Source organism: Candoia aspera, chromosome 3 (genome assembly GCF_035149785.1).
Source record: "Candoia aspera isolate rCanAsp1 chromosome 3, rCanAsp1.hap2, whole genome shotgun sequence".
Classification (NCBI taxonomy): domain Eukaryota; kingdom Metazoa; phylum Chordata; class Lepidosauria; order Squamata; family Boidae; genus Candoia; species Candoia aspera.
In genome coordinates this window covers 179,828,785-179,952,309 of record NC_086155.1, presented here as the reverse complement: position 1 = coordinate 179,952,309, position 123,525 = coordinate 179,828,785, and the positions used below count along the sequence as shown (strand labels likewise).

The following is a 123,525-nucleotide window of genomic DNA, read 5'->3' as shown; positions in this document are numbered from 1 at the left end:
GGGGGGAGCTTGTACAGGTAGTCCTCACTCAATGACAATTGAGACCCGAAATTTGGTTGCTAAGCAAAGCAGTCATTAAGAGAATCCAACCCAATTTTATGACTTTTGCAGTGGTCATTAAGCGAATCACTGCAGTCATTAGGTGAACCACATGGTCACTAAGCAAATCATACGGTTCCCCACTGATTTTTCCTACTGAAGCTGGCTGAGAAGGTTCAAAATGGCGATCATGTGACCCCAGGATGCTGCAACAGTTATAAATGCAAACTGGTTTCCAAGCACCCAAATCGTGATCATGTGACCGTGGGGATGTTGCAACAGTTCATGTGAGTACCAGTTGTAAGTCGTTTTTCTTCAGCACTGCTGTAAATCTGAACCATCACTAGACAAATGGTCATTAAGTGAGGACTACCTGTAATAACAGTGTGTTATAAATGCTGCCTCACTGCTTCTACTTGGCTCCTCTCACTAAGGAGAGTACCTACAGCTTCTTCATAAGTTTTTGCTCTATTACTTTCCAAAAGCTCTATGGCCTGATATTACAGAGTTTGAAGCTGGTTTCCTGTTCCTGGTTGGTTTGCTACAGCAGTGAAAAGACAGGACCACATCTGAATTCACACACCATATTAAACCATGACATGATTTATTTCCTTAGCATGAAGTGTGAACCCAGCAACTGTGGTTTATAAATCATGGTAATGGCTTCAGACTTAAGTTAACAAACCATTATTTTACATTATGTGTGTAGTTTGTTTCTATACAACTACACAGAAATTCTCATTAAGTTCAGTAGAGTTACTCTTATGGCTGCATTTGAGTCCCTGTTGGCCTAAATGGAAACACTTCTACTTATATACATGTACTTTTGTTACTTGCAGATTTTCCTTTATTACTGCAGCTTCATGCTTGGATGAAAGCACAAAGAGCTACTATGGAAAGCGTCAGGGGTAGGGAGTAGGAATGATAAATCCATCCGTGCATAATACTTAGTACCAAGTACTTATAGAAAGAGATTTTTGGATCCAAGCTTTTAAAAACTTTCTAGAAGTGTTTAATTCCAGAAAATGTATGGCAAACTGCTATGGTATCAGGAAAAGACTTGAACCCTTCAAATCTTTATATTTAAATATTGAAGATGAAACTTCCAAATATGTTCTACATTTGACCACAAAACACAATTCTTTTTATGCATTTTTATGCATTTAAATTTCTTCAGATGAATGTAAAGGCTATTTCCTCATTTGTCATTCATACAGTGAGAATGAAAAAAGATCAAATCACAAAAAAAAAAGTGAAATAAGAGTGAATGAGTTGAGAAGAAGTCATGGTTAGATCTTCTAAAAGAGAGGTGAGAAGTTTAAAGAAAAGGAAGTTATAAAACAGTACTGTATTTTGATGTGGTGGAAGGAAGGATGGCTCACAAAGACAGCAAGATGCGGAAAAAGTGAACAGGTTAGTGTAAACTAGATTTAGGTGTATTTTCTCATTTCTTGTGTTTTATTTCTTTGGCTCATTTTCTGTGATTTGCATATTACTGCTTACTCTGAAAGAGAACAGACTGATGGGTATGTCTATTTAAAATGGAGAAGAAAGCTGTGTATCACCTTTAAACACCTCAAGGCCTCAATTAACATTAGGCAAGACCATGCAAGGGGGTAGGGCTAAACAATGCAAATAGGCATGGCCAGATTTTTGTTTTTCCCTAGTTTTTGTGAGGACATGCTTGCTTTAGGTCTTATGTTGTATGTTTATCAAGTTTTTTCCAGCTTAAAATTTTTCAAAATGGTGATTTTCATTGGATGGATAATGGGGCCACAAAAAGAGGTTTAGGAGCCAGATGTGTTCTGAGGCCTCAGACTGCCTATAGCTGAACCATTCTGAACTCCACTGCTATTAGGTCCTGGAGGCACAGTGGACTTTAATAAGGCAGATGGAGATTTTGTAGTCTGAGCCTCTGCAGAGACATGGGTTCTGCAATTTAATAAAGAGTTAGACTGGATATAAGTAGTTCTACTTACACCATTCATCATTTGGTGTAATTATAGACAATGGAACAAGTCTGTCCAGGTGAGTCTTTTTATGCATGTATTACAAATGTACATAAATTTATACTGAAAATGTCATTTTTTAAAATTTTGGGCTCATTCTTTCTTTTGGTGCCTTCAAGTCAAGTCCCTGCAGTTTTGGGTTCATATGGTTAGAAAAAAAAATCTTAAAATACTGGTGTATTAATTCGCGTTCAGCAGGTACTTTCTAAAGTGATGGCAGGATTCAGTTTATCCTGGAACTCGTGTGCGCTCCAGTTTTAGATTAACTAGGAAGCAGCGTTTTGCACCGAACGTGCTCTGCACATGTTCACTTCTCCCATGAACATTTACCTTTAGTATTGTTGGGGGGCGGAGTCCTTGCTTCCACCCCCTTTCGCCGCTTTTGAGTTGTGTCCCTGCTAGGGACCAGCCTTGTTAGGAACCAGGTCCCGCTGAAACGGATGTCAACAATGCCCGCGGCCTATTTTTCCTTAGACGCCAACCTGGCTTGCCTCTTCCGCACCTGCCGCGCACCTTCCCGCCGTGGGGTCAGGCGGGGCTAGTAGACGGTCAGGTGGCTCTTCTGCCTCCCTGGCTGACGTGGACGCGAACGGGAATCCGCCCTATAACAGGCGCAGGCGGTCCGCGCGCGGCGGAGCGAAAGGCGAGGGCGGCGAGGCGCTGTGGGGCGTGTTGGCGGGCGGCTCCCCGGTTGGGTGGCTGCAGTTGGTCCCTCGACGTCGCCGTCTCTGCTCCCTCTTCCCCTTGCCGTTCTGGGCGCCACCCGGAGCGAGGAAGAGTTCACGAGAGGCCCGACGGGGATGGCTGCGGAGACGAACCCCGGCAGCCAGCAGGGTAAGGACAAACGGGAAACCGGGGGCGAGTGTTTTCTCGGGTTGCGGCTTCCTTCCGTTCAGACCCGCCTGCCCTTGCCTTTGGGCTCCCGTGGCGGGTCTTCCGCGGGAGCAACAGCCGGAGGCATTGAAAAGCGCTTTGGGTGCCGGCCCCAATGGTTTGCCGCGGCGGCAGGAAGCGCAGTCCCCACCACGCAGCTCGGGAAGCCGCCGCCTGCTGCCTCCCCCGCCATCCCCAGTTTATTGCTCCGAACGGCGTCTTCGAGAGAGGCGTGGCGCGCTTTGGGCGCCTTTTTCGCCGGAGGGCCTTAGGCGGCTCCGCCCTTGCCCGCAGCCGGCGCGGGCCCTTTGTGATTGAGGCCCGAAGAGCAGCGCGCAAGGCAGCTGCCCGGGTTGGTAGAGCTTTGGCGGGCATCCAGAGCGACCAGCGGCGATGTGTTTGCTTTGCACGGCAATCCGCGCCTTGGTTCGCTCCCTTGCTGGTTGTTGCATAGGGGAGGCGGGAACTGCCCAGCTCTTACGAGGTGCTACCAAAACCTGGACTCATGGGTGCTGCTGAGGCAGGGAGCGATTTCCAAAACCAAGAGACGCTCCCCTCAAAAGACACGCGAATTTTAGAAATCGCACCTTGGAATGCTTTGAGCTCCAGGGGCAGAACGGGAACAGCTGCCTTCCTTCTTGCCGCATGATGAAGACACTGGACTTGCTTGCCTGCGGTGGTGGCTACAGGGCACCAAATGGACTTCGGAAGTACAGTAGATCATCCCTCCCATTTGTTACCTGGGTATCTTTTCAGAAGCTCCCCCACTTTTTGGTACATGCAGCATATGGTAGTATCACTAAAGCCTTCAACTTTAAGATAACATTTGTTCCACCCTTTGTGTCTGGAGTTACACATACACTATTGCTTTCTGGAAGTGCAAAGCAAGGTAAGACCTACTCTGACACTGTAGTTGGTCTTAACTTTGCTTCTGCCAACTTTCAGATGGCAGCAGATGAGCTCTTTGAATCACTTGGTTGTGGGCCCAAAGACAAGCTTGAGCAACTTGCAAGAAGCCTTCAGAGACTGCTGTGGAGGTCCCACCATAGGTTCTGCTTTCTCCCATCTTATCTCCTATCTTGTCTGACCTTGGGAAACTTGCCAGTCAGCTGATTAGTAAGTTGAGTTGGACTGAATTTGGGTGGGAAAATTAAACCACAAGCCTTAATTTTTTCTTCTCAGTGTGCTGCCAGTGTGAATGAAAATCTAATAAAATTATGCAGCTGGCACTTCATTCTCTTTCTAGTGATGCAGCTCCAGAAGCAGCTTACTAGATAAAAATAATGTGCCTTTATCTGCAGGTTGTTTTTTTTTTAAGAGGAAGAGGGTCCAGGACTATTTAGAAGCAAGACGCCTTATGAGTTATTTCTCCCACCCAGCACATTGCTAGGCATACGGGGGTGTATATTTGCACATGCAGTGAGCCCTTAACCTATCTTTTAGTATTAACCAAAATAGATACCTGAAAAAGCATTTCTAAGGACTGCACACTAAGTCCATGGTTGACTAAAGTATGGTTTAATGAATTCTGTCTGGGTTTTCCCAACCATAAACTAAACATATTGAATGAATTTGCACAATATATTGAGCAATAGGTTGTATTTTGGTCCAGTATGTTATGTGAACTCAGCTAATGAGCAAAGTGGGTCTATGGGCTATACTGTACTGATTTTCTCCCATGTTATGCCCTTTCTGATGTAGTGAATTACAGCTCCCAATATACTCACCTGAAGATTATAGGAATTGTAGCATATCTGAAAGGCAAAGGTAATAGTTAAATGTTGTATTCAGTTCTTTTGCTGGTTGTGGCTTGTGATTGCCATATAAAATGTGAAGTCATCATATGAGATAGGCAGCCATATAATCCTGTAGATACTGTAAATGAATAAAGTATCTTGTTGAGCTTTTCATATATCATGCAGAGAACAGTAGATGCAGGTTCATTTTGTATCGGTGAGACAGACTGTACCATGCTCTCTTTCTCCATGTGGAGAAATCGAAGCTAGAGAAGGATTATCCATCATGTAATGCCATTATTCTGTGGAATCTTTTCTGTCTCAGAAGCTCTATATGAAAGTGCAGCTGATTTGCTAGGTCATTGGCTTCTGAAATAGAATAATGGTTTATTCAGTTTAAGGCTTTGACTGACACACGGTTTGCATGATGAACTAAACTAACTGGACATGTTGGATATGCACAGCATGCTAACCTCAAATGTGGTTGTTACTTTATGGCTTTCTGTGTTGCGCAAATTGATAGTGGTTGGCTACTAATGGCAGTCCATGGACTTTTTTTAACAGCATGTTTGGTAGCTGCTTTAATAACTAGTTTATTTTTAGATTTGTGTGTGCCTTCAAGTCAGTTTTTCACTCATGACAACTGTCTGGACAAGTCCCTGCAGTTTTCTTGGTAAGGTTTTTTGGAAGTGATTTGCCATTGCCCTCTTCCTAGGGCAGAGAGAGGGTGACTGGCCCAAGGTCACTCAGTTAGCTTTGTCCCTAATGTGGGGCTAAAACTCACAGTCTCCCTGTTTCCAGCTTGATGCCTTAACCAGTACACCAAACTGCCTCTCTCTCTCTTTTTTTTAGATTTATATATCTTAATTGGTGAAGATAATGAAGCTGATGCAGGTGAAATTCTCTTATGTATACAGTCTCTGAGTTATCTATAGCTTGAAGGAATTGGTTTGGTTTAATGAGATAATAATAAAACATTGATTTGCAAATCACTTATGTTTTGTCGCCAAGAAAACAATAGGAGCCAAGTTCAACTTGAGGGAATTTTTACTTTAGTAATAATGTAGCTGAAATGCATTTTCTCATCATAATATGTACTGTACTAGATATCTTGAAGGCTATTATTAGTAAAAGATACGTCAATCATATCTTTGTTCTCTATGTTGTTGTAATACCATATTTACCTGAAAGGAGGATGACCCTACATTTAAGATGACACCCCAGAGGAAGAGTAGACTGGGGAAAAAAGAAACATGGACAAAAGTCTTGTGTAATGTCCATTACATAATGGGGCTGTATAGGAATAGCTATGTTCAAGTTCGGGGGAACATTGAGTCATTTGATTATTGCTTGCAAACTACAAAAACATAGCCTTTTAAAACGAAATTACCTTTTTCAGTGTTTCTCATGCAAAGGGAAAAGTAGCTTCTTCCATTCCTTGCTCCTCTAATCTGGTAGGTGTGTTCTTAATGTTTGTTTTTTTTACTTTCATTGTTATTAAGCACTATTAAATGCTTTAACTAGTTTTAAATGGCAAACATTGTGTTTAAACTAGTTTCTTAACCTGAATAATCATTCTGCAACAAGAGGATCGGAAGAGGTAATTGTGGTTATAGGCTGGAAGTGTTAAGTGCTGTTTGTGACCTTAACTATGGTTAAGGTTAACCAAGGTTCCAAGCTTTTGATGTATGCTTTTCTTTCTCAAAGGGTCAGACATGAGTCGGTGCTTGCACAGGGGACCTTTCACTTCCTTTTTCCTTTCTAGATCTCACTATCTTATGAGGCTATTTAAAAAAGAAGAGGTAACAAAAGCAGAGTAAACTACCATAGTTCCTTATTTTAACTTCAGAGAGAATAAATTTCTCATATACTACTATTCTGACAGCATATGCTCCTAAGGAATACTGTAGTTTTTTTCCAAATTACAGTAGGGCAAAGTTTGTCCTTCGAATGGCAAAAGAGTCTTTGTCTAATTTCAGAAGATTATCTGTTCCAAAAATTTGTTTAAAGTCACAAGAATAATGCAAGTAGGAAGCTTGCCAGGGAATATTTGAACAAGTGCTGCTAAACAAATGAACACTTAGAGTTTACGTGACATTTTTTATGGAACAACTTTGGCAATATGTGGCAAGTCACATTTCATTAGCTTGCTTAACAGCCCAGATTAAAACTTCCTGTTACAGCTTAGAATTGCTACCTATTGCATAGTATTTCCCACTTACAGTTTGCTGAATTTTTGTTTGTTTATGGACTGGAGCACAAGTATGCAACTAAGTAGTTTCCATATATTTTGGACTATAACTTGTGGTGTATTGTTAGCCATACTGTCCAAGAACAGGGGAGTGGCACAGAAGAGATGCATTACCCTATTTGCAAATCCTGTTTCCAATATGGACAAAGCATTTCAAGTAGAGAAGAAATGCCTAACACTGAAGTCTATCATCTTACCAAAGGTATCCTTCAGATCTGTTGGGACCATAATTAATAGAATTTCTAGCCAGCATAGCTGGATTTGGTCTTAATACATCTGAAGGGGAAGGGCCGATTCAGTGGTGGCTGTGGTCTTCTGGAGATTTTACTTTTAACACCCTGGAGAAGATGCTGATGCTAGGGAGAGTGGAAGGCAAAAGGAAGAGGGGCCGACCAAGGGCAAGGTGGATGGATGATATTCTAGAGGTGACGGACTCGTCCCTGGGGGAGCTGGGGGTGGTGACGACCAACAGGAAGCTCTGGCATGGGCTGGTCCATGAAGTCACGAAGAGTCAGAAGCGACTAAATGAATAAACAACAAAGGATTGTAAGCCAATGGATGGACCCATGTTTTATTTCTGATACTGATTATGCAGTGCTTAGTGATTCGAGTGAATATACTTGCATTGTGATGTAAATATGTATTGTAAAAAATTTGACAGAAAGGAGTTCTATTCTTTTCCCATCATAAGAAAAGATTGATGCACAGAGGAGCTTTTTATCTGGCAAAACAATAAATAGGTCCCAGTAAATCAACTGCCTTCTATTAAAGCAGGTAATGTATACTCCAACAACATTATGTGTAGCAGTGCATAGTGGCTTAGTTCACATATAATGTGAACTTTCTTTCAGTTTTTAAATGGAGCCTGAAATCTTGACAACATGGAGGAATGGTGATCAGTCTTGCCATAGAGAACCAGTTCACAAGCAGACAGTGAAGAAGCTTCACTGGTCCAGGATGTAAATCTGGGTTGGCAGTGTTTTTTATTGATTATATATGTAATTTGCTGTGCCCCATGATCCATAGTTTTCAGATGTTGATAGATTCCACATTGGTGTTACATAATTCAGAATCATGTTAACATATGTAAACCATATTACTCTTCCCAGAACTATATTAATGAATAGCTGTTAAACCAAAGTGGGACATTAGTAGCAATCTCATATCATATTTATATGTACCCCCTCTATTATTTTATACTTCCGGCATATTGAAGTTGCTCCCTAGCCCTTTATAAACATTTTCAGAGTGTTTGAACAAAAATCCTTTCCAAATGAATCCCAAGATCATAAGAATGCTTAATATTCTTTAAAACCCTTACTTTTTTTTCTTAATAAGGGTTATTCCAACACTTTATTCCAATTTTTTTTATAAATAATACCCATCTTAATAATACTCTTGAATTGTTTATAAAAATACTGTAGTTTTGGAATCATCCCAAATGCATTTTAGTGCTGAAAATAACTCAAAAGAGTTTTAGATGCAGCCAAATTGTGAAATCAAAAAATGTGTCCATTGTCTAAAACAGCATAGTGACAGTATACTTAATATAGATTCCTCTTGCAGGAAAGACTTGCAATAACTCAAAAACTTGATTGGCAGTTAGCTGATTCAAAGTACAGTAGACTCTCAGTTAACTGGCACTCATGGGGATTGGTAGATGCCAGATAAATGTAGTTTCTGGTTGTTTGAGAGTTACTATTAAACCCTAATACCCACTAGATAGCAGCAGGGAGATACAGATTTTTTTTGCTGGTTGCTTGAGAGTGCCGTTTTTTTTCCAGTTTGATTTTTGTGCTGGTTGCTTGAGTTTTGTATGAATCTTTTAATTAGCCTCCATGATCAAGAAATCCAGAATTCATTATCTTTTGATAGATTCAAAATACTAGGAATATAGCCAAGAAGAACATATACTGTATACACAGTTCTAATAGACTTGTTCAAACCCAGCCCTCCAGTTTTGTTGAACTTAATGGCTAGGATGAGAGTTGAAGTCTAATGCATCTTGAGGGCATCAGATTGCTCCAACTAGCCCCTTTGGCTATCTCTCTTCCTATTCTAAATTGACTCCTTAACTCAATATATTCACCTTGAGCCAAAATGAAGATCAACAGTTGTCACTAAAAGTTGGAAACCTTTTTCAGAAGGGTTGTTTTCATTTTGAAGAATGTCATAATGAATACTTGTAAGCAGAATTAAATATTTCCTCCAACTATACCTACTCTGTGAATAAAATTGCACAATTTTTAAATGAAGGCACTCTAGACAAATCCTAGAATACTTTAGCATTAATATTTCAGAAGCATTATATTCATCTGGTATGCACGTTCCTTGTCTCTTTGTGCTAACTTTTAAATTAGTATAATGGTACATGGGAATGACTTTGGGAGGCAAGGCAACGAGATGCAACCAAGGGAACACTCAGATAAAAGGCAGCTTAGCCCGCAGCAGGAATGTGGATGGGGCAAGCTGCCTTTCTTATATGTCTCCTAAAATGGTGTCTCCCAGAACATCTTATTGTCTTCATGAGAAACTTATGTACAGGTGAGGAAGCCATAGTACGGATAAACAGAGAGGCTCTAGGTTGGCAATCGAGTGAGACAAGACTGTATAGTCTCCCCTTATTTATTCAACCCATTTGCTGAATATACATTAAGGGAAGCTGGATTGGAAGAAGATGAGTGTAGTTTTAAAATTGGAGGAAGAAATATCAGTAACCTACACTATGCTGATTACACGACCCTGATAGCCAAAAATGCAAAGGATCTGCAAACTCTAGTAATAAAAGTCAAGGATCACAATGGAAAAAAAAATGGGACTAAGATTAAATATAAAGAAGACCGAACTAATGACAACAGCTACAACAGCCAGCCTTAGGACTAACAATGAAGATATTGAAGTGGTGGATAGCATCTGCCTTTTAGGATCAACCATCAATAGTAAAGGAACAAGTAGTCAAGAAATAGGTTGCAGACTAACACTTGGTAGAGCAGCCATGGAGGCCTTGGAAAATATATTCAGATACTGTGATGGGTCTATACCTACAAAGATCAGAATAATGCAAACAATGGTATTTGTTGTGGCACTCTATGGAAGCAAAAGTTGGACTTTGGAGAAGCAGGATAGGAAGAATATTGATGTTTTTAAAAGTTGGGGTTGGAAATTATTTCTGAGAATACCGTGGACAGCCAAGAAAAACAAATGAATCGTTGAACAAATCAACCCAGAGTTCTCACTCAAGGCACAAATGAGCAGGCTCAAATTATCCTATTATGCAAAGACCTAGTTCTCTGGAGAAGGCTCTAATGCTGGGTAAGGTAGAAGGAAAGAGAAGAAAAGGACCAGCAGCAAGGGTGATGGGCTTAGTTACAGTGGTGATGAATACACTGTTGGAAGACCTGAAAGACCAGATTAGAGACAAAATGTCATGGAGAGAATCTACATGGTCACTAGGAGTCGACAACAACTTGGTGGTACATAATAAAAAAATAGCTACAACCAGGTCAGCAGCAAGCACTACTCCAATCATACACAGTGGGCAATCAGCAGCAGCCACAAAACAACCAGCTACACCGAACAGCACTGTGTATCTTGACTGTTCTGCTCTCCTTTTCCTCCTGTTTCTTTGTCTTTTCCCTATTCCCAATTGAACTCCAATACAAAACCTGTTTGGGCTCCCTGTGCACGTATTGAAACAATTATTTTATTGTATTTTTATTTTATCTGCTTGTAAACTGAATCAATTTGATTCAGTAATGTGCAATTACAATGAATATACTCAGAAATATATGCAATGTACTGACGTATATTCAGGATGCATTATATTTCTCTCAACTCTACTTACAGATTTGATTCAATTTTATGATATTGCACTAAAATATAGGATGAAGTCTGAGATCCATGGACCTTGATATGGTTTCAAGGACTATTTGTGTGTGCTTTCAAAGGAAACACTTCAACAAAAATGTTCTTTTTTTTTTCTCTTAAGGGATTATATAAGATGCATCCAGAAATTGTGTCATTTGCGATCTATTTTTACATGCTTTAGATTTTTATAAAAATCCTTTTCTTAAAGCATTTGATTTTCAGCAACTTGAAAGCAACATTTCAAAATAAAACTTTGTACCTTCTGTAGAAACAATCCTTTACTTGCTACAATAAGTACAAATTGTAATGTTGAGGTCACTGTGCCACTCCCTGCAGCTTTAATTTGTTCTTCATACTCTGAATCGCAAGAAAGACATTGGAGAAATAAGATGGGTTTTCATAAGATGGCTAGTCTAGCTTCACAGGTGGCATTTACCTTGCAATATAGCAGTCAAGGAAAATAGAATACTGCTTGCTTGTGTCACCAGTTCTGGGTTACAAAAATATGGCTATCACTAGATAGCACCAAAGAGATACAGAGAACTCTCTCTGCTGCCATCTAGCAGATGTCTGGATTTTAGCAGACCAGATTTGATATCCTTATTTATAAGGTACCATATGAAACCAATCTCTTTGCCATGGGTGGCTAATAAAATTTGGCTCAATCCATAAACTACAGAAATTAACTCTAGTAACTTCATGCAAAGGGAACAAAAGCAACTTTCACCAGTTATGAATCTTGAAAAGGATGATTAAAAAAAGAATTTAACTGTGTCCCCCAAAAGATGATACTTTTGCTGTAACTTCTGACTTCAACAAGTAAGTCTTGCATAGCAATGGATTATTAGTAGATTTTGGTGATACAGTAGTGTCTCTTTAAAGGCTGTTGGCTCCCTGTCCAAGGAATTGGAACTACAGCAAACAAGAAGAAACTACTATGAATTCCAGTAAGAAGGAAGAAACCATATTCAGAAAAGGTCCTTAGAGAAAGTGTTACAATGAATAGATATGGGGTGGGTACACAGAATGGCAGGCAGATATAACTCATTGAGCACTCAGCTGAAAAACAGGGCAGGATTATGGAGCAGGTCCCATTCTTCTGAGTTTGAGTTGGAATCTGATGAATGAGAGAGAAACAGGCTAGATTTGTATGCAGAAGTGCACTCAATTCACACCTGCATATACTGTATATTCAACGTTCAATAAAAAAGGAATCCATGGCTTTAAATTCTTTTAGAATTTAAATATGGAGAATAATACTATACCTGTGCAAAATTATAGGTGCCACTTGCCAAGTCTTCGATGAAATCTCCAGACTTTGCAGCCAAATTTTAATTTTTAAGATAGCAGAAGAGAAAAAGATTAATGTGTGAAATAATTCTAATTAATTGATTCACAATTAAATTCATATTAACATTTGTCTTTGCTGATCAACTCTGTGGCATATTAAGGTGAAAAATGTATGTATGTATTGAAGCTGAGGTGACAATGAATACTTTCATCTGAGGCATAGGTCATTTTGACTGACTCACAATGTCTTTATTGAAAATTTAAAATGTACAACATCTTCATATCCAGTTAATGCTAGATGCTGTAATTGTGTTAGTTAAGAATGGTGTTTAAGGGAACACTTTGTATATTCTAACATAAGAAACATATTTTTCTAAGTTTAGATGCAGATACTAGGAAATAGAATACAGTTCTCTTTTTATTGTGCAATTGCTAGACATGCATTGCTGCTATACAAGAAATAGATGTATTTTTTGCAGAGATAACTGGGCTGCAAAACTGCTTGTGCTTTTGGGAGAAAAAAAATCTATTCCATTAATCAAGCATAAAGTCTTACACAGATGGCTGGTAGAATAGATTATGGCTAGTAATCCTTTTGTGTCCTAGAAGATTAAGGATATTCTGGTGCAACAGTAGTCAGCTGACACTTAAAAAAATAACTGAAAATTCTTGGTGTAATCCAGCAAAAGCTAAGGCTTTCCAGGATCATAGGTATTTAATGTCTAAAGATCATTCTGGTACATTGAGGGGGCGTAAAACCACATATTTCTGGTTTGCTGCCCGCATTAGTCCATGCAATAAAGAAGCATTTCTGCAATGACATTTCAATCTGGCATTCTAAATCTTATGACCAGATCAGCTTCAGACATTCTTCAGTGGAAATAATGGCACAGTGGGCTGTGCAAAGAGAATAAGGAAGATGGATGTGTTACTAGGTACAGGAAGGAATGAGTGCTCATGCATTCTAGGATGTCTGTGATGGACTGGCGAGATATGGATCTGTATGAAGATTACAAATCTCCTTTTGATTTTGATACTGGAGTTAATAAAAACTACCTTTATTTACTGCCCAGCATGACTTTCTCCCCTCCTGAATCTCCTGTACTGAAGAATTCTGGTAACTCTCTTGATGTGTTTTAATATCTGTAATATTCTGAAAATTAGTACTGTAAGAGGAGGTAATAGCTTAGCTTGCTTTCAGTATGAAACAATGGGTTCTGATCTACCCATTGGAACTAGAAACAGTCATAGTGTAAAAAGGTTCTCAGTGCTTAGAAACAAGCATTTTTTGTACCATAACCTTGGTGGATATAGGTATAACTACTTAGATAGAAGCAACTGAAAGCCTAGTTTAGAATATAAATACATGAAATGGAATCTTGATACTGGGTATTGCCATGCAGCTCCTAAACCTGCCTTGAGTCTCTTAGGCTTGGAGAATGGTTGGTTTCTGATTCACGGGAAATTGAAATGACTGTAATAAGAGCAGGCATGGATACCCAGAACCTAATAATTGAAAATTAATGTTCCAAATGTACTAGATTTGAATTCTCTTTTAGGGATCAAATAAAAACCATCCTACATGAAGGATACAGGCTGTTTAGGAAATTCAAAATATACTATTTAGATATAAATAAAAAGTTGCACCATTATTCTGGATTTTTTATCAATAAAAATCTCTGTTCAAGCATTTGCAGAGTTCTATTTGTTGTATTTTGACACTTTTGCTTCTGTATTTGGTTAACAAGCAGTAGTACTCTTTCGAGTGATTTTGATGCCTTCTGATGGATATGTAACTTGATTTTGCCATCTAATTACAACAACTTCAGACTAGCTGGTAGTCTAGAGCTATAATTTGGCTATAGAACAGGAAGTCTTAAGATTTTATGCTTCCTTAGCTTGTGACAAAACTCATTGTTTTGTCTCATCTGCCTCCTCCCCTTAAATTTTCACAATGATGTAAATTATGCTTTGGATACTACCAAGCATTGTAGGAATGGCTATGAATAGTGTTGAATAAACATTAATTAGCATATCAGGTATGAGAATGTCTTGTCTTACTACTCTTCCTTGTCTTCAGGGTGAGAGGAAAAACGATTTATGACTTGAAAATTCTACCAGAACACGTTTTCCAGATACATACAATGAACTCAGCTTGCATATTCTTCATCATAACTACTACTACATCATTACTCAGTTACTTGCCATTGCAACCTAAATTTTCCACAATTGCACTAGGGAGACAATCTCAGGTTTAATTATTCTGTAATTAATATTACATGTAAAGGGGTCAGGACTCTGTCTTTCGGTCCAGCAGTAGGATAATTTTCCAAAAACCAAACACAACAGGACCAAATTTGGTATGGGAGGAGAAGATTGAGTTTGAAAATTAGCTAGTTCTGGACTTCCGGTGGGGACATGGTGGACTGAGCAGCTGTGCCCACAGGCTTAGCGGGTGGAACTGACAACGTGGCAATTTTTTTCTGGCTCAGGCAGGTTTTCCTGAAGCCTAGAAGTGTTCTCCAGATAAAGGAAAACACCTGGAATCACCCCGTCTGTCCTCCAGACAGCTGCTTGTAGCCAGATCGCAAACAGCATTTCGTGTTTGACTGGTAAGAGGTAGCTGGGAGGCGGGGACATCATCATTTTCCAAGCTGTGCTGTAGCTTTAAAGGGACACTAAGACAGAAATGTTTCTTCTATGAATGAGATTGGGATTTCTGTTGAGATGCTGGATGAAGATTGGATAGTGGAGTTGGAGAAATTTAATGGAGAGTGGAATCTGCAAGCAATAAGTGAAATTGATTTTCTGGTGAAATGCCATGAAAAAGAAGGGGTCATTATGTATGGGAGGTTTTCTGAAGAGAAGTTAGAATTTTTGAGGGGGGCAGTTGGGCTGTTTGATTTTTTTCAAGAGAAAAGCTCTGTGCACATAGTGGGGATGTGTAAATGCTCTGGTTTATTTTGAAGTGGGATAAGGGTTAAAGAATGTTTACCTGGATTGCTTTTAGGGTTTGGCTGATGTTATTTGTTCTTAAGGATTTGGATTAAGATTATTAAGGTATAAAAAAGGTATGGTATTAAGGTATTAAGGTATGTTTATTTGGGTGGTTTTAAGGATTTGATTTAAGGTTACTGTTTCAAATTGTTTTTCTTTTTTGGGTTTATTAAGATTCAGATTATTAAAACTATTGTACTATTAAGTATAATGGCAGACAATTTATGTGCTTTTTAGTTTGATTTTTATTATAGTAGACAGAAATGTATAGAAGAATAGGAAGAGAATAATTAAATAAGTGTTATCTTTTAGGGAGGAAGTTGTTTAGGAGGTCTACATGAATTTTTCTTTTCTTTATTTTAATATAAGGGGAGGGAGTAACTGTACTTAGTGATTTTTATAATGTGCTAAAGTGGAATGATTTATAGAAATAATGTGGTTTTGGTTTAATATAGAGTAAGAGATTGATTATGGAAATTTTTGTATATCCTTGCTATTAAAAGTCAGAAGTTGCATCTTTCTGTAATTTATTTATTTATTTTCTATCCCACCTTTATTATTATTATTTTTTATAAATAACTCAAGGTGGCAAACATACCTAATTCTCCTTCCTCCTCCTATTTTCCCCACAACAACAACCCTGTGAGGTGAGTTGGGCTGAGAGAGCATGACTGGCCCAAAGTCACCCAGCTGGCTTTCATGACTAAGGCAGGACTAGAACTCTCAGTCTCCTGGTTTCTAGCCTGTTGCCTTAACCACTAGACCAAACTGGCTCTATCATTAATTATAATAATATTATTATTGAAAAAAATTTTCTCTTGTGTTTTCACATCTTTTGTTTTTTCTTTTTTTTTTGTAGTTTTTTGTTTTTTCATAGCTTTTCTTTGTCTTGAAACTTAATAAAATTCTTAAAAAAAAAGAAAAGAAAATGAGCTAGATCTGACCAAGGACTGCAGAGAAAAATATTCTGGTTAAAAAAAAAATCCTCTTAATACATCCCATGGGATAGTCAGTTGGATTTTTACTTGGAATGTTAGTGTTTTATTCTAATCCCCCTCCCTCTTTCTGGTCACATGACCTACGGCTAGCACATGTGGCCCACCCTTTATTTCCCAGTGCGCACATTCACAGATGCAACATACTACTTTATTACAGAATATAGTTGCCTCCTATGGCCAATGCTGGTAAAAGGGTTGGAAAGAATTCCAGAAGTTATTTAATACATGATTTCAGTTTGTTGTGGCATCCTTAGCATTGCTTCTCAGTTCTTTCTGCTACATAGCAAGAAGTGCCTTAAGATTTCAGAGGGAATACTGCACATGCAGGTCTTTAATAGCAAAATGATCGGATGTTTTTAATTCGTTATATGCCACCTTGAATCGTTTTGATCAGGTGGCCCTATAAATTGAATAAAGAGATTGCTATTCTGTGGTGTTACCTTTATGATCTGTTCATGGCTCCTTTAGGCATTGAAGAACAGATTCTCCGGATCAGTCACCTGCTTAATCCTTAGCTAGAAAAACTTCTCAGTTGCTACTGTTGGAATGTTCTGTATGAATTACGGACTCCCAATATTATTTTGATGCTCTTTGTTGATACTTAAGTATTTTCTTCAGGAGGTACTCCGAAGGAGTGGCTCGTATAAACTTCATAACATCGTCACATGTAGAAGACTCCAACTGGCTGGTTACATCTTTCATATGGAGAACTGGATCCCTAACATGGCAATGAGTTGAACCCCCCCATGCTAAACAACAACGAGGACGCCCTCGAATAACATGGTGAAGAACACTGACACAAGACCTGAAGGCATTGAATATCGCATGGAAGGATGCCGAAGCACTTGCCCAAGACTGAAAGAGTTGGAGAACTCTTACTGCCTGATACGCCATGTAGCATTGATCTGGGATAAGAGAGAGAGAGTTTCAGAGGATTCCAGGGAAATCTTGGGTCTCTTGGAAGCATATTTGGGGGCACTGAGGAGGATGGGGCTTGATGAAAAAGAAAGGACTGTAATTTTTCTGTAAAAAACTGCTTTTCTCATGCCTTATAATTCTTCCATATTTAATTATATTCTTGGATCCTGTCATGAGTAAGGATGGCGAGCAGGGGGCTCCCATCCAGACTGTCAAGCGCATGCGTAGCACTGATGAATTGTTCAGCCATTCAAAGAGACACAGATCGGGACCGCCTTAACCCTTGGGGGTTATATGTCTGGGTTTTCCCCACGCTTCTTCAGTTTGTTAGGATTCCTGTTAAGTACTAGCAATAAATATTAGAGACCAGTTCCTTGTCTCAGTGTGTTTCCTGGTTGTTAGGACAGATCCAGTTTGGTCATAGGGAATGACTCAGTCCTATTGCAAATGGGTAGCACTCTATGCAGGTAACTTCTGACTCTTCAAATCACAGGAACTGTAATATATTGCCATGGTATTGATTTCTTGCGTCCTGGAAACAAGCAGTTTGCGGTGGCACTTCTGCGCTGGTTGCAACATTAAATCTCATTCCTCTAAAAATGAGAGCAGTAGAAAGAAATTTCTCCAACAGCAGTATATTAAGGGGGGAGAGGAGGAGGGGCATACTCTGCAGATCTTGTGTCTGGAGATAAGTATGTGCTCACTGTCTACAGTTAATAAACTGTGTCATGAATCTCTCTGAATTCTGCCTCTTTAAGTTCAGTGGCTACAGGCCAATGTGAGAAGTTTTTAAAAGTCTGAAATGAGAAATCTTGGGACAGTAAGGCTGGAGGGGTTTAAGAGTCTCCTGGGAAGCCACACAGTAGAACCAAAATCTAAATGTCAGCAGTGATTAACTGCTTTAATTTTTTTTCCTAAATAAAGCAGGTCGCTGTTAGGAATGTTTTACTATATTAGCTGAACTCTGATCACTATCAAATCTGGCTGGGGTTTCTTCAGTCTTTATATTTGTTTATTCACACTATTTTTTAAGCAGGATATCTTTGTTTTTCGTAAGAACGTAATGCTCTGCAACAGGAATTCATGCTTCTGCCGCTTCCCCCTGCCTCATTTTATAAATAAATACATCAACAGAAGTGGGTGGAGATGCAGTAGAATGAATGTAGGACTCTACCACCCCATTAGCAGCCCTAAAGCACCCCAAGACTGAGTCGCCAAATTTCTATGGAGTGACTGTAAGATCAAAAATAGGAAAATAAAAATGAGAATTGGCCTTTTGGATCCACTCAAAATATGATCAACTCACTGGGGGGCTTCCTACAGCCTACTGGCAGGTCAGGAAGTGAGTCATAGCCCAGACGCATAGGAGAGTTGCTTATCCTTGACTTAAAGAAAAGTGTAATGTTTGGAGAAATTGTTGCTGTAACTGCTTTGCAATCTAACATGCAATATTCTTAAAGAGTAACTGAGGCCCACTTACAGGATTGGCTCCAGGATGTAGGGAGCCCTTGGTGAAACATCCACTTTGGTTTAGTTCTTGGTTTATAGATCATAAAATAAAATAGTATGGGGCCAGGAAGTTGGGTCCAGCCATGCTTTTAATTTTCATACTGAATGAGCATTGACGTCATGGGTAACAAAGGGTGGCTAAGTGGAGTTGCTTGGTACAGCTTACTGTTAGACAGGGCAGGGGGAGGAGCAACCATCAACAGGGTGGTCTAGTCCTCACACCTGACTGTGGAGACCCATATTTTCTATGACAGTTGATGAAATGTGCTGCCTGAAACTGTCTGGGTTTTTATTGGAACTGATTCTTGATCTGGCATTTAAGTAAATATCAAATCAAGGCCTGCTTCTTTGAATTACTATTTTTTATAATCTCCCTAAAATGAGTTTTAGTCAGTTGAACAAGTTGAGCTTCACATTTGATGCTACTTGTCCTACATCTTTTTGCATCTTGCAGTATGTCAGTCCTTTTTTTCATATACCCAGCCTGTCCTAATGGCTTCCATTCTACTTCACTGTGGGATGTCTTCATAGTGTAATGCCAGGTTGACAATTTTGATCTGCTTTTTAAAGGTCTGCTGAAAAATGAAGCCGTTCCTGAAGGAGAAGATGCTGTTGCTGCAATTAATGTAGAAGCTCTCTCTGAAGAAGAACAAGATGAACTTAGGAGAGAGCTTGCTAAGGTAAATTTAATTTGAAATGGCAACTTTCTGTGTGATCCCCAAGATTAATCTGAAACATTTACTTATACACCTATATTTAACAAATATGAAATGACTGAGTTAATAGATTGTGCTAAGTCATGTTGTGCTTAACCATGATTTAAGAAACCACAGTAGGCTGGAAGCCACACTTCTGCCTCCTGTCCTTCTGAAGGGCTGCGGGGATTGTGCCTAGGGATATTATCAGAATAGGAAGATCTAAAATTTAACTCCATCCACCATTGGAAGTTCTGGAGCCACAAGTACAGTGGGCTGCATGTTGACTCTGGGCTGCTCACTGAGGGCTTACATACTATGACTCATACTGAGTTCAGCTATTGGCATCATGTATAAATTGTCAATGTGCCCTTTTTCTGAGGTTGCTGTGAATGTAACAAGCTTAGTTTTTCAAGAAAGTCTGAACGGTATGATATATGGGAAGCCTATATATCAACCTGTGGCTCCCAGAGCGTCCTTGTGGTGGGTGGAGCTAAAACGTTAAGCCTCTCTTTTATGTGTTGGGTGAGTTGGGGGTGAAATGGGAGGCTTAAAGGTACCTATTTGAACTTCCACAATCACCTGAAATTTACAAATTAAGCTGATTTCCCTTTTGGCAGGAATAAGCCCCTGCTTGGCTCAAGGCACCCATTTCACCTCTTTAAAATAATCCAAGTCTTCTCCTAACACCACCCCCATGAAGTTAAAAAAGCTGTCTCTCTAGTGATGTCATCCCAAGCTATACCTCCTACAGACTGTTCTTCTGTAGAAAACCTCATAATTAAGGGTCATTTTAGGATCTCTATCTAATTAATATTGGATCTCTATTTAATATTAGGTTACTTGAGGGACCATCTTTCCCTGGTTGTTTCTGCCCATCCAATCTGGCCCAGCAGGATGGGCATGCTTGGGATCCCATTGGCTAAGGAATGCTGATTGGCGGAACCTAGAAGGCATGCCTTTTCTGCCTTGGCCCCCGCCCTGTGGAACATTCTCCCTCTAGTATTAGGATGGCCCCAACCCTCCTGGCCTTTTGTAAGGCCCTAAAGACCTGGCTCTGGGCCTGCGCCCCTGAATGTGTGAAAGGACCCGTGACCTGGCTGTGTTAGCATTGTTATTTTTGATATTTTCCTTGGCTGCTATGCATTTTAATTTTTTGTATTCATGGTGTAGTTGTTTTTTTACTTGATATTTTTCAATGCCCAGTCACTTGATGAGATGAGCAGCTATACAAATTGATTAAATAAATAAATTAATAGTATTCTTAGTAAAGTTGAGACTTGATAAAGCACTTGTGCAAATTTATGATGTATAAAGTAATTATTTCTTGAGATTTTATTGCTTAAACTTATGAAACATAGTACAGAATGAATACTGCCTGTGAACTGGAATAGTCAAATAACAGGTATTTATTGAATTTGAACTGGCCTAATATATTTGATTCCACTCCGTTCAGTGTGTATGTTGAAATCTGCAGTAAAATATACACACAAATCTTGTTGTTCCAAAAGAAGTGCTGCTAATTGTGTGAAATAGCACTTCCTTTATACCTAACATTCAGTCCTTGCTTTGCTTTATGGATTCTGTCCTGCAGGTAGAAGAGGAAATCCAGACTTTGTCACAGGTGTTAGCTGCCAAAGAGAAGCATCTAGCTGAAATAAAGAGGAAACTAGGCATCACTTCACTGCAGGAACTGAAACAGAATCTTTCGAAAGGGTGGCAAGATGTAACTTCAACAAATGCGTATGTTTATTTTGCTATTTGGAGGTGATGTGAAAGTGCTTGAGTTTAATCAGCCGAGTTCCATGGATATTGTGCAGAGAAACCTATAATTTGAGATCTATGGGGGCAGGGATTTTTTTTTTTTAATTTGGGATCTAGTGGAGGGGGGCAAGTTGAACATTGCATGGATATCTGATTATTTGCTTTTTTTCTCATGTATATCACATAAACCATGGTTTGTTGAACAGATCATTATAGCCTAGGTTAGGCAAAACGTTAGACCATAAATCATGTTTTATTAATTGTGAAGTCTGGGTTCACATCACAGGAAGGCAAAAGCAAACAATACACATGATGGCTTAGCCCCGTGTGTGAATATAACTGCTGTCTGTGGAATTTTTTTCCATTGGGAGAGCTTTCAAATGTGTACCATGTATGGACTATCTATGTCATGGCAACTTTATGTTAAAGTAGAGTGGAAGGTGATTTCCAGGGCAGGTAGTATTTAAAATTCTCCTGAACATGTACATCAATATCCACACCCAATACTTCACTACTCTAAGGAGCTTTTTTTTTTAAAATGTTAGTAGCTGTAAGCCCACCATTGTCTAAGATTAAAGCAATCTGGCTTTTCTTATATGTAGTTGCCTTTTTTATTTATCAAATACAGTAGCAAACCCTGGCAACAGATCAGTAACTTTAATTTATCTTAATAGAAGAAGGGGAAGGACCATTTAAAATTTAATCTAAAGCTGATGTTCAGTGGAAATTCTAGCTTATTAAGAGGCTTTCTTAAGATGTTTTTCATGGGGTACATTAGATCTTAACTTTAAATGTGCTGGAGGGGGAAAATGATGAATATTTATGCCCAGAACCTTGAGATTTGAGGGTAACAGAAATTGACTGATGTTTGGATACAGGTATAAGAAGACCTCAGAAACATTGTCTCAGGCTGGACAGAAAGCTTCTGCTGCTTTCTCCACAGTGGGTTCTGCCATCACAAAGAAGCTGGAAGATGTGAAGTATGTTTTATTTTTCCTCCTGAGCTATGTTGTAATGGAGCTTCATTGTACTAGTTTTTTTTTTACAGCTTAATACTGTCTGTGCTGCAGAATCTGCCTGGATTGTAGCAAAAACACGAATCCTTATTTTCCTTCTTGGCTGTTCATTTTGAAATGTTTCAGCAGACTATCACCACTTTTGGCTACAGAGTTCTAATGATGGACATACAAAAACATCCAGGATAGTGGCTTTTATATGCTTTGTATTTTTCCGGTGCTGTTTATTACTTGCAATTAAAACAATTGATTAACTGCTTTTTAATACATTTTACTAATGTATTAAATTAGTAATTAGTAATTACAACATTTTACTAATGTTGTAATACACTCAAAAGAATTTTGGTTGCCAGACAGATGAGAAACATAATAGACAAAAACAATGATCAAAGGCCAGTAAAAGGCCTTAGAGATTTTGCCTTTACTATAGATATAATTTTGATTCAGGAAAGTTAATCAGGGTAGCATTGTTTGGTATTAGAACTTTTTTGCATGTGATGGTTGGAGATTTTGCAGTTTACACTGAGTTAGATGACTAGCAGAAATCCATATTGAGACTTGGAACAATATTTGCAGCTGGGTTGAGAATACTGTTCCACTGAATCTGGGAATAACAACCCTGTGCATGAACTCTCAGCTTCGGCTACATACTTCTCAAAAAAGAATAAATTACAAAAGGAAATGATTTGAAACTTGCATTAGGAGCAGCAGGCAACTTGGACTATAAAAGTAGAAAATGCTAGTATGTTGTGAATGTTGTGAATTCCCCTGCATGGCTTGTACATCTGTTAGTATGTTTTTGAATTATTGTACAGTTGATGAGGATTTGCAGAAAAATGCTTCTGCATTGGGATGCAAGACTTTTAAGCATCTTAGCAAACGGATACTATATGAACTATAGCTCTGAATTCTATTCTCTGGCATTATGCTATATCTTTGCATGTTGAAGGTAGGGCAGTTATTAATAAAACTGAATGTACCAGAGTATTTATATAAAGCACAATTGTAGGAAGTTTATATGTAGAATTAAAGCTGGAATCATCTGATCATTATTCCATCAACACAAACAAATAAAACAAATCACCTGCGTTTAATTTTAAAACTGAATTGATAAAAACAGGATTTCAATGCAGAGAATAATCTGTATTGATTCTGTTTTCTGGAAATCTACTTCAGATATCTACATAAAGTTTTACAATAATCTTACTTTGAAAACGGATCTATTTATATAGAACTTTATCCTTACTTCTGAATGTTGCTTGGGAGCCTACAGAGTGCAGGCATTTACTCTTTTAGGTGAGATGTCTAAAAAGTTTGGAAAGAGTATGAGTCATTATATAAAGGTGTGGCCTGAAACTCTTCTACAAATTCTACCATTATGGTACTGTCAAAAAGTTTCTTTTCTCTTCAGGGACATGCTAATCAGTCTTTATAACCAGATTTTCCTTTCTTTTAATGCTGCCATTTAGTATACGTTGTCTACAGCATTCAATTAGTATGCCTGCTATGAGGTAAAGTATGTATTGTTTACTAGTATGCCCAAACTTACCATAATGTGAATAGGAATGGCTCCGTTTGGTTGGTACAGGTTATTAAATAAAAGTATCAGATTTATCGTATACAAACCACTTGGCCACTCAACTGTATTTAAACCAAGAAGATACACTGGAAATGCTATCAATAGTTTGGTTAGTGGGGAAAAAATATATTTGTAAAGGTTCCGCTCTGAACATAATTCAGAGTAACTCATGTGACTATAGAACTCAGTAAGTAAATCTAGAATGAGGGTGGTAAGTATGTGAGTGATAATCCTTTTAAGAATTAATACAACCCCTCCTCATTGCTAAAGATTGTGGTGAGGAAGAAGGGTGCTTACTAAAATTAAAGTGTCAGAGGTTGCATCTTAAATACTATTTAATACTATTTAGTTTTGTTTTCTAAGTTCCCCCTCTTATTTAGTCTGAGATTGCATCTATATTTCTAACCTGAAAATCAACTGTTCTTTCTTTTTAATTAGAAATTCACCAACATTCAAGTCATTTGAAGAAAAAGTGGAGAATTTAAAGGTAAATTTTAACAATAACATTTGTTACTAAAGGAGAAGGAATTAGTTACCAAGGAATTGACTTACCAAGGTACTAATAATTTAACTCCTTTGTTTCTCCCAGCTATGTGATGAATTTTACATTTAGCACTATTGCAACTGCAAGATGGAATAGAGGAAAGCTTTTGTTCTTGAGAATAGAACGAAGTAGATTCAGTAGTACCACCTTTGGAAATATTATACAGTAGTAGAATAGTGCTTTTATTCCACTTCGTGACTTTTTAGCTTTATTAGTACATAATACTATGTCAGGATTCTGGAAATTATGAATCCATACTCATTAGAGCTAAACTTTTACCAACGAAACCGACTAAAGCCATGCTGGCTGGGAATTTATTTATTTATTTATTCAATCTGTCCTTGTCCATCTCCGATTAGGGGACTCTGGGTAGTGTACTCGTAGCACATCTGGAGAGCTGTGGTTTGTTTAGAATTTTGAGCAGAGGATTCTGGGTTGACTCTCTAAGCAAGCCAGGATGAGAGGCTCCCTAGGAATAATAGCTTCTGTGCAAAGAATTATGCAAATGAAAATAGTTTTCTAACAGAACATGGGGCGTGAATATATTCCAATCGGCAAATTGCTGGCTTCAATATTGGATGTCTCTTTTTTAAAAAAAAATCTCTAATATCTTGCCACAAAGATTACAAAGCTATGTCTTGTTTAATCTACAAATCTAGATGCACAAACATGTATTTCCAAGGACAAGTCTGAACAGCTGAAAATCTAATTTAAAAAAGTTACCCCAAAGTGGTTGAAATGCTACATCTTCCAGAAAAATCTTAAATGGGTACTTTGGATGGGTGGGAGGAACTCTATAGTTGTGTGGAATCCCTTCTTAAGTTTATTTGCTGCCTAAAGTTGGTAAATGACTGCTAATATATATGTGTACAGTTGTCTACATTCTCCATGCTGGCTGGGGAATTCTGGGAGTTGAAGTCCACAGCTCTTAAAGTTGCCAAAGTTGTGAAACCCTGGTCTAAAATACAGATTATTTACAGTATCTGCAGATTAGCCTCATAAAAGTTTTAAATTGCCCTTTAGTCTAAGGTTGGAGGAAACAAGCCTACTGGAGGAGACTTTGGAGAGGTCTTGAATTCTACTGCCAATGCCAGTGCCACAGAAGCTACCACAATGCAGACTGGAGAGGAGACCCAGTGATTGCTTCACCTTTGTACTGTCCACTGCCAGATGCTGCAAGCAAATGCTGAAGTGCATCACCTCTGCTGTTGACTCCTCCAGTAGGTTCTTCTGTTTAGCACTTAGCTTTCTAAATATTTAATAGTTTCTTGGGGTTCAGAGTATTTTTGAAATACACTTGCCTTTGTTAATCTGCAGGACAGGAATTTTTATGTATTTTGAGTATTAGACTTAATTCTGGTCTAGGTAATCACTAAGTTACTGCATTATAAAAAATTGAAAACAGCTAGAACTTTATGCAGGTTGGATGTGACATTTACTAGCCATTGCCTCATGTCATGCCTGCTTTAACAGACAAACCCTAAAAGTCTTTGTCTAGTCATTAAGTGGATACTCTTAATTGATCCTCTTTCAGTGATATTCTTTGGCCAAATAAATTGATTTGGGTGTTGCAATGGCTATTTTACCACATTTTATTGCAGTTTTGAAAGCTGGGCAGTTTCCACAAGCATTTCATCTGTGCTTTATTGAAGTTCTCCAGAAAATATTTATTTTGACAGCTTAACTTATCCCAAGCTGAGAGATAAGTTAATTAAATTTGTTGCTGTAAAAAGATTTGATTTTTTCCTTGGAGGTTACAGGCAGACTTAATTCAGTTTTTTGCGTTGGCTGTTGAATGTTGCAGAAGTAAAATGAGCTCATAGGCATGAAGCAGATCATAAATGTAAAATATGTTGACTGAAAGCCTAATACAGCACAGTAGTGCTTCCAAATCATTCCATGCTATTAAAAGTGTTAAATGTTTATTCCTCTCTCATGGATTTAAAATCATGGGAAACGATATACTCCATTCACCTCTCAATTATAATTGGTTGAAATTGTCTGTACACTTGTGTACATGGATTCCGAGAATTTGCACCTGTAAGATAATGCCTTCAGTGAAGTAGCCTATCTAAATTGGAAACCCTTGGAAGCTTGAAAATACATTTAAATATCACAATCATAGGTCAATTTCCTATATAAAATGTTAATTAAATTTGTTGCTGTAAAAAGATTTGATTTTCTAGAAGCAAAATGTATTCTACCCTTATATGTTTCACTTTCTGGCACCTTATAAAACTATATTTTGCAGATGTTTTTGCTACTTTTAATCACCAAGCTTGAATTGAACTAGAACACATTCTTAAGATGCACTGTAACTTGGGCTTTGTCTTTATAGCTGCACCAAAAAGGCTACAAATCATGTAAGTCAACTTACGCTGTATTTGGTAGCTCTCTGTAGCATTTCAGATTTAGTCTGAATACTTGATTACATATAAAAATAAAATGCATTGTATTATCAAACATAAAAGGCTACCTGAATGTATGTTTTCAAACAAGGCTCTGTATTTCATACCGTCTAGTTGTATGCATATTTATGTGTAAATCCAGTTAGATATTAGTAGAAATTATCTTTAAAATACTTAGCTATAATTCTTAACACATGGTGTACTGCTCCCAGGATTGCCTATTGTCGTGATGTCAGCTTGTTTAGAGAGTTGAGTTGGCATTTTTCACATTCAGCTTCTGGGCACTCTGTTTTTCGATTGGTTCTGCTGTTGGTTCACCTTGCCTCAGAGCTCCTCCGTGGAAGCAAGCTCCACTCCCCAGCTCCACTGCAACTAAGCTAGTGCAGGGCTAGTGTCTTAATAGGAGAAGCCTTTCTTAACTGTTCCAGTCAGTTTCATATGGTGTGATTTTTTTGTTTTGTTTTGTTTTATGTACATACACCACATTCAACTGAACTTTTCCCTGTTTATATAATCAGGCTGTACTGAATTCTTGCCTCCTCGTGCCTCGGACTCAAGCCCCCTTCCACGTACATATAAACTCTACGCTGCAACTGCAGTTAGAACTTTTGTAAACTTAATCAAATATTGGCTTCCAACTGGTTCATTAGAAATTGGATACTGGAAAACAAAATGAAAACTGCCATATGGGGATACCCTAAAGCAGCTTAATATAATATATTATACAATTATAGTCTTGGGCTGTGTGTGTGTATTCATATTCATAGGTAAGTCTCCAAAGCAGCATGCAGGTAGTCCTCGGCGCAGGACCACAGTTGGGACTGGAAAACTTATCGTTAAGTGATTTGGTCAGTGAGTGAGACATCACATGACCATACCCAATTTTATGACCTTTTTTGCTGCAGCTGTTAAGCGAATGACCGCAGTCGTTAAGTGAATCTGGCTTCCCCATTGAATTTACTTGTCAAAAGCTGGCTGGGAAGGTTGCAAATGTCAATCACGTGACCCCAGGATACTGCAATTGTTGTAAATACATGCTGGTTGCCAAGTGCCCAAATCACAATCACGTGACTGCAACGATTATGCGACGGTCATAAATGCGAGGACCAGCCGTAAGTCACTTTTTTCAGTGCAGTTGTAACTTCGAACAGTGACTAAATGAATGGTCGTAATTGTACCTGTAGTACAATTCTGGATTATAAAGCACAAGTAATAAATGTATGTATTAGAGATAAAATTTAGTTATTCCTACAGATGCAGATGTATTTTGATGCAGCCTGATATCTACATATTATTAAGATATAACTGACATGATATGAGAATGGGCGAAATTAAATTTGCTTTAGGAAACGATTATTCCCCACAGGTCTATGAGCCTTCAATTATATCCAATAATCTAACATAGATATTAACCAAGCACTTGATATTCCAAGATTGGATTTGCAGATAAGTATTACATTCTGTCCTTTTGCAAATTTACTGAGAGCTTGAATGGTGATTGGTGGTATAACGGTGCTAAATCCAGCATCTCACCTTTGAAAAGCTTATTTGTCCTTCAGGTACCCTAGGTATTGACAGTGGTGTGCTTCTACAACATGCTTAACCATGGTTAAGATTTACGCCACCCAATTATGGGTTGCCATAACACACCATATAGGCTGGATTTGTGAACACACCAGGCCAGTTTGTAGTTCAGTTTGTCAAGTAAAGAAAACAGCTATTTTTTACTTTATAAAAACAGTAATCTTTACTAACTTCCCAATAAAAACCACAAGGTGGCAGCAGCTGAACAAAAAAATCTAAAGACACTGAACTCTGACATTTGTAACAGTAGAGGGTGTCTGCTTTTTAAACTCCAGTAACAATTGGTTTGGTCACTGATTTGTTAAGCAATGAGGTGTTCATAAGTGCTAACTGGGCGGAAAGGAACAATTAAGCTCAGCAGTTTGCTTGTTATTTTGAGCTTTCAGTTTTGCGGTATAATTGTAAACCATAGCTTAATTCTGGGTATTGCTGAGAAAATTTCATGAACATTAAAAAGTTTGAGTGGAAGGCTGATATTTATTTGAGAAATGTAGAAACAGATGGAGCCAGAAGGCACAGAAGCTGGAAAATTCTGAAATTCATTTAGAAGTGGCCCAATGCATAATGGTGAAATAATATCTTTTGAGTTATTGGAACACTTACTATTAAAGTGTGACACTTTCAAGAACATGAACACTGTAGAAAGTTATTTTGGTAGCTTATAAACTTGATATAAAATATTTTATCCCTTAATTCATACAGTTAAATATTTCCCAGCTTTATATTTGCATGGAGCACTAAACTGTCATTAAAAGCTTTTCAGGATCACCACATAAGCCAGCCATCAACATAGCATACCTGGGCACCACATGCCTGTCCAGGATGATGTCTACTGGATCCCAAATTAACAATTTTACACTTCATTTTATATGTGCGTGAAAATGGCTGAAATTTCATGGGACAACTCACAAGATTTCAGTGTGTATAATCTTGTGAGATTTGGGTACAAATGTCAAAATTTTGCAGAAATTGGTGATCTTGTGTTTTTCTTTGTATCTGGTATTGTGTCAACTATATTCCTGGAATTCCCTGCCCTCTCGCACCTGAGAACTAGCCAGCCCTGCTTAGTTTTTGTGACCAAACAAGTCAGGTGCCGGAAATAAACTCATCTCCTCCTCCTCTTCCTCATATAGACATATATACATCTCCATGTATGACGCAACTGGGGTGGTCGCTTGTAGGAGTGGGGTAAAACTCACTTCAGCGGCGGCTAGTCGGTCTTTCTGATTAAAAGCAAACCAGAGGGGCTCCAGCTATTTAGGTCCATTTCCTTTTCAGTCTCTGGCGTTTTCTCCGCTCTATAAGCATTTTACAGACTTCTCAGTCCCGGCTGGGGTTCCCTCCCCTTGGCTCTGCTGAGAACGAGCTCCTGCTGCCCTGGAAAGACCGGCCGGCTGAGAGCCCAAATGTGCGTCACGTGACGATGTCCGGCGAGAGAGCGAACTGGCGACCGCGAGGAAAGTTGCTGAGCGCCTTAAGCAATGTACCCCAGCGGAACGAAGGGATCGGGGTTGTGTACAACCCGAGAGTTCTACCTATGACATCTGGTGAACTTCCGCCCTATTCCAAGCATAGCCTAAGGAGTCCCTTCTATTCAGAATCTCTATGATTGCTGTGTTGAGGCGGGTTGGGCAGCTTGCCGCTTCCGGTGTGGGCGGAGCTTGGCCGGCCGCGGTTGGCTTCAGTCATGGCAGTCGCTGCTCTCTTGGGTGCCGCTGTTGGGCAACGTCTGCGCTGGGGAGCTTCTTCGGTAGGAAGACGCGTCCCCTGCCCGAGTCCAGGGGTGACGTCTGGCTGTTGCCGGGAGGCTTCTTCAAAAGAAGGGAAAGGCGGCGACGATAGCGGAAGCGAGGTGCGGTTCCGTGCGGACGTGCATCCTTTCTTACTCTTCCCCCCGGCTTTCTTTTGCGTATTCACTTTCTTCCGGGAGGAAAGCGAGGCCTTGACTGGTCCGTCACGTTGTCGAGGCTCTCCGCCTAAATCCCTTCTCGGGGACGGCCTGAATGTAGCCCTGAGTTAGCTCGGTGCCTGCGATTCGCGCTCGACTCCCGGAGGCTGTTCGGAGAAACGTTTCCTGTCTCGCCCAGCCTTTAGTAATAAAATGTGCTTTCGAGGACCAGCGTGTAATCTCTTTAAAGCCGTCCACCCATCGCATCGCTGCCGTCTTCTTCCTTCAGCCTTCCCAATCATTTTTAGTAAATCATCCCCTTGCGCCATGCGCCCAAATATGTGAATTTCTGCCCAGTCTTTATTTGCTCCAGGAGGGATTCACTGATAATTCTTGCATCCGTGGAACTCAAAAGAGCCAGTTCGGTCTGCTGGTTAAGGTGCTGGGTTAGAAACCAGGAGACTGAGTTCTAGTCTCGCCTTAGGCATGAAAGCCGGCTGGGTGACCTTGGGCCAGTCACGCGCTCTCAGCCCAACTCACCTCACAGGGTGGTGGTTGTGGGGAAAATAGGAGGACGAAGGAGTATGAGGTATGTTTGTCACCTTGAATTATTTATAAAAATAATAAAGGTGAGATAAAAATAAAATAAAAAAATAATTACTACTGTTTCCTACTGCTGGGAAGATCATGTCTTTAACAATTGTGATCTTTGTTATCATAAAAATATCCTCTCATTTTATGTAAGTTCGTCATTCCTAGGACCAACCTCTTTATCTCTCCAGCACACCATCCTTTCTGTTCTTGAACTCAGAAAAGAAAACTGCTTCCTTCACTTGATTTTTAAAAGAAGTGACATTACAAAGCATATGGCTTGACATTTTGTCATCTTAATGTTGACATTAATCCAGATGTTTTGCTTTCCATTTTTACTTCTAAGTCTGCTTTCTTTCGACTACCAAATGGGCCATCTTTATATCTCAAATAGTGTTTTATCCTTCTTGTTTTTATTCCAGCTATCATCTCTTTCAGTCCTGCTATTTTTGTAATATATTCACTGAATGAGTGAATCCTTTTCTCATTCACTTTCTTGTTCTGCAAGTTCAGTTCTTATAGTAGCTTTCTGTTCCTTTTAGAGGTTCCTAGAAGAGTAATTGGCCATTATGGCATACTCATTAGCCCAATAAGTGTATATTCAGTATCCTGGCATGATCTATACAATCAAAGTCCTTACTGTAGTCAAGCAAAAAGTAAACTTTGTTTTTAAATTATGTTTCTTGCTTTCCATTATTCATTCAGTGTTAACTATGTGGTCTTACGTCCTTTAGCCTTTCCAAAACTTGTCTGTTCATTTGATATCTGTATCCATGTATGACACTATTCTTTTTAGTAAGCAAAACTTTGCTTTTCTGAGGACTTTGTGTAATAGTTCAGTAATTTGTATATTCCCTTGCTTTTTCCTTGTTTTATTTCAGTACACCTTTAGTGTGCCTATCTTTTCCAATTTTTAGCCCAGAGAGACTTGTTCCACATTTACTGACATAGAGCTATTCCATAAAGATTCTCAGTGTAATTTCTAGAATTCTATTTGTAGTTGACTCAAACACTTCTGTAACATTTTGATAGAAAATGATTCTCTTATTTATTGTGCAATAGCTGAGCACATAATTAGTAGTGTCCTTTTTTAGTGTTATTGCCACTCTATTCCATTCGGATCTCATACCTTAAATAGCATAATGTGTAATTTAAAATTGTGCTGCTCAGCCTAATTTCTCTTATTCCTAAAATATCCAGTAATATTTGCATTTTAATGTATTATGAAGTACTGTGTTATTTTATGCAGCTGAGGCCAAATGTTGGCAGTTAAAATAACTTGCAGCCTGACCTTCTGCTTGTTTATCTGGAGTCCCATAGCATTCGATGAAGTGAATACTTTTGGCATACCAGATGCAGGCTTAGGTTGCAGATTTACATTAGTTTGTCTGACTCTAAGAACTGTGATGTTTAGGTTCCAAGACAAGCACTTTGTGCCTGTTTATTTTTACTTGAAAGTAAATTCCACTACACACAATGGGCCATTCTAAATTTATTTTTAAAAGTAGAAAACACTCTTACAATAATTATTTTAAAACAATGATTAAAATGCACAGCGTGGAACTATTAACTCTATAAAAGGAAAGGCCATGTGAAGCTTTGTGGGGAGAGATAGTGAAAAAGTCCTGTTGTTTCATTGTAGGACTAGGCAGGTTTTCACAAGAAATTTTTAAAATGCAGGAGTATATATGAAGCACACTTTTTTGAATTTTTAAAGCAGCCTTATATTTTTCTAAGCTTGCACACCTGCTGTGGAAAACGCTCTTGTCCCTGCATGTGTGTACATGCTCATGTATACAAATTGGTATGATATCACATTGTCTAGCCTTAAAAGTGTTTTACAGCTGTATTTTACACTGGCTGCTGTTTCTGAACTGCTATGAAATGGAACATACTGTACATGCTACCGTAAGCTCATGGGGGAAAGCTGTGTTACAAAGGTAATAAATAATGACTGCAACCAATGGACATACTACTGAAACCAGATAGGCTAGTTCACCAACTGTAATCCTGAGACAGGAAGAACATTCTTAGCCACTTGAACTTCTATAGGGAACACTGAATTTAAGAGCATTCCCTACCAGCTGCCTTATTTAATTATTTTTATAGAATTGTAACACACTCCAAATCTCCATCCAGATCAGTGATCTTTGAATTAATGAATTATATTTCAGATTCTTCATATGATTCCCAGTACTGTTTCTTGATTACTGTCAGGCCTAGCCCAAGGACAAGTTCTTTATTTGCTTATACTGTATAGACAACCCAGCCAAGTTCAGTTCTTTATTTGCTTACCCTATATAGATAGAATCTTGCCAGACTAAACCTGTACTACTATAACCTCATGGATATACCTTGGGAGGGTTTGGGTGTGGCTAATCTGAATCTTTTCTTCTTCCCGCAGTCCAGCTCAGGGCTGTCCTGTCTCTTGTCTCTCCCCACTCCTTGGAATGTGCTGTCTCCTTCCTGAGGGCCAGCTGCATTACAGTAGTCCATCACAATACTTTTGATTTCTCTATAAAATAGTGGTGGTGACATTGAATGTTAATAAATCAAATCTGATAATTTCCTAAGATAAAATGACTGCTTTTTCTAGGTGCCTTCCAAGAATGTGGAATCCTTTGCATCAATGCTGAAGTCCTCTCCTTTAATTCAGATGGGACCTGCCAAAGGCAAAATTGTCATGGGAAACATTTTTTACACATTAGAAGATGATCTATACATTGATTTTGGTGGCAAATTTCACTGTGTTTGCAAGCGACCAGCAGATGGCAAGTAAGTATAGTCGTATTATAGACATTTAGTATGTATGAAGCTGAATATCGTGCATTATACTGAACTATCTGTATGATGTTATTGTTGAATAACATCCCTTCAAATTTCATAAGTATTGCATTGGCTTTTAATGCTGCCTGAGCATTTTAAGTTTTCCTTTTCCTTATTAAGGGTAGTAAACTTAAAGAGGTCACGTATATGCAAGGTTTCTATACGTAGGATCTTCTACATCTTTCTGTCTCTTAAATGTGGCAACATTTATACAGACTATCATTTTCCTGCTGCCAGAAGAACAGAAAATCAAACTGATATTCAAGTTTGCTGCTTTTAGTTTTTGTATTTTGCCTAATCCTGGCCAAATTATGCATTTTAAAGGAAGAGAAAGGTACGAGGCAGGTCTCCAGAAAGACGACCAGGAAACAGAAAAAGAGTGGTTGAGAAGATCAAGCTTGAGAGAAGAAGCAAAAATATTTTGGGCAGGTGGGGGAAGAAAGGGCCTCTAGAGCTACATGCTGTCTTTGGAAATAACATTTGAGGAAGTGGAAGGTAAAAGGAAAAAATGGAGGGGAAGAGTCCATAAATTGGATCTGTTAATTCGTTGCTCCAGTTTGTACCTACAAAGGGGACTATTTGTGGTTTGTCTCCCAAGTGGAAAGATTGCCAAAAATTGATTATATTACTGTTGTCATTTGAGGTAGGCCAGGTCAGGAAGCAGACTCCATATACCCATGAGAAGCATCTGTATTTTCTTCTGTGTACTGAAGTAACATGTCTCTCTCTATATGTGTTTCTACTTTTTTCCTCATGTTGCTCTTTGTGGTTTGTTTGTATGTGTGCACTAGGAAGCATAGAGTGAACCCTGTATGCTCTGGGCCATGTGACCAGGAGGGTGTAGAATGGAGCTGTTGGCTGCATTTTGAACAACTGCCCAACTGCTTCTCCATAGGGCTGCACTGGGGAAAAATTTTGTAAGATGCTTTTGTCCATAGTCCAGATCTGGATTTCATCCATTTTCAGACTTGATCTTTCTTTTGTTGTTTTCTCCCGCTGTACCAAATTTGGTCCTGTTCTGTTCAGAGAGTTTTCTGAGAGTGATCTGCTGTTGGACAGAGGGACAGACAGAGTTCTGAGCCCCTTTACACAATTTCTTTCCAATGTTCTATTCAAGTGTAAAGAATAAAACTATTGAAAAGGGAGAGAGAAAGGGGGGAAAACTTACACACACACACACACACACACACGTATATGGATGCATTACACTAGATTGAATTCCTTGTAGGGCATTAGACCTGTACCGTGTAGACTAACCTAAATGGCACCAGCAACTTTGTGCTTAATGATCTGGACATGATAGCTTGTTTCCAAAGCTATCATCTCTTTTGGAATGTTACCATAGTAGTTTTCCCCTGAAATTATAACTTGGCTTTTAAATGTTTTTCAGTAAAATTGCTGGAGTCCCACTGCACTGCATCTAAATTTATAGTATAAGGTTTTCAGGATTCTTGAATCTCCCATTATTTTTTTAGGTTGTACATTCACTGAAAAGTCAGTTGTAATTATCAGTAGTGGCCAAGTTTGAATGGTCAGATTCTAGCTCTGTGAGTTCGATCCCAGCGGAAGATGGATTCTCTCTCGGGTAGCCGGCTCAGGCCGACTCAGCCTTCCATCCTCCCAAGGTTGGTAAAATGAGCACCCAGCTTGCTGGGGAAGGCAATGGGAAACCACCTCGCTCTATAGTCTGCCGAGAAAACGTCACGAAAGCGGCGTCCCCCCAAAGGGTCAGACATGACTCGGTGCTTGCACAGGGGACCTTTCACCTTCACAAGTTGGGGTGTGCATGAACTATAGTTGTCTATTTACCCACCCCAATCATATATCTCTGAGTGATGTACAGTAATTTAAAAAGAACAAAATCAACAAAGGAAATCAGTTCAACATAGAAAAAATGTACAAATGTGCACCCACAAGCATTATACAGGGATCACTGGAGCGAAGGTTGTTGCCTCATGTAGTCTTGTGAACTTCACGAGGAGGAGGAACTCTCAGCAGGCTCTTTCATGATGGCTGAGAATCAACTTTGGCAAGGCAGTACCTCATGGAGCCCAGTGCTGTGCTGCAAAGGGCCTTCAGAGAAAGAACTGGTACCTTGAACTGGGCCTCAAAATTGCAGCAATCTCAAAAGTAGTATTTTTCTGCTATGGAGGGGTGGTCTTATTAGTCTGGCTGTTGCATTCTGGACGAATAGAGGCCACCAGGTCATCTCCAAAGGTTGCTTCATGTGGAACATGCTATATTAGCCAGTGGGGTGATCAGGATGTAAGTCACTGTTTCTGCTGTTCAGATGTGGTCAATATCAAATCGTGAAAAATGTTTAATTTTGTCTGAAATATTGTTTCATATAGGTGATATCTCTCTTTCATCTTACAAGTGACTACGTTTACTGATAGGAATGCATTTCTATATTTTCCTTTAACTTCCCCTCCCCCCATTTTTTACAAAAAAAAATGGCATGGCAATAGTATTGGATTTTTTTTATTGTAATTTTCAGTGACTTTTAATAATTTTTGTTGACTGATAAAATGGTTTATTTTACTTGTTCTTCTGTCATAGTCTACTGAAGTCCCAGATCTCTGGCAAGATTGCTCTCCTTGTCCTATTTTCAAAGATTACAGAAATGGAAAAAGTAGCAACTATTTACGTTTAAAGAAGGTTAGATTGAAGAAGGTGGCTTTTTTAAAGCTGCTTTTACAGTGTTATTCACTGTGACTCTCAGCCCAAACAATGCATGTGGTGCCTCTGTGTCTACTGTCAAACACTAGACTGCATTTTTTACAGACTAGCTATGTGATTGCAGACTGAATCTATGCATTTTTCAGCAAATCGCTCCCAGGATTATTTATAGTAATGTACACTTAGGAAATTATAACTCTTTATCTCTTGTGGAGTTCATCTTATTTGTTTAAATGCCTTACAGTGCACTTTTTGTTTGCCACCCACTTTGTTGTTCTGCAGTAGTTATTTTCGGCCTCAAACTGAGGTGTTGCTTTTTGTGGTTCAGAGTTTCACAAAAATGGTGTTGCTGGGATGGATGAAACCATAAATCTGTAAATATTTTTGGACTATGTTTTTTTAATACTGTAGACAGCTAGTAGAGTTCACATTTGGAGACAAAAGGCAAGTCATTACAAATCAGCTTCCTCAGAATAGAAATTATAATTAATAGACAATTCAGTTTTCCCTAAATAGTACAATTACATATGCAGGTATAGCATATGACTTTCACAAGTACATTAATCAAATCGCTAAGCACATAAACACTATTTTATTGCACCAGATGTAAACTTAAGCATGACAGAAAACCTATACTGCAGATTTATCTTTTATTTATGAGTATGTTTCGTGCAAGAAATTGAATAACTACAAAATTCTGCTCAACAAGTTATTATCAAATGGTGCATAACAATAAAAAAATTCTAATTTAGTACTGCAAAGTTAATCACTCTAAGAGCAAAAGGGTATAAGTGTTATCAAGGTATATAGTAAATCCAGCTGGAATTTTTCAGAAACAAAAAATGTGCTTGGGTTTATGACAGTACAACAGAAGCATAGCCACTTCAGAAAAATAAAAGACTAAGCAATGCTTAAGAATCATAGAATAGCATCAGTTAAAAAGAAGCAAGCTGGGAAAGCATGCAGAAGATGCCTCCTGGAATTTTTTCCAATAGTTTTGCTCTGGATCATGTGACTAGGAAGAAGGAGGGGGCTTAGATTGGAAATGCTGGCAGTGCTCCAAGCCACAGTCCAACCACCTATCCCATAGGGTTGCATTGGAGGATTTTTTTTTTCTAGAATGGTCTACTGTACAGCCATTGGCTGGATCTGACCCAATTTTGAACTTAATCTTTCTTTTGCAGGCTTCTCTCCCCCCCTCCCCCCTTCACCAAATTTGGTTCTTATATTCAGTTTTCAGGGAGTTGTCCTGCGGACGTGCAGAGACAGAGTCCTAAGCACACCTCTACATTATTTCTTTGCAATATTCTTTTGGATTGGAAGGAATAAAGATGGAATTTAGTGAGATGAAATGGAGCATCATGGAGGAGTGTTTGCATGGTTGGCTAGCAAGCTCAGTTAAGGTAGATTGAGTATATACCACAACATGCTGTAAATCAGATATGCACATTTTAAGGTCATGAAAATGTAAAATGCAGTTTCGTATTTGTAGTATTTGCAGTACTGGTAAGTTGACATCAAAAGCAGTTTACAATGGAAGTCTTTTTAAAAGTATAATTGCTATACAGAGAGGATAAGAATGAGATTCTGGAAGTATGTACAGTATATGTCAACAGGAGAGAATTGGGAATGATCCAAGTATTGATGGAATATGCAGCCTACAGAAAGTTAGCTTGGGAGATTGAAGTACTTGGGCTGAAACGCATTCTGTAGCTTTGTCTTGAGCATCCTGGACGAAGTGAAGAGGCTTGATGTGATCAATATTGAAAAGTTAAAAATCATCCTGTTCTTTTCCCCTATGTAGAAATATTCTTTTCTCCCCCCATTCTCCCCCCAGCCCATTTTGTATGTGTTGAAACTTAAGGAAAGTAAAGAGGGGAAATAGTGTTCTTCATCTTTTTTTCCCTAAAGTTTCTCTCTCTCTCTCTCTCTCCACAAGCTATATCCTATCTATCAGTGAGATGTAATATGGTCAGATTTGATATAAGCAAGAGGCTTGGATCCTGATCCCTTTTGGTGAGAAATCATACCATAGGGAAAGTCTTTCCCTCCTTCCTTAATCTCTCAGTTGGCAACTCTAAAGAAGGCTACTGTTCTAGCTGACTGACATTTTGAACAAGAACACTACTGTTAAAACTGGGGATACTCAGCAATGTCTGGTTTCAGGTCTGTACCTATAATTGATATAATGAGCAGGTGGCATAGCTACTAAAGAAGAAAATTGTGGAATGGGAAAATTGTGGAATTCCCAGTGTAGTTGGAATAGCAGTATTTTTAGATATGATTACTTGCTTTCTCTATTAATTTCATACATATATTTATATATTAAATTATATCTCTTGCACATATTCATTTTGTCCTGGTGTTGAACGAAAACAATTATAGACCAGTTTTTCCACTGATCATGCTTGCTGAAAATTTTGGGAGTTGTAAGCTGAATGCACAAGATCAGGTCTAAAATGCTTGGTGAACACACAGTTGAGTCTACTTAATCCCATTTCAATATTTTGTTACGGAGCAAGATCTTGGGCAAGATTTTTCAACATAAGCATTTTTTTCCTTGAGATTGTTCAGACATAAGGTGTACTGTATTGTTCTTGATCAAATTAAAATATAATTTATCCAGCACATAGACCACCTGAATGCCCATAGAAAACTCATAAAGAGAGAGGAGGAAGTCATCTAGTCATATTTGCTCTAATTTCTACTAATTCAGGAAACACCACATCAGAATGTGACCTTCTTAACTACAACAGCTAATAACTATCAGGGATATATTCTGTGAGTGTTTGTACTTTTTAAAAGGACCATGCATGGCAATTATTTATATACTAAGCTATCTGTACCTAATTCATTTTTCTCTGTTTTCTACTGACAGTTCTTTAAATGTGTGCTCAGAATTCTGGTGCACTTCTCTGTTTCCAATTCTCAGATGTCCCAATGATACAATAATTTACTGATGTACCAGAACTAACAGGAGAAACGTTTTCAAGGGGAAAGGAATCTCAGGCTAATATTCTAGTAGGCAAAATTGTTCTGAGTATGTACAGCTGGAGCTTCAATAGAAGTCCAAGAGGTGCTGTGGGAGTAATTAAGGTGGGAGAGAGTCAACTGGTGACTTTAGGCTTTTCATTCACCTTGTCATGTGCATATGGATATTCTGTTGGCTGCAGGAAAGAGTGCAGAGCTATTCTTCCTCCTTCATTTCCTAGGCTCTTTAGCCTGCATTGAGCCAGGAACAGTGGCTGAGGACAAAAGCTGTATACACTGTACAAACAGTGCACCAAAGCAGCAGTACACTGAGTCATTCTTCGCTCTGTGTGAGAACTGAGGGGGACTCTATTCACTTCCTTTGTGCTGGTGTCTGTCAACAGCGCTGTTTGAGGCAAGGCCTATTGTGCCGGCCAATGTTTCTTATTGACCCAAGTCTGTGCCTGAAATGTTCCCAGGGTCGAAGTTGCGAGTGAGAGAATGTTTGAAAAGGGGTAATCATAGGGTAAATGCATTTTGCTGCATTGTCATCTGACCTATTAAATCTAAACTGTGGTCTATGTTAATGCAAACAGGTAATTATGTAGTCACAGCTGCAGCTATTGACATCTGGTTACCTCCCAAAGGGGGAAAAATTTGTGGTTTTCTCTACTACGTCTAAGCTCTTGAAAGCTTGACTTTAATGATATTAAATATAAGGAGAGAATGGATTAATGAGATAGACAGGTCAACAAGGTGGATACTTTTATACATGTAAAGAAGGATAGCAGCACTCATTCATGTTACCTTACTCTTTTTCAGTGATTTTTCTTTAATAATTAATTAAGAATTTAATTTATTAACTATTATGAGCTGAATTTGGGGAAGTAGATGTTATAACGTACCTCCCTACCTCTTTTCATATTATAATACTATTGTGATTTCTGTTCACATAACTGACACACTGCTGTGGCCCACATATGTGTTATACCATCCCTCTATATCAAGTTCCTAGGAGCTCACTACTTAAAGCAATATTATGTGTGGGCTTCAGCCCTTAAGTAGCAAGTATGCTGAGGTGGTAATAACATTTCTGGCAATAAATTATATGATTGCTTGCCTTTCAGTGTAATATAAGGTTGACACACATTGTACCAATTGAAAATCCTGCTCTGATACAAAGTAGTGTTTCCTGTCTATTCTTAGGAAACAAAGACAAATGTTTTAAAAAGCAACACTTTGATTAGGGCCGAACAGTATTGAAAATTTGATGATGAAAGAGACTTGCATTTGGAAAACAAATTTAGGCTTATAAGAATGTTTAAAAAATGGTCTAAATGATTATAGACAGAAATTCCATATGATTGTCAGCTTTCTTTCTTTTTATATCAACCTGATGGAACTTCAGTAATAAAAAATGGTAACACAGATAGATTTTTCAATACATCAGCAGATAGATTGAATCATAGAGGTGGATAACTAGGCTTTTCAGTATGAAGAAAAGTCTGTGGGTGCTTCAAGATTTGTCTTTGTTACTAGAGGCCTTGCCAGTGGCCTTAGTGGTTTAGAATTCCTGTTACAACTGTAGCTGGTATAACTTTCTTTGACAGAGATAGCCAAGTCATACTAATCCACATAATGGTAAATTCAAAACTGGAGTTAAGTTTCTTTGGAAACTGCAGCTAATTCAGTAGCATCTCATTCAAATATTTAACTCTAGTGCTGAAGCTCTGTGATTAATTTATTTTATTAATTGATTTACTATATTTGTTAACCACCCCAATAATCTAGCTTTTGTGTGCAAAACTTTTCACAGTTTGGAATTCTGCATGTTGGCCTTGAAGTTGAGATTAGGATGCAGTACCTGTTAATTTCATCTAGTTCTTTAGTACGTTTATGTCCCTCCTTTCCTCCAGGAGCTCAAGGCAGCATATACAGCATCCTCTGCTCCAATTCTTCCCACAGCAGGATCTCTGTGGAGTAGGTTGGGCTGAGAGATAGTAACTGACCCAAAGTCACCCAGGAAGGTAGACTTGGACTTGAGATACACCTTAACAACTGCACCATACTGGTAAAAGAAAAAATGTTTTTTGTACCTTTAGTCTTTTTGTGGAGGATGTTTTGCTGACCAAGCCATTTAATGGTAGTACATAGGAAGGCATTTTCTGCTATGGCATCTACACTGCAGAATAATCTCCCAGTCAGAATCAGGCATGTTGCATGCACAGATAATTTTGCTTCCAGTTAAAAATTTGCTTATTTGCCAAGCATTTCCTGAGTCATGTGGCTATCAAATTGCCTGCTACTCTGAGAATTGTTTCAGGTACATGGAAAATGTTCTGAATTCAAACAATTTGAATTAGAACTACCACGTTTAGAATTTGTTTCAAAATTCAAAACAGTCATTTCACATTTGAAGCAGGCTGTTTCAAGCATTTCAGAAGTGTGGCTAATTCAAAACAAGAGTGTTTCAAATGAAACAAAGGTCTAAACCAATCAGTTTATTGAAGTAGTCTGTTTCAAATTTAAGACAAATTTGAAATGGTTTTCAATTGTGTATTTTTGTCTCTGCAGAATTTGTGCAGTATAAAATCTCTAGGCCTGCTTGTAATTTCATTAGCATAGTCTGCTTTTTCCCCCATTCCTATAACTGAAACAGCAGATTCACCTTGACATGTTATTACATGAAACTATAATTCATTTTGCTCCAGATTCCATGTGTAAAGTACAATATGTTGCTTTAAGATTGCTTGCAATGTTTGTAATGCCCTTTGGGATAAATATATTTCTTGGTTTTGACGTCTAAAGAATATTAATAGATTTTGGCAGAAAGCCATCAATCAGAAAATATTTTTTTCTTAAGACAATAGAAGAAATTTGTAGTATTTGTTGTCAGTAGGTCTTTTCTATTGTAGTATCATTGCTTGTACATACGTTTAATGAGGAAAAAAACGTTATGCAGATATAAAGCAAATGACATCTTTCCTACTTTGAAATAAAGTTTACAGGTGGTCCTTGACTTATGACTACAGTAAGGACTGGAAAATTTGTCATTAAGTGGTGCAGTTGTTAAGTGAAGCATTACATGACTGCACCCAACTTTACAACCTCTTTTTGCTGCATTCATTAAGCCAATCACTGCGATTGTTAAATTAATCATGTGGTTAAGCAAATCATGCAGTTGTTAAGTGAATTGCATGGTTTTCCATTGATTTTGCCTGCCGGAAGCCGGCTGGGAAGGTCACAGACAGTGATCATGTGACCCCGGGATGCTGCGACCATTGTAAATACATGCTGGTTGCCAAGTGCCCTAATTTTGATTACGTAACTGCAAGGATGCCGCACTGGCCGTGTGAGGGCCAGTCGCAAGTCACTTTTTTCAGCACCATCATAACTTCGAACGGTTGCTAAACAAATGGTCGTAAATTGAGGACTGCCTGTATATGACATTGCAGAGTAGATGGATTAATTTCATATTGGAAAATATATCACTTTTCTCAGATTGTACCATAAATAAAGAAATGGCTGTATTTCCAAGTCTTAAGCTATCCTTAGATTCCTTTAGTTGCAGGCAAAAATTTAGGGACCTCTGGTCAGATTTTGTGTTTCAGTGCAGTGAGCAGAAGCTGACATAACCTCTGCATGGTGCAAAGTTGAACATGACAGCTTTTAGCAAATGTTAATGCTTGCTTACTATTAATTTTAGTTATTTATAGATTCAAAATCAGAGAATAATGAATACAGCAGGTGTGGAAGCTTGGACACATTTTCAGTTGATTTAGAACTTTTTTTTTTTTTTACTGTAAATTTGTTAATAAAGCCCCTAAGTGAGATTGGCTGATCTATATGACCACCTGTCTCATGATAGTGACTCTGGACAGCATATAAGGTTAAAATAACAATATAATAAGTTTGTTTGTTTGTTTGTGTGTTTATTATTCAAAGTTCTCATTAGGCAGTGAAAACAATTCCACAGGTGAAAAGTATCCTGACCCTTCTAGACTCTTACATTGTGATTGTTATTCTGTCTACTTTTAACTATTATGGGCTGCTCTAAGTTGCTGTCAGAGCATTTGCAAATGAAAATAATTTACTGTTGTGGAGCATGGGGAAGATTATCTATCTATCTATCTATCTATCTATCTATCTATCTATCTATCTATCTATCTATCTATCTATCTATCACACATACCACCCATAGGAATGAGAAGGGAATATATACATATACATGTAGTGTGTGTGTGTGTCTAGTGTTTCAGCTGTGAAAAACATTGTTCAGAATTGGAAGCTACATGGAACACTTGAAGTTAAGGCAGGATCTGGAAGACCAAGAAAAATCACTGCTACAAGTGCTCTCAAATTGGTATAAAATTAAACCACGTCAGAGAGTTGTCAGAAGGAAATCTCTTCTCCACCCTCATCATAAAAGTCATTGTTTAATGTATGGAAGCAGATAGCAAACCCTTGAAAAGCCTGAAACAGTTTTGAACAAACTGCTTTGGATTGATGAAGTAAAAATTGAACTGCTTAGCTACAACTACACAATAATACATTTGGGTGATAAAGGGTGAAGCATTTGAAGAAAACATATTGTCAACTATTAAGCATGAAGGTGATTTTATTATGTTTGGGATTGTGTGGCAGTCTGTGACACATGTAATGTTATGCAGCTGGAGAAAAAAAAATGGATATAACTGAACATATCCTAGAAGTTAATGTCCTACAGTCGAAGAAGAATTTGAAGCTGAAATTTCAGCAAGGTAGTGTTCTAAAACAGATCTCCAAATCTTCCATGAAGTACTTAGACAGATCCCAGACCTGGATATTACTTAAAATCTGTAAGCCAATCTCAAAATATGCAGTGCGTGCAAGGAGACCCAGGGATATTTCTGAACTAGAAGAATCTTTCAAGGAAGAGTGGGAAGAAATTCCAAAAGCAAGAATGGAGAAATTCTAAACTGGCTACAGAAAACATTTAGAGGTTTGTATTTTGCAAGAAGAAGGGATGCAAAGTACTTCTTAGAGACTGAAAGGGTGTCCAAACATCTAACAACATGTAATGGTTGTTGTTACAATAGGTTTCTATAGTCATGCTCCTCTTTGAGGGAGAAAGTCAGAAAATTTCAATGGTAAATATATGCCTTAAGCCAGTCCTATCCTAATGACAGTAGCAAAGGCTTGAAATTGGTTTAAAATGAGTTTTTTTTTCTGTAGACAAGAGAGAGTGACAAGTTCAGGCACTGATCACTTTCTGAAAAAAGCATTTAAAAATTCAAAAGAATAGAAACAATAAATATTCCAATTTACAAAAGTGACTATTTTTCAAAATATGTTTAATAAAAAGGAAGGGTAAATTATAGATGGGAGCTTCAAGGAATCATTTATAAACATGCAACATACATATTTAACTCTTATTACTTCATCTCAGCACTGTTGCTCTATCTGTAAAACAGTTATCCAAAATTATAACAAGCAAAATTAGAAGAATTTTAATTCTAGTTCCACCTAAACTTTCACTAGTTTGGCTAGAGAAATTAAAAATTGTGTAAGTTTCAGCTACATAGCAGTGTTTTTTTTTAAAGGTTAGGTATATATAAGCTTTTATTTAATTTATAGCAGAAGGGTAGGCTCCTTTAGACACAGAAGGGAGAATCGGTTCAAAGTCTTCAAGAAGTTCCAGGCAGAAAGATTAGTTCCTAAGGAAAGTGAAGAAAATTGTTTAAAAAACAGAATAGTGAAACCTAAGCTTTATTAAATGAGAAATAATATAAAATGATATAAAAGGGAAAGGGGGAAAAATAAAGGAGAATTGGAAGAAAAAGTTGAAGGCTCAACTCTCTAATGTAGGGACATCCCTAATTTTCTTGCCTTTTGTGTGGCCTTTTTATGTCTTTCCACTTGCCCCAACAAAACCCCCAGCATTTTATTGGCCAAGACCAGTTGTAGGGGCAGAAACATCCAGTAAAAGTAGCTTTTCCTTGTTTGTTGTTCCAGATAAATATTCTCAATATTTATCAGATTACCAGATTTTTGTGGAGGCTTGTGAAGGTCAACCAGTGATGCTAGACATGGGGAGTATCCATCTAATAGCATCTTTCCAAAATGGTCTGTTGTCTTGACTTAGCCTTTAGTTGTGTAAGCAGTTCTATTTTCAGTCATTTTAACAGTCTTGAGTCCAGGAGGTGTCTGCTCAAAACAAAAAGCAAACTGGTTGTGAATGGAAGTTTCATTCCTTCTCCATTTTACAGCTCCTATTTCAAATGCATTTTGACTAAAAAAAAGTAGGACATGGATAGCATCAGTCATATTTCCAAAGTAGTTTAAATTTTCCTCTGAAGTGATTAAATGAATCACTTATTTGGTACGCCGGTAGAGAATTGTCTAATGTATGATATTTTTCAGGCCCGTGACGTGACTTTTTGGGGTTGGTTTTGCTGTGATTGTTTAATTTACAGCAGTTTCATTAACATTACATATTATTTGGTGATCCATTGCCTCTTGCCATAATTTAGAATCAAAGTCAGCATGCGTGAAATACTAGTTGCTAGGAAACAGCGGTAGAAGAGGCTATTGCCCTGAGGCCCTATTTGTGAGCTTCCTGGAAGATGCATATGATTGGTCACTGCTGGACACAAAATGCAGGAGTAGAAAAGCATTTAGCTTGATCCGTGAGGCCTTTCCATATTTTATTAGGCTCAAGATAGTGTACATAAAAACTGCAAGTAACTTAATGAACAAACAAATGTATGAGACAGTACATACAGGACAGGCATTGGTGATGCAGGCAGAATCTTATCTAATCTAATCTCAGGGTTGGTAGAACACTTCATAAGCCAGACTCCTTGTTTAAAAAGAAGGAAACAATGTTTGCCTTGGAGAGAGTACTATTCACAAAAATGGGGAAGTTCATTAAGTACTGATGAATGCAACTTGTCTTGATTTATTTCTGAGTAAAAACAAATGCTCGTAGAATTATGAGATATCTGATTGCTTCTGCTCCTCAGAATGCAGTGTTTGCCAGGGTGCTATTAAATATGAGATGTAGACTCTGTTCAGAGCAATATTGAAAACAAAGCAAAAACTGCCACAGTATGCTTAACCTATGCAGCTGTTACTTGATGTCTTGCACTGTGAGAGCACCTTTCTGACAGATTCTCAGGCTCCGCTGTGAGGTCAGAGCAAGCTTAGGGCTGGAACCATGTTGTCCATGCTGACAGCTGCATGATTCAGTCACTGTGGTCTGATATCAACTTTTATGATTTCAAGTGAAATTGAATGTAATTAATTAATTTGTCCACAAGCAAGAAATGTTTACATATAGCCAAAACTTTTTACCTGTTGAAACCTAACAAGATAGAGGATCTAATGTAATTTTGGAAAAGCAATGCAAGTAATGCCAATTATATGGTGGTATCTTGCTATAGTCTTATGAATCATCCTCAGATGAGGAGGAAGAGCAAGCTGAAACACTTACAAGACCAGGTGTAGAGAGACCAGGCCTCAGCATTAGTGGGAAGTAGAATTGGGTTTCTGTACTCCTGGCTTTATCACTGATCCAGATTTTGACCCATGGGAATGTTGCTGCCTCTGTGTCAGAGGCTGGGAAGATAGGTGAAACCACTGAAGTGTGGAAAAAAGTCTGGTATAGAATGACGCTTGGAAATAACCTGGTGCATTGCATAGCCTGGTTGTGAGAATTAGGGCTAACCAGTGTCAGTTGTACTGGAGGAGGGCTTAGAGCTTCCTATATTGACTCTCCTGGGTGCCGCATGATGTTAGCTTAATTCTCAGTGGCAGTCTATTGTTTATGTTGTGTGCTTTCTTCAAACCTTGAATGCTATTGTAGAAATCTCAGCCTGTGCCTAGAACAGACAATATTGTCTTGTCCATGAAAGTTAATTATTGGTAAGAAGTTTATCATGTACAAATGTGGATTAGCTTTGTTTAATTTGCTGTGGATGGTGGTTTCAACTTTGAACAGCTTATTATCTCATTCTGCCTTGAGTGTCCAGGACAGATGGCAAACACTGCATAGAAACCCAAAGTATCTGTTTCCTCTTAGGTGTAATATGACTAATTGCTTATATATGGGCAAAGTAGGGTGGTGTTAGATTAGGAAGTACTTGATTCTTCTGCAGAATCAGAAATAATGCTGGGGTATTAAAAAAAACTGGGTATTTTTATTTTATATAATTATGAGCATTATTAATTATTGAAAGCTTTTTGTGGGACTGTATTTTTAAGGAGAGGTGATAAAATACTTTTACTATCCACCAGTTGGCTGTTGTTGATTGAAGCAATTATAGACCTAATAGTCACGTTGGCCTTACATTTTTGTGGCAAAACGCTTTGACCTGTAAATGAGTTGAAGTTAATAAAGGAATGTGGATGGTACATATCAAACTACTTTGTTATGACAGAAATGTATGTTAATGGCTCTGATATTTTATAATTAAGATCCAAGTATTTTAAAATCTTCTATGGGTAAAAAACCTAGCATGTTGGAGAAACGGGGGCTAGCCTAGTCTCTTTCTGATATGTAGCATTCATTTTCATATAAAGTATAGGACAATTTTGATTTTTCAAAAGAGAAGACTTCAAACCTAGATCTGCCTTCTGTCTGAAGTGGTAATGTCCCCCTTTCAGATCAACTGAGAGAGAATTTGGAGGTAAGTCTTGTTTCAAACGTAAAACTATAATTAATAAAAATAAGATGAAGGAAATTAGGACAAGTGTGCTAAACCGTCTGCCATGGAACATTTCGATCTTAAAATGGGCATTTCCAAATTTTCTAGAAGTAGCGTGACCTCAATATGGACCTCTTCCAAGAGATTGAGAAGTGATCTAATTTCAAAATAGTGCCTCTGGATCACTTTAAGACTGGATTTTTTGAGGTAAAACTATTTCTGGAATACTTGGAATACCTCATTTGAGATCAGAGTGGCCCATTTTGTGGTTGGAATGCTTCATAACATAATGTTTTTCACATCCCTGGAAATGAACTGCTGGATTTCCTCTGCAAGATCATGTTCACAGGTATAGCTCTGTATTTGTTCATGGATTTAATGTAGATGTTTATGCTCTTTTGAAAGTCCAAAAGAACAATTCAGATCTTTTACATAAGGACCTAACCTATGGTAAAATTCTAACTTGAAAAAACATGGGAGCAAATTTCTTTGCATCATATTGTAACGGTTTCAATTTTATAATTATCTTCAAATTTGTTGAATGATGATACAGTTTTCTTAAAATAATACCAAGCAAATGGATGTCTTTTTGTTAATTTTTTTAAGCTGTTTCCATTAGCACTTTCTTTATAATGTATGTATGTGTAAGTACATATTAGCCTCTTCAATTATTGTGATTATCTTATTTGAGGAAACTTGGGAGTCTACAGTTTGTTGTATATTTTGTAGGCAAAGGTTACTCACATAATCTTATAGAGATAAAATTGAAATGCTGCTTAGCCATATTTTGCTACAGTACATGCTTTCCAACTTGTGCAGACCAAAATTATGTGGAAGTATGAAGCCTATTATATATTCCATTGATCTTTATCCATTCCAGCAATTGAAATATGTGAAAGCTGGAACAGATAGATAAACCATATTTGACACCTGGTATGGCTCCCATGGTGTTGAAGCATTTATTACAGAAATCATACTTAGATTCAAGTTTGGGATAATAACCACTCAGACCTAATCTTCTGTTTTTGGCTGAGATGTTGTAAACTGTGGTAACATTTCATTCTAAGCTGTGTTGTATGTTGCTGATTATTTAAATTTCAGACCTGGTTGGGGGATAACAATTTAATGCCATGGTTATATATCTCAGGAATTTTTTCTGGGGCCTGGCCTCCTAGATGTTTCCAGGTTCAAATTTATCCTAGTTCTCAAAATAACAAGTTGCCACCTCTTACTAAATTTATTGTGTCCTTCACACCTGCATATTGTATCAGATATACAGATTATTGAGTACGTCCAGGACATAACTCTAGTGATTTTTAAAATTACATACTTACATATTTTATGAACTCATCAACAATTTATAATTAGAACATACAATTAATTGAAGTAAAAATACCATTTTGGTATTACTTATGTGGCTTCTTTAAGGAATTGCGAACAGATGGTATGTATATACCTCTGAAGCATCCTTTTTGGAATCCAATCCAAAGTGCAGTACATCCTTAAAAGTAGGGCTGTTCCTATGTCTGCCTAGATTTCCCTCTATACCCATATTTGATTGTAGAATTCCATTTCAAATCATGTATTTAATTACATATGTTGACTGTTAGAATCTGAGGATTCAGTCACAGATAACTGTTTCCAATAGCTAATAGGATAAACTAATTTTTGTATAGCATGAGGCTTTTGTACAGTTCTGTTATGTATATGTCACAGTTAACTGTTTTGTGTAATGAGTATTAAACTCATTAAGTTTGAAAGTTGTACTTCTCTACTTGTTTTGACCATTTGTTTGCTTACTCTTTGTTAAATGAAAGCTTCTTTCTGGTATGTTTGAACTGGCTATCAGCTGCCAATATGTGGACAGCCTTGTCTTTTTTGAAACTTCCTGTCAAATTCTCAAGTAACATAAGGTTTGGAATGAAAAAGAAGAGGGATTAGTGAAAAGCCTAAAAATACGATGTGTAACATAAAGCCATGCTGTCAATGGTAATTGGTCAAAGCTTACCACTAAGCCACTTCAGACTTTGCTACTTCATTCAGCTTTTTCTTCAAAATACTGCAGAGAACTCCAGAGTTTGTCTTTAAAATAGAGGATGTGGAGAGAGGCCAAGAACACAACAGGATATTTAATATACTATTGTACTCGTTTTTTTCTATATGATAATACTGACCATTGTTCAGATGAGGCTGCAGTGACACAGTGCATTACACTATTGAGCCTCTTGTACATTTTAATACAAACTTTCTGGGTAAAGAGTGTTTTCAAATGTAAGTAGTAAGGCATGAGAAGATCTTGGTATTGAGAGAAATGCCTTTTGTTATAGAAGTGGGAAACCTTAATGCTTTTTTTCTAGCATCCTCAACAAGTTCTTAAAAAATAAAAAGATGAATGTTGCAAGCAGAGGTTTGGGAATAAATATTTAAAGATTTTCCTATTTTTCACTTTCTTAATTTAAATGTTATTTATTACCTTGAATTATAAAGATCACTGTTGTCTTAGAAATGAATATTTCTCTCCAGTAGGAGAAAGTCATGTTGAAATGTTTTTTTCCTATAGTTTAAACAGTTTTTCTATGTAGGACCAGTTCTTTTTATAGGGTTAGAGATCACATTTATATTTATTAGCTTTTAGTCTTCATGAAAAGGATGTATGTGCAGAGATAACCCAGAGGACTTTTTGATATATTTCGTTTCTTAGTCTATTCCTAAGTGCTCTTAATAGAGGTAGTAGAATCAAAATTTAATAAATATCACATTTAAATAAAAATAATCTGCAACATTTCGTGCTTTACATGATGAGAAAATGCTATAGTGAACCTTGGGCTCTTCCACATCTTCCACTGAAAGATGGCAAAAAGGATAGAAGCTCTTGCTCATAGTTAAAATTGACTGCAGGGTGTTATATTTTCTGAATTTAGCGTATCATTTGTAAACCTAAATATGGTTTGTTTAAAATGAGGTTTGTATAAATAGTGGGTTAAGAAGTTGAAAAATAAGCACTTAATATGAGTGACAGTTTAGAATTTAATCAGTGTACTAAACTGTGCGGCGAAACTGGAAGTGAACGTTAATGAACCCAAAAGTATGTGAAGCAAAATATAAGGGAAATATACAGTACGCTTCACTCAATCTATAGGTGTGTGAATATCAGAATATCAGTCTAGGGTTAGGATTAGGGTCTGAGATATTCAAATACTGGATTATAAATTACTCTCTGCGTATTTTACTCTAACTACAGTATGTTAATAGTTCCAGATGTTTGTTTCTGTTTGAGAAACAGAACTCTATTTCTATAGTAGTAACAGAACTCTACAACTGTGGCTCAGTCACGTAACCTTGCACTGATTTTGGGGTAAATCATAATAATGCTGTTTTCTCCCAGTTGTAAAATGCATCTGTTATGGTGAGCCTAAACAATTTAGATATGGTTAAGTCAAAAGTATCACCCAATTTATTTCAAGTTTATCATGTTCTGAACAAACTTAAATGATTAAAAACATGTGGGTATGGATCTAAAGGAATTCTTCCTTAAAGCAGTGTAAAACTAGGTGTTTCAGTACAAAAATGTGCTCAATTTATCTATTGAGTTATTGAAAAGTTAAATGAAGGGCTCAGAGAAAGGGCCTAGGAGCCAGTTGATAATATTAACAACCATTATTTATTATCAGCTGCCTAAATGGTTTGCAATATATTGGAAAGTAAAGAAACAAAAGGCCTAACAGGATATGAGAGCAGCTACAGATGATAAAATGGGTGGCTTCTATGCAAATGTGCACATCGAATCCTTTAGTGACAAATGTTGATGTCTAACTTCGATTTGGGTATATCAAATGGTGGACTTCTGTTTTCTTGACATTACTGATTTTTGATATAGATATATAATTTTTGTGAGATTATAGTAATTAACAAAGCTTTCACAATTAATGCTATTAAAAGTTTCACATCATAGTTAATGAATGCCTATTTTCCTGATTAAGTCAAGCATTACTTCATTTCCAAATCAGGCATCTTCTGAATCAGAGAGCCATTTTTTAAATATTATTTAGGTGTACAGAGGTATAGTATTAATAAGTGATTAGATGACTCTAATATATGAGTAGACAAAATCACTTTATATGACTACTTTTCCTCTTTTGTTAGAGTGTGAGAAAATAATTCTGTGGCCCAAGGGTATTTCTAGATTGCTGGTACCACTAATACGTACCTCAAATCTTTTGTTAAAGAGTAAAGCCTCCCTGTTCTTTTTATTGAGAAGTGTGCTAGAATTTCACCTGCCACTTAAATGTAGATAAATGCCTTTATTTAGAAAAGTTTGTTTGAAAAAGTAGTTGAAAGTGAAATGAATTATCTCTTAAGTGTTTGGTGTGTACACACATGGAATTTGATATTGTGGGAAAGCTGAAAGCAGTTCTGAGATGTCAAATAAAAGAGCTACTGAGATGCAATTAATCTTACTCACACTTAGATTTAGCGATTATTGTGTGGTTTGTTGTATATGTTGATAAGCCTAGCTACAGAACATTTCCTCCTTTCTTGCAGTGATAGTTTCTAAACATGATAAGAAAATAGTTATCATACTTATTCAAACATTTTTGAAATGACCTAATCTTTTAAATTCATAATTGAATTAAAAATTGATTTTTCATAGACTGACCTTTCTTTCAGCAAGTTTAGTATGCTCTCCAGGAAGACACAGAATCTTAAAATTCAGTCTGCTTTTAACTTAGTTCTCTATGAAACTTTATTTTAAATAGTTATAATCTGCTTTTTAAAAAAATCAGACAAAATGGTTCTGGAGGGTTGGAGAACTTTCCAGAAAACAGGTGCAGTAGCATTAGAGCTGCAAGGAAGAAGAGAAATTGGCGAACTATATTGCCCATTCAACTGCAAGCAGAGAGGCTTTATTGCATCCCAAATCCCTCTACCAAGGTAAGAAACTGTCCATTAGCAAATAATCAATTCTTCATTGTACCAAGTATTGATACATAATAATATTGGTAGAATGTGTCGTCATTCCACAGCAAGCCAAACCAAAACTGTACATTTCAAATATTTGCCAAAACACAAAACTTCAGTTTTGCTAGATGTGTAGGCTTTGATTTTTTTTTTAATGAGATTGCAATATCATAATCAGATTACTTACTATAATTATTAGTTATGTTAATTTTCACTGAAAATTTGGCCAGTAAAGCTGGTTGGGTCTCATGAGTTTAGACTTCAAAAACCTGTGTTTAACAGCATATAGTAGAGCAAGAATCCATATTTAACTAGCTGGGGCCTATAGGTGGTGCTGTAATAAATGGAATGTACAATAACACACTGTCAAATGGTGTTTGGATACTACATGTTCGATTCAAACCAGGTTGTTCATTTGTTTCGCAAATATATGCCAAATTAATTGCATGACTATATGACTGTCCAATAAAAATAACTGTATGCCCTGCTATGTTTATTGTGATGGTCTCCTATTTTCTAGACTACTATACTACATGATTGAGGAATATCAATCTAGTCTAGTATAATATAATTTGTAGCCAAGCTCTAAAAAATAACCAGTCTTTCTTAATGACAGTAATACATAGCTGAAGGACTTTACAGTGAGAGCTCACTAACCTTTAAATCCATACGGTGCAGTGAAAAGACAGACCTGTGAGATTTGGGGAAATAAGAGAAAACCGTTTTTAGATGCTGATAGTTCTGTATAAAATTACCTAGAGATATGTAATATTTGGCATAAGATATTTTCAAATAATATGTCTATGAAGAGATAAGCTAGTTATTTTTTTTAAAAAGGGAATATACTGAAACCAGTTTTGATTTACTTTCAATTGCCCTGAAATTTTATGTCTGACCTAACCCTATGGTATTTAACAAAACAGAATATTAAACTGAATTAAAATTTCTTAAACTGCCACAAATAAGATTATGAATTACTGTTTTATTGCAAATGTTCTGCCATGCTTTAAAAGTAATGTAAGCCTAATCTTGTATTGGTTGTATTGTGAACAGCATCTGGGTTTTCTCAGTTATTTATACCTTGTATAGTTCTTATTTTTAGTATAAATTGATTTGTTTGCTAAAATCTTAATAGTATTGGCTAAAGTTATTTTGAACTGAGGGAAAATTAATCATATATATTTAATATATGTGAAAGGAAATATGTAACGAGTGTCACAAATTTCTTGAGACTGAAAAATGTGGCAAAGAACAGTCTCATAGCAAAGCCCTACCCTAGAAAAATCCTCAGCCCAAACAACCGAAATCATTAACTTTCTTTGAATGACTCCACCTTGTTCTTACCAAGACCAGTTTGTCTTCATCTTTCCTTTTTAACTCTAAGGTACTTATGCCATTTATCAGTAGAGGATTTATCTTTCTCCTGTTGCTAAAAGTATGATCCTTTTGCAGGCAAAGACAGCTGATAATGAAGGGGTAATGATAAATTAACAGCCTTAGCCGGGCTGGCTATTCTTTTTTCATCCTTGACCTTAGTAGTTTATTACTTACTTGAACAATTGCTAGGAGCCCGATAGAGGGATTTCTGAATGAGCCTAGCTAAATTTGGGAAAGTTCTAATACGTATTTCAGCTTCAATTTCATTACTGCCTTTAGCTGGCAAGTAAAACAGAGATCAACAAATTAAAGAGAAATACATTCTAATATGTAAAGTATGACGTACAAAAGATAAATGCCTTTTTCCTGCTGATATTTTGTGTGCTCTTTGTATGTGGTTTGTATGTATGTAAGTAGGTATTAAGGTGATGGAAGGTGGAGGCAAAGGTATTTTTCTCTTTTTTTCCCCCAGAACCTTCTGCAAAGTTCCAAATGCAATTGTTGCTGTCTGATTTTGCTTCATGTTATTTAATTCTGTTTAAAAAGACTGCAATCCTAGCAATTTATCCATACATTCTACAGAAAAAGTAATTCTGTAATTGATTTTATATTCACTGGGAAAACAGAATGTGAAAGAACCTTCTGCTATATTATTTGTATAGCAGATTTTTGATTTAGTTCTCCCTAAAGAGATTATAATCTTAAACATATTATGAAGGAATAAATCTTACTAATTCTAGTGAGACTCACTTATTAGTATGGATAGATAGCGCCAACTTAACAGAATTAAATAACATGAAGCAAAATCAGACAGCACCAATTGCATTTGAAACTTTGCAAAAGATTCTGCAACTCTGTTGAAGAGTTCATTGCTTACCACTGAGTAGCCTTTATGGGAAAACTGATAACGTTGAGCTATGGGGGCCTGGATGGGGAACAACAGGCTTCAGCTGAACCCTGGTAAGGTGGAGTGGCTGTGGATTAATGTCTCCTTGGTATCTGGGAAATTGTCATTCTTGGTTCTGGATGGGGTTGCACTGCCCATACAGAACCGGTGCGTAACCTGGGGGTCCTCCTGGACTCACGGCTCCTGCTTAAAGAGCAGTAGCAGTCATGACCAGGAGGGCCTTTGCTCAACTTTGTGTTGTGCGCCAGTTACACCCTTTCCTGGATTGAGAGGCCCTTCGAATGGTCACTCATGCCCTGGTCATCTCCCATATAGACTACTGTAATGCACTCTACATGGGGCTACCTTTGAAGAATATCTGAAAGCTACAACTGGTCCAGAATGCAGCCACATGGGCAATTTTAAGTCCCCCAAGGTTGGCACATGTAACACCTTTGCTATGTGAGCTGCACTGGCTCCCAGTTTGCTTCCAGGTCCAATTCAAGGTGTTGGTTATCACCTTTAAAACCCTATATGTCATGGGTCCAGGTTACCTGAGGGACCGTCTCATCCCTATCACATTGACCCATCCCACCCGGTCATGCAGAGAGGGCATGTTACAGACCCCATCCATAAAGGAATTCCATCTGATGGGGTCCAGGAAGCGGGCCTTCTCTGTAGTAGCTCCCGCCCTCTGGAACATTCTTCCCCCAGAGGTGAGACAAGCCCCCTCGCTCCTGGACTTCCTCAAAAAGCTAAAAACCTGGTTTTGCCATCATGCCTGGAGCAGGATGGGGAACAGCCATTCGTGGGCATGGCTAGTGCCCTAGGACGATCTTTTATACTCACGGACTGAAACACAAGTTTTAGCCATCTGGATTTTATTACATTTTATATTTTTATTGTCTATTTATTATTGTATTTATATTGACATTGAATTTTAAATTTTGTTTCTGTAAACCGCCCAGGGACGCGGTGGCGCTGCGGGTTAAACCGCTGAGCTGTCGATCGGAAGGTCGGCGGTTCGAAACCGCGCGGCGGGGTGAGCTCCCGTTGCTCGTCCCAGCTCCTGCGCACCAAGCAGTTCGAAAACATGCAAATGTGAGTAGATTAATTGGTACCGCTTCGGCGGGAAGGTAACGGCGTTCCGTGAGTCATGCTGGCCACATGACCCGGAAGTGTCTATGACAACGCCGGCTCCAAGGCTTAGAAACGGAGATGAGCACCGCCCCCTAGAGTCGGACACGACTGGACTTTACGTCAAGGGAAACCTTTACCTTTACCTTTTAAACCGCCCAGAGTCCCTCTTTTGGGGGGGAGATGGGTGTAATAAAATTCAACAAATAAATAAATAAACATTAATGTGTATGGAAGTGATGCATGTAACAAACATCCTTACAGGTAGCCCTCGTTTAATAACCACAGTTGGGACCAGCAACTTGATCATTAAGCGAAGCAGTTGCTAAGTGAAACTGCAGCTGTGTTTACGATCTTACTTCAGCTTTTCTTTGTTTTACAGACTTGCAAAAGTCATAAATTTGAGGATTGGTCACAGAGTTACTTTTTTATCACCATCGTAACTACAAACCATCACTAAACAAGGACTACCTGTACGTACTTCCTAAATAGGCATTTGGAGAAAAAGCTTATGCTACTGATGATCTTGCTTATTTTGGAAGTGTCTTTTTGGCACTTTCCAACCAGCCTTTGGACCCTCAGAATTGGAATGCAACTTTCAAAATCTTTCTCAGAACTGGGCTGTAAAAACTTCCCTAGTCTCAATGCAATATTTATTCATGCGTGCCTCATGCGTGCCACCTCTTCTACTAGAGTCTACACAGCTTACAGTATTACAAACTGTACAACACCATAAGAACATAAATATTCATACAGTAGCAGCAATTCAAAAAACCATTGTTTTCACCATCTTTCAAAAAATAGATGGGTGGGAGCTAACCTAAGTGACAGGGGGCTGTAACTTAGAAAGTCAAACTTCTAGCCCCTACCTGTTGATCTCCTGGGGGGTAGCAGCCACAAAGGACCTTTCCAGTGGATTGTGTAGGGTGTGTAGATTCTACCTGGAGTTGTTGTTCCTGACGATAACAATATTGAAATAAACCTGAAAAACATATGTGTGCTTTGTTTGGTTTTGCCTATATAAAACTATCCTTTTACTGAAGTCTTAAGAAACTCCCAAATAGCAAAAAATAGTAAAAACATCATAAAACACAGCACACAGTATATCACATATTGTATTAAAATTTTGTGTAATTATTTTGTGTAAACATTCATAAAACACATAATAAAGCAGCAGTTTACCCTTACAGTTACAGAAATTAGCATACATTTATGTGTTAGTGCTCAAGTCCTGTAAAATCATATCTGAATGCATGTTTTGGGGTGGCCTTTTCCCATTAAACTTCTTTCAATTGTTGGATGTGCTGTCTGCTTTCTATAGCAAAGTATATCTTATCAATGTATACTTTTTTCCCATCTTGGTACTTCTACTATTTAGAAATGAGTTTGCTTAACTTTTCTTGCAGTTGGTTAATATAAAAATTAATTCGGATTAATTCAGTATAAAAATAATTTCAGATTAACAATAGTTGTAGAAGATAAACTTAATACAAACTATTAAATAGATAAATTAACAATATAAAGAAATATGAATACATGTGGTTGAATGCTATGTATTGAAATTTTAAAATACATGTAAGCATATAGGAAAGGAATGAAGGAATTCTTTCTCACCAGGCATTTTCGATGGACCATTGTGTAAGAGGACTTAAAAAAAAGTTGGGCTTGTATAGTTCTGAACACACAGATGTTCCTCTTGGCATTCATACAGTACTAGTCAGTATAGGGATTTTTACAGACATTGAATGTGAGCTGCTTCGTTGAAGACAAAGTGTTGCCTGTGGTAGGAACTGTTACACTGATGGGAATGTAGCATAATGTTTTAGATTTCTGTCCTTCTCCCCCACACCCTGTAGACAGTAGATTTGAGGTTGCTTTGTGGGCAGTGAATTGTTTCAACCAAGCCTGGCTAATAGCATAACCTTCAAGCAGATAGGAAGGATACTTCACATGGCTACATAGTCATGTGGCTTGTTTCAGGTCTGTATGTGAATGTGGATTTTTAAATTCAAGACTTAACAACTTGGAAAATGAAGTTAAATATGTTCTTGAAAAACACTGTAAAATGTATTTGGGTAAATGTAATTTTTTTTTCAAGATAAATTTAGTAAATATTGTGAAGATTAATTTTCAGCATTATTTACAATACATTGAACATGGGCTTCTAGATTTTTGACTAAACAAAAATAATTAAACTTCTAAACACCCTACCACAATACAAATTGAAAGGATTAAACCAGCAACAATATAATAGCACCTATCAAAAAAGCTAAAGGCAGCCTTAAAAAGGTCTTATAAATCCAATCTCACAGCAGTGACCATAATGTGTGCCCTAGGTAATATTTCTGAGAAAGGTGTTCTACAATCAGGGTATCACTGCTAAATGAACCCTTCTCTTACAGCCACTTGCCAGATCTCTCTGGGAGGGGCATCTTGGAACATAATCTTAGTCTCAGAATATAATTGCAGTCTCTGTGTAGATAGATCTGGAAGAGTAATCTGATCATTTAAAAGGTAGCATCTCCTTTGAGTCTATTGCATAATCTCTTTATACAGAAAAAGGTAGTTGCAAAGAACATACTCAGAGAACAAAAATGGTTAGGATTGAAAGGGACAATAAATCATGATTTTGGTAGAAATAATGTTTGTGGAAGAGGATGAAAAGTATTAAACAAGGAGCTTCCAGCAGAGTAAATTGAGAATGAACATGATGAAATCATTAAGGATAAAACTTAAGGAAAGGAATGCTGGAAGGAGTATTTTAAAGATTTTTATGGGAATAATCCTATAAATAGTAGTGTCCAAAAAATATTGATGAAAGCAAAACCATACATACTGTGAGAATGTTGAAAAATGGTTAAGCCTGCAGGTATAGATATAAAATGTCAAAATGTAGATGTGATTTCTTATAGAGTGGTTGTGCAGTTTGTTTAGTGTGTGCAAGAGTGACCTATGCTTGCCAGCTGGAAAATTGCTGTTATACAAAGAGTAATGTAGCAAGAGTGCAAAAACTACAAGAGGTTTAGGTTGTTAAACATGCCTGGGAATGTTTTTGTCAGAAGACTGATTATAAGGGCACCAGAGGTGATAATGAGTAAAATGTATGAATGTGAGAAAGAACATTTATGTGTATCTTGGTTGTATCTTGACAGTGTATGATAAAGAGATTGGCTTGAATTATAGAATGTTTTGTGTTGAGCTGAAAGTTTTTGAGTGCCATAAGAATGCTATGTGGTAGAAGTCAGAATAAATAGAAAGCTTGGTAAATGGCTCTGGTAAAACAAGATTGTTTGAGTTCCCCTTACTTGTTTAATGTGTTTATGGATAAATGTACAAAAAGTATTGTGATCTGTTGCAAGGAATGCATCTACATCAAAACAGGTAAAAATAGCATATAAGAAAGAGCGTGCTTCTGCCCACTTTGTTATATGGAAGTGAGGGTTGAATACATCAGGAGAAAAGTTAATTGAAAAATAGAAAAGGGTTGTTTAAGAAACGTGCATGGCAAAACAAAAAAGATATAAGTTCAAAAATCAGTGTTTGTCATAGAATTATGGAATGTACAGTATCCCAAGGTAAAATTTTCATTTTTAGCATCTGTATCACACTGCTGGCTCTTGTTTAACTTGTGGTTTACAAGGACACCCAAAATTCCTTTCACATGCATTACTGCCAAGGCAGGTCTCCCCTATCCTATACTTGTGACTTAGATTTTTCTTACCCAGGTGCAGAACTTTACTTTTTTTTTTCTTCCTAGCATTTTTCCCACAGGTGTAGGGTCTGCTTCTGTGGATCAACCAAATGTTGATCCGTTGGTTGCACAAGGAATTAACCAACTGGCTTTTCTCCCAAGCCTGACGTCGTGGCCTGAGAGAAAGTGATTGGCCCAAAGTCATCCAGACGGCTTACATGTCTAAGGCAGGACTAGAACTCACAGTCTCCTGGTTTCTAGCCTGGAGACTTAACTACTAGACCAAACTGGCTCTCATGTGGAACTTTACATTACTCCCCGTTAAATTCCATATGATTCATTTCAGCCCACTACTCAAACTTATTTAGATCTGTTAGAACCTTTTTCATCTAAACTATTGCCTACTCTCTCAGCTTTGTTCCTTCTATAGACTTGATAAACATTGCCTCAACTAGCCACTGTTGAACAATGTTGACACAGAGCCCAGGACAGAGCTGTGGTACTCAGCCTTCCTTCCAAGCTGAAGTGGAGCCATTAAAGAGTATCCTTAGGGTGTGATCATTTAGTTAGCAGTAGTAACATCTAGCCCGTATTTTCACATATTGTTAATGGGAATATCATGAGTCACTTTGTTGAAGGCTTTTCAGAAGCGCAAGTGCCCTATGTCTAAGGCATTTATTCAATCCACTAAGCTAGTAACTCTACCAAGTAAGTGTCAGGACCAGGCCTGCCTCTGACTCAGATTCGGTTTCACTCTCTGAGTCAGAGGAGGAATTAGAAACTTATACCTGTTCCTAAGTTAGGGAAGGTTTGCACATTGTTGTAGTGGGTCTGCGAGGACCTGACTTGGAATGATGATGCACTGTTAGACCAATTCCAACAAGGTCTGTCAGCAGAAATTTTAGATGAGCTCATGCATAATGATTGCCCTTCCTCGCTTCCTGCACTTATGCAGTTATGTCTGAAAAATGAGGGATGCCTTCAACAGAGAAAGACTTTTCAACATGCAGGAGTTGGTCTTCCTATGGGTCCCTGTCCAGCTCGACGCACAACCTCTGAGGAACCTATGCAATTGGGGGGAGCTAGGTCTAAGCTTACTCCCTTGGAGAAGGATAAAAGAAGGCGTGAAGGCTTGTGTTTTTATTGTGGTGAGCCTGGTCATTTAGCCAGGAATTGTCCAGCCAAGCAGAAAACCCCATCACCGTTGGGAAATGGAAACCACATGTCCTAACAGTCAGAAATCACACTGAGACGAGGAGTAGGTCTCTAGTGTTTATTACTGCTACATAAAATAGAATCCTAACAAACTGAAGAAGCGTGGGAAAACCCAGACAGGTAAACCCCAAAAGTTAAGGCGGGTCTGATCTGTGTCTCTTTGAATGGCTGCTTAATTCCTCAGTACTACGCATGTGTTTTCCCCCCTGGATAGAGGCCCCTTCCAGCTTGCCATCAGTACTCATGACACCACATCTAGATAGGCAGTTAGGTTGGGCGAAGTCAGTCACCAAGAAAGCTCCAACGCCTCAACCCCCTTCCTGGCACCTCGTAGTCAATGTGACATTGCATCTACCTTCTACTACAGAAGTTCAAGCAAAGGCCATGATTGACTCAGGGGCCACCATGAACTTTATGGACATTGAATTCACCAGACAATGGGGAATTCCCCAGAAATCTGTTCATCTGCCCTTGCTCGTGGAAACATTGATGGACGTCTCTTAAGTTCCAGTCCTGTGGCCCATTCTACCATAGATCTAGTCATGAGATTGGGAAATCACACAGAAGAGATTGAATTTTTCCTAGCTGTCACTGCCCAGTTCCCTGTAGTGTTAGGTATAGAATGGTTGGAAACCCATGAGCCCCACATTGAGTGGGCTAAACCAGCAATCTTGTTCCCAAGCTCTCAGTGTAGCTCCCATGTTAATGGTGTATTGGCGTCCAGTAAAATATACCTTCAGAACCCATTGATTCTGCCACAGCTGCAAGGCTTTGCAGATGTTTTTAATGAAAAAGAAGTGGATCCGTTGCTGCCCCACTGACCCTACAATTGTGCCATCGACCTAGTAGAAGGGGCAAAACTTCCCACAGGAAGAATTTACTCTTTGACTGAACCTGAGCGAGTGGCACTGCACGAATTCCTAGATACCAATCTGAAGAAAGGATTCATCCAAACCTCCAACTCTCCGTTGGCAGCTCCAGTCCTCTTTGTAAAGAAGAAATCCAGCAAACTTTGTTGTGATTATTGTTTGAATGAAATCACTGTCAAAAAACAGTATCCGTTACCTTTGATTTCAGAATTATTGGAGAGAGTTAAGGGAGCACGAGTATTTACCAAGCTTGATTTGAGAGGTGCATATAACCTCATTAGGATCAAGAAGGGCGATGAGCGGAAGACAGCATTTCGCACCCATTATGGACATTATGGGTATACAGTCATGCTGTTCGGCTTATCAAATGCTCCCGCTGTATTCATGCATTTCATGAATGATGTATTTCAGAACCTGTTAGACCAAAATGTAGTAATCTACCTCGATGATATTTTGATCTTCTCTTCGTCCATGTCAGACCACTATCAGCATGTGCGAACAGTTTTACAATGTCTTCGAGCCAACCACTTATACTCCAAGTTGGAGAAATGTCAGTTTGCCAAGGAAACCATAGACTTCCTAGGACATCGAATTTCTCATACCAGGTTAGCCATGGAACTTGAGAAAGTTGAGGCTCTGCAATCTTGGCAGCCTCCCCGTCGGGCTAAGGATGTTCAGAGGCTGTTAGGATTTGCAAATTATTACAGGTCTTTTATACCTCAGTTCACAAAGCTCACTGCTCCACTTTCAAATTTGCTTTGGAAAAAATCCTGTTTTCATTAGGGTAAGGTTGAGGAGCAAGCTTTTCAGCATCTTAAGGCTGCCTTCTCGACTCAGCCTATCCTTAGGCATCCTGATCCAAATAAACCTTTTTTCGTAGAAACAGACGCTTCCGAGGTGGCAATTGGAACCATCCTTTTGCAGAAGGACTCTCAGACTGGAATTTTATGCCCCTGTGCATACTATTCCAGAAAATTATCCCAGGCAGAAGGGGCCTATACTATTTGGGAAAAGGAATTGCTTGCCATTAAGGTGGCTTTTGAAGTGTGGCACCATTACCTAGAAGGGGCGCGTCATGTAATCAAGGTAAGGACGGATCATAGGAACCTGGAACATCTGAAGTTGGCACAAAATTTGAACCGTCAAATTCATTGGTTCTTTTTGCACTTTAACTTCAAGGTCATGTTTATCCCATGTGGACAGAATCAAAGAGCCAGCACCCTCTCCAGAAAGTTGAAATATGAGAGGGGATCTCTCCCTTTACTGCCCCGATCAGTCATTCCTGTAGAAAAGTTTGCTGCAATCCAGGACGGGGAGGATTTACTCTTGCAGCTTAAGGAGCAGCAGCAGAAAGACTCCTTTGTGAAAAACAAAACAGAAGAACTGCCCAAGCTTCCAGCTGAACAAGCAGCCTTGTGGAAATGGAATAATGGACTCTTGTGCTTTCGAGGTCGATATTATGTTCCCCCTGGGGAACTTCATGAAATAATTCTTCATTGGTGCCATGACAACCCTGCTGCTGGTCATTTTGGATCTTTTAAGCCCTTGAATCTCTTGTCCCGCAAAGTTTGGTAGCCTTGTATGTTGCATGAAGTAAAACAATATGTTCTCTCATGTCCAGAATGTTGGAGGGCAAAGAATCAGACGGGTAAACCTGCAGGACTTCTAATGCCACTTCCAACACCAGAGAAGCCATGGGAAGCAGTGTCAATGGACTTCATAACTGATTTGCCTGGGTCTCAAGGAGCTACAGCCATCCTTGTTGTCGTAGATACTTTAACCAAGGTGGCACATTTTATTGCCTTCAAGGACTACCTAAAGCTCAAGAAACTATGCAACTGTATATATAAAACATTTTCTGCCTACATGGACTGGAAAAACGCTTTATAACAGATTGTGGAGTGCAATTTACAGTGCAATTTTGGAAGGCACTTCTTCAGAACCTCAAGATTCAAGGAAATCTTTCTTCCTCGAACCACCCACAATCAGATGGAGAGACTGAAAGGGTTAACGCTACCTTAAATTAGTTAAGTTCTCCCTTACCATGTCCATGGCAGTCCTACATTGCTGTTCCTCTTTTTCTCCCAGTGGCATAACAATAACCATCTAACTCTTCATTTCTCTTCTTAGAAAAGATGGATACAGAATAGGACTTATGGAGTTCTGCATCACCCATTACTGATTCATCACTTTCTCCTTGCAATGGAGCAATACCTGGTGACCCTGACCTTCTATTATGCCACCCCACTCCGCAGGGAGGCTGGACCTATTCAATTGGTCCGCCCCCGGCGACTGATGGACCCAGTAGGGTTTCAGAGGGAGCTGGGATTATTCCCGAGGGCCTGCTGCATGGTCCAGCAGAGGTCTTAGCCATGGCCTGGAATAGGGCCACGGCCGGGGCCTTGGACAGGATCATGCCCGTGCGTCCTCTCTTGCCTCGCTTGACCCATCACTCCCGTGGTTTATGGAGGAATTGAGGGTTTTGAAGAGGGTTAAGAGACGTCTGGAGCGTCGCTGGAGGAAGACGACTGAATCTGACCGAACACAAGCTAGAGCCGCTATTAAGGCCTACCTTATGGCGGTAAGAGCGGCGAAGCGTGAATATTTCTCTGCTCTTATTGCATCCGCAGAATGCCTTCCAATGGCCTTGTTCAAGATCGCTCGATCTCTTCTGGGCAGGTAGATCCAGGGACCCACCTACAAGGCCATTCGGAAGAGTTTTCACAGCATCTGCAGGATAAAATCACTCAGATCCATTCTAAGTTGGACTCTAAGCGTGAAGTGGAGTCTGGGGAGATGCCAGGGGAATGTACTTACCCTGGAAACAGTTTGATCCTGTTGGGCCTGAGGAAGTAGACAGGATTCTCTGGACTGTGAATGCAACCACATGTCAGCTTGACCCATGCCCTTCCTGGCTGATAAAATCAGCCCGGGAAGTGACTCGTGGTTGGGTCCAGGTGATGGTTAATGCATCCTTGAGGGAGGGAGTGTTTCCAGCTACCTTTAAGGAGGCGCTGGTGTACCCCCTCCTCAAGAAGCCATCCTTCGACCCTACTATACTGGGCAATTTTTGCCCTCTCTCCCACCTTCCCTTCTTGGGAAAGGTGGTTGAGAAAGTGGTTGCGTTGCAGCTCCAAAGAATTTTGGAGGAAACGGATTATCTGGACCCCTTTCAGTCAGGTTTCAGGCCAGGATATGGGACAGAGACTGCATTGGTCGCACTTATGGATGACCTCTGGCGGGAGCAGGACGGAGGGAGTGCATCCATCCTGGCTCTCTTGGACCTCTCAGCGGCTTTCGATACCATTGACCATGGTATCCTTCTGGGACGGCTCAGGGGGTTAGGGGTGGGTGGTGTAGTTTTGCACTGGTTCACCTCCTTCCTCCAGGGCCGTTCCCAATTGGTGGTGATAGGAGAGATCCAGCCCTCGACCCCTCCATTGTGGGGTGCCGCAGAGTTCGGTACTCTCTCCTCTCCTATTTAACATCTACATGAAACCGCTGGGTGAGATCATCCGTCACCATGGGATGAGGTATCATCAATATGCTGATGATACCCAGTTATATATTTCCATCCCAGGTGAAGTAAGTGATGCGGTCTCCACCCTTTCCAGGTGCCTGGGGGCCTGGATGGGGAACAACAGGCTTCAACTGAACCCTGGTAAGACAGAGTGGCTGTGGATTGATGGCTCCTCGGGTTCCAGGAAGCTGTCATCTTTGGTTCTGGATGGGGTGGCAGTGCCCCATTCGGAACCAGTGCAGAACCTGGGGGTCTTCCTGGACTCGCGACTCCTGCTTGAAGAGCAGGTGGCAGTCGTGGCCAGGAGGGCCTTTGCACATCTTCTGGTGGTGCGCCAGCTACGCCCATTCCTGGACCGAGATGCCCTCCGAACAGTCACTCGTGCCCTTGTCATCTCCCATATAGACTACTGCAATGCGCTCTACATGGGGCTACCCTTGAAAAGTATTTGGAAGCTTCAGCTGGTCCAGAATGCGGCTGCGTGGTCAGTTATAGGGGCTGTAAAATCAGCCCATGTGACACCACTGTTATGCGAGCTGCATTGGGTACCAGTTTGCTTCTGGGTCCAATTCAAGGTGTTGGTTATCACCTTTAAAGCCCTACATGGCATGGGACCAGGGTACCTGAGGGACCGTCTCGTCCCCATAACATCGACCCGTCCCACCTGGTCAGGCAGGGAGGGCATGCTACGGACCCCATCAGCAAAGGAATTTCATCTAGCGGGGTCCAGGAGGCGAGCCTTCTCTGCAGTGGCGCCCGCCCTTTGGAACATCTTGCCCCCGGAGTTGAGACAGGTTTCCTCACTCTCGGACTTCCAGAATAAACTTAAGACCTGGTTCTGCCGCCTTGCTTGGGAGCGAGAGAGTAATAGCTCCACCTGGGGATGGCTGGTGCCATAGCACCTCTTAGTGATTGAGTTCCATCTCCACTTGGATTTTACATTTGTTTTTATGTATATTTTTATGTAATTTTTATGTGGCTATGTTTTTCGTGCTATTTATTGTAAACCACCCAGAGTCCCCCATTGGGGGGGATGGGCAGTCATAAAAATTTAATAAATAAATAAAAATAAATACCCTCTTTGGTTGACCCTAATCCTTTTCCTTGTTGTTTTTAGCATCTCTCACAAGCCTCAGCTCATTCTGACCTTTAGCCTTTCCTGTAGTTTATGTCGACTGTCTTATATTCTTCTTTGGTTATGTTCCCCTCTTTTTATTGCCTATGAATGTCCCCTTTTCCTTCAGCATTTTAGAGACTTCTGCATGTATTCACACTGCCCTCCAGATTTCTCCTATTTTTCCTTTTTGTGGAGATTATTTACAATGAATGGATGTTGCCTGAATACAAAATAAAGTGATCGACAGGAAAAAATACATTGAGCTGATTTGTTATGTATAGCAAATGAATGGGTGCAAAACTAATAATGAAGAAAGAATGAATGGGTTGAGTGGAAGGAGAAAACAAGTTGTTGCTGGATGGAGTTGATGAGCTCCTGAAGAGAGAGCGGACAAAAAATAATGTATAAATTGATGGACATGTGGAACAAGGATGGTTTGCAAGGATAGAATGGTAAGAAGAGGTAAACTAGATTTATTCGAATTTCCTTTTCTCTTGTTTCCTGTCTTTAATTTGCCTCTCTCACTACTTGTTATTCTTTTTCTACACTTTAAACAGTGGTGTTTATGCCAAGTGGAAATAATATGATGGATATGTATGTCAATGTACATCTTTTCAGTTGAACTTGACTTCTGATAACTTCATGGATACCTTCGTATAGATTTATTGGCAACAGTAAGAATGTGATTTGCCATTGCCTTTTTTCAGATTCATGGTGTTTTTCAGATTCTTAGTTAAGCCTCTATCCCTTATATTCCATAGTGATCTCCCATCTATGTACTTAAAAGCCCAGCCCTGCTTACTTTGAAAACCAGACAAAATTACCCACCTGCTATCAGCCTGCTGAGGCCCCCTCAGTCATTTCGCAGTCAGAATAATATACCTTAAAATCCAGTTTGTAAACCCCCACATACTGTGAAATGCTGAAACTACCACTCTGCTGAATTCATTGTGATCTCTGAAAAATAATTTATCTATGAAGGCTTCAATAACACGTTGTACTTTGGTGTCCTTGTTGATGTTTTTCCTGTTTCTTACTTATAGGACAGCCAGTAACAATGTCCTTCTCTGAACGTCACCTTCTGTGTTTGGGTCTCAGCAATGTGGAACCAATATGAGTCAAAAACAGATTCTTGATTCAAACCTAGGAGGCAACAAAAATAAAAATGCTGAAATACTGTTACATACTTCCAGTATCGGGAAAGTATTCCTGACCTCCCTTGCAAACTGAGCCTTTAAGAGCATTAACATGACTCTAAACTTGAATGACTAAAGGAAACTGAGCTGTATCTTTCATAGAACTGCTTGTCATCATTATGTTCCCTTGTGTGAGACCTGATTCTGTTGAAATTCAAGTGCAAAGGATGCCTAGGAACAAATCCATTCATTAACTGAAATTTCAGCTTTACAGAAGCCTTAAAGTGCAGTGAAAGCATAGACCTCTTTTGTCAGTTCTGTGTTTCAACAGCATATTATCTTCCCCCACCCACCCCCAAGGTGCCAACCACTTCAGTAGGTGGGTTTTTAGGTTTGTTGTTGTGTTTTGCTTCTTCAGATTGGGACATCTATTATTAAGCAAGGCACTGAATAGGCTAATTGAAGTACTAGTTAATTAAAAAGAAAATTATGAAAATAGACTTGGAAGGGCATCCTAACCTCTTCCACTCGTGTTAATAGTTTATTGCATATTAATTATCATAAATAAACTGATTTTTATCAGCTTTTTAATTAAATAGATGCTATTAAATAATAAGGGATTCCAAATGCTTTTGCATGGTGATGGGGTTTCCGTTGTGCCTGACCATTAAAATTGCTGCCTGTAACTGATGAAGCTGGAGTCTAACTATATATGGAGGATTGCACGCTATCTGTTCCTTCCTATACAGAAATATTTTCTGATTGTACAGAAAATACACCTGTTCCTAAGTTAGGGGAGGTTTGCACATTGTTGTAGTGGGACTGCTTCTTTATGCTTTATACTGCACGGCATGCTATGATACATGAAGTCATCAGCTTTTAGGACTAAGTGCCTTTCCCTCTGTGCAGAATACAAATGAATACAGTGATATGAACTGCCTATAATGACAGGTAAATGAAACTGACTTGTGTGTTTGCTTGCTGCTTTCTTTTTATTGTAACAGATGCCCAAGAAAAAGAGAGGCCATATTGTCACTAGATGGAAAGTAAAGTATTATTTTGATGTCATGCACAAATGTGTTTATTCTTTAGACAATCCGGGAGAAAAATATTTCCTGTCATTGTCCTTTTGAAATGATAGGAGTGATAAATTATTTTCTGCTGTCTTGAAAGATGACTCGCATACATTGTGTTCTTATGATATAACTGTTAATAATACAGTTTTGATGACAGAAGTTACGTTTTCTAAATTTCATTTGTCAGATTTTCCTGCACAGTACCATAATGAAAAGGTTACATATTTCATTTTTGATTTTAGGAAATTATATATCACAAAGGGTGGAGAATATTCCTCAAAAATAGAGAAATGAGACTAACCTCCCCTCAAAAAAAATCCCCCACAGAACCATTCTGGATAAAGCATTCTCATAATTTTCAGAATTTTGATTGAATGAGTGAATGATTGATTTCAGAATCAGTATTGTTCCGGTTTCCGATTAAAAACATAAATATTTTACTGCTAACTTCACTAAATGTACTGACTAGTACTCTCCTTACCATTAGCAGAAAATGCAGTATGTGGCAGAGGTGCAACTAATTAACTAACACTAATCTATACCTTGTGTGTATTATAAAACGTTTTTGTGAAAGCCTTGATTTAGCAGAGCCATGAGGGCCAGCAGAGATCAATAACTATAGCCTCATCTGGAGATGGCCTTAGCATGTGGAAGTTTATGATTTCAAATGGAAGGAAGGAAGGAAGGAAGGAAGGAAGGAAGGAAGGAAGGAAGGAAGGAAGGAAGGAAGGAAGGAAGATAGGTGAAACTACAGTAAGGGAAAGGGGAATAATGTAGTGGATCTGAATGGTGTCCTTTTATTATGGAGTGAGGTTGATGAATATGGGAATGGAAGTAAAGGTGTAGGTGTAATTACGAAAAGGCAGAACTCTATGTCACAAAGTATGAATCAGGTCATCGAGGTTATTGTGGGTGTATGAATGTAAGAATCACTATGTTGGCAGCAGTTGCATGTTATACCTCAGTGGATGATGATAATGGAAGAACCAGAAAGGAGTTGTGGGAATAACTGCAATATTCTGGATAAATATGAACTGGGCCAAAAAAATTACTTGGCTAGGTGACATAAATAGATGGGTGGGAATGATACAAGAGAATTGAAAAAATGATCAGGCCATTTGAAGCCTCAAGAATGAATGCAAATGGTGACTCCTTGATTAGTATCTGCTTTGAAAATTTTAAATACATGGGTTAAGCATAAGTCATACAATACATATAGCAAAGGAATAAGTATAAGTCTGAAAGAATGATTGTTTAAATTGTAGTGAAAATTTAAGATAATTACAGTAGTGATGATTGTTTTAAGATGAAATATTGAGGGAGTACAAGAATAATGAGAGTTCCTGAATTTGGGATAGGCCATCTTGGGAGTGTCAAGTGGATTTTGAAGAAGAAATGGACATGGAAGGAAAGAAATGAAAGAAACTAGAGTGAAAGTAAAACAGTTGCAGGAAGAGAATATATGAGTATTGCATGAATTATTAGAAAGTAAATTAATTTTCCAATACAGTGAATGAAAAGAAGACTTATGGAAAGAGGTTGTGAAAGCTACTTGAAAAAGAGTGAAAAGAATTATGCTTGAGAGTACCATAAGTGTATGGAGTTATGCTAATGGGAAGTACGAAAAAGGATACCTGAAAAAACAATGAAGTGAAAAAAACTGAATGAGAAAAAATGCACAGAGAATGATTTCTGCAAAAATTGATGGAAGGTAGTATATAATGTATATATAGAAAAAAAGATAATTGTGAAGAATGTGTTCAAACAGACTAAAGAACAGTTGAGATTAGAAAATGTAGCATTTTTGATGGAAGTAAAATTGTTTTGAAAGGCAAAGGATGTAGTTAGAGTTGATTAGATCCTCAGAAAGAAAGGGGTGAGAATTTTTCAGAACAAAAGACAGGGTATGAATAACTTTATGAATATGTGGAAGCAAGAATGGTTTACAAGGTTAGAATGATATGGAGAGATAAACTAGATTTAGTTACATTTCATTTCCTCAAATCTCCTGTCTTCAGTTTGCAAGGGCAGAAAGGTATGAAGAGGTATAGTGAAGGTCTTTTGCGTACTATTTCTTACCCTTTCTGCAATTTGCAGAGGAAAAAAATTATATCAAAAAGAGTATCTGTTTTTTTTTCCTTTTTGCATTTGTAGATTGGCAACAATTTGTTTGAAAATACATTCTGTTTGATATTCCCACAAGGAATTTTGCTGATTTAATTGATTAATATACTTTCATTGTACCCAAATAGGATGTAAGATTTGATAAGGCAGATTTAGAGAATCTAACAAGAAGATTGAGTGCCCCTGTGTTTTAGGTTTCCCAGCTTACACATTTTATTACAAAGTGCTTCTATATCAAAGCCCTAGAAGCCATACCAAAGCTTCCCAAGAATGATTTGGCTGATCTCCATTTTGGATGCTTAAAGGGCCATAAACAATGGATCTACAGGGTGCAATCTGGAAACTGTTGGCATCTTGGCATTATCTACAGTAGTTTAATGATAATATTACATTTAATTATGAATGATCCCACCATAACTGATTGATAAATCCATTTGTCATACTAGATGTGTTTTATTTGGCCAAGAAGGTATATATTGGATTATTTAATTAATTAATTAATTTTTATCCCTCTTTTATTATTTTTATAAATAACTCAAGGTGGCAAACATACCAAATACTCCTCCCTCCTCCTGTTTTCCCCACAACAGCAACCCTGTGAGGTGGGTTGGGCTGAGAGAGCAACTGGCCCAAGGTCACCCAGCAGGCTTTCATGCCTAAGGTGGGACTAGAACTCACAGCCTCCTGGTTTCTAGCCCAGCACCTTAACCACTAGACCAAACTGGCTCTATATATATAGTATGTTTCGTGTACTGAATATTTATGACTGATCACAGGTGTGATATTGTACACATACATGCTTTGATTAGCTAACAAAACATTGTATTCACATTTCACCATGCCATTAGATTGCTGATAGATGTTTGCCATGTGTTTCAGTTCTGAATTCTAATGTGGAGTAGCACTGTGCTAAAACAACATTATTGTATAGAGGAATAATTTAAATCTTTTCTTTCAAACTAATATGAACAGCCATTTTATTTATTTGTTTAGGCCTGTAGGTCACTTCTGTTGCAGCAAAATCTAAGTGGCAAACACTCCATCTTTGTGGAAAAATTTAAAAGAATACGCAGTAACTATTAATAATCAACCTCTTGTACCATCAAAACAACCTGTATTTAAAAAAAACCTGCAGGGAGGCCATCTCCACATCACCCCCAAGCAGCCCCCCAGGCTAGATTGACATAGACTTTTACAACATTCTGCAAAGCAGTAAAACTGAACTGTGTACTGTAGTAGGATCTGTGGTAGCAAAACCTACCCATGGTAGGGATATTTTGGCATTATGTTGTTTTTTACTTATTTGTGGGGAGAGGGTTATAGATGATCACAGTTTTATTTATTTTATTATTGTAAACCATGTGTATTCTATTTTAGAATTGTAAATTGCTGTGAGCCTTATGATTCAGAATATAATAAATAACCTGTCACAAAGAATCAAAAGTGCTGTGATACTATTGCATTCATTATTATGTATATATTTGATCTAATTGTACTGTATTGCACTTGTAAATGTTCCTTGTCCTATACACAGTCACTTTGGAGTTTGTATATTCTATAAAGTATACATTCATAGATTACTTTGGCAATAATAAAGTACTTCAAACATATTTGTAATCATCACTTTGTAGAAGGATAATCATTTGAAGTGCCCTTAAATGTAGATAACCTGAGATCCATTGTCCAGCCAATGAGTCTGCTATACAGTAGACTTGGCCTGTTTCTATTTTGTATATTGAATACCAAGAACGTGCATTTCACCTAATAAATGGAAACAAAAGATGTTTTTGCTATATTGTGTAACAATAGCAGAAATCTTGTTAACGGTAAATAACATACATATTTGAAGTGAGAATAATTCAGAGGATCCAAGCATTTGGAGGGTGGGGGTAAACTTTACTGGGTCCCAGAGATTCAGAGATGTCTGCTGAAGGCTACAGTCTCATTAAAAAAAAAAAAATTAAAAAGCTAAATTGTATGCAGTTCATATTTAAATATACTTATTGAAATGTTCTTCTGTGTATCTCTGTGACTGCTGTCCAGTTCTCATAAGATATGCTGAAGCCAATCAAAAGAAATGATGTTAGAACAGAACAAACAGCATTCCAAAAGTGTTCCTAGTGGCAGAGTTCATTCTGTAGGACAGAGAGAAGATGCTTATGCAGGTTAATTTGGGTAATAAAAAAATCCCAGAAAAAAGGATATGGCAACACTTCCATATAGCTGCCAAGAGAACTGCACAGACTGGTTCCTGAAGGCACCAGGCATTGAACTCAGCTTGAAGGAGACTTTACTAATTAAACTAGGACTGATCTGGGTTTCTCTATGTGGTGCATTAACAAGAATTTCCAGTGTCAGAATTAAAGCATCTAAATTAATCCCAAGGACCCTGGGAAACAGTGCTGCTGACAGAATCCAGAGTCCCAGAATATATATTTCTAGTTTTATACAGTACATTTAGCTATAAAATTTTGTAGTGTAAAATGCTAGCAAAATAAAGCTCTGGAGTAATTTGATCTAATTTATGAAATGTTGGCGTTAGGGTAGAAATTCTCATATGTTTTGATACCATGGCCCCCTAAAGTGACTCATGAGTTCTTGATCCCTGAATGAATAGAACTACATAATAAATAGTAATAAATAAAACTGTGTGGATGGCAGGTGGTTTTAACAGATGGCTTGACCTGCAGGTTTAGCCATCTGTCAAAACTAGTTCTGGGCTTTGCTCCCACCTTTGCCACAGGTTTAGCTGTCTCTTAGAAGTTACTGGAATTGTGACGCCCACTTTGGGCAAGTCAGGTGCTAACTTGCCAAAACAAAATTGGGAGCAAAGGAGGAGTGCATTGTGACAGCTCTCCAGCTTTGTATGTGCAGCCTTGTTCCTGTTTCTTGAATCTCTAAAAATATGCTCAAAACTTAAAGTGAGATCTGCTTCTTTCTGTAACAAATGACTCTTTCCAAATAATGTGCTACTAAAAATAGTTCCAGATGTGGAAGGGCCTCTGGCAGCTGTGCTAACATTTTGCGGACTTAGCGAAAGTGTCTTCCTTCCTTCCTACTTGGCCCTATTTCCCTTCATATAGTATGTTCCTCTGGTGGGAGGAGATGGGCGATGACAGATAAATAAGTATGCTGCTGCTACCACCATCTGCCAGTAATAATTTTAGCAAATTTGCTTTTAAGATTGTGGAAGGTCCTTTAAGCTCTGTTCTGTTGCTGCCTGGATGATGAAGTATGACTCGTGGCTCTGCTCCATTAGGAAAAAGTGCATCTCCGGGGGAAGCATATGATGGACCTAATGACCCTGCTGCAACGTAAGAGAGAAGTCTAGGTTTATCTATTCAGCTTTCAATTCACACATCTCCTTTTCCACTTTGCTCTTGACTGTTCGCTATCAGCTGTCCCGAGGGGTCACTTCATTTGCTGGCTGAAGCAGAACCAGCCATGAGCACCTTGAGACATTCAGTTTCTACCTGTCCACAAGTTTGGTGCTGCACTGAACCAATGATTCTGTTCCAGCCCCTATGAGTTGTGTGCTGAGAATTTCCACTTGGCGTTGGCATTGAGCAAGGACACCCCAGTAGTTTTGAAGGCAACCCTCCTTCACCTGGCAACAGCCTAGCTCAAGCAGGGTGGTGACATAGGAGTACAAGTCTCAGGAACAGGACAGTTCAGGGTTGTAGCAGTTCAGTCCTCCAGTATCCCTCTCTCTAGGTCCAATCTCCAATGCTCACAGCATCTCCAGTACTGTTGTCTTCAGACAGGAGACCAGGCAACATGCCTTCTGTGTCTGCTCCAAATTGGCAATGTGCTACCCACCACCAAGGGCTCACTTGCAGTGTTCTGCTCCCTTCCTAGAACTTGGAGGAAGTGCTGCTATTAGAACTTGCTCTGAGTTTTACTGTCCACTTTACTTGGACCAGCTGATGTGCCCAGGCAAAGCCAAGCAAATTTGTCAACACTCCAGCTTTGTGTGTGCAACCCACCCCCAAATTTGCAACCCCATCAAAGTTGTTTCTATAATCTCCCAAGGGGGAAGTGGGGAGTTGCAACCTCCATTTCAGAACCTCTCTATTAGGGGACAAAAGTTATAGAAGAGGTCAACAAGCATAGAATACTTGTTGGGTTGATTCTTAAATAAAAATATTGCCCCAAATAAATATGTTTGGGGAGTTTAATAGAAATGGCATGTTTAGAGACATAGAAAATGTAATCTAAGAATTTAAATAAAAACTTATTTCATAAGTGAGGATACTTATACATGTGGGAAGGGGCTCATTTTACCAATATGAATTGGGACACCAGACTGATGGTTGGATCTTGTGGCTAACAATAACAGCAAATCTTACTTATCCAGTAATAATTGATTTTCAGACATGTTAATGACATGGTACATTAATAATATTAAATCACCTCACATCTTAGGAGAGAAGGAATGTTCCTGTGTGAATGCATATTGCAAGGACCCCTGATTATTTGGAAGAGTTTTGTTGTTCAGTGTGATACCCTACCCACGAAGGGCATCCTCATTTCAGTGTGCTTTGTATTTATTGTGTCAAAGACATGAATTCCTTCTTTCTCAGGTTGAGAGCAGTAACTGGAGTGAATTGGCACTTGCTAAGGAATGTCTTGGGGGAGGGGAAATGTCAAAAAACCTCTCCAAAGGAAAAACTTCTAAATCACCTCCTCATGCAGAAATGCAAAATCAAATTTAATTGCTCTTTTCCTGTCCTGTTCAGACAAGCAGACTCCTTTGGTACATAGTAAAAGAGAGTCATCATGGTAAGAGCTGGGATTTGTTTAACTCTAGTAATCAGAAAAAAACACCTGAACTTTTAACATTCCGGCATGGGCATGTGTGCTATCTGCCAAGTCAGGTTTAAAGATGAAATGTCACATTCTCTGGTAACTGTATGGGAATTTCTGGGTTCTAGATGATAACAGTGACCAAACCCAAGGATTTTAATACCATAATTGATTCCTACTGTAGCTTGCTTTAGCTTTGGTTAAAATTGAGCACTTGTATCACTTTTCCTTTCCTTTCCTCTCCTGTCTTATTTATATATTCCTAATTCCTTTCCTATTTATATATTCCTAATTGTTGGTCAATTAGGCAGATAGAAATTGCTAACAAACTTCCCTTCCACATACATTTTGTCCTAGGAAGGGACTTGGCCTATTCTGTCCATCACTTCAAGAATTTCCCCACTCCCTTTCAGGCTATAGAAGCCATTACTGCTGCAGTCATTTCAGTATTGTCATTGTAAGAAGTAGTTCTGTGTGAGATGCAGTGTTCTCTTTTAGCTCTGATAACAGGAAGTAAGTACATCTTAAAATGGAGCATTAGAACACTTCAATATTCTCATAGTTTTTATAGACTGCCCCCCGTGTGGCCTTTGGTGATGCTTCTTTGAGAGAAAGCAGTTGTACAGAAAGTGAAATCTTTGCAAATAATTATTGCTTAGTTTTTTTTTAGGAAGAATTAGGTTTCTGAAAATAACACTATCGCTTCTGTTTAGGTACATATAACAGGTAACTCAAGTATGTATATACCAGGGTTTCTCAACCAGGGTTCCATGGCACTCTAGGGTTCCGTGAGAGATCACTAGGGGTTCCTTGGAAGATCATGATTTATTTTAAAAAAATTATTTCAAATTCGGGCAACTTCACATTAAAGAAGTAAGTTTCATTCTTTATTTGTAGTTTAAGAACACTGTTAATTCATATATACAAGCCTACTCATGAAACAAATATAATCATTTTGTAACTTCTGGCCTATATTTGAGCCTGAATAGGCAGTGATTCCCCAAGGTCTGAAAATATTTCAAGGGTCCAGGGTCAAAAGGTTGAGAAAGGCTGGTATATACTGTATGTATGTACAGTATTTGGACCTATGATGTAAACATACTGTCCATAACATTCATTTTTTTCAGTAGCTTATTTTATATGTATCAAAATCTTGTTTGCTAGGAAAGAGCTGAAAGTAATATTCATGTTCCCACTTCCCAAGTGAAAGCTGGATCACTGTCAGAACTTAGCCTGCCAAGGGAACCAGAAGATTTACCATTACCCATGCTCTGGAAGCATCTTTACCTCTTTGTTGCCCACTTGCCAGCCACATTTGCTGGCACTCCAGCATTATATAATCCCACTCATACAGTCTGATTGTCGCCTGCTGCCTTTATTCTCCCTCTCACTGGCTTCCCTCCATCTTCCCTAGCTAAAGGAAGTGGGAGAACAGCAGGGCAGACAAGGTAAAACCAGCATCTCCAGGGCCTCCTTACTCTCCACAGCTGTTAGTTAGGGCATAAGAAAGTGGTCATTTTGGGAAAGATGGGCAAGGATGGGATGCAACAGTGATGTCTCTCAGCAAACCCTAACAAACTTGACTGCAGAGTTATGGTTGTGCAAAGATTTTATGCCAGTCTCTCGTTGCTGCCATGTTGATGGAAGTGAGGCCAGCTGAAAGGTTCTTACTTTCTAGGTCTAGAGACAGGCTCTGTGGGCTGACTATCCTGTGCCAGAGTGAGCTCTGCATTGTCTCTGCCAGCTGAGTAGATCTGCCTTTTCCTTTCTTCTAACACAGCCAGGGGAGGGTGTTGCAGCATACCAGAGTGAAGGCCGTTCTGTGATTTGAGGCTTCTAGCTGCACAAGATAGATTGCCAGTGCTCATGTAACTTAGGCTTTCAGAGATGGAGAGGTGTAGAACCTTGCCTGAGTTAGTTTGGCACTCTGTGTCTGTAGTACACTGTTTAAGGAGTATACTGGCTTGCTCATAATCTGAGGAAAATTAGTAGGGGAAGCCCAAGTGATTAAAGTTGGCCAGCAGGTTTACTTCCAGGTAGAGTGAAATTCATGCTCAAGCTTTAAGGTACCTAGGCCTCTTGGGAAAAAGGAAAACCTTAGCCAGAAACTATGGACAACAATTTTCAGCCTCCGCTTTTATCCAATCTGACTCTAGTTGCAGACCAGTGTTAGAAACAGAGCAGGATATCTGGATTTCTGCTTTTAAGAATTTGGACTAGAGAAGTCCAGGGTGGCATCATATGCAAATGAGTATGATTCCAGTTACCATATGCATCTCAATAACGTCAGTCTGCTCAAGTATGTGGGCTATGTTATTTGATGTGAGGGTGGGAGAGCCATTAAATTCCTCCTTAATTTTTTAGAACAATTACCTGAAAAACAAACAACATACAACTTTGGAACTGTCAAACATGCCTGAAGTGGACAATTTTGAACCCGGAAAATGTTCCAGTTCACATCTTTGCCTAAATTGTGACTCATTTGCGTTTAGCTTAGCCTGATGTGTGAACCTACCTATTATAGCCTACTTTATGTACAAATCAGGCTGTTCTAGCTTGTTCAGCAAACCATGGTTTTTGCTCTCCTTAGTATAATGTGTTGCTTCAGACAGCTCTTGAAATAAAACTAGTTTTGCCAAAGCACTTTAGACCAAACAAAATGTCTTCACGTTGTGAGGGGGAAAATGGCTTATTGTTTAAAGAACTGTATCTTGTTAAAGATTGCAAAGGCGATACATGATGAATGGAAGTTTGCAGCATAGACTCACAACAGTCAGGTTTAAAACGCCAGCTGAGAATGCATAAGTGTATATGGCATTAAACTTTTCTTTTTCTTTTTCACCAGGAAATACCAAAATGGATCCAAAGTCCGCCTGAAACTGATCGACCTTGAACTCTCCTCCAGATTCTTGGGAGCAACAAAAGATACAACCTTACTGGAAGCTGATGCTGTACTTTTGGGACTTATGGAAGGAAAAGAAAGTTGATATAAATGCTTGTTTTTACTTTTAAATCACTATTCTCTTGTAGCTAAATACTTAGGTCATTTGTACAGAATATTCCATTTCAAATTATTCATTCACCATTTTCTGATTAAAATAAATTTAAATGTAAATATCATCTTTTGTTTGGTGGTCATTTATTATTGTATAACAAAATTTATAGTGTTCTTTCAATTTTATATTCATACTAAAAATGAGAAATTTGATAGATTTTCCAGATTTGATTACATGACAAATAATTATATCAAATTTTGGCAGGTGAAATATGACAGATGACTGTGGTCATCATTTATTTTAATCATGGTTTTCCAATTCTCGAGTGAAAGTAAGTCTTACAGATGAGCAAAATCATGCTGGCTTTTTTGGCTAAATCCTGGTTCATTTTGTTGTTTATTCATTCAGTCGCTTCCAATTCTTTGTGACTTCATGGACCAGCCCACGCCAGAGCTTCCTGTCGGTCGTCAACACCCCCAGCTCCCCCAGGGACCATTACCTCTAGAATATCATCCATCCACCTTGCCCTTGGTCGGCCCCTCTTCCTTTTGCCTTCCACTTTCACTAGCATCATCATCTTCTCCAGGGTGTCCTGTCTTCTCATTATGTGGCCAAAGTATTTCAGTTTTGCCTTTAATATCATTCCCTCAAGTGAGCAGTCTGGCTTTATTTCCTGGAGTATGGACTGGTTTGATCTTCTTGCAGTCCAAGGCACTCTCAGAATTTTCCTCCAACACCACAGTTCAAAAGCATCTATCTTCCTTCTCTCAGCCTTTTTATATCCCTTTTTTTGGTATGGGGATATAAGTTGATTTTTTCCAATCTGATGGCCATTCTTGTGTTTTCCAAATTTGCTGGCATATAGCATGCATTATCTGTACAGCAGCATCTCGCAAGATTTTGAACAATTCAGCTGGGAAACCGTTGTCTTCTGCTGCCTTGTTATAGCAATGCTTCTTAAGGCCCATTCAACCTCACTCTTCAGGATGTCTGGCTCTAACTCACTGACCACACCATCAAAGCTATCCCTGATATTGTTATCCTTCCTATACAGGTCTTCCGTATATTCTTGCCACCTTTTCTTGATCTCTTCTTCTTCTGTTAGGTCCTTGCCATCTTTGTTTTTTATCATACCCATTTTGGCCTGGAATTTACCTCCGATGTTTCTAATTTTCTGGAAGAGGTCTCTTGTCCTTCCTATTCTATTGTCTTCTTCCACTTCCGGGCATTGTTTGTTTAAAAATAATTCCTTATCTCTTCTGGCTAAGCTCTGGAATTTTGCATTTAATTGGGCATATCTCCCCCTATCACTGTTGCCTTTTGCTTTCCTTCTTTCTTGGGCTACCTCTAGTGTCTCAGCAGACAGCCATTTTGCCTTCTTGATTTTCTCTTTCTTTGGGATGTATTTTGTTGCCGCCTCCTGACAATGTTGCGAACTTCTGTCCATAGCTCTTCCGGGACCCTATCTACTAAGTCCAGTCCCTTAAATCTATTCTTCGCCTCCGCTGCATATTCCTTAGGAATATTAGTGAGCTCATATCTAGCTGATCTGTGGGTCTTCCCTAATCTCTTTAGTCTGATCCTAAATTGTGCGAGAATAAGTTCGTGATCGGAACTACAGTCAGCTCCAGGTCTTGTTTTTACCGACTGTATAGATGCCCGCCACCTTTGGCTGCAAAGCATGTAGTCAATCTGATTTCGGTGTTGTCCATCTGGTGAAGTCCATGTATAAAGCCATCTCTTAGGTTGTTGGAAGAGAGTGTTTGTTATGCAGAGTGAGTTGTCTTGGCAAAATTCTATCAGCCTATGTCTTGCTTCGTTTTGTTCTCCCAGGCCATGCTTACCTGTAATTCCAGGTGTCATTTGACTATAGCATTCCAGTCTCCTGTGATGAGAACAACGTCTCTTTTAGGCGTATTGTCCAGTAGGTGCTGCAGATCCTCATAGAACTGATCTACTTCAGCTTCTTCAGCATCTGTGGTTGGGGCGTATATTTGGATCAGTGTGATGTTAGATGGCTTGCCCTGAATTCGAATTGAGATCATTCTGTCATTTTTTGGGTTGTATCCAAGCACTGCTTTAGCCACTTTACTATTAATTATGAAGGCTACTCCATTTCTTCTGTGGTCCTCTTGTCCACAGTAGTAGATCTGGTGGTCATCTGATGTGAAGTGGCCCATTCCAGTCCATTTCAGTTCACTGATGCCCAAAATGTCTATCTTTAATCTTGACCTCTCACCAATAACCACATCCAATTTGCCCTGGCTCATAGATCTTAACATTCCAGGTTCAGTGGTGTGTTGATCCTTAGAACATTGGATTCGCCGTTCACCACCAGCACCGTCGGCCGCTAGCTGTCCTTTCGGCTTTGAGCTAGCTGCGTCATCACGTCTGGGGCTAGTTGAACTCACCTCTGTTCCTCCTCAGTAGCATTTTGACCATCTTCCGACCTGGGGGTCTCATCTTCCGATGGTATACCGACATATCTCTGGTTGTACTGATCCATTGAGTTTTCACGGCAAGAATACTGTGGTGGGTTGCCATTACCTTCCCCAGGGATCGCATTTAGTCTGACCTCTCTGTCATGACCTTCCCATCTTGGGTGGCCCTTCACGGTTTAGCTCATGGCGTCATTGAGGTACTCAAGCTCCAGCACCACGACAAGGTAACGATCCTTTGCTGAAGAAATCCTGGTTCATAATAATTCTTTTTTTAGTTGCTCTTGTTTTTTATCTCGGTTGGTTAGCAGATTGGAATATGAAAATCAGAAATAAGCCTCATTAAGCCTCAGGTGCAAACAATAAGCCATTGATAAAACATATTGAGCTGTAGTTTCAACTCTAAAACAATGCATGATTTATTCATGGACCATGTTCTCCCCCCAAACCCCATTTGTTAGAGGTTTTTGAACTTGCTGTTTTGTAACCCCTATATGATAAAAATTTGTCCAACAATCCCCCCTCCACCCATTTATGATGTGGTTAAGATTAGGCAAAAGTTGATCACTTTTAAGAATTACATATATTTAAATATCAAATAAAATATTAACAGAATGTTACAGCTTTATAAAATAAAAAACCAATAACATTTGAAACCATTTTTTTAATGGATGGATGAGCTTGCTTTCTTTTATATAATTCCTGAAATATGGGCTTCATTTTAAAAACAAGTATTCTTGTTCCACCAAAGTCAGGGGGAGAAGAAAGAGTATTTCCTTGTCTTAAATCAGCTTCTCTTAAAATACTGCAGCTTGCAAAGTTCTGGCAGGGTGTAAATTGATTTTGGCACTTAGTGCAATCCCCAGAGAGATCAGCGCAATCCCCAGAGGGATCAGTAGCATCTTAACTTCCTTCCCTTGTGTTGTTAATCCTTCAGCAGAGTGAATGTCAGGTCAGAAGAGCAGAACTGCAGGCATCACTAGTTCTTTGAAAGGTGGGTATTTGTGCATGCGTGGTAAACAGTACCCTCAGGCTTCATACAGGGTCAAATTTCTAATTGCTTTGCACTGAGCATTTTTTGGTATCAAACTAGTAAGCCATTTTGGAAGGGATTTTCAGGGAAGGCACTTTCTGGCAATCCACCATCTATTGTCTCATCACTCCCTAGGGCTAATGTGATAGGTAGGCTCAAAGATCTGGAACTAGAAGTACATTAAATCCTGCAGTTTCCAGAATGATACCTGAGAATCTAGTGATTACCAATTGAAGGCGTATGTCAGGATTTATTATCCTTCCAATATTTATGATGGGTTGTGTAGTAATTTAGCATGCTTGTAGTGGCAGTTAGGTATGTTGATTAGAATTCTTGAAACGGCCTGGATAGCTCCAAGGTTGGCTGGTGCTATCAGCGCTGGTTAGCTAACTTATTTGCGGCTGGGAAGTAGAAAAATTATTAAGAGAGAAAACAGTGTATGCGGGGGCTGGTACGGAGGGGGCTGGAGCTTGGAGTTTTTGTAATAGCAATTGTGCGGGCTTTCCCTCAGTCTGATCTTTGCCTTGGACTGATCACCTGTATTAATAAAGAACTCTTCCACATTCCTTGATGGCCTTGAGTTTTTGGAGCTGGAGCTTGGAGTTTTTGTAATAGCAATTGTGCGGGCTTTCCCTCAGTCTGATCTTTGCCTTGGACTGATCACCTGTATTAATAAAGAACTCTTCCACATTCCTTGATGGCCTGTGATTTGAGAGACTCTGAATTAATAACTGAAGACTAGGATGGTCCTAGTCTTCAGTTATTAATTCAGAGTCTATTTTGTCTATTTTTCCTGTCAAACACAACTCCTTTGCTCTTTTGATACATTACTTTTCAGATCCATGCTTCTTATTACATCTTACAATTTATCGTTTGCTGCAAATCATTCAAGTTCTCAGCCAAAAACGTGGCATCATCTGCATACACATACAGTCATTTCCCCAACCAGCACTTCTCTAATGTCACTCCAAGCATACTGTCATTTTAGCAAATGCTAAATCAACAAATATACAACCATCTAACATTCACATATTTCTCAACAATCTGTTGAAAGGCAAGAATCTGGTGTGACACCCCCTCCCAGGATAAAGTTGCAGCATGCTGCTTTAATTTTGTCCATTGTTACATATTGTTCCTTTTTAATTTAAATTTTGACAAACAGCTTCCCAAGCATACTTAGCAAACTCCCCTGCAAGTTTGCATTCACCTTGCTATTTTCCTTTTGTGTGGGGAAACAATCACATTCTGTCAGTCATCATGCACAGATGCAATTTTCACACAATACCCTTAACAAATCATACAATCACATAAGCAAACCACATTCAAATTTTAACAGTTCTTCAGTTGTACCATCTACTGTAATGGTTGCCTATTCTAAAACACCATCAGACTCATGAGTATGAATTCAAAGATACCTGATTTATTAAAGAATAGTATGCAGGATCACAGAGAAAGCTGAGAATGATGAAAGCGTGCCAAATTCAAACTAAAAACCCTCGGTGCAAATGAAATCCCTCCCCACATAGAATCTTCTCAAGTTCACAATCCCAGGTGCTCCTAACAGTTTCTGATGGTCTGCGGGAAAAGTCCTTGAACAGATAACATAACCCAAACACATTCCATTGTACTGATTTCACATACAGAGCTTGGTACAAGGTCTCACAGCAGCTCCCTCCCAAACAGAAACGCGCGTCAGCGCCATGGCATGTGAAACGTTACGATGTATAAACTACATTGAATCATGTACATACTGCCCCCCCAAATGAAGAATACATTAAGCAGCAGGCTTCAAAGGATAAGCAAGGTGGAAACGGTTAACTAAATCAGGAGCGTTAACATGGTGGGCAGACACCCATTCAGGATGAGGAAAGTGTTTCCATCGAACTCGAAGCTTGCGAGAATCAACGATGTCCTTGACTTCAAAGTGTTGTTGGCCATCAATCATAATTGGAGCAGGAGGAGGAGGTTGAAGGTGCCAACGTGGTGAGTGGTGCACAGGCTTAAGCAAGCTGCAATGGAAAACAGGGTGCAAGCGTTTCAAATTGTGAGGCAGTTCCAATTTAACAGTAACTGGATTGACACGATGAACAACAGGAAAAGGACCAATGAATTTGGGAACAAGTTTTTTAGAGGGTTGAGGTGATTTGATAAACTTAGTAGATAGATACACCTCATTCCCAACTTTGAAGTCGTATTGTAAAGAACGATGCTTATCAGCTTGAGACTTGTAAGCAGCCTGGGCATCAGCCAAAGCTTGTTGAATTACTGGCCAGGAATCAGACAGTTTAACAGCCCAGTCAGACGCAGAACATGTTTGGGAAGGGGGTTGTGGCAGTTCAGGGATGGGAATAAAGTCGTGACCAGAAACTACGCGAAGGGTTTGTCCGGTACTTTGATGCACAGCATTGTTGTAAGCAACTTCAGCAAAAAGTAACAACTCCACCCAATCGTCCTGATGGTAGTTAATGTATGCTCTAAGAAACTGTTCAAGAGCGGCATTTAAAATCTCAGTAGAACCATCAGTCTATGGATGGGATGATGTGGACAGTGCTTGTTTAGTGCCAATCAATTTTAAAAATAATTTCCAAAATTGGGAAGTAAACTGTGTGCCGCGATCAGAAATTAAATGGGAGGGGCTACCGTGGAGGCGGTAGATGTGGAAAAATAGGCGCGCTAATTGTGGGGCTGACGGGATGGATGCACATGGAATGAAATGAGCTTGTCTAGAGAAAAAATCCTTTACAACCCAAATGACAGTTTTCTTCTGACTGTGAGGTAGGTCCACAATGAAATCCATAGAAATCTCGTCCCAGGGGTGGGACGGGCTGGCCACTGGCTGTAGAAGGCCCTGTGGTTTTCCCCCTTTTCGTTTTGACATGGCACAAACAGGATAGGAAGCAACATAGTCTTTTACATCACGCCTTAAGGTTGGCCACCAAAATTGACGGCAAACCAAATGCAAGATTTTGACAAAACCAAAGTGTCCAGCAAGTTTATCATCATGGGAACGCTGCAAAACATCAGCCCTCAAAGTTTCAGGCACATAAAGGTGATGTTCCACCCACGCCAGACCATTTTCAAAAGAAACATTGTCTCCATTAGCTAGCAACCAAGTGTCAGATTTCAGTGCCTGGAGAAAGTCCTTTTGTAACTGACAAGGAACTTGCACTTTCCGCTTCCCAGACTGGGCTGGGGGCGAGGTTGCCTGTGCATGGGTCTGGCTCCGAGTGATAGCAACCAAGCCCAGTTGTGGTTCAGTGAGAACAGTCCCAACCACATCTGCCACCTGGTCAAGGTCCTGAGGCAACCGTGACAAAGCATAGGCCAGAAAGTTTTTCTTTCCCGGAATAAATTTTAACTGGAAGTTAAAGCGACTGAAAAACTGAGCCCAGCGAATCTGTTTAGGGCTGAGACATCGTGGGGTGCGGAGGGCTTCCAAATTCCTGTGATCGGTCCAAACCTCGAAAGGGCATTTAGCACTTTTGAGGAGATGGCTCCAGGTCTCTAAAGCTGCTTTTACAGCAAACACCTCCTTTTCCCAAACATGCCAACGGCGTTCAGTTTCAGAAAATTTCCTGGATAGATAAGTGCAGAGTTTTAAGTGATTTTCTGAATCCCTTTGTAACAAAATAGCCCCAACAGAGGAGTCAGAAGCATCAACTTGGACCACAAAGGGGCATTCAGGATCAGGGTGCTGTAGAATAGGCTCAGCAGTGAAAAGGGTTTTTAATTTCTCAAATGCTGCCTGGCATTCAGGCGTCCAATTCAGCACTGCCCCAGGGTTTTTTACTTTGCGTGTCTCCCCCAAGCCCTTGGTACGGAGTAAATCAGTGAGGGGCAGAGCAATCTCAGCGAACACCTGGATAAATTACTGATAGTAATTACTGAACCCTAGGAAACTTTGTAATTGCCTCCGGGTGTGGGGACGTTCCCAACTTAGAATCGCCTGAATTTTTGCAGGGTCCATTTCTATACCCCGGTCAGACACTCGATAGCCCAAATAGTCAATGAGAACATCATCTAAATAAACCAGGACCCCTTTAAACAAGTGATCATGTAATACTTCATTAATCAATTGCATGAAGACTCCGGGTGCCCCTGCCAACCCAAAAGGGATGACTTTGTACTGAAATGATTGTAGTGGGCAATTAAAAGCAGTTTTCCACTCATCCCCAGCTTTTATGTGAATGCGGAAATAGGCTTCGCGAAGATCGAGCTTGGAGAAAAACATGCCCTTTGACAAATGAGCTAACATGTCCTTCATGAGGGTCAGAGGGTACTTGTTGACAACAGAGATGGAATTTAACCCTCAATAGTCTGTACAGAGTCGAAGCGTGCCATCTTTCTTTTCCCGGAATAACACAGGAGCCCCAACTGGGGATTAGCAGGTTCAATAACATAGCTCTCGCAGCTATATGTTACTATGGGGAATACCATTGCTTTAACTATGTGGACCTTTGTTGTCAGTGTGATGTCTCTGCTCTTAACTACTGGAACATAACATGCAACTGTCATCAACTATGGAGTCCTACTTTTATATGCACCCACAATAACTTAGATGACACATTTAGCCCTTTCATAAATAAAGTTACAACTTTGCATCTATGCATGTGTTCATCAAAGCGAACCACCTTCATTCAAATGTTTCTCTTAGTTTCCAGACACAACAGATTTTTATTTTTTTCATTTCATTTGTTAATTCAAACACGTACCTATCTATATCTATCTATCTATATCTATCTGCAAGTAGCACTCTTCCATATACCATGGTTGTCACCAGATGGGCCCATAACTATTGATCATCATGGCTTTGATTAATTAGGCTTTCACATAACACTTTTTAGTAGGATAGAGAAGGCCTTAGTCATACCTGTACCACATGTATGTTCCATGCTAATAGTAAGGGGAAAAGTGGTCAGTTTTGGCCACTTTTTCTTCAGTGTGACATGTAACAACCAGTTTTATCCCATGCATACTCACACATACCTATGCAAACTAGGTCCTCTAATCTAGAGACTACCTTGCACACTAAAATAGTAGTATGTGCATCTCACTAATTTGGAGGTATAGATAATGTACTGACGTACACTCAGTTCAACCTGTGCATGGTGCAGCCATTACTACTACAGCCATACAAACTTTATTTAAATACCTCCATCAAAGGAGAATATCCATCTCACAAGGCAGTTTGTTATACTATTGAATAGCTCTTACTGCTGGGAAAATTTTTCTAGATCTCTGAAATCTATTTTTTTGTAATTCAAATCCATAGTTTCTTGAACAATTCTGAAGAGTTTGACAGTTCTTCAGATACCTGATACAATTAGGTCTCCCTACAGTCTTCTCCAGGGTAAACATACCCAGTGCCTCCATTTTTTCCCAGCCCCCGTATCTTCTTGATTGTTGTCCTCTAAAAATGTTCCATTTTATCAATGTCTTTTCTAAAATGCAGTGCCAAGAACTGGACTTAATATTCTTGGTGCTCTCTGATCTATGTGGAATAGACAGGAATAAGAATTATTTTGAACTTGACATTATACTTTGTTTTTTTTAAGTTTTTTATTATATTTAAAGTAAGCATAAAAAACTACAAGAAAATAAAACAACTACAAACAAAAAAAGAAACTAAAGATGTGAAACACAAGAAAAAAAGACTTTTAGAAGATTACATATACAGGTGACTTCCAACCTTCAACATCATGAATATACAGCAATTGCCATAATCAAACCCTTTCTCTATATCAAACCAAAATCACATTATTTCTATAAATCCTTCCATTAACACATATACGAATTTCTAATACAATTGCTCCTTCCCCTTACATAAAGAAATATATATACTCTGTGGGTGTGTGTGTATATATTTCTAATTCAACTTCCCTCTCCCATAAAATACAATCCATTTAATTATTTCCTTCCTACTACTATTCTATGTTTCTGTTTACATAATAAACATTAAATTATAAAAACAAGTTATCTGCCTTTATAATTAATAAAACCTGAAGAGCAATAAAAATATTGTTATATCTTATCAATACCTTTTAACTCTTACAAATCTAAAATCTTATAAAATTAATCCAAATCACTAAGAAAAAAATGAAATCATAACAACTCCTTGCATAGCAACTCCTTGTGCAGTCTTAAACTCACACAGTCATTTTAACCCCCTCAACACCAAACCACAATCTTCAGCTGGCAATACTTCAATCTCCCTAACAGCAAGAAAATCCCCATCTTTACCAGAATCTTCATCTTGCATCATAATATTTTCATGAAGATAACACATTTTAGCAACAACCTCTTCTCCAGTGTCCAGAACACTCTGCAAAATAGTTTGACAGCACTCTGAAAAGATCTCTTTAAGCTCACGATGGAGTTCTAGGAAGTCTTCTTTAAAATCTTCCATGGTTCAAGCTGTAGATTATGGCACCCCCTAGATAGTTAACTCATGGAGATAGAAGTTAATGAGTTAATGAAAACCCTCTGTCTGAAATTGACAGAAGAAAGTATACTGGCAAACAAGTCCCAAAGAAAGGAAACAGAAATCCAAAAATTTAAAAAATCAAATCCAACATGTAGGAGAACAATCCATCCTTCAAATTCAGCACCAGAAATAGCAACGGAAAGGCAGCCATGCACTCTCAATCCTCGCTACACTTCAAATGGGAAAACAAGCCAAAACTTTTTAAGAAATTAAAAATATACTCCAAAAAATAACGATATTCACCAAGAGATTCCACTTCTTCTTACTGTAAGAAGCTTCTCTTAGAGTACAAAACTTAAAAATAAATTGGGTGCTTTAGAAATGGGAAGGCAGGACATACTTCCCCTTCAAGAGGCTGCAAATGTGGCTCAAAGATGAAATCCTGGCCTCCCAGTGAAGCCTTACTGTTTAATTGTGCACACTGTCCACAATCTCCTGGCTACAGCTCACTGTCTGGAGGACAAATGGGTCAATTCTCAGCCTTTTCCTTACTCCAGAAAAGTGCTTTGGGCTACAGGAAAAGCCTGCCTGTGCCCCAAAACTGCCACAATGCCAACTCTGCCCATGGAGCTCACGGGCAAAGTTGCTCAGTCTGCCATTTCCCACCAGCAGTCCAAACTTGACACTATACTTTGGTTGATGCAGTCTAGGACTGCATTTGCTTTTTTTGTTCAGCATATGATCCAAGACATCCAAGATCCCAGATCCATTTCATATGTTCCGCTGGCCTGTATTATTCCCCTCAATACCTTACTTATGCCTTTGATTTTCCTACCCAAAAGCCCAAATTGAATTTGTTCCTCTTAATATTCATATTGCTGGTTTTTCTAGCTTGTCAACATCCCCCTGAATCTTGATACTGTCCTCTGTTTGCTACCTCATTATCTTTGTGCCAATCACACATTTAATAACCTTATTTTCTAATACCTCATCTAGTCATTTACAAGTATGTTGAACAGGAATGTCCATGGTGTGGGGAGGGAGTGTATGTCAAAAAAATCAAGATGGCAGCCACAACTGTGTGACAGAAGCCCCACAGCTCCTTAAACACATCTGTGAAGAGGGCAGGGCTGTGATCCCATTGTTATGCCCACCATCTTCACTTTTTGTTCTCCCTTGAGAACATCCCTGTGTTGAACAGAATAGGGCCTAGACTAGAGCTGTGCAGTATGCCACTCAACTCTAGAGACCCTGGCATACACTTGTTGGGTGCAGTGCTTCAACCAGCTCTATTCATCTGCAGATGACATCTACAAGCTCCTTTCAAACTCTTGGATGTTACTGGTCCAATCATGGAGATTTACTCATGTGGTTCATGGGAATGAGATGCCAGTATATATATTTGTGTATGAATGTAAATACATGAATATGTGTTTATTGTTTATTTGTTGTCATGGTTTAAGTAAGCCCAGAAGGGAAAAAAACAAGCCTGAGCAGCCCTATCTACTTTTGGATGGTAGGACTGCTCCAAGATCACAACCTGTCTCTCCCAGTCTTGTACCAGACAAAGCAAGCTGCCTGCTTTGGGGCAAAGGAAGCAGGAGCTGTGAAAGAGCAGCGGCTGTCTGGAATCTCTCTCTGCTGTGCCCTTTGCCCTTTGGACTGCAGCTTCCCTGCACACGTTGGATCACAGGGGAGCTGAAGTTTCATTTACCGACTGAGCAACTTTGAAAAAAAAAGCCCTGTTCCCAATTAGTGTTGCAAGTTGCCCAGATCAATTGTGGGTTAAACTGAGCTGCCCACTCAAGTGGGGGGCGTAGCGTGCAATGAAAAGAGAGGAAAGAGCTGGTGTGTGTGCACGTGCATGTTCATGGGTGGGGGGAATGCTTGCATCTCTTTCAAGAGCACTGGATTCTTTCAAGCGAGCTGCATTCTTGTGTGAAAAACAACTGCCACAATACTTAAGTTGTAACCTTCTCACCCCTGACGGCATGGGAAAGTGTACTCTTCAGCTGTTAGCGGGAAGAGAGGCCGCTGTAGTCATGAGAAATTTGGGTAAAAAATGCAGCTTTGAGCTTGCCCTCCCCTTTTGCACATGTCATCTTCCCTATCAAAGAGCTTAATTGGAAAATTAGTTGTGCTTTTCATTAAGAGCCCTGAAGATTCAAGTGCCAATAATTTCTCTGGGACCTTTTATTTGGAGGGGGGGGGGCTTTATTGTATTTGCTAGGAACATATTTATAGTAGGATGCAGAAGAGTGCAACAGAAAAACACAGAAAATTGGGCATTTTTTGCCACTGATCTATTCTTGTTTTGTTTTCAGTTACAAGGTTTCACTCATGTTCAGTAATTAATTTTTCTAGCTTTCAAGGTTCACCATGATAGCTGAAAATACAACATTTAAAAGCCAGTTAGTTGAAAAAGCATCTATATAACTATAATATTGTGGTATAAAATAGATATAAAATAGGGTTTTCCTTGGAACCCTTTTGTAAATTAATTTTAAAAAATAAAGCATTCACTCCCACTCCAGAAGAAATACAGGATTTTTTTCAGGCTGGTTGGCTGAAAAAAAAAATACTTGATGAAATTCTTTGAATGTAAAAATGCTGTGACACAACACCGGGCCATTACTTTTTAATATCAATCCATTCTATATTGACTATACATGGAAAGGATGGGGCTGAGCCAATATCCCAATCATTTCCAAGGGCAAAAGCTTTTAGGAAGGCCTCTGGCTTAGCACTGCACCTGTTTCTAGCTCATTATTCTAAGGACTTTTCTAGATCAAGGATCCACAGCTGTTGCCAGCATGTTGAGCTGCCCTCTCTGCTGCCTCACTGCCCTGTTAGAGAAGGTCATGGAACTTTAAACCATCATGAAAAGAACTTCTGTTGCCACCATCTTGGGATCCTTCTCCCATGTGAACCTAACAGCTTGGGAGTTATTCTAAATTTTACAAATAGCATGGATGGGGAAGATGCCTAAGCAGTACCTGTCCCAGGAAGTTGTACTTCTCAGCATTTATACAGTATGTGAAATAGAAAGCTGAGTGCTGCTAATGGCACCTCCAGATACAGGATCTGTACATGACCAGATCCAATGTATTATTTTGAAGTGGTAAATCAGTGAACAATAACCATAATTATAGAACAGCTGTGGAAATACTGATTAGACAAGATTGGATAACCCTGGCAGTACTGTAAATCCCATGGCTATGTAACTGTTGTGTGAGTTACACATTGAATTTCCATGGAAGGGAAATTAGGTCTCCACCCACCCACCCAAATTTACCTTTAGAGAGTTGTTTTAAGATTTGCTGCAAGTGCATTAATGGGAGTTGATGAGAGTTTTTTTTCCTCTATTATTCCTTTGGGGAGAAAATTCCCTTAAATTCAGGTCCATGTTCCTTTTATGAATGTATAATAGGTAATAGGGGTATGCAGTGATCCAGGTTTGAAGGGGAAGCAATGATTCAGACTTGTCAGTACTTCATTTCATCAAATACATCCTTTTATGAGACCTTTGACTGCTGGGTGCAACAAAAAGGAAAGGGATGCTTTTTGAAGGGGCTGCTTGGTAGGTGCAGCATGCAAACCACATGTAATCCAAATCACTTTTTACTTTTGAATCCAGATTGATCTACAGTCCTGGAGGGTAGTAACTGAGAATCACCCTGGAGTTAAATTTCATCATATCAGTGCCTGAAACTATGCTGTCAATCGTGAACCAGTGTCATGTTCACTGTTTCAATGTGCACTGTACATCGTAACATTTCACATGCCATGGTGCTGACGCGCGTTTCTGTTGGGAGGGAGCTGCTGTGAAACCTTGTACCAAGCTCTTATCTATGTTCATTTCAATGGAATGTGTTTGGGTTATGTGCTCTGCTCAAGGACTTTTCCCGCGGACCATCAGGAGCCGTTAGGAGCACCTGGGATTGTGAGCATGGGAAGATTCTACAGGGGGAGGGATCTCGTTTGTACTGAGGGTTTTTAGTTTGCATTTGGCGTGCTTTTCCCATTCTCAGCTTTCTTTGTGATCCTGCATACTATTCTTTAATAAATCAGATATCTTTATGAACCTTTTCATGAGTCTGATGGTGTTTTAGGATAGGCAATCATTACATAAAGCTGAGAATCACCAAAGTTGTACCGTTAGCTCCTGCCAAGATTAGTTTCTTGTGAGGGAAAACAGTTAATGATGGCCAAAGCCAAACCCACGACCAGGAGGCTCAAGGAGCCGACTAGCTTGATGCCCGAGTCAATGGTCAGGAGCAAAGAACGGAGCCTCACCCCAGAACCTTCAGCTTCACGGCAGCATTTGAGTTCCAGCCCGGAGGGAGAGGAATCTCAAACCTCTGAAAGGCTAAGAGTGGTAGAGGCCAAATTAGAATCGATGGAGTACATGCTAAGAGCCCTGTCTCTGTCATGGGGGGGGGGGCAGCCGAGGCACGAAGGAGGTTCCAGCTCCACGCAATCATCCTCCATCCCCTCACCCAGACCACCGGCGGAGCGGGGCTGGAGACGAAGCTGGGATGAATCTCCACCCTGCAGAGCCCGTCCATCAGTGTCCCCACCCCGAGACAGGAGAACTACTGTAACCAGGGGCCCAACCACTCAAGCAGCTGCTAATTCAGCTCCGACAGGAGCAGGGGTGAAAGACTTTCCTGTCAAGTTTGACGGGGATCCAACTAAGTTGTCTTTCTTCTTCACTAATGCAAAAAATTATATGAAACAGTTTGGACCCTGCTTCCCTTCCGAAGAGGCTAAAATAACTGCCATTGCCACCAAGCTGAAGGGACAAGTGGCTGATTGGTATGTTCAATTAAGCAAGGCTAGCTCCCCTGAGCATGAGGATTTTGAGGAATTTATGTGGGCGTTAAAGCTGCATTTTGAAGATCTGCTAGCCAAAGCAAGGGCTAAAAGGGCTCTGAAGGATCTTAGCCAGTGCCAACTGTCTGTAGCTGATTATGCCCTGGAGTTTAAGGCTTTAGCTGGGAAAATTACCGACTGGTCCCAGTCTACCTTAATAGAACGATTTAAAGAGGGACTCAATAGGGACGTTCCGCAGTGGGGGTTGTGCAGAGATGACCCGGAGACATTGTACGAATGGATCTGCCTGGCTGGCAAGGCTGAGCATGCCCAGCATACCTACATGCAAACCAAACAACCTGAAAAGCCACCAGCCACCATGAGGGGACCTCGAAGTGCTGCAACTGCTGCCCGGCCAGGCTACAGAGCCTGGGAAGAGGAGAGAGATTGGCACTATGCGAAGGGTCAGTGTCTCCGATGCGGAAAGAAAGGACACTGAGCAGATGATTGCCCAAAAGCCAAGGCTGGAGACCGAGCGGGCAAACTGCCAGCCAAATCGCCACCCTCATTGCGGCGGATGACAGTAGCCAAGGGGGCGGCCGACGCTGAATTAGTACCCTACTTCTTGGGAGAGATTGAAGATGACTCTAAGGAACCGGCGGGAAACACCAGCCACCTGCCTTGAAAAGCACCTGTGGGCAGGTGGAGGAGGATGGGCGCGAAGATGCTATGGTGAGTGCTGACTGTCCAACTCTAGCAGTAAAAGTGAAATTGGGCTCCCAATTTCCCAACACTAAGACTACGGAAGTCTGGGCTTTAGTGGACTCTGGGTGTTCCAGGTGTATGATTCACCCTGATCTGGTTGCTGCTTTGGACCTGCCTAGCTTTCCCCTCCAGCAGCCTTTGATCTTCACACAGTTGGATGGTTCAACGGTGGGGGGGGGGGGGGGCGGCAACCAATTTCACTGGAACTGTTGCGATCCAAATGGGCAGCCACTGGGAGTCTTTAAAATTTGTAGTGGCACCTGTTGGGAATCCCTTGGTAATTCTGGGGATTCCCTGGTTGACCTATCGAAACCCATATATAAACTGGGAACACAGAACTCTGACTTTTAAGGATGGGTTTTACCAAGCCCCTACAGTGGAGAGAGCTTCACGTGTGGGGGTTGGAAGGGCTGCAATTGCCATGCCACGCCTTAGTTTGGTACATTTAGAAGGCTTGCCAGATCGATACCAAGACTTTGCAGATGTCTTTGGGGAAATGGAAGCAGATCAGCTACCCCCCCATTGAAAAACTGACTGTGCATTAGAGTTGGTTCCCAACGCTCAATTGCCCAAGCTGAAAATTTATTCAATGACTCAGAAAGAGCTTGAGGCATTGCGGGACTTTATTGACAAAAATCTGTCAAGGGGGTTTATTGAACCTGCAAATTCCCCAGTTGGGGCCCCTGTGCTCTTCCGGGAGAAGAAGGATGGCACGCTTAGACTTTGTACAGACTATCGGGGGTTAAATTCCGTCTCGATCTGCAACAAATATCCTCTGCCACTAATGAAAGACATGTTAGCCCATTTGTCCAAGGGCAAGATTTTTTCCAAGCTCGACCTTCGTGAAGCCTATTTTCACATCCACATACAAGCTGGAGACGAATGGAAAACTGCTTTTAATTGCCCACTGGGTTCATTTCAGTACAAAGTCCTCCCTTTTGGGTTAGCAGGGGCGCCCGGGGTCTTCATGCAATTGATTAATGAAGTGTTACATGATTATTTGTTTAAAGGGGTCCTGGTTTATTTAGATGATGTTCTCATTTACACTGAAACTGAGGAGGAACACGAACGCCTCCTCAAACGGGTGTTAAGCAAGCTTAGAGATGCCAAACTCTATGCCAAGCTTTTCAAATGTGAATTTCACAAAACCCAACTTAACTATCTAGGCTATAGGGTATCTGACAAAGGCATTGAGATGGACCCTGAAAAAATTCAGGCAATTTTAAGTTGGGAACGCCCCTGCACCTGGAGGCAATTACAAAGTTTCTTAGGGTTCAGTAATTACTATTGGCAGTTTATCCAGGGATTTGCTGAGATCGCTTTGCCCCTTACTGACTTACTACCAAGGGTTTGGGAGAGACACACAAGGTGAAAAATCCTGGGGCAGTGCTGAAGTGGACGCCTGAATGCCAGGCAGCATTTGAAAAGTTAAAAACCCTTTTCACTGCTGAGCCTATTTTACAGCACCCCGATCCTGACTGCCCCTTTGTGGTCCAAGTTGATGCTTCTGACTTCTCAATTGGCGCTATATTGTTACAGAAAGATTCTGAAAATCACTTAAAACCCTGTGCTTATCTGTCCAGAAAATTTTCTGAAACTGAACGACGGTGGCATATTTGGGAAAAAGAGGCTTTTGCTGTAAAAGCTGCTTTAGAAGCATGGCATCACCTCCTGGAAGGTGCTAAATGCCCTTTCGAGGTTTGGACTGATCACAGGAATTTGGAAGCCCTCTGCACCCCCCAGTGTCTCAGTCCTAAACAAATTCACTGGGCTCAATTTTTCAGTCGCTTTGACTTCCAATTAAAATTTATTCCAGGAAAGAAAAACTTTCTAGCCTATGCTTTGTCACGTTTGCCTCAGGACTCTGACTACATGGCAGATATAGTTGGGACTGTTCTCACTGAACCACAACTGGGCTTGGTTGCAGTCACCCGCAGCCAGACCCGTGCGCAGGCAACCCTGCCCCCAGCTCCATCTGGGAAGCGGAAAATGCAAGTTCCTTGTCAGTTACAAAAGGACTTTCTCCAGGCACTGAAATCTGACACTTGGTTGCTAGCTAATAGAGACAATGTTTCTTTTGAAAAAGGTCTGGTGTGGGTGAAACACCGCCTTTATGTGCCTGAAACTTTGAGGGCTGATGTTTTGCAGCGTTCCCATGATGACAAACTTGCTGGACATTTTGGTTTTGTCAAAACCTTGCATCTGGTTCGCCATCAATTTTGGTGGCCAACCTTAAGGTGTGATGTGAAAGACTATGTTGCTTCCTGTCCTGTTTGTGCCATGTCAAAGCGGAAAGGGGTAAACCACAGGGGCTTCTGCAGCCAGTGGCCAGCCCATCCCATCCCTGGGAGGAGATTTCTATGGATTTTATTGTGGACCTGCCTCCCAGTCAGAAGAAAACTGTCATTTGGGTTGTAAAAGATTTTTTTTTCCAAACAAGCCCATTTCATTCCATGTGTGTCCATCCCATCAGCCCCACAATTGGCCTGCCTCTTTCTAATCCACATCTACCATCTCCACGGTAGCCCGTCCCGTTTGGTCAGCGACCGCGGGACACAGTTTACTTCCCAGTTTTGGAAATCATTTTTAAAATTGATTGGCATCAAACAGGCGTTATCCACATTGTCGCATCCTGAGACTGACGGATCTACGGAGATTTTGAACTATACCCTTGAACAATTTCTAAGGGCATACATAAATTACCATCAGGACAACTGGGTTGACTTGTTGCCCTTTGCTGAGGTGGCTTACAACAATGCTGTCCATCAGAGCACTGGGCATACCCCTTTTCGGGTGGTTTCTGGTCATGACTTTGTTCCCATCCCTGAGCTGCCACAAACCCCTCCCCAGTCCTGTTCTGCCTCTGACTGGGCTGTTCAGCTGGCTGATCCCTGGCCAGTGATTCAGCAGGCTTTGGCTGATGCCCAGTCTGCTTACAAATCCCAAGCCAATAAACGCCATTCTGTGCAACACGATTTCAAGATTGGGGATCAGGTTTATCTTTCTACCAAATTCATAAAGTCCCCACAACCCTCGAAAAAGCTTGCTCCCAAATTCATTGGTCCTTTCCCTATTGTTGATATTGTCAATCCAGTTACTGTCAAGTTGGACTTGCCTCACAATTTGAAATGCTTGCACCCTGTTTTCCATTGCAGCCTGCTCAAGCCTGTCCACCACTCTTCCCACTGGCATCCCCAACCTCCTCCTCCTCTTGCTCCGATCATGATTGACGGGCAACAACACTTTGAAGTCAAGGAGGTCATTGATTCTCGCAGGCTTCGAGGCACCCTCCAGTACCTGATCCACTCAAAACACTTTCCTCATCCTGAATGGGTGCCTGCTCGCCATGTTAATGCTCCTGATTTAGTTGACTGTTTCCACTTAGCTTACCCTTTGAAGCCTGCCGCTTAGAGTTTTCTTTCTTTTGGGGGGGCGATATGTCATGTTCACTGTTTCAATGTGCACTGTACATCGTAACGTTTCACATGCCATGGTGCTGACGTGCGTTTCTGTTGGGAGGGAGCTGCTGTGAAACCTTGTGCCAAGCTCTGTATCTATGTTCATTTCAATGGAATGTGTTTGGGTTATGTGCTCTGCTCAAGGACTTTTCCCGCAGACCAGCAGAAGCCATTAAGAGCACCTGGGATTGTGAGCCTGGGAAGATTCCACAGGGGGAGGGATCTCATTTGTACTGAGCATTTTTTAGTTTGCATTTGGTGCGCTTTTTCCATTTTCAGCTTTCTTTGTGATCCTGCATACTATTCTTTAATAAATCAGATATCTTTATGAACCTGTTCATGAGTCTGATGGTGTTTTAGGATAGGCAATCATTACAACCAGTTATTTACTAGTCGTTTGATTAATAAATAATTTGTCCTAAAGAATTTTTGTAGCTTCAGAGCTTTTATAGCATAATACATATATTTATCCAGTAAATTCTAATGCATTCCATAGACCATTTCAGCATTACAGAACAATCTAACCTGCCTCTACTCAGAACTGTCCCACTGAATTTAATGTGATTTAGTCTGAGATAAGCACATATATTAATAATGCAATCTTTTCAAGCAATCCTTTGCATGTCTTACATGCTAAAAGTCATTAAAAAGCCATTAAGATCACATGTAACCCAATAAATAAAGTAGCACTCCTCAGAGATGGCCAGTGTAAATCCTACATTAGCTCTGAATAACCTTCTGATTTAAAATGAAATTTCCTCTATTTTTCCATCACACATATGTTCTGTATCCTGCTGCCCCTCCAAATCATGATGAGCTGTATGTCCAACAAAAGGATGAATAAACTAATCTGACCCAGAAACCCATCCACCCAGTCTTCAGAGTCCTAAGTGAGGACCTTTTCCTTTCCCTGGCAATGTGACCCATGCGCTCAGGCTCTTAATCTGGAACACATACAAACTCTGGCTACAATTCAACCCCCTTAAAGTTCTGATAAGACATACTGTATTTCAGCAAGCCTTCCCAACATAGCCTTGTACATAGCACATTTCTATTTCTTCAAGGAAAGAAGCTTATTGCTACCAATCAGTTTGGTACAATACTTGAGAGCCAGTTTGGTGTAGTGGTTAAGGCACCAGGCTAGAAGCTGGGAGACTGTGAAATCAGTCCTTGTAGCTTGGCAGCACCTTTTAGAAGGAGCTCAACATCCATTTGAGGTGTGGACTGATCATAAAAACTTACAAGCTTTACACACACCCAGTAAACTAAATGCCAAGCAGCTACAATGGGCTCAATTTTTCAGTTGGTTCAATTTCACCTTAACTTACTTTCCTGGAAAGAAAAATTTCTTAGCAGATACTCTTTCTTGCCTTCCCCAACGTGTCAGCAAAAGGAGATTATCGATACGGTCTTTTCTTCCACACAGCTGGGGCTAGTCGCCACAACTCACAGCCAAACTATGGCTGAAAAAGTGAAAGTGCAGAGTGAATTGCAACAAGAGTTGTGAGCAGCTCTTCAATCTGATATTTGGCTACAAAATAGCTAATCTACTTTGACTGAACTGAATGGATTTTGGTACTTTGCCAGCAAACTGTATATACCTGAGCCTTTATGTGCCAAAGTTTTACAACGGTCCCGTGACAATAAAATTTGGCTTTGTCAAAACCCTACATTTATTATGCCACCAATTCTGGTGGCCCACTTTACACAAAGACATCAAGGACTATGTTTCTAGTTGCCCCATTTGTGCTAGGTCCAAGAAGAAAGGAGGAAAACTTCAAGGGCTTCTCCAGCCAGTAGCTGAACTATCCAGACCATGGAAACAGATAGCCATGGACTTTATTGTTGACTTACCTGAGAGCAAAAACAAAACAGTCATTTGGGTTGTTATAGATCCATTTTCCAAACAAGCTCATTTTGTACCATGTACTAAGATCCCTATAGCTCCCCAACTTGCCAAGCTTTTCCTATAACATGTGTACCAACTACATGGATGTCCCAAACATGTGATTTCAGACCACGGAATTCAATTCCCTTCAAAATTATGGAGATCTTTTTTGAAATTAATTGGCACCAAACAAGCTTTAAGCTCATTGAACCATCCACAAATGGACAGATTGACTGAACGGGGTAATTCTACTCTCAAGCAATTCCTTAGATGCTATATTAATGACCAACAAGACAACTAGGTTGACCTCCTTTTTGCCGAAGTCGCTTATAACAATGCTGTGCATCAAAGCACTGGTCTCTCTCTCTTCCAAGTCATTAATGGCCAAGATTTCATCCCTATCACTGAACCCCAGCAGGCCATTGCTCTGCCACAGACTGGTGCAAATACGTCGCTTTGGCTTGGCCTGTCAACCATCAAGCTCTGATCGATGCTCAAAACACTTATAAAAAATTTGCTGATCACAAATGCTCTCCCGAATGGCCCCTAAAGATTGGAGATAAAGTCTACCTCTCCACCAAATTCCTCCGCTCACCTCAACCATCGAAAAAATTAGGACCAAAATTTATAGGACCTTTTCCTATTACAAAAATCATTAACCCTGTCACTGTGCAATTGCAACTTCTGCATAATTTGAAAAGAATTCACCCTGTTTTTCATTGCAGCCTTTTGAAACCACTTTGTGAATCTCCACAATGGCACCCAACTTCACCTGCACCAACCCCTATCATGATTGATGGCAAACAGCATTTTGAAGTTCAGGAAATTTTGGATGCTCATAAACATCGTGGCTCTTTACAGTACCTAGTTCACTGGAAACGTTTTCCTGATAATGAATGGGTTTCTAGCCCCTCTTTTGCTTAAAAATTTTCATGCTAAATACCCCAACAAGCCTGCTTCTTAATTCTCCCATTTACCAACTCCCTTAATTACCCAGCACTTTTTCTTGCTCTTTACTAATTATGTTTGTAGTTATTATGTATGTAGTTATTTAGGTGGGTGATATGTCATGCTCCCAGATCAAACATTCCCAGAACATCTGATCGGATTCGCATGCATGAATGAAGTCAACATGTGTCGGGACTTGCAGGTCAGTAAAGTGGGAGGGGGACATGCCAGGAGTGTGAAAGCATCTTGTCTGGACTATCTCTGGCATCCAAGGTCAAGCTGCCAAGCCGTTGGAGACATCTGCACAGACCTGAACAGACTGGCACGAAAAGGGGGGCTGCATACTGGAGAAGGGGGAGGGGGTTGAGTTCATTAGGCTGTTTAACTTGGAGAAAGCATGGGAACCTTTATTCACAACTTTTTCACTGTACTGCATACTACATTAAAGAGATTTCTACTCTAACAACGTATGAATTGAATTAAATGGCAAGCTGAGTAAAACAGTCATCACACTTAGACACAAAGCCAGCTGGGTGACCTTGGGCCAATCACTCTCTTTCAGTCCTAGGAAGGAGGCAATGGCAAACCACTTCTGAAAAACCTTGCCAGGAACTAGTTCAGGCAGTCTCCAGGAGTCAACACTGACTCAAAGGCACCAAATAATAATTATAGCACTTATTTTAGTTCCCATAGAAGAGAATATCTGTAGTTCAGGGTTGAACTGTGGGGTCCTTGGTGTTCTCTGACTTGGTTGTTTGCTTGCAGATGTTTCATTCCCCAACTAGGTAACACCTAGTTAATTGGGGCTAACTGCAATGCAGGGGTCAGCAATGTTTGCTGGGGAGTGGAAAAGGAAAAATCAAAGCTTCCCTCCCCAGGCATTATTTTGGTAACTAAAATCTTAACCAGTTCCATCCATCTGCAATGGTGTTGGAAATTATGGTAGTTGTAGTCCAAATTCATCTCTAGGGTAGCAGATTGAGAAAGACTAAAATAAATAGTTATGCTGCACAACTCCAAGGAAAGGGAAGTTGAACAGATACTCTATCTGGCAATGTGTTCATTGTCACTGAAGAACCAAGCCTAAAGCAATCCGGCCAGTAAGCTATTAGCCTGAATATTATTTGCTCTAGCTAAATTGATGAGTTGCAGGACCAATCTTTCTAGCAATTATTTGGTGGTGCTGCAATTTCAGCAAAGTTCAGATGAATAGCTTCCTCTGCTTCATTACTCCACCTCCATCATTGAGTGGCAGATCTAACATACACATTCTTTGTACACAGACGAAAATACATACCACTATAGGATGCTGTCACATGCAGGGAAAACTACACAACAGATCTGGGAAGCAGCTCTGTTGATCTGCAGGAAATTTGTTGGTGGCTTGTTCTGAAATGGCAAAAACTTTAGCTCATTCTACTGCCTCCCTTCATTTCTGGAGGACTGCTCATTTGTACACTTGTGTCCTTTTTGTTTTCTTGCTCAAAGGACAGTCTTCATACTGGGAGGCCAATATCCTGCCATGTCCAAACCCACAGATTAAGGAGAGCATCACATAAGAACGATGCATTGAACTAGCAGGCCACATTTACCTTCTTTGGGGATGTCTTACATCTCCAGTGGGTTGCGCTGAGATAAGGCTCATTGATTCTCAGTCACCTCACCTCCTGCCTTGGACTGGTGTTCCAGGCAATTAACAGCAAAAATTACTTATTGTGCATACACCTTCTCTTGAGTTGAAATGAACATGGGAAACAACTTCCTTGAGTTTTCCCACCCAGGCCAGTGGTAATGATTTTTTAAATTTTCTACAATGGTGGATTTAAACCCTTTGTTCCTGGACTTCTTTGCTTAACATTTTTTCAGAATGAGAAACAACTGTAAAAATAAAAAGCAATTGGTACACTTCCTCACGCAAACAACAAGGATAACAAGGAAGCTTGCAGAATACAATACCTAGCCTTTTTTGTCATCTGTGTCTTTGTGGCACATGATTATGTATTTTCTTCCTCCCAATGCCCCCTTAGGTGAGAAGACAGATATGGACACTGATTTGAACACCTGTCCACAAAGCCATAATTTTCTGCCCAAATTATATAAGCAGATGGGGAGTTGTCTGTACCACTTATAGAGGGTCCAGTGGGCACACCTTAAATTAGCCATGTGGTGAGTCTTTAACCACAGACATACCAATTCTCATCTGAACAGCTGACACAATCCTGAATAATTTATTGCATGCAAATGGTGAAACCTGCCTTTGACATCTGAACCAGAATCCAACTGCTACTTGATAGTTGTGATAATTGCTAGTTTGTGCTGACAGGAGTAGAACCAGAAGTTCTACCTAGAGCAAATGATTAGGAAATTGTGTCCATTTTATCATCTTTCCCTCAGAGATGTTAGTCCCCCTCTTTTTTAAATTATCATTTTAAAATGAATATGAAGGACTAAACCTGAGAGTTTTCAAATGATCCATCCAGTCAAATCTATATTCACATGAAAAGGATTTTGTCAAACCTCACAATTGGAATCAAATCTATCTGAAAATTGAGTGCAGCAGACAGTCAAATAGGACAAAACATGCATTTGTTGAAGGTTTGTGTGTTCCTGCTCTCTCTCTGATGCTCAAGAACCAAGAGGTTGCAGAGTCTAGCTGGGCTAGACAAGATAATGATTTTTCTATAGCTTTCCATAGGAATTAAAAATTTGTTTTTAGTGTTGTCTTAGGTATTAGGCCTTTATTACCATTTAGCAACCATTTCTCCACCCCATCTCATTCTTGCTTCCACCTGCCTTGAAACTTCCTAGCAATTCAAACAAAAGTTCATTACAATACTTTAAAGCCACTGGCAGATTAGTGGAGTTACTGTATACGTGTATATATTTTGCGTGAATAATGTATATTCATTAAATTTTCTAACAGGAAAGTGCTTATTATCATTTAAATAAAATTGAATAGGGAGTGAATCATGCTGAAGCATTTTATATTCTTGTATGCTGCAGAAGTTACAGATCCAAAGTGGTAGGCTGATACAGACAATTGGCTCTTTTACAATTGTGTGTGTGCACACGGGGGTATATACAGATACATTTCTGCCTGGAGCTGGGGGAATGAAGCAAACTGGAAATTTAAAAAGATTAATTTACAGCCAGCTGTGCAGTATTTGATGAACTGATTTGTAAAACATAGTCTAAAAGGTATGATTATGAGCACCTAAAAATGTGACAGGACACTTTCCCCTTGTATTTGGTGCTGATCAGAAGGGTAATAATAACTGCTATGGAAATCTGTCAGTTTAACTGACTAACAAATTACAAGTAGAAGCATGCAATTTTAAAGAAATTAGGATCATTTTTGGTATTTTTTTGTATTTACTCAAGCTCGTGCTAAGTGCTAGTAGTGCAGTATTTTGTCCTTGTGAAGAAAAGGAATATCTTGATATATGAAAATATCTATATCTGTATCTATAGGTAAAGCTAAAGATTTCCCTTGACATTAAGTCCAGTCGTGTCCGACTCTAGGGGGCGGTGCTCATCTCTGTTTCAAAGCCGAAGAGCCGGCGTTTGTCCGTAGACACTTCCGTGGTCATGTGGCCGGCATGACTAAACGGAACACCGTTACCTGCCCGCCGAAGTGGTACCTATTGATCTACTCACATTTGCACATTTTCGATCTGTATCTATATCTATCCATTATTTATTCCCTATATATCCCAACGTGTCATTCTCTGCATAACAGCAACAGCTAGCAGCATTTTAAAAGGTTAAAGGACAAAAGTTCAAAAGCAAGACCATTATATCTACACTGCTATACAGTATGAAAATACTAAAATACATTTTCTCATTAATATTCCTATCAACAAAGCAATCCAAAGGGGACAAGTCAGTCTCACTAAATTGATGATGGAGAACAACTGTATCCAAAACTAGATCACTCTCATGCTGGAAGGACAGAAAATAGAAGAGGCAGCTGGGAAGGAAAGGGGGGGTATAAGAACACCAGTTTCATAGCTGATATTTTCCCTCTGGTGGATCTGGGTTTTTTGAACAATCATCTAAAATGACACCTTTCTGCTATTACTCCTATGGTAGCGGCAAAAGGTGCAGCATTTCTCAAGGCTCTGAAGAGGAGGATCTCAGACCCAGGTGGACTATTTTCCTAGGCCTGGTGGGAGCATCCAGTGGTCTTGGAATATAGTCTAAATGGTTGGCTTAGAGATAAACAAGAATGCTCAGGACCATATAGTTCTGCCACTTCAGGACTCTGGGAATTTGGGAAATCGAGTTGCCTTTTGCCCACCCCACTATTTGAGCATGACGTGGCAATGTTATTTTCAATTGGTAAAAGCAAGGTCCTTGGATCACCTTTTGAGAATGAATGAAAACTAATGAAAATAATGAAACAGAACGTGACTGAATTTATTTCTACCCCATCTCTCCTGCTTAGTGTACTTTTTAAAGAAAAGCAGCCCTTTGTCATATAAGCCAATCACTGTTTGATGACAAGTTGCATATTTTAGGGAAACTTGGGGAGGGAGGAATCCTCTCTGTCTTAATTGTCTCTCTTCCCCCCTCCCCCACCCTATCAGGTACTTTCTCTCTCCTTGCCATTATACTGGAAAGAGCAAACAGAATTCAAATTGGACTTTGTAGGCAGGAAAAGAGTATCTCTTTGATTTACTATTTTGCATGATCTTCAACCACAACAGGCAATTTTATTACCTTGGTAGAGCCTGTCCTTGGAGCCCAACTTGAGTGTATCATCTGAAAGGGCCTAGATTAGAGATAAGCATCAATGCTAGAGATAACTATTGCTGCAGTATTTGCTTCTCCTTTCTCCCTTCTGGAAAAATGCTTCCCAACACATCTGTCATCCTTCAGTTGCATTCCAGTGGACATGTTGGTGCCTCTTTTTCCTTTTAACTAATGGAATGCCTACATAAATCTTGTTTCATAGAAAGTGTGGAAATAGAAAATCAAACAGAAAATCAAACAAGGGAATGAATTTCTATTCTGTCTGGCGGAAATTATTGGAAGTGTTCGAATCCATTCCACTCTCTCTCCTATTAACCTTATACTGCCTTAGCTAAAATAATATTTCATTGGTACTGATGCAGTGACTCTCAGAACCTATGTCAGCCTTCCTCATCTAACTGCCTTTTCAAAATGTTGGATCATCCTCCCTAGCCAGGTCAAGCCCTTATGTTTTCCTAATCAACTGAAGGGAGAGAGGAAAAGGGTAAATATTGGAGGCCAGGGCAGAGAATGAACATGGGAAAGGCAAGCAAGATCATGGTGTAATGATGCATGTACATATGGATTCCCCAGAGAGCACCTTGCCTAGAACCCACTACAATGGAGCAGCAAGGGCAAAGAATCACACCAAACTTGCAATTGTTGCATTCTTAAGAGTAGAGCATACCCTAGTAACTAGGACAGGCATCCAATCACATATATGCTTAGTGCATTAGCCGGTAGAATTTCTCCTGCCAGGAACTTAATCTGCACTGCTTCTTTTTGTATGCCTATTGTTTTTTCAAGAGCTTTCACTTACTGCCATTTGTTTCAGTCAATGACCGTAGGCATGATCTGTCAAGAGGGCAGTTGATTCATTCCATTTAGCCATTTCTGCTAACACCCACAACCCTTGTAGTGCCACCAACCAGGATCTAAATTACAGAGCATGAGGTTCAAGTACACCTAACTCCATTACAAAACTTTGATAAGGATGAGCCCAGGGTGATTTTGTCAGTTGACCACTGGACACTTTCAACTGTTCTATGAAAAGTTGCCTTAAGTCAATGGGATGCTTGGCAATCATGTTTACATTGCAGTCAACGCAAGTAGAAAGGGAGAGATATTTCAGCTGCTTACTTGAGCTTGGTGTAACTTTTGCAAGAATCCATTGACATAATGTACTCACATAAACTCTTCATTTAACGATGCCATATGAGTGGGTCTGAGATTGGAAAGGACGTATTAGTTGACTTCATCCCATTCCTGTTCAAAATACATTAATTCAGGAAAAGTAATGTTTTGATGATTAGGGATGAGGGGAATGAGGATTGCAGTGGAGGACAGTGATGCAAAATGGATGGATCTGAATCTGGAGGGGAATGAGTTATTTGGGGATTTTCTCCCTGGTTTTAAATTAAATGTTGTCTCCTTTAGGGTGTACACTGCCGTTTTTCTGTGTTTTCTGTTTCAAAATACAATTTTGTAGCACTGCCAATTTTCTGCAATTAGTCAAATGGAGCTTCAGGGGATTGCAAGTCGCCTGCATTAACTGTTCAACTTCTGTGTAGTGTGCATATTCTTATTAACTCTTAGACCTATTTTACTTTCTCTATTTTGATTAGAATAATAAAGCATATTTTCCCTCAATTCCTTTTGGAGTCTTATTCTACTACATTCATTCCAGGGTGAAATACACTGATACCACTGAATACCTTCAAAGTATCAGACTGAACAATCCTATGTTAAGGGTACCACTGCCAATCTGCTGTAGTGATTAAAGTGTTGGGTTGAAACTGGGGAGATCTAGGTTGAAATCCATCCTTTGTTATGGAAGCTCATCGTGTGACTTTTATCAACTCACTCAACCTACATCACAGGCTTTTGTAGGATAAGTTGGAAGAAGGAGCATTATGTATACTGCCTTGAGCAGTTAGAGAAAAGTTACTTACTTATTTATTTTCCACATACCTACCCTACCCAATCCAGAGACTCTTAGCGGTTTACATAGGCTATAAAAACCAAGTAAAACATCCACAGTATAACAACCATAAAAACAGTAAAACAATACCATTCAATCATAAAACTCCAAACAATAAATACAATAAAGATGGCATGAACAAGAGAAAGCTCTCTGGAATAACTCCATCTTTAAAGGTTTCCAAATGGATAGAAATCTAACAAAAGAAACTGAACAAAAACAAACACAATTTCTTGATGCAGTAACCTAAACAAAGTGAGCTTTTTCAGATTCAAGAGCTAAAGTAGAAAAAGAAACATAAAGCTATATAACACCATTTATGTTCATGCTTCATTTATTAACCAGTGGAAGTAAGTTTGTTGGTCTTCCTCAAGGTGAGATGTAGATAAGTGATTATCTCAACAGCAAGTAGAGCAGCTTGCCAATTTACATGGCAGTTATGGCATTGTTCAGAGAGATGCATTCAGTGTGAATTAGAGAAGCATTTGTTACCCGTCCCTTCTGTGCAACTTTGGGAGAAGATGTCAGAAGAAAAGGAGGGTTCAGAAAGGAAGAGTGGATATTCCCATCTATTTGATTCTAGCCCTAGCTCGTAATTGCTTCATTCTCATCTACTATGAGCCTCCACCAGATTACCCCTCAGCAAACCAGAAAAGAGGGTATGCTCTGTAAAATAAAAACAAATGAAGAGAAAAAGACAATCTCAAGGTGAGTTTGACCCCTGGTGACTAAATGGAGACATCCATTAGAAGACAATATATGTAGCTTAAGGTGGAATTGTTGGGTTCTGTTGGAAGTCCTGGCAAATCCAGCATGCATCATTAGCACATGGATGGTTGCACTAGGATGCAAACACTCTATGTGTGAGGAAGCTGTTTGTTGCCACTTCAACTTTCTCTCTCTTTCTCCTTCTTCCACCAAGGGAGAAGCAGCATGCTTTTGCAGCTCTCTCCATCTTGGGCCTAAAAGCCATGTGGCTGCCCACTTTCTTCCATGCAGCTCTTGGAAGCTGTAGGGCTGAGAGTTTAGGGTGAATTAAATTTAGAAAAAACAGAAGATACAAGGAACTTCGTTTTCCACTGAAGATGGATGTAACAACAATAAAGTCAGTAAGATATTCTTTTTACTTCTTAACCTACTCTGTCTAAGCGTGTGATTCTTCATGTTTGGGAGGGCTGAGTGTGTAAGATCAATAACCTGTATTTCACTGGCATGCTCATTAAAGCTATTTTAAAGATAATATTCTTTTTCTGTGCATAGCTTCCTCTGCTGTGTTAAACTCTGCTCCATTATGATGTTTCATTATCACGCTGGGTAATAGCAGAGCAAGGGAGAGTGGGACAAACCCAATGGACACATCCCTCCAATTTTTTGTTGGCAACAGTTCATAAATGATTAGTCACTGGTTTCTTGGGGGATTGTTTGTTTCTTGTTATTTCCCAACTTAGTCTACAGTTTGGGAAATAACAATAACAGCTAGAGTTCCCTGGTGGCCTTTCATCTAGATATTAACTGGACCTGATTCTGCTTCACTTCTGACTCCAGACAAGGTCAGCCAGGGGCTGCCACTGCTAAGACTATGTGCCATGTGAACTTAGCTAATTTTGGCTTATCCAATGAACTATTGTTAAACAAATCAAAACTCAGTGGTATGTATGAATTCTGCCAGTCTTAGTTGTGGATAATGTAAATCCTTTTGATTTCAATCAGACTTTAGCAGAGCAAGTTTTTTTCTCTAGTGTGGTTACATTGCCCTGGATAATGCACATAGGTTTCTCAATTATCTTAATTAGCTGTGGCTCCTATGTGTTACCAAAGATACAACTGATGATGGAGAGTTGCTTTTCACTCTCATGTATCTCCAGTAGAAACTATTCCAGTAGAAACTGATCCTATATGGCAAGAATGAAACGCAGACTTGGATTCTTCTTTAAGAAGAATCCAAGTGGATGCTACTGGCAATCAAACCATATATCAAAGGGTTATGTCAACTGGTGGTACTATACATCATCTGGATCACTGCAAAAACTAGATGAGCAAGGTTTTATTTTTAACTAAACGCATACACCCATCCGCATCTTACATTGGCTAACAACACTGCATAGAGGGAATCTGATCAATGTCTACCCTAATTGGTTAGATCACATGAACTGAGATTCTCCTTATAATGTTGCAAATCTCAGGTCATTTCCTCTCTAGCAACTTAGCTTCTATACTTATCTAGTTACTGTTGTGCCAAAATAACAGTAAATGAGTATAGGCTTTGTATCACTTTGGTGATTTCTGGGAAATGTCATGAAGATTCTGTAAGTTGCTAGGAAGGAAACAGCCTTAGTTGTTCTCCAACATCTTGTGTGATCTCTCAAGGATCTTTATTGAACATGCTGTCTCAGGAAACATATTCCTACTATCTTGCTTGGATTATTAGTAGAGTTTTGGTAAATTCACTTTTCTTGGAAAATTCATCCATGTAAATCAACTTTCCAATAAAAGTCCTGAATTTTGAAGAGCAGTCACTGTTATTTCTTGATGGCCAGCATAAGTAGTTTAGGCCTGCACTTTAGAATTGTTCAAGCTTTAGGGTAGGCATTTATTTCATTGTCCCTAAAGGCAAATGACATAGAGTTCTGTTGGTTTGTCAACTCTTGTGCACTCCTTCCTGCTCTGAAGTAAGCCCAACATGGACGCGGAGAAAGATTAGGGGGTTAGAATAGCCCTTGATAAATAACCTTTCCATATTAAATGCACATCAATCTGACATAAACAATTAGCTGTCAGGTGCTTGGCTTTGCAAGCAGAGGCCAATTTTCAGATTAGTGCTAATTGCAGGGAGGGCTGACACATCAACTCTGAGAGCCAGTAGCTTACAGAGCCCATAGAAGCAGACTTCAATAGCAAGAGCAAGGGAGGGCCAAGGCTGCCTGTCTCCAGATTGCTGGCAGTTTGACTGTAGACTAAAGTAATGGAGCTGGCAGGGTGGAATCAATTACTGGCCAATGAAGATTTTCCCACAGGTCGGGGCTTGGGAAAAAAAAGGACGTTCCTGCTGCCTAGACAGCTGGCATGGACTGTCCAGTGGGAAAGGAGCCGGCAGAATGAGAAAAAGAGGGACAGTTTTCTGTGATCAAAACAGTGACAGACTATAAATTATGAAAAGGGTACTTGGCAAAAACAAATAAAATAAAATGGAAGTTTGCTATCTCTGCTTTTTCTCTCCACTGTACCCAGAACTGTTGAAGACTTTTACACTGACTTTAGATGAAAAATGTGTCAGTAGCGAAGCCCTAAATTTATCTCTTGCATTTTGGTTTTAATAAGGTACATAAACGTGCTTCTTTACAGAACTTTTGGACAATATTTTTTGTGGCAAGTTTGATTCGTATGATGTTTGATGAATAGTTATGTATTACATTCGTGTACTATGAACAGTTTGTATGTCTTTTTTCCTTTTCATTTCTAGCCTGTTTTGCTTGTGAGGAGTTCAAGGGGCATACCTGAGAATCTCTCCTTTACTTAGTGCTACCAGATTTAGTCTGCAAAAATCTAGATTGCCACTAAATGGCAGCAAAGAGATACTAAAAACTTTAATTCTTTGCTACCATTTAGTGGGCATATGAATTGTTGCATCCTAGATCTGGGAATCTTAACTTTATCCTCACAATAACCTAAGGATAGGTTGGGGACTTCTGGTGGGGACATGGCTGACTGAATAGCTGTGCCTGTGAGCTCCGTGGGCAGATCTGACAACGTGGCTTTTTTATGGGCTCAGGCAGGCTTTTCCTGAAGCCCTAGAGCATTTTCATGGATAGAAAATGCTCGGAATCATCTCATTTGTACTCCAGAATGGTGCCTCACAGCCAGAGGATTGCAAGCAGAGTTGGCAATAACCCAGTAAGAGATGCTGGGAGGCTGGGACATCACCATTTCCAAACCACGCTGTTGCCTTAAAGGGACACTAAGTTGAGCCATCCCATTTCTAAATCACCCAATTTATATTTTTTAAGTTTATGTACCCCAAGAGAGGCTTTCTGCAGCAAGGAGAAGCAATCTCTGTTGATGCTTATTGTTATTTTTTTGGATTAATTTTTAAAGAATCTTTCAAAGTTTTGGCTTGTTTCCCAGTTTAAATATTAAGGAGGACTGAGAATAAATAACTGCATCCCTGCTATTATTTTTCTATTTAATTTGAAGAATTTGATTTTTCCCTACACATTGAATCTGCTGTTTTGAATCATCAGCTTTCTGTTGCTACTTTCTCTGGGAAGTTGCCCCCTATCACTTTTACTTTTGTAAACACCGCCGGAAATTTTCTCTTAACTCTTACTTTTGCCAGTTAAGTATCTAGGGGGCGCCATAATCTACTGCCTGTAACATGGAGGATCTTAAGCAGATATTCTCAGAGCTTCGTTGTGAGAGCAAACAAATTTTCTCTGATTCCTGTCAAGCTATTATGCAAGATGTTCAGGACATTGTAGAAAATATCAGCTTTAAAATGTTTCAACTGGCTGAGGAGGCTGTGGGAAAAGTTGATTCTAGTAAAGATGGAGATGTTTCTACTGACAGAGAAATTGAAATTTTTGTTGTGCTGGATGATGATGGCCAGATTCTGGTACTGAGGGAGTTAAAGACACAGACTGAATCGCAAATCACAAATGGAATTGTTTTTCTGGTGGAATGTTATGGGAAAGAAGAGACTTTGCTTTGTGGGAGGTTTTCTGCTCAGAAGTCTGAGTTTCTAAGGGGGGCAGTTGGGCTGTTTGCTTTTTTATGAAAAATGCCTTGTGTGTATTATGGAGATATGTAAATCCTCTGGTATATTGTGAAGTGGGGTAAATTTAAGAATGTTTATTTGGACTGATTTTAAGGCTTGCATGATTCTACTCTTTTTTAACAATTTGGATTAAGATTAATTGGATTGCTTTTAAGGTTTGCTTGTTTTTATTTTTTATTTATATTGTTTTTATATTTATTTTTATTTAATATTATTTATATTATATTATATTTATATTGTTTTTATATTTATATTTATTTAATATTTAATTTTATTTAATATTATTTATATTGTTTATTTTATTTATATTGTTTTTATGTTTTTATTTCTTCTTAATGGTTTGTTAAGATTTATAAGGTATAATAATAATTGTTTGGTTTTAGGGTTAATAGGGTTAAGATTGTTATAATATTATTAATTATAAAAGTAGATGATTTATAAGTTTTTTTTTGTTTGATTTCTATTATAGTAGTCGGAAATGTATAGAATAGTGGTAGGAAGGAAATAATTAAGTAAATGTTGTCTTAAGGGTAGGAAGTTGATTAGGAGGTTTATATATCTTTTTTTTTAATATAAGAGGAGGGAACAATTGTATTTAGTGATTTTTATAATGTGCTAATGGAATGATTTATAGAAATAATGTGATTTTGGTTTGATATAGAGTAAGGGTTTGATTATGGAAATTGCTGTATATTCTTGCTATTAAAAGTTGGAAGTTAACTCTTTATGTAATCTTTAAAATTCTTTTCTTCTTGTGTTTCACACTTTTTAGTTTTTTTCTTTTTCTTTTTGTAGTTTTTTGCTTTTTTTTGTAGTTTTTATCTTTGCTTTAAACTTAATAAAATTCTTTTAAAAAAAGGATAGGTTGGAATCAGTAATCACCGCAAGTCAACTAGTGAGCTTTTATAGGTAAGTAGGGAGTTGAGCCTGATTTCCACAGAAGTGTTGGCCTCCAGATGGGTTTGGACGGAAGTTCACACAACTGGCCATCCTAGCAGGGAATACTGGCCATTTGGTGCACAATATCTAGATGCCGCTGTGCATAATAAGCATAGCGAACAAAACATAAATTCTTGAAAAGGTAGTATTTTTGCAACCATTGTTTGTCTTATCCTGAAAACCTGATTAAAATTGACATTGAACCATTAAAATTAGCCTTTTTATTGGTGATTCTTAATTAATTCTTAATTTTCATTAGCAACACTTTACTAACAATCCCAACTGCAAGCAAACGCAAGTAGATGCAGAAAGAAGTGGAGAGCATGAAAGATTAAGGAAGGAGGCACAAAGGAGTAGAGACGTTTTGTTTTTTTTAAAGCATCATCTGCGATGGAGCCACTTGTTCTATCACAGGGCAATCTAAAGAGTGCCTAGGATATAACCCAAACATCAAAATTACATTGCAGACACATTGCAAATAACAACAACATTATTTTGCTCTATGAGGAGATATCTACATGCATAATTGTATTTTTAATATTTGAACATTTTCTAGTAGCCCTTGAAGAAAACTAGTATCATAATACTTTCAAGACTGTCCTCTTTTTTAAATGCTTGCCCAAAAGTGCACACAGGTCTGAGGTCAGAATAATTATTTCACTAGGAGAGACCAATCCAGAGGACTCTTGGAAGCATTTCCTCTGATTGACATTTTTTATAGGTAGAAAGTTTCACCCTCTGCTAAGACACAAATTTCCAAGGAACAACAAAATGCAAATCTAGATGCATGCAGATTTTAAAACGAGAAGATAGCAGCTTTCTGATTTTCCCTGGCAAGAGGAAAGGCAAAAAAATAAGTGTTGAGCAGCTACTGGAAAAGCTGAGAAGCTTCATACTAGTATTTCTGAACATTCTGTAGAAAATCCTCACAACCTTCTTTCTCTCTTAAGAAACATTTAAGCAGCATGCAACCAACACTTGCTTGGCTTCAGTGAATCTCCCAAGTCTGGCCTAGGGACGGGTGGGACGAGACAACAGCAACAATGAGTTGCTCAACAGGACATGTTTTCTCAAGGACGTGAATTATTCCAGGATAATGCTTAGGAAACAATGGAGAGCTTGCTGGCAGAGGGAAACAATTCTGAGAATGAGAAATGGTACAACTTAAATGTGAACTTCCTGATCTCAGCCTGCTGAAAGGTGATTTTCTGAAATGGTGCCACCCTCCCTTTTGAGTTGGGAATTCTTTTCAGAACTATTGTACCTCCATTGTTGCTAGCACGGCTGCCATTTAATTGGCACAATGGCAGGACTCATGCGTAGGTCTCAAACAGCTGCTGCTAATAGGTCTTCTGTCACTTGTGATGGGGTCCTCCAAATGATGGATGCAGTCCACAGAGAGTATCTTCCAAAGAAGCCGCCCCCCCCCCCCAGATAAGAGAAGTATATTTTTTAAGAAGAAGTATATTTCAGTTTGGTATGATGCACCTAAAAATGGGTGGAGCTTCAATCTCACCATCGTGGCTGCCATCTTGACTTTTTAAACCACACCCTGAGGACACCTCTGGTTTAGTGAGACATTGCAAGTACTGTATATCGGTTGATACAGTTTGAGACCATTTTATTCTTTTTTCCTTCTCCTTTGCTTTTTATGAATTAATTAATAATAGTACAGTCTCCTTTGATTCAGGCTTGACTCCTGGTGTCTACACAGACATTTCTAAGTAGTTTTCTTGGCAACAGTATGGAAGTGGTTTGCTATTACCTGCTTTAGGAATGCTTCCTTTAACTTCTCAGTCTTGTCTAGAGTCCAAAACTTCCTAGTGGTCTCCCATTTGGTCTGTCCCTGCTTGGCTTTCTGGGATCAATCAAGCAGATAATATAATATAGCCTATCCCAATGAGTGAAATGAAATTTATGCACAAATAAATATGGGAAAATATTGTACCCATGAAGAAAAAGTATGTCTCAGCAGTACAGCACAGTTCTCAATTATTAGATCACTGTAAATGTATTTCCTGTACCTAGAAACATGCTGATTAGTCTAGCTGATGTTTAGCAATGTTACTGGTTTCATTGGGAATTGCTGAGCATGTGCTCAGTCCTCAAATGGAAACCAGAGGGACTTAAAAGGTGTTGGCCTAGATTTGGGCAGTGAGGAGCAGTCATGCAGAACTGGAAGTAGGTCTTTATGTCACCTCCCCAGAGCATTTCCAAAAATTGCCACTGAATTGTAATTTTTAATGACACAGAAGGGAAAAATTAATCAATACAAGGTAATCATACTAACTTTATTAATTCATGGTAGTGATATGTACATTTAAATTAAATTACGGTTAGTTGTTGTCCTGGCTTGCTTACTTCTTTTCTTGGCCTCACCCATGCTTTGGGAATCCAGCCAACTGGCAGGCCCTTCAAAGTCCAAGTGTGTCCTTCACTTGAGAAGGCTGGGCAACCCATCCTAGAAGTTTTGTGTAGTTGAAGAAGACTTTTGCATACTTAATATTTATTTATACAGTCACATACTTAATACTTATTTCTGCAGCATCGTTTTGGTTCTTAGTTTCCTTGTTTATTTGTGGATCCTTTATTTATATTTGGAAAACACCTTGGTGAACTAATCAGCCTTTATGACTGATAGCATTAATAGCATATTTGCTACCAGACAGTAATTTTATTTAACAAATTTATATGGCCGCCCAACTACATACGGTGATTCTGGGCGGCTTACAGAATTAAAATCCATAATACAAAAACCCATTGACTTACTCCACCTCCCTTGGTGGCTACAAATACAATCAAATCAGTAACTTGATTGGCTCGGTCTCAACCTGATGTCCCCAGGTTGGGTGACAGAAGCTTGTCTTCAGGGCCTTCCGGAAAAGTATCAACGTGGGGGCCAATCTTATCTCCAGTGGAATGATATTCCATAGGGAGGGACCAACCATGGAGAAGGCCCTTTTCTGTGGTCCCATTAGATGTACTTTCCTCATAGGTGGGTTGGGTAGATGTAACTGGGAAAAGGCGGTCCTTCAAATAACTAGGCCACATGTAAGAATTCTGCTCTTTGGGGATTTCAGGAGTTAGTGGTTTTTCTCAAACACTAGCCAGCATCTAGTGTTTATATCTCCTTGTCTCTTAAGTGTTTATAGCTCATGTTAACAGCTTCAGAAGAAAATGAGACATTTTAAAAATGAAGGCATTATAAAGTGACTTAGTAATTAGGGAAGAGAGATGGGTATTTTCTCTGTACAATCTTCCTAGCTGTAGTCTTAGGAATTTTCCCCATATACATCAGTAAAAACAATTAGGGGTTTTGGGGGGACAGAGGGTGGGGCATAAAAATGAGGTGACCTGTGTGGGAAGTAGAGAAGAGATGAAAATGTTCTTGTCCTAGGATTTCTGAATATGTTTTTGGAAGAAGGTATATTGCACTAGAAATAAAGTGTGGCCATGAAGCAGTAGACTTGTTCTATATATTTAAAGGGAGCTTGAGCAGAACAGTTTCTTGCAACCTTTGGTTTTGAAAAAAAAATAGCGGGAAGAAAAAAGTTAAATGGGAGATGAGTGAGAAAGATGCTATCCCTAGAGCAGCCTTCCTCAGTCTGAAGCTTTCAGATGTTTTGGATTTCAAGTCCCACAGTCTAGAGCTAGCATGGGATTGTGGTGCGGGGAATAAAATGCAACACATTCAGGAGGGCACTAGGTTGGAGAAAGCTGCCCGAAAACTCTGACATTTTTATTAATTTACTATCTTAGCTGTGTGCATTCGAGGGTGCTAAAGCCAAGGCTTCGTCCATCTTTTCCTATGATGGAGAAGCAGTCTCAGGCCAGCTGCTATCCGCATGCAATGCAATGCAACACTTAATAGAAGAAATCTCATGGAAAGTTCATAGTCACCCTAAGTGTCCTCATTCTGCACTATACAGAGTAAGTTCAAAACTGCATTCTGTAATTAAGATACTGGGTCTTGTCATTAACAGTTATGTTATCTCCCACTTATTATATTCAGCCTTGCTGGAAGAGGGGAATCGTTTGGAAAGCTTCTGTTCCAGTATTTCACATGTTACGGCTTGAGCACTGAAGACCCGAAATAAGAATTATTTGGAATTCAGGACTCTCCCACAGTTCATAAACCGAGAGGAGCTATTAAAGATTAGGGCAGGCTTATCCCCTTATTATGCTGTTTTGGAAAAAAAAAAAAAGGTACTAAGCATAAGAATATAAGAAAAGTTCTGCTGATTCAGATCGCTCGTCTGTCTTATTCAGCATCCTACATCCAATTAGATGCCTCCAGGAAGACCACATAGAAAGGCAGAATTCAACCATATTTGTTTCACCCCAACAACTGATATATGAAAATTAACTTAGCCATTTTGTATTTTTTTTCACAGAAACCTAACTGCTGGGCAGTACTTAAGGTCATATTCGTTATCAACCTGGAAAGTCTATTTGGTGATATGCTGAATGCTTCTGTTTTTCCACCAATCTTCAGCTCAAAAAAGATTTCTAAAGAATTTCAAAACCACTCTAAGGATTAGCTAGATACTTCTTGTTCTGGGAGAAACTTTTGTGAAATATCAGGATAGATTGCAGGACAGTTGTTAGTCTATGTCCACATAGACTAACAACTGTCCTGCAATCTGTCCTGGTATTTCACTAATCATAGTATCTCTTGGAAAAACTTGACGGGAACTGGAGGGCAAGCCAGCCTAGGGGAAGACATCCCCGGTGTTTGTTACCGGTGGCGTGTTCCGGTCCTCCAGGTTCATACCCAGGTCCTGGACAGCAGATCCTTGAGGGCCCTGGCCTCCAGCTGCTGCTTCTGAACGCCAGGTCAGTTAACAACAAGGCCCCCCTCATATGTGATTTGACTGATGGAGCCAGTGGGTTTTCAGAAGGAGCTGGGGGTTATATCTGAGGATCTACTGCACAGTCCAGTGGAATCCTAGCCGCAGCCTGGAATAGGGAGGTGGCTGGGGCCTTGGACAGGATCGTGCCTATGCGACCTCTCTTGCCCCATTCAACCCCACACTCCCCGTGGTTTACAGAGGAGTTGAAGGTTTTGAAGAGGGTTAAGAGATGTTTAGAGCACTGCCAGAGGAGGACAAAGACTGAATCCAACTGAACACAAGCTAGAGCTGCTATTAAAGCCTACCTTGTGGCGGTAAGAGCAGCAAAACGTCAATATTTCTCTGCTCTTATTGCATCTGCAGAATGCGGTCCAGCAGCCCTGTTTAAGATCACTCATTCCCTTTTGGGGAAGGTGGGGCCAGTGATCAACCTACAGGGCCATGCCGAGGAGTTTTCTGAGCATCTGCAGGATAAAATCGCTCAGATCTGTTCTAAGTTGGACTCTAAGCATGAGGCACAGTCTGAGGAGATACCAAGGGAACATACTTACCCAGTTATCTGGGAACGTTGATCCTATTGGACCCAAGGAAGTGGACAGGATCCTCTGGACTGTCAATGCTACCACTTGTCATCTAGACCCATGCCCCTCCTGGCTGGTGAAGGCAGCACAGGAGGTGACATGTGGTTGGGCCCAGGTGATAGTTAATACATCCTTGGGAGAGAGAGTGCTCCCGGCTGCCATTAAGGAGGCGCTGGTTCACCTACTCCTCAGGAAACCATCCCTGGACTCTACTGTGTTAGACAATTTTCATCTGGTCTCCCACCTCCCCATTTTGGGGAAGGTGGTTGAGAAAGTGGTGGTGTTGCAGCTCCAGAGGGTTCTGGGTAAAAAGGATTATCTAGACTCTTTTTAGTCAGGTTTCAGGCCCGGATATGGGACAGAAACAGCATTGTTCACACTTATGGATGATCTCTGGTGGGAGCAGGATGGGGGTAGTGCATCCATCCTTGCTCTTCTCGGCCTCTCAGCGGTTTTCAATACCATTGACAATGGTATCCTTTCAGGATGGCTCAGGGAATTGCGGGTGGGTGGCATGGTTTTGCACTGGTTTACCTCCCTCCTCCAGGGCCGGTCCCAGTCAATGTTGATAGGGAATGAGAGGTCCGACCCTCTGTCCCTCCTTTGTGGGGTGCTGCAGGGTTCGGTTCTCTCTCCTGTCCTATTTAACATCTACATGAAACCGCAGGGTGAGATCATCCATCACCACGGGATGGAGTATCATCAGTATGCTGATGATACCCAATTATACATCTCTGTCCCGGGTGAGGTAAGTGATGCTGTGACTGCCCTCTCTCGGTGGTTGGGGGCTCTGGGGGTCTGGATAGGGAACAACAGGCTTCAGCTGAACCCTGGTAAGATGGAATGGCTTTGGGTTAATGGTTCATCTGTATCTGGGAAATTGTCATCTTTAGTTCTGGATGGGGTTGCACTGCCCCAGACAGACCTGGTGCATAACTTGGGGATCCTTCTAGACTCACAACTCCTGCTCAAAGAGCAGGTGGCAGTCGTGGCCAGGAGGGCCTTTGGACAACTTCGTGTTGTGCACCAGTTATGCCCTTTCCTGGATCGGGAGGTCCTTCGAATAGTCACTCATGCCTTTGTTATCTCCCACATAGACTATTGCAATGCGCTGTACATGGGGATACCCTTGAAGAGTATCCAGAAGCTACAGCTGGTCCAGAATGCAGCCGTGTGGGCAATTCTTGGTGCCCCAAGATCGGCGCATGTAACACCCTTGCTGTGTGAGCTGCATTGGGTACCAGTTTGCTTCTGGGTCCAATTCAAGGTGTTGGTTATCACCTTTAAAGCCCTACATGGCATGGGTCCAGGTTACCTGAGGGACCGTCTCATCCCCATCACATCAACCCATCTCACCTGATTATGCAGAGAGGGCATGCTACGGACCCCGTCAGTTAAAGAACTCCAGTTGGCGGGGTCCAGGAATTGGGCCTTCTCTGCAGTGGCACCCACCCTTTGGAACATTCTACCACCGGAGGTCAGGCTAGCCCAATCCCTTTTGACCTTCTGGAATTCCCTGAAGATCTGGCTCTGCCACCGTGCCTGGGGTGGGGAGTGGGGTAGTCATTCTTGGGGATGGCTGGCACCTTAGAGTGCTCCCCCTATATTTGCGATCTTTTGTAGCCTTCTGATTTTTTATCCTCTATTTTCATTTTCATTTTCATTTTTATATTGTATTGTATTATATTTTATTATGATTACTGTTTTTAATTTTTAACTGACTAATTTATTGTAAACTGCTCAGAGTCCCTCTTTGGGGGGAGATGAGCAGTAGTATAAATTTGAGAAATAAATAAATAAATAAATAAAACTTGTACTTTGTGAATTTGTCTAAGTTTCCTGAAAGCTGTCTTTTCTAGTAGCTAATTCCAGAACTTAACTGTCCTATTTATGGACAGGAGGACATTGGTTAATGCTGAGGTACTAAAACTCAACCTCTGATAAACTAGGTTGGATTTTCACATTTACAGTACAAGAAGATACATTAAAAACATACTTTACTCTCTAACACAGAATATACAAAGAAAAATAATCTTCCTTTCATTACCATCTCAGTCTATCTTCTCATGCTAAAAAGATAGCTGAGACCTATATTTTAACATTATGACTTGAATACAGAATGTTAGTAGTAGCAACAGCAGAACTACCCAAAAATTAATTTTTGCTTATTTATCAAGATTCTCCTTAGCTAAATACAACCTTGATTCTTCAGGTTCTGTTAAGAGTCACTTTGAAATCACTTCAAAGGAGATGCATGTGTAAAGTCTGCAACTTCTTTCAGTCTAGCACAACACTTGACATTCTCACTGTTTAATCCTTTAAACCATAATTGCTTATGACCAAATAAAAAGGGGTGGGATACATTTTTCCTCCCCGTTCTGTTGATCCTCTAGCTTAAGCAAAGGCTCTTGAGCAGCATTTTGTGGATCATTTGATCAGCCCAGAGGCATCTGTTGCATTTCCTTGGCCATTATGGACGGAAATAAAAGCTATTCACATAATCCCCAAGCAACTTCATTCCTCTATGACCCTTCAAAGACTGAGATTTCTTAAACAGCAATGGAGGGTTCTGAGACATTTCATCAAGAGGTTTGTGCTACCCTTCCCAGGTTTTGGAGTAAAAGGGCAAATCTTGCGTGCTGAATAATAGAGCTTAATGAGCATAGCATCTTTTGAAAAATGATGGTTCCAGTGGAGATATAATCTTTCATTGAGAGTTGAAAATAAAAAGGCCTGGCACTCCATTTCTAGCTTGTAGATAGAAGTGTTAATGTGCAAGACTTGAATTTATTATTATATAAGTGCTCAATGATGATGCAAATAATTAAAAACACACAAAGACATTTTCCTCTACCAAGATGATGATAATGCTGATTGCTGTCATTAAATCTGTCCAAGTATTTTAGCACCAAGAAGAACATGAGAAATATTTGTCATAGTCAGATCATTTACTGGTCTAGCTGCAATTGATGGCTGTGCAGGACCTCCACAGGGCCAGACCCATTTGGATGGTCCACCCCAGGGGCCTCCTGGATCTGGATGGCTTCTGATGGGCGCTTGGGGATTTTCCCAACAATCTGAAGGGTGAATCTGTTGAGGGCCTGATTCACCACTGGCAACATGAAGCATCGAGGGCCCTTGGTGAAATTGACCAGAGACTCCTGAGCAGTCTCCCTCTGTTGACCAATCCTAGATGGTCCCTTGCTTTTTCGGGGGCCTCTGGAGATGAAGCAGCAGAAAGGAGGCCTAAGAGCATAGATGGAAGTAGACAAACAACAAATCTGACGAAGCCTGTGTACATGACCAGGCTTCGGTCTACTCCATGGTAAAATAAGAGAGATGAAACACTTTTACTTCTCCCTTATTGCACTGCTAGGCTATCATCTAGTGGCTTATATAGGTTGACTAATTTCCTTCTGAAAATAAGCCAATTGCAAGACGTTCCCCCTGGTTGCTGTAAGCAGTTAGCACACTATTTTGCCAGTAGAGTCACTTAGATTCACTCAAGTCTTGAGGCCATGTTGAGTGGTGATTGGGGCAATGTTTTGCCAGGTTATCAGATTCTTTTTGCCCTGTGACCTCCAAGAAAGCAGAGAGGATGATCTCTAGGATGACTTCTGCCACCTGCAGCCTAAGCCATAGTCTCTCTTAGTTCCTTCAGGCAGTTAGAGGGTAGTTCCCTGGAACTAGGAGACTGTTAATGCCTCCTTGTAGGAGGGGATACTGCCAGCAGCCTTAAAGGAGGCTGTGATATGTACCTTTGTTAAGAGGCTTTCCCTGGATCCAGAGGTGTTAGATTATAGCCAGGTCTCCAACTTTCCTTTTCTAATGAAGATACTAGCTGAAATGGTGGTGTGGCACAAAGTACAGAGTCCCCTAGATGAAGCAGATTATCTGGACCCTTGTCAGTCAAGTTTCAGGGCTGGGTGTGGGATGAAGACAACTTTGGTTGCATTAGTGGGTTCGGTTGCACCTTTGTGGAGATCTGAATGGGATACTGCATCTGTCCTGGTCCTTTTAGACCACTCAACAGCCATCTGTACTACCAGCCATGGTATCGTGGCTCATGGGTTGAGGACTGATGCTACTGTTTGCAGTGGTTTTGCTCCTGTTCAGTGGATGGTTGTAGACAGTGATGCTAGAAAAGAAGTTGGGTCAGTGGCTACTCCCTTGTTGGGTGCCCCAAGGGTTGCTCCCCCCCAACTGTTTAGTATCTACATAAATCCACTGCGAGAAGTTGTTCATCAGTTTGCGGTTCAATACTGATGAACAGTGACTCATGACCTTGCCACCACTTGTTTAGATTACTGCAAAGCACTCTACATGCATCTGCCTTTAAAGGCCACTTGGCAGCTTCGGTTGGTCCAAAATGCAGTGTCCCATGCATTAGTCAGAACTTGACGGTGAGAGCACATTACACAAATGCTGTGGGTCCTGCATTGGTTTCTTATATACTTTGAAGTACAATTTAAAGTGCTGTTGTTAACCTATAAAGCTCTTTATTGCTTGGCACTGAGTTACCTTCAGGACCATATTCGCCTACTGGAATCAGCCAACCTACTTAATCTTGCTGGGAAAAGCAACTAGTGGTTCCCCAATGTTGGGAGGGGTGTGTGTGTATGTGTGTGGGGAGGCTCAGGTGTGCTGCTTCCCTGTAGCAGCACTGACCCTCTGGAATGGCATCTTGGAATCTAGGTTAGCCTTGACCTTAGCTCTCCTTCTGTGGGCAGCTAAAAGCAGAGCTGTTGCAGAGGGTGTTTGGGATTCGATGGCTGATTTTTTTGTATTTTTGTATCTTTGGTTTTTGAATATTTTTAAGATTGGTATTGTTTTAAACAGAATGTCAGTATTTTAGTAGCTTATATATTCCTGTAAAATTGCCAAGAGACCTCTGAGATTGCAGTGGGGTACAAATACAAATAATAAAAGCAGACTGAGAGAGAGGCTTCTCTCTGTGAAATTTTCTCCTTGAAGGGGGTTATATACAGTAATGTCTACATTGCTTTAGTGCCAGAAAAGAACCTTATTTTTCCTGTTCAATTTTTAAAACTGTATTTGTATTTATTAATTTTCAAAATTGCTATTGATGATCTTACTCTTTTGCAAGCCCTGTGCTGCGTGCTACATTTTAACAACTTTTAGCATTTGATTAAAAGGACAACTTTTGCAGGAGATGAGATGGCCATAGGGTCCTGATCTAGAAACTGACCTAGATCAGGACCTTTGCTGATTCTTGCCAAATATCTATCTGATATTTGCTTTGGGGAACC

General features: G+C 39.6%; 1 protein-coding gene across 4 annotated transcripts; it reads left to right on the top strand.

Annotated features, from left to right (window-relative positions):
• The first annotated feature begins 2,464 nt into the window (after positions 1–2,464).
• TPD52 (tumor protein D52) lies at positions 2,465–78,701 on the top strand. Of its 4 annotated transcripts, none has more exons than XM_063299416.1 (7): positions 2,465–2,882; positions 19,058–19,167; positions 20,777–20,925; positions 21,825–21,926; positions 23,980–24,028; positions 33,153–33,331; positions 78,477–78,700. In XM_063299416.1, exons 1-7 carry the CDS (start codon positions 2,849–2,851, stop codon positions 78,616–78,618), a joined length of 765 nt encoding a protein of 254 aa, XP_063155486.1. In that variant the 5' UTR covers positions 2,465–2,848; the 3' UTR covers positions 78,619–78,700. The 4 variants fall into 4 exon arrangements, with proteins under 4 accessions (XP_063155486.1, XP_063155483.1, XP_063155484.1 ...); XM_063299413.1 differs by lacking the exons at positions 33,153–33,331; positions 78,477–78,700 and adding exons at positions 23,432–23,473; positions 25,109–26,555 and having other exon boundaries at positions 2,467–2,882; XM_063299414.1 differs by lacking the exons at positions 33,153–33,331; positions 78,477–78,700 and adding an exon at positions 25,109–26,555 and having other exon boundaries at positions 2,472–2,882.
• Positions 78,702–123,525: the final 44,824 nt, after the last annotated feature.

What these genes read in the sequence shown, in the direction of transcription:
- TPD52 (XM_063299416.1), top strand. Translation starts at nt 2,849, where the DNA reads ATGGCTGCGGAGACGAACCCCGGCAGCCAGCAGG. An exon ending in AAGAAGCTGGAAGATGTGAA is followed by an intron (nt 21,927 to 23,979) that starts GTATGTTTTATT and finishes CTTTTTAATTAG; the next exon opens with AAATTCACCAACATTCAAGT. An exon ending in AAAAAGTGGAGAATTTAAAG is followed by an intron (nt 24,029 to 33,152) that starts GTAAATTTTAAC and finishes TGCTTTTTCTAG; the next exon opens with GTGCCTTCCAAGAATGTGGA.